The 122,510-nt window shown below is 42.6% G+C and overlaps 1 long non-coding RNA gene across 5 annotated transcripts; it reads right to left on the bottom strand.

Moving 5' to 3' along the window:
- Positions 1 to 27,066: 27,066 nt before the first annotated feature.
- LOC123724451 (uncharacterized) lies at positions 27,067 to 86,000 on the bottom strand. 5 transcript variants are annotated; one of them, XR_006757005.1, is made up of 8 exons: positions 85,697 to 86,000; positions 85,420 to 85,475; positions 84,899 to 85,095; positions 75,364 to 75,461; positions 55,053 to 55,073; positions 45,239 to 45,342; positions 32,784 to 32,881; positions 27,067 to 28,432 (listed from the first exon to the last, which is right to left on the bottom strand). It is a non-coding gene; the product is annotated as an uncharacterized lncRNA (long non-coding RNA). The 5 variants fall into 5 exon arrangements; XR_006757004.1 differs by having other exon boundaries at positions 32,798 to 32,881; positions 85,697 to 85,998; XR_006757006.1 differs by lacking the exon at positions 75,364 to 75,461 and having other exon boundaries at positions 32,798 to 32,881; positions 85,697 to 85,996.
- Between the last annotated feature and the right edge of the window lie 36,510 nt (positions 86,001 to 122,510).

The raw sequence follows: 122,510 nt of genomic DNA, 5'->3' as shown, positions 1-122,510 counted from the left end.
GTGTTCTCAATGACTTACCTGTTAAATAGTGGCAAAATAAACACACACATTCCACTTCAAGTGCCCCCTACTAGTTCCCTGAATCCCATGTCATGCCCCCCTCTGCCTCCACAGCTCACCACTGGCCCAAGAGAGTACACTCTTAAAATATGCTGGGTTATTTTTGACTCAGCCAGTTGGGTCACTTGAAAGCCTTGTTCACATTGGCAGTTTGAAGTGACTCAAATCCTATTTATTTGCATATCCGATTCGAATCTGTTCTTTCTCCTGCAGTCTGAACAGCCAAAAAAACACCTGTATTATGACCATTAGTGTAGCCATGTCACCTTTGTAGGTGGTTTGAAGTCAGATACAAATCTGATTTCTGGCCATGTGACTTGTGTCTGAATGGTCAAATCTGATTTATTTACCCTCAAGTGGCTTTTAGACTGTTATTTGACATATCTTGTTGCTTGCTAGCTACTCTGTTTAAAGTTTTGACAATAATATGTGGTAGCTAACTAGCTTGTTAATTGTTTACAAACAAATCAGTGAATGTGCTAGAAAGCTAAACAGCTACCTAGCTAGCTAGTTGACTGCTGTGGCTAGCTAGCTAGTTGACTGCTGTGGCTAGCTAGCTAGTTGACTGCTAGGGCTAGCTAGCTAGTTGACTGCTAGCTAGTTGACTGCTGTGGCTAGCTAGCTAGTTGACTGCTGTGGCTACCTAGCCTGTTGACTGCTGTGGCTAGCTAGCTAGTTGACTGCTGTGGCTACCTAGTCTGTTGACTGCTGTGGCTAGCTAGCTAGTTGACTTTTGTGACTAGCTAGCTAGTTGACTGCTGTGGCTACCTAGCTAGTTGACTGCTGTGGCTAACCAAAAAGGACTTGTTTTGAAAGTTGGATCATTTATTCTTTGAGGTTTTAAAAGTGTTCTTACACTATACTTTTGAACATTCAAAGCAACTGGGAAACATAAGTGGCCGGCATTGTTGCCACCTTAGCTTGCTACATAACTTCTGAGCGATAGGAAGCATGAGTACCACCACCAATCAGCCTACACCACAGCGCACAGACACCTGCTGTTACTATGACCACTAACGTAGCCATGGCAGCAAATTACTGCTGTCTGAACAGACACAAATTCGATTTGGTCACTTGTAACTTGCTGTTTGGACATTCAGTAGTCCAAAATGGATTTGAAAAACAAAACTGATCTGAGCATTAAGGCCTGCAGTGTGAACAAGGCTTTAGTTGGGTTATTGAGCTATGACCCACAACATCAGATCAGATGACTGGAGGCGTGGCTTAATAGGGCGTGGCTGTCAAATGGTTATTTTTGGCCACCTGTGAGAGTACATGTAGTTCTGTTTAATCTATTCTGTTGTATTGTCAACACATGTTAAGGGTGTGCACTGACACTGGTAGCTTAATGAGGCTTACACAAGTTGAGTTCCTCAAATGCCTACGCGTATCCCAACGTTGGAATAGTTACAACTTTATGATATTTAAACAGTGTTATTAATTGTATATTAAAAAGGTACTGAACAGTCATTCTGATTCCCATGTAAAATATATTTTTGAGTGACTTAAATATTACCCTTAATATTTGTTTTAGATAGAAATGCTGCATTGTGTATAAAAAGTACGTTATCACTCATTTCTGACTACTAGGAAGTTTGAACAGACAGGCTGAGTGGGCATGGGGGCCTATAATCATGAGCTCCCCCTAACTGACAGCTCTTTGAAACACCTATGACAAACAACTTGAATGCAGTGAGCAGCATTATTCTCTTATACTACTTTGGTGATACACAAAGCAACTCAAACATTGAAATTGCATCAATTATACATCTCCCATTTGGCACATCGCTTGTAATGTAGTACGCAGCAGACATGCATGTGTTGACTTGGCAACTGTATCGGAGCCTTGAAAGACCCCTCCCCTCCCCCCTTTTGTTCCATGCTGGCTGAAGACCTAGCTAGCCAGGAACTAACAAACACCAGACACAGATTAATAGTGAAACATATAAGTATCTTTGGCACTGATGAAAATTGTAAACTTTTTTATTATATTTGCTGACAGTTTACAGTCAAATGTTGGCACCAGTAGAGTAGCTATCTTGCTATATAAATCACACCCTTCTGCAAACACGCCTTCTCCGATGTTGGTTACAAGGCATCATTTATTTAAATTGGGTAGAAGAATATCACGTTACCATTGGTGTATTAAAATAAGTGTCACAACGCCCACAGAAGGTGGCGCCTCTCCTCGGTCGGGCGGTGCTCAGCGGTCGTCGTCGCCGGCCTACTAGCTGCCACCGATCTGTGTTTCAGTGTCTGTTAGTTATGTCTGTTTTTTGATTGCACCTGTTTCGTGTTTGTCATTAGTGGGGGGGTATTTAGTGTGTTTAGTTAGGATTCGTGCGGGATTGTTCTTTGTTACGTGTGGTAGAGGTGGTGTTGGTTTTATGTAGTTGGTTTACTACTTATTGTCTAGGCATTAGGGTTGCCGGGCTGCGCCCCGTCTGCCTTTTCGAGCGGAGCTTCCTCTAGTCTTTTGACTGTTGTGCTCCCAGCCTTATATGGATTTTGCCCTGGGATTTATTAAATCACGTTTGTTCCAACGGACCTCAGTCTCCTGCGCTTGACTCACCCTTAAACTGTTCTATCCGCCCGTGACAGAATCCCGCACCACAATATGGAGTCAGCAGGGATGGAGGAACAAGTCTCCCAACATGCCAGCCTCCTCCACCGACTGGGCACGGCCATGGACCAGGTGCTGGCCCGTTTGAAGAGCTGGGAGCGAGTCGCTCCTTCACCCCCACCAGGACCAAGTTATCACCCTGCGCCCCTACCGACACCCACCAAACCCAGTACAGGCGGGATCCGGATCATGGCTCCCAGGGAGTTCGATGGGACGGCCGCTGGGTGCAAGGGGTTTTTGCTCCAGTTGGACCTGTACCTGGCGACCGTCCGGCCCTCTCCCTCCGATGAAGAGAGGGTGAGCGTCCTCTTCTCGTGCCTCACGGGTAGAGCTCTGGAATGGGTCAACGCCGTCTGGGAGGGCCCAGACTCAGCTAAGGACAACTACCCAGAGTTCGCTCGCCGCTTCCGGGCGGTATTCGATCATCCCCCGGAGGGCAAGGTGGCGGGCGAGCGATTATTTCATCTGAGGCAGGAGACGAGGAGCGCTCAGGACTTTGCCCTGGAGTTCCGGACTCTAGCCGCCGGATCGGGGTGGAATGAGCGGGCCCTGATTGACCACTACAGGTGTAGTCTACGTGAGGACGTCCACCGGGAGCTGGCTTGCCGGGACCATACCACCACCCTGGACCAGTTGATTGATTTGTCCATCAGGCTGGACAACCTGCTGGCTGCCCGGGGATGTTCCGATCGGAGCCTATTCATTCCACCTCCCATCCCTCCAACGCCCATGGAGCTAGGAGGGACTGCTGCTAGGAGGACCGGAGGGGGGGGCCTCTCCTGCACCCACTGTGGCCGTAGAGGACACACTGCGGACCGGTGCTGGAGAGGTTCTCCCGGGAATTCAGATGGCAGGCAGAGCACCACATCGACCCCCCAGGTGAGTCAGCACCAGCCACACCCAGAGCCCCCTGTCGACCACATGTACGTCTCTGTTTTTTTCCCTGAGTTTTCCCCTCACTCCCAGTATAAGGCGCTAGTCGATTCAGGCGCAGCTGGGAGTTTTATGGACCGTAGGGTTGCTGATAAGTTAGCGATTCCCCTGGTTAAACTGGACCAACCCTTCTCCGTGCACGCTTTAGATAGTCGACCACTAGGGTCTGGCCAAGTGAGGGAGGTAACAGTGCCACTGGTCATGGTGACGCAGGGGGGTCATAAGGAACGTATCAGCCTGTTCCTTATTGATTCCCCGGCATTTCCGGTGGTGCTGGGACTTCCCTGGCTAGCCTCTCACAACCCTCAGATTTCATGGGGGCAGAGAGCTCTTAAGGGGTGGTCGAGGGAGTGCTCAGGTAGGTGTATAGGAGTTTCCATCGGTGCAACCACGGTGGAGAGTCCAGACCAAGTCTCTACTGTACACATTCCCTCTGAATATGCCGATTTGGCTATCGCCTTCAGTAAAACGAAGGCGACTCAATTACCACCCCATCGACAGGGGGATTGTGTGATAAACCTCCAGGCTGGCGGTTTAAAGTCACGTGTATCCTCTGTCGCAGGAGGAGACAGTGGCTATGGAGACATACGTCCTTGAGACAGGGATACATTCGGCCATCTAAATCACCCGTCTCCTCGAGTTTCTTTTTTGTGAAGAAGAAGGAGGGAGGCCTGCGCCCGTGCATTGACTATAGAGGTCTAAATTCTATCACAGTGGGGTTCAGTTACCCACTACCTCTCATTGCTACGGCAGTGGAGTCATTTCACGGGGCGCGCTTCTTCACCAAACTATCTCAGGAGCGCGTATAACCTGGTGCGTATCCGAGATAGAGACGAGTGGAAAACCGCATTTAGTACCACATCTGGCCATTATGAGTACCTCGTCATGCCGTATGGGTTAAAAAATGCTCCCGCCGTCTTCCAATCCTTTGTGGACGAGGTTCTCAGAGACATGCTCAGACAGGGTGTGGTGGTGTACATCGATGACATCTTGATCTACTCCGCCACACGTGCCGCGCATGTGGCTCTGGTGCGTAAAGTGCTTGGGCGGCTGCTGGAGCATAACCTATACGTCATGGCTGAGAAATGTGAGTTCTCCAAACAAGCCGTCTCTTTTCTGGGATATCGCATTTCCACCACAGGGGTGGTGATGGAAGATGACCGCGTTACGGCTGTGCGTAATTGGCCGACCCCTACCACGGTGAAGGAGGTGCAGCGGTTCTTGGGGTTCGCCAATTATTACCGGAGGTTTATCCGGGGTTTTGGTCAGGTGGCAGCTCCCATTACCTCACTGATGAAGGGGGGTCCGGTGCGATTGCGGTGGTCGGCTGAGGCGGACAGGGCCTTCCGTCGTCTGAAGGTTCTGTTTACCGACGCTCCGGTGCTGGCGCATCCGGATCCCTCTTTGCCATTCATAGTGGAGGTGGACGCGTCCGAGGCTGGGGTAGGAGCTGTTCTTTCGCAGCGTTTGGGCGCTCCTCCGAAGCTCCGCCCCTGCGCATTCTTTTCTAAGAAGCTGAGCCCGGCGGAGCGCAACTATGATGTGGTGGACAGGGAGTTGTTAGCCGTGGTCAAGGCTTTGACAGTGTGGAGACATTGGCTTGAGGGGGCACGTCACCCTTTTCTCATCTGGACCGACCACCGTAACCTGGAGTACATCCGGGCAGCGAGGTGTGCCATGTTCTTTATGAGGTTTCAGTTTACCCTTTCGTACATTCCGGGTTCTCGGAACCGGAAGGCCGACGCACTGTCGCGTCTCTACGACACCGAGGAGCGGACCATCGATCCCACTCCCATACTCCCTGCTTCCTGTCTAGTGGCACCGGTGGTATGGGAGGTGGATGCGGACATCGAGCGGGCGGGTCGGTCAAAACCCACTCCACCTCAATGTCCCGCGGGTCTGAAGTTCGTTCCGCTGGGTGTTCGCGATCGCTTGATCCGATGGGCCCACACTCTACCCTCCTCGGGTCACCCTGGGGTGGAACGGACAGCGCGAGGCCTGAAGGGGAAGTACTGGTGGCCCACCTTGGTTGAGGATGTAAGACACTATGTCTCTTCCTGTTCGGTGTGCGCCCAGTGCAAGGCTTCTAGGCACCTGCCACGAGGGAAATTACAGCCCCTCCCCGTTCCACAGCGACCTTGGTCTCACCTCTCGGTGGATTTCCTTACGGATCTCCCGCCATCTCAGGGGAATACTACGATTCCGGTTGTTGTGGATCGGTTCTCGAAGTCCTGACGTCTGCTTCCGTTGCCCGGTCTTCCTACGGCCCTACAGACGCGGAGGCCCTATTCATCCACGTCTTCCGGCACTACGGGGTGCCCGAGGACATCGTATCTGATCGGGGTCCCCAGTTTACGTCCAGGGTGTGGAGGTCGTTTATGGAGAGGCTGGGGTCTCGGTCAGCCTGACCTCGGGTTTCCACCCCGAGAGTAATGGGCAGGTAGAGCGCATTAACCAGGATGTAGGCAGGTTTCTGCGGTCGTATTGCCAGGACCGGCCAGGGGAGTGGGCGCGGTTCATGCCCTGGGCCGAGATGGCCCAGAACTCTCAGCGCCACTCCTCTACTAACCTGTCACCCTTCCAGGTCGTGTTAGGTTATCAGCCGGTCCTGGTGCCATGGCAACAGAGCCAGACAGAGGCTCCTGCGGTGGAGGAATGGGTCCAGCACTCTAGGGAGACCTGGAATGCTGTCCAGGAGTGTATAAAGAGGGCTGGGGAACGACACAAGGAGAGCGCTGACCGCCACCGCAGTGAGGCCCCTGTGTTTAACCCAGGGGATAGAGTCTGGCTCTCGACCCGGAACCTGCCCCTCCGCCTGCCCTGCCGGAAGCTGGGTCCGCGATTTGTGGGGCCATTCAAAGTCCTGAGGAGAATAAACGAGGTGTGTTATAGGTTACAACTTCCTACATATTACCGTGTTAACCCCTCGTTTCATGTGTCTCTCCTCAGGCCGGTGGTAGCTGGTCCGCTGCAGGACGCTGAGGTGCGGGAGGTCCCCCGGCCCCCCCTGGACATCGGGGGGGCCCCGGCGTACACAGTCCGGGCCATCTTGGACTCCCGACGTCGGGTGGGGGGCCTGCAGTACCTCGTGGACTGGGAGGGGTACGGTCCGGAGGAGAGGTGCTGGGTCCCGGCGAGGGACATTCTGGATCCAGCCATGTTGCGGAATTTCCACAGCCTCCGCCCGGATCGCCCAGCGCCTCGCCCTCCGGGTCGTCCACGAGGCCGGCGTCGGCGCGCTGCGGGACCCGCGCGTCAGGGGAGGGGTACTGTCACAACGTCCACAGAAGGTGGCGCCTCTCCTCGGTCGGGCGGTGTTCGGCGGTCGTCGTCGCCGGCCTACTAGCTGCCACCGATCTGTGTTTCAGTGTCTGTTAGTTATGTCTGTTTTTTGATTGCACCTGTTTCGTGTTTGTCATTAGTGGGGGGGTATTTAGTCTGTCTGTGTTTAGTTAGGATTCGTGCGGGATTGTTCTTTGTTACGTGTGGTAGAGGTGGTGTTGGTTTTATGTGCCCGTCTGCCCGTCTGCCTTTTCGAGCGGAGCTTCCTCTAGACTTTTGACTGAAATCCCAGCCTTATATGGATTTTGCCCTGGGATTTATTAAATCACGTTGGTTCCAACGGACCTCAGTCTCCTGCGCTTGACTCACCCTTAAACTGTTCTATCCGCCCGTGACAATAAGAAAGTTAGGGTGATGTCACCATGTGCCCTTAACAATCCCGCTTCCTGAATCCAAATTGTTTGACACAGGGCAGGGGACCAGTAACTTTATGATCAAACTTTACTTTTCATTCTTTGATCTGGTTTAATCCAAGTACCATCAAAACTCAAGAAACATATTATTTTGACTGTTAATGACCTTCAAAATATTAAATGCGCAAATTATTGAAGAAAAATGTACATTTTCAGTGTACAAATATCACATAATGAACAGGAATGACATGTTCGCTCACGGGTGGCCAAAAATACCTATTTGAAAGAAACACCCCCAATAGGCCACACCTCCTGAAAATAATCTATGGATTACATTAAAAAAGACATCCAGAATGAAAGTGAATAAAAACTGAGGCTAAATTAACCCATGTTTGATTAATACAAAGGTGTGGCCTATTGGGGGCTTTGGCAACCCATGAGGATAAATGTCATTCATGTCCATCATTTTAAGTTTGTGCACGTAAGTTTGTATTTTTATTCAATTTTTTGCACATCACACCTTATCATCTAAAATGCAAAAATAACATGATATGATGGATGGTCTCCTCTCAGCTGATGGAGCTATCTCCATCCCTCTGGAAGGTGACCCCAAGCAGCCTGGTGGTCTCTGTTTTCTGTTCTACCTGATAATTCATTGCACAGACCTGGTGTCCCAGATCTAAATCAGTCCCTAATTAGAGGGGGGGAATGAAAATATTTAGCGGAACTTAGTTCAAGGTCCAAAGTTGAGTTTGTGGGTCTTGGTATATGATGTACAGCAGACACGTGGGAGTACTATCACTGACCTCCGGGTCTTGTGTTTCCAGGTGTGTCTGTTCGCTGCTCAGGTTGTCCTTCCTCTCCTCTGCAGACCCAACACCTGTCCCGGGCCCAGTTTTCCTCTAGACGTGACGCTTGGCATTCAGGTCAAAGAGTTCAATCTCAGTTTCATCAAACCAGAGAATATTGTTTCTCATGGTCTGAGAGTCTTGAGGTACCTTTTGGCAAACTCCAAGTGGGCTGTCAAGTGCCTTTTACTGAGGAGTGGCTTCAGTCTGGACAATCTACCCTAAAGGCCTGATTGGTGGAGTGTTGCAGAGATGGTTGTCCTTCTGGAAGGTTCACGCATCTCCACAGAGGAACTCTGTCAGAGTGACCATCGGGTTCTTGGTATCCTCCCTGACCAAGGCCTTTCTCCCCCGATTGCTCAGTTTGGCCGGGTGGCCAGTTCTAGGAAGAGTCTTGGTGGTTACAAACTTCTTCCATTTAAGAATGATGGAGGCCACTGTGTTCTTGGGGACCTTCAATGCTGCAGAAATGTTTTGGTACCCTTCCCCAGATTTGTGCCTCAACACAATCCTGTCTTGGCGCTCTACGGACAATTCCTTCGACCTCATGGCTTGGATTTTGCTCTGACATGTACTTTCTAGTGAGTGACCTTATATAGACAGGCGTGTGCCTTTCCAAATAAAAATAATTTACCACAGGTTGACTCCAATTAAGTTATAGAAACAACTCAAGGATGATCAATGGAGAAAGGATGCACTTGAGCTCAATTTCAAGTCTCATAGCAAAGGGTCTGAATAGTTATGTAAATAAGGTATTCCTGTTTTTTATCTTTAATAAATGTGTAAAAATGTATAAAAACCTGTTTTCGCTTTGTCATTATGGGGTATTGTGTGTAGATTGCTTAGAGATTTAAAAAATATATATTTTAGAACAAGCCTGTAACTTAACAAAATGTGGAAAAAGTCAAGGGGTCTGAATACTTTTCCGAAGGTATTGTACATAGGCACTTAGGATACATTTATTCCAAAATGAATTACAGTTTAAAGTTCAAATGAAATCCATAATTAATTTAAAATTCCAAATAATAAATAATTCAAACAATATGTAATCAATTTAAATTAGATAAATAAACAAAGGGTCATCCAATCAAACAAGAACAAAACAAAAGCAATACATATACATTTTTTAAAGTCAGTCAATCAGTCACTCCGTCCACAATGTGTCTGTGTCTTTATGTGTTGTGGTAGGGGAAGGGGTGTCGTCTGGGCTGGCAGTTGCTGAAAGGAATTGTCAGATGTGGTTGGTCGGTGCTGTTTCCAGGGTTGGTGCTGGTTTTGTGGCTTGGACTGGGAAAAACCTGGGTTGGTACTTCTCTTGGGACTGGGACTGGAGGCCAAGGGTTGGTGCTGGGGACCGGGAAGAAAAAAAAACAGGACCCAGTAACTGGGGCTGCTACAGGTGCTGGGTCAGGCTCTGGGTCTGTAGAGGAAAGGAAGGACAACCTGAGCAGTGAGCAGACACACCTGGAAGCACAAGACCCATAGGTCAGTGATGGTACTCCCTTATGGCCTGCTCGCTTTGGTCCTTCCTCCACACCTCTTCTAGTGTGGTGATGAATGGTTCCTAGTCCTGGTCTGATTCTGTGAGAGGGATAAGTGTAGAGGGAGAAAGGGATGGAGAGGGAGCAGGGGATGGGGATGGTGGAGGGTATGTCCATTGGCCTGGTGTTGGGGCATGAGTGATGCAGCGGCAAGGCTGGAAGAAAGAGGGAGCAAACAGGGGCCGGGCCCAGACCCACCTGGCCACAGAGCACTCACAAACAGTTGGTAGGTATGTACAATGCTAGTGCCTTCGTGGGTCAGCTTTATGTATGTACCTTGTTTATAGATGGATTCCCTTGTGGGGAGGCAACCATGAACAGCCGCCTGGGGAAAGTTATTCTGTTTGGAGTCTGTTGTCAGGGTCTGGACTGAGGCTGGCTGGTTTGCTGCTGTGTGGGATCAGGGGCACGGAGGGCTTAAGGATGTGGCTCTGGGTCATTAAGGAGCGGGGTGGAGGAGTCAGGGGCAATAGGGGGCATGGTAGGGGTTCTGGGGCCCTTGGCGGTATGATGAGGGGTCTGGGAGGGGGAGACAGTTCATCAAAGGGAATAAGGGTTTTGGCGGGAGTGTTCGCTGGCGTTGGGGCTTTGGGTTCTGGTGGTCGTGTTTGCTGGCGTCAGGGTTTGGGTTCTGGTGTGGTCTTCTGGTCTGGTCTCTTGTTGGTCTGTTGTTTGTCTGGTCTTTTCCATTTGGTCATTTTTGTCCAGTTTGGGTCGTTGTCATCTACAAACTGGAATTGTGTGGTGAGGGGGTCTTCCCGGTTGTATGACCTCTCTCGAAACCGGCTCTCCTTTGACCAGGGGTTTGGAGGGGGTGTAGGTGGCAAGGAAGGGATTTATTGGGGGTGCAAAGGTGGAGGGGCCGGCAGGGGTGGGTACTGTTGGGTGATGACAGGGATGGGGGCTGTTGGAGATATCTTAGTCAGTTGGTTGTGTGGTGCCTGTGGAAAGGTCTGGGTCTTTGTTTTTGTCTGGTGGTGGGATTTGGATTGGTGGCGTTGGCCCTTGCCCTGCCTGTGTAGGAACTGGGGCAGGTTCTGAAGAAGTGGCCCCCTTTCCAACACAGGTTGCAGGGGCGTGTGAAGGTACAGTCTGAGGTGGAATGGCTGTCTTTACAGATCTTGCAGATGATGGCTGTGCAGTCTTCAGCCAGATAGCCCAGTCGGCTACAGGTCCTGCACAGTTTGGGCATGCCGTAGTAGTTGACAGAGCCTCTGTTGTTTCTCAGCATGATTGTGCTGGGGAGGTGTTGGACTCCGCCCACTCTGGTTAGGTCTGGTTACTAGCCTTTTCCGTGCCCAAGTCCAGACATCGTTTTCGTCCAGGACCCTCCTAGCCGCTGACTTGAGGGTGGCGAAACTGCTTAACCAAACTTGTATGTCCTAGTCCTGGATGCATTCATTGTGGAACTGTACTGTAACTACCTTGGATTCTGTGTCGGAAAGGGGTATGCTCGGAGTTAAATGGGGCTGGATCTTAGCACTTTCTGAATTTTGACCAAAAGTATTCTAGTAACTGGGGGGTCCTGAAACTGCCTTAAAATGATTCCTGTGGCGCTGGGGGTTTCACGAGGCAGTTCACGTCAGACGGTACAAAGCCCATTCCTCTCTGGAGAACTGCCCTGCTGAATTCCAGGCGGGTCATGGTTTCTGGTCTGGTGGTTGTTGTTGCTGGTCCTGCTGTTCCCTGGTGATTGACGGCTCCATCCTTGGCAGGTTCCTCATTGGAGATTAGTGTCAGCCTCACTGTGTTGTAGTGGCTCATCGAAGTATGTATTTCAATACTTCTGAGTATTTTGTAATTTGTATTACACTGGGCTGAACTACAGTCCAATGTATTTTGTAACAAGATACTTCCGAGAGCTGTAATTTGTATTTTCAAAATACAAAATACTTTCTATTTATAATTTTTTTTATAGCCGTTCACTATGGTCCCCTTTCACCTTGCGTTGGTGTCAGAAGTCTGATGGCACTATGGTGTGATAAGAGCATCTGCTAAATTAACTAAACATAAATGTGTATGTAAAAATGGACAATTGCAAAGCATGCTGAGTATTATTCTAATAAGCTCCGCCCAAAACAAGGTTTAGTCTAGAAGGGATACATATTTTGTCAATATTTGACATTTCATAGCAGGTTCAGGAGAATTAACGTAGCAGGTTAGGACAATTAGCTTAAGTTGTATCCCATCTAGCCATGACCCCGAAACAAGGCCAATAACATGCTGAATAAAAACGTAAATGCAACACGCAACAATTTCAAACATTTTACTGAGATACATTTCATATAAGGAAATCATTCAACTCATCAGTCCCTTATCTATGGATTCCACATGGCTAGGAATACAGATATGCATCTGTTGGTCACAGATACCTTAAAAAAAGGTAGGGGTATGGATCAGAAAACCAGTCAGTATCTGATGTGACCACCGTTTGTCTCATACAGCGCAACACACTCCTTTATATAAAGTTTACCAGGCTGTTGATTGTGGCCTGTGGAATGTTGTCCAACTCCTCTTCAATGTTTGTGCGAAGTTGCTGGATATTGGCGGAAACTGGAGCATGCTGTTGTAGACGTTGATCCAGAGCATTCCAAACTTGCTCAATGGGTGACATATCTGGTGATTACGCAGGACATGGAAGAACTGGGACATTTTCAGCTTCCAGGAATTGTGTACAGAACCTTGCGACATGGGGCCGTGCATTATCAGGCTGAAGCATGCGGTGATGAATGTCACGACAACGGGCCTCAGGATCTCGTCACGGTATCTCTGTACAGTCAAATTGCCATTGATAAAATGCAATTGTGTTCCTTGTTTATGCCTGCCCATACCATAACCCCACCGCCACAGTGGGGCACTATGTTCACAACGTTGACATCAGCAAACCACTTGCCCACAAGACACACGTGGTCTGCGTTTGTGAGGTCGGTTGGACGTACTGACACATTTTCTAAAATTACTTTGGAGACGGTTTACGATAAATTAACATTCAATTCTCTGGCAACAGCTCTGTTGGACATTCCTGCAGTCAGCATGCCAATTGCACGTTCCCTCAAAACTTGAGACATCTGTGGCATTGTGTTGTGTGACAAAACTGCACATTTTAAAGTGGCCTTTTATTGTCCCCAGCACAAGGTGCACCTGTGTAATGATCATGCGGTTTAATCAGCTTCTTGATGTGCCACACCTGTCAGGTGGATGGAGTATCTTGGCAAATGAAAAATGCTCACTAACAGGAATGTAAACAAATTTGTGCACAACTTTTTAGAGAAATAAACTTTTTGTGCATATGGAACATTTCTGCGATATTATATTTCAGCTCATGAAACATGGGACCAACACCACAAGTTGCATTTATATTTTTGTCCAGTGTAATACCCTGTGTGCTTTGCAGTTCATTTTGGTATGTCCATTTTCACATAAACATTTACATATTGGTCATTTAGCAAACACGCTCATCCAGAGTGACTTACAGTCAGTGCATTCAACTAAAGTAGATAAACAACACATATCACAGCCATAGCAAATAAAACGGTTCTGTAACCATTACTGAGAATGTTTTTGCTGTTCGTGTCGTCTACTTGAAAATGTACTTCTGTATTTTAAAAATACTAAATACGTATTTAAATTAAATCAATTTCAAAGTACAATTATTTTCTAGTGTATTTTGATACGTTGATCTTTATTGTGTTTTGTAATTGTAATTTGGTAGTTTTTGCCCATAGCCTGATGAAAAGATCATATAATACTGTCCAAACAAAACAGGTATACCAGGGCAGGAGGACCTTGTCAAAGAGAAGCTTGTATAAAATGTAAAAAACACTTCATTCTAAATAATTGTTTTCATGTAGCTTAAATTCTTTGGCCACGCTAATGTGAAAAATACGAAAACCAGTTCACATCATTGTGAGGAACGCATCATAGAGTGGAGTATTACGTTAGTTTATATGATTTAGCAGAACATGCATTAAAATCTTGAGGAGAATGTGATAACATATGGATATTGCAATAATTGTTGCATTAAGTTCAACATTAATGGACCATTTTGGTTTGTACAGGCCTGGCCAGGTGCTGAGTGTGCAACAACCCATCCACTGATTACATTTCTCCTGCAGCCTGTTTCTTCATGTTCTGTCCCCGGTCTGGACTCCATCACACTGTGCCATTGGCAGAGTGCTGTGTGTTGCTCCATCAGACCCTGGCTGCTGGCCCAGATACCTTCCTCCTCTTCCCGTACCCTGGGGCCAGTTTGTACCCTCCAGACCCTTGTGCTCCAAATACTGTGCTCCACACACGCGCATGCACATACACACACATACACGGCCCTGTGGCAAGCGGTAATCGGCAGCTCTCCGCATTCCCTGGAGCGGCTCCAAGGCCCCAGCCATGGCACTGGAGGTTTTTCCCTGTGAAGAAAGGATCATTAAGAAGATAGGACTCATTTCAACACTTTTTGAACATGTCTCAGAGGGGTTGTCAAAAAAAGAGTGTCCAGCCTTCAGATTTACAGTCTCTCCGTCTGCACCTCTTTGTTTGGTTTCACAATCTGAATCTGGGAATAGACACAGAATGTTTCACCACAGCTCCTTCATTGAGGATCAACCCATTGACTCCCATTTGAGACAAAATGGCATAACCATACAGATATACAATATAAACTCAGTAAAAAAAGAAACGTCCCCTTTTCAGGACCCTATCTTTCAAAGATAATTAGTAAAAATCCATATAACTTCACAGATCTTCATTGTAAAGGGTTTAAACTATCATTGTCTGAAAAATATCATTGTCTGAACTACTGACCTACACTGAACAAAAATATAAACGCAACATGTAGTGTTGGTCCCATGTTTCATTAGCTGAAATATATATATTTTTAAATGTTCCATACGCACAAAAAATGTATTTCACTAAAATGTTGTGCACAAATTAGTTTACATCCCTGTTAGTGAACATTTCTCATTTGCCAAGATAATTCATCCACTTGAAAGGTGTGGCATATCATGTTTGGAAACATCTTTCATCACACAACCATTGATCCAAAATATTATGAAATGCCACGAGCAGCAAATGACACCTTTACAGTGCATTCGGAAAGTATTCAGACCCCTAGAAATCCTTATCAATCTACACACAATACCCCATAACGACCCAAAAAAAGATTTTAGACATTTTTGAAAGTTTATTAGAAATAAAATACTCAAATATCACATTTACATAAACATTCAGACCCTTTACTCAGTACTTTGTCGAAGCACATTTGGCAGCGATTACAGCCTCAAGTCTTCTTGGGTATGACACTACAAGCTTGGCACACCTGTATTTGGGGAGTTTCTCCCATTCTTCTCTGCAGATCCTCTCAAGCTCTCTCAGGTTGGATGGGGAGTGTCGCTGCACAGCTATTTTCAGGTCTCTCCAGATATGTTTGATCGGGTTCAAGTCCGGGCTCTGGCTGGGCCACTCAAGGACATTCAGAGACTTGTCCTGAAGCCACTCCGGCGTTGTCTTGGCTCTGTGCTTAGGGTCGATGTCCTGTTGGAAGGCTAACCTTTGCCGCAATCTAAGGTCCTGAGCGCTCTGGAGCAGGTTTTCATGAAGGACCTCTCTGTACTTTGCTCCGTTCATCTTTCCCTTGATCCTGAATTGTTTCCCAGGCCCTGCCGCTGAAAAACATCCCCATAGCATGATGCTGCCACCACCCTGCTTCACAGTAGAGATGGTGTCAGGTTTCCTCCAGACGTGAAGCTTAGCATTCAGACCAAAGAGTTCAATCTTGGTTTCATCAAACCAGAGAATCTTGTTTCTCATGGTCTGAGAGTCCTTTAGGTTCATTTTGGCAAACTCCAAGCGGGCTGTCATGTGCCTTTTACTGAGGAGTGGCTTCTGTCTGGCCACTCTACCATAAACGCCTGAAGTGCTGCAGAGATAGGTTGTGGAAGGTGGAAGGTTCTCCCATTTCCAAAGAGGAACTCTGCAGGTCTGTCAGAGTGACCATCGGGTTCTTGGTAACCTCCATGACCAAGGACCTTCTCACCCGATTCCTCAGTTTGGCCTGGCAACCAGCTCGAAAATCAAATCAAGTCAAACTTTATTTGTCACATGCGCCTTACCGTGAACTTTATTTGTAGACCTTACCGTGAAATGCCTACTTACAAGTCCTTAACCAACAGTGCAGTTCAAGAAGAGTTAATAAAATATTCACCAAATTAACTAAAGTAAAAAAATAAAAAAATAAAAAGTAACACAATAACATAACAGTAACGAGTCTATATACAGGGGGCATCGGTACCGAGTCAGTGTGCGGGGGTACAGGTTAGTTGAGGTAATTTGTACATGTAGGTACTGGTGAAGTGACAATGCATAGATAATAAACAGTGAGTAGCAGCAGTGTACAAAGAAATGGGGGGGGCAATGTAGTAGTCCGGTGGCCATTTGATGAATTGTTCAGCAGTCTTATGGCTTGGGGGTAGAAGCTGTTAAGGAGCCTTTTGGTCCTAGACTTGGTGCTCCTGTACCGCTTGCCGTGCGGTAGCAGAGAAAACAGTCTATGACTTGGGTGACTGGAGTCTCTGACAATTTTATGGGCTTTCCTCTGACACCACCTATTACATAGGTCCTGGATGGCAGGAAGCTTGGACCCAGTGATGTACTGGGCCCTACGCACTACTCTCTGTAGCGCCTTACGGTCAGCGGTCAGATGCCCAGCAGTTGCCATACCAGGCGGTGATGCAACTGGTAAGGATGCTCTCGATGGTGCAGCTGTAGAACTTTTTGAGGATCTGGGGACCATGCTAAATTGTTTCAGTTTCCTGAGGGGGAAAAGTTTTGTTATGGCCTCTTCACGACTGTCTTGGTGTGTTTGGACCATGATAGTTCGTTGGTGATGTGGACACCAAGGAACTTGAAACTCTCGACCCGCTCCACTATAGCCCCGTTGATGTTAATGGGGGGCCTGTTCAGTCCACCTTTTCCTGTAGTCCACAATCAGCTCCTTTGTCTCCCTCCTCACATTGAGGGAGAGGTTGTTGTCCTGGCACCACACTGCCAGTTCTCTGACCTCCTCCCTATAGGGTGTCTCATCGTTGTCAGTGATCAGGCCTACCACTGTTGTGTCGTCAGCAAACTTAATGATGGTGTTGGAGTCATGTTTGGACACGCAGTCGTGGGTGAACAGGGAGTACAGGAGGGGACTAAGTACACACCCCTGAGGGGCCCCAGTACTGTGGATCAGCGTGGCAGACGTGTTGTTTCCTACCCTTACCACCTGGGGGTGGCCTGTCAGGAAGTCCAGGACTCTAGTAAGAGTCTTGGTGGTATCAAACTTCTTCCATTTAAGAAAGACGGAGGCCACTATATTCTTGGGGACCTTCAATGCTGCAGACATTTTATGGTACCCTTCCCCAAATCTGTGCCTCGACACAATCCTGTCTCGGATCACTATGGACAATTCCTTCAACCTCATGTCTAGGTTTTTGCTCTGACATGCACTGTCAACTGTGGGACCTTAAATAGACAGGTGTGCCTTTTTAAATCATGTCTGATCAATTTAATTTATCACAGGTGGACTCCAATCAAGTTGTGAAAGGTCTCAAGGATGATCAATGGAAACAGGATGCGCCTGAGCTAATTTTCACGTCTCATAGCAAAGGGTCTGAATAGTTATGTAAATAAGGTATTTCTGTTTTTGTAAATTTGCAAACATTTCTAAAAAACAGTTTTTGCTTTGTCATTATGGGGTATTGTATCTAGATTGATGAGGAACATTTTTTATTTAATCCATTTTAGAAGAAGGCTGTAACGCAAGAAAATGTGGAAAAAGTCAAGGGGTCTGAATACTTTCCGAATGCGCTGTAGACATGGTCGCACAGGTTCAAAGCTTCAAAGAAACTTTGCAATGTACAAGCATTTCGCTACACCCGTAATAACATCTGCTAAATATGTTTATACGACCAATACAATTTGATATGACGATTTGAATTGATTTAATCATCAAAACACAACATAATGATATCTTCTCAATTTTAACAACCAAATAGCAAAAATTGCAAGATACAATACATTTCAAAATTGCCTTTTGAATGTAATATGCTACAGTACTGCGAATTACAGTACATTACACTGTTTTGACATTAGGCAATATATACTTGCATTATCCATCAAAATGTACCCATAAAAAAAACGTTATTTCTATCCCATGTGTGATCAAAGGTGTGATTGAAAACATCTTTCGCAATCATTGATGAAAAAATATATTGTTCAAATATAATTACAACGTACAGTACAAGTCATAAGTTTGGACACACCTACTCATTCAAGGATTTTTCTTTATTTGTACTATTTTCTACATTGCAGAATAATAGTGAAGACATCAACACTATGAAATAACACACATGGAATCATGTAGTAACCAGAAAAGTGTTTTACAAATCAAAATATATTTTAGATTTGAGATTCTTCAAAGTAGCCACCTTTTGTCTTAATGACAGCTTTGCACACTCTTGGTATTCTCTCAACCAGCTTCATGAGGTAGTCACTTGGCATGCATTTCAATTAACAGGTGTGCCTTGTTAAAAGTTAATTTGTGGAATTTCTTTCCTTCTTAATGCATTTGAGCCAATCAGTTGTGTTGTGACAAGATAGGGATGGTATACAGAAGATAGCCATATTTGGTAAAAGGCCAAGTCCATAATATGACAAGAACAGCTCAAATAAGCAAAGAGAAATGACAGTACATCATTACATGAAGGTCAGTCAATCCGGAAAATGTCAAGAACTTTCTTTTGAAGTTTCTTCAAGTGCAGTTGCAAAAACCATCAAGCGCTATGATGAAACTGGCTCTCATGAGTACTGCCACAGGAAACGAAGTCCTAGAGTTACCTCTGCTGCAGAGGATAAGTTCATTTGAGTTTGCAGCCCACATAAATGCTTCACAGAGTTCAAGTAACAGACACATCTCAACATCAACTGTTCAGAGGAGACTGGTTGAATCAGGCCTTCATGGTCGAATTGCTGCAAAGAAACCACTAATAAAGGACACCAATAATGAGAAGAGACTTGCTTGTAGTCTCTTCTTATTGGTGTCCTTTAGTAGTGGTTTCCATGGAAATTAGACCGGTGGAAATCTGTCCTTTGGTCTGATGAGTCCAAATTTGAGATTTTTGGTTCCAACCGTCGTGTCTTTGTGAGATGCAGAGTAGGTGAACGGATGAGCTCTGCATGTATTGTTCCCACCATGAAGCATTGAGGAGGTGTGGGGGGGCTTTGCTGGTGACACTGTTAGTGATTCATTTACAATTGAAGGCACACTTAACCAGCATGGCTACCACAGCATTCTGCAGCTATATCCCATCTGGTTTGCACTTAGTGAGACTATCATTTGATTTTCAACAGGACAATGACCCAACACACCTCCAGGTTGTGTAAGGGCTATTTAATCAAGAAGGAGCTTGATGGAGTGCTGCATCAGATGACCTGGCCTCCACAATCACCTGACCTCAACCCAGTTAAGATGGTTTGGGATGACTTGGACTGCAGAGTGAAGGGAAAGCAGCCAACAAGTGCTCAGCATATGTGGGAACTCCTTGAAGAGTGTTGGAAAAGCATTCCAGGTGTATTGTAATCAAATGAAAGAAATTAATGAAAGAAATAACGTTTAGGAGGCACTAGTTTGCATCAAGCCTGTCTTGAGCATTTGGCCATAGGTTCTCATCGACACAGTAAATGTCTTCATTGTTCATGCACCTGGGAAAAAACCTTTTGGCATGGCAAATCAATGCCTGAAGGAGGTTGGCATGCTCAAGGGGATGACAATCATACACCTTCCATCTGTATTGTAATCATGTATTGTATTTTACAGTATTGTATTGTATTTATGTACTTTAGTTGTCCTGTGTGGCTCAGTTACTAAACACATGGCACTAATAACACTAGAGTGGTGGGCTCGATTGCCAAAGGGGTAACTTTGGATAAAAATGCCTGCTACATAAATGGCATATATTACAATACTGTATTGACCAATGCAATTGTAGGAAAGCAGTGTGAAACCCCCCATCAAAAATACCCCAGCAATTTCATGTTGGATACATGCTTACGGTATAGAGGATGTATTACAATCCCCTGCTGAAAAAAACAGCATAGATCAGCCTTCGTTGTGTTTTCGCTAGTGATGTTACATTTGATGCCGGAGCTCCAAAGCATGCGTTGAAATCACTAAGCAGTTTACTTCGAAGCAGTGTGCCAATGCCTTTATCTTTTTATTAGAAGCACATGATCAATGGGTTCTTTCTCTCGCCACCATGTTTTCCTTTTATACCATGAAATGCTACGCTATTAAAAATGGTATCCACGAGTTAATCTGACCCGGAGGAAGTAGCGAAGGGGGTTCATTGACAAAATTCTGTAGTAGCCCTTTAAAAGATTGCTGTTATTTTACAGTACACTACAGGGTATTAGTTGCAGTGAAAGTAAGGTAAATACAGGTGGGCTAAGGTGTCATTGCTGTAGAAGGACAGTATACTGCTGATTACTTGAGACTATACCTCCACTGGGATTTGAACTCACAACCTCTTGGTTGCTAATGACCTGAATTTCCTGCACTGCTGCCAGGTCTGGGTGCATGGCAGAGGTTGACCACAGATTTAATGGCAAGAATACAGTTCTGCACTTTGCTAAATGTTGCCCAGAATCAAGCCAATAATTGTGTGATTGTCTGACAACACCAATGTAATAATAGCAGTGCTCAGAGACACTTGATGTAAAGTATGCATAAATGCTTTGAGGATTTGAATCTTTTGGGCAGAAGTGCATTAATGTTTCAGACGTTCCACCAGGTACATCTTTATTACTAAGAGCATATATCCACATACTTTCAATATTAGGGTACCGTTAAACTCTCTAGGGTAGGGGGCAGTATTTTCACGTCCGGATAAAAAACGTACCCGATTTAACCTGGTTATTACAACTGCCCAGAAACTAGAATACCCTAAAGTTTCTAAAACTGTTTGAATGGTGTCTGTGAGTATAACAGAACTCATATGGCAGGCCAAAACCTGACAAGATTCTGTACAGGAAGTGCCCTCTCTGACCATTTCTTGGCCTTCTTTATTCTCTTTATTGAAAACAGAGGATCTCTGCTGTAACGTGACACTTTCTAAGGCTCCCATAGGCTCTCATAAGGCGCCAGAACGTTGAATGATGACTTTGCAGCCCCTGCCTGAAAAACAGTAGCGCATTTGGATAGTGGTCGATCTGAGAACAATGAGACGGGTGCGCGTGTGCACGTGAAGAGTCCATTTTCTTCTTTGAGTCTTTGAACGAAAACAACGACTCCCGGTCGGAATATTATCGCTAAAATTGCATAAAAATTGATTTTAAACAGCGTTTGACATGCTTCGAAGTATGGTAATGGAATATTTTGAAATTTTTTGTCACGATATGCGTCCGCACGTCACCGTTCGGATAGTGTCTTGAACGCAAGAACAAAACAGAGGATATTTGAACATAACTATGGATTATTTTGAACCAAAACAACATTTGTGGATGAAGTAGAAGTCCTGGGAGTGCATTCTGACGAAGAACAGCAAAGGTAATCCAATTTTTCTTATAGTAATTCTGAGTTTTGTGAACGCCAAACTTGGTGGGTGTCAAATTAGCTAGCCCGTGATGGCGAGCTATCTACTCAGAATATTGCAAAATGTGCTTTTGCCGAAAAGCTATTTTAAAATCAGACACCGCGATTGCATAAAGGAGTTCTGTATCTATAATTCTTTAAATAATTGTTATGTTTTTTGTGAATGTTTATCGTGAGTAATTTAGTAAATTCACCGGAAGTTTTCGGTATGTTTGCTAGTTCTGAACATCACATGCTAATGTAAAAAGCTGGGTTTTGATAGAAATATGAACTTGATTGAACAAAACATGCATGTATTGTATAACATAATGTCCTAGGAGTGTCATCTGATGAAGATCATCAAAGGTTAGTGCTGCATTTAGCTGTGGTTTTGGTTTTTGTAACATTATATGCTAGCTTGAAAAATAGGTGTGTGATTATTTCAGGCTGGGTACTCTCCTGACATAATCTAATGTTTTGCTTTCGTTGTAAAGCCTTTTTGAAATCGGACAATGTGGTTAGATTAACGAGAGTCTTGTCTTTAAAATGGTGTAAAATAGTCATATGTTTGAGAAATTGAAGTTTTTGCATTTCTAAGGTATTTGAATATCGCGCCACTCGATTCCACTGGCTGTTGACTAGGTGGGACGTCCCACATACCCTAGAGAGGTTTTAAGGTACAGTGTTGTATTTTGGGGGTATTAAAAGGTCAAAGGTACACATAAGGCACCTTCAGAGGTACACATAGGACCCACATGGTACTGGTCAGTTCTTTTTTGGGCACATGTGCAGATAATCTAGTATAATGGTAAATTTGTTGAGGTACAATCATCACTGGGCTTTGAAATGTAGGTGGGGCAATATACTGGTGGAGCTCATTAGCATATTTGGGTGCATGGTCTAATATATGTGTATTTGTGCCAACCATCAGTGGAAGTGTTGTCCCAGTTTAAGTGGTTGATGGTTATGTTGTCAAATGATAAATACCTATTTTAACACTGTCAGTTCTGCAGTCTTTTTATGAGTATGTGACATTTAGAACCTGCGCTGTCAGTCAAAATCTTGTTTCTCAATGACCAAAGTGTGAAACATGGCTGTTGCGTCTGCTTTGGTGAAGCTTTATCATAAAGTTACTGGTCCCCTCCCCATGTCAAACACTAACATGATATTCTCTTGCCTAATTTGAATAAGCACTGCCTTGTAACCAACATCGGAGAAGGCATGTCTGCAGAGAGGCATGACTTACATGGCTAGCTATCTACCATACTGGTGCCAAAATTTGACTGTTGCGTGTCAGCAAATATAATATAAAGTTTACACTATTCATCTATGGCAAAGATACTTATATGTATCTATCATCCCTTAAAAAATGCATTTTGTGTTTACTTGGGTTATCTTTGTGTAATATTTACATTTGTTTGATGATCAGAAACATATAAGTGTGACAAATGTGCAAAAAAATAAGAAATCAGGAAGGGAGCAAATACTTTATTATGGGTGATATTTTGGTAATTCAAAAGGCTATTTAACATGGGAATCAGGATTTCTGTTCAGAACCTTTGTTATGTGTGACATGTTTTTCTTGCTCCCCATTTTCCCATGTTAGTGTGTTTGTGTCCTGGTTGTGGTCTGGTTATTTTCGCTCATTACACCCCACCTTTCTTCCCCTTTCATCTGGTTTACCTTGTGTGTTTAGGCCCAGGCATTTACGTCTCCTCAGACGAGCTACACCCAAGGGGAGAACGTAAGAACCTTCAAGCGTTCTTTGTGGTGAGCACCCTTGGGACCCAGCCTCACCTGGACTCAACCTTGAGATTCGCAGTAAACTGACCTTGCCACACCATCAAGTCAGTGGGTGTGACAGATCAGCTACAGTAAGTCACTGTGAATTTCACAATAACTACTTGCAGCAAGCTGATAGTAAATTATTGAAAAGTAAACTTCCCAGTGACCAACTGCCATTAAGTTGTTGAGAAATTTACATGATGAGCCCCTCCCCAATACCTTGCCCCACCTACATTTTAAAGCGCAGTGAAGGTGAGGTAAACAATATCAAGTCATTTTACAACAATAATGCCTTTATTCAACCGTAAACATACTGTATTTTTACTGCAACTCAGTAGCAGGTAACTTACTGTCAAATCACAGGTTGTTTTTTTACAGTGTGTGCCATAAGCACATCTGAAGCATCCTATAACTGTAGAACCTGTCATTGGTTCTACCTAGAACCAGAGGGTTCTTCATGAGAAGGTTCTAAATGGAACGTAAAAGGGTTCCCATACCTACAGGGACAAATCAAAGGGATCCCCCATAGGGACAAACAACAGCATGCTTATTTGTTCTAATCTTTTAACAACCTATATCACACCCACAGATCCATTGGCATAGCAAGAAATGCAGGTTGTTGGCACCCGAGAGGTTTTGTGTTCAAATCCCAAATGAGGTTGACTCCCAAGTAATCAGAATTTTGCTGGTCTGCGAAACTCTGCAGTTAAATTCTTTTGAATTGTTTATTTCAATATCTGTGTTTTTGCATGTACACTGATTTATTCATGTATCTTTTTTTAAAACCTTTATTTATTTAACCAGGAAGGGCTCATTGAGATTTCAAATCTCTTTTTCAAGAGCGTCCTGGCCAAGATAGGCAGCACCAAATCATTACAAAAATTAGACAAACAACATGAAAAACTACAAATAATTCACAAGAGTATAATTCACAAGAGTATAACAAAATCAAAAACAGCTAATTAAAAACATTGACAGGACAGGGAATCAGTCTCAAGATCAGTGATTTAAAAATACCAATCGGGACAAGTTCTTCCACCTTATGCTACACAAACACAAATAACTTACAATTTTTCTAAACTAATCCAATCTGTTGACTTATTGCACCCATTACTGAAATGGTCTTTCTTGTTAGATGGTTTAGTTACTCTCATTCAGTTACTTTTCTAACCCTGGCAGTCATTCTGAATGCAGATTGTGGGAATCCACTCTGGCTGAATTCCAATAGGAATAAAACGTCACTTTGCAAACTAGCGTAATGTTACTTTATATTGGTTTTGCTTTAGATTATACTTTTCACCAATGTTCAAAACACAACGAAGGCTGGTATGCCAGCATAACCAGCTAGACCAGGGATGGGCAACTACAGTCTTTGGGGGCCTGATTGGTGTCACACTTTTGCCACAGCAAACACACCTGAATCCAATAATCAACTAATCATGATCTTCAGTTTAGAGTGCAATTTGTTTAATCAGCTAGTGTGTGACGCCACTCCGTCCCCTGAGGACTGGAGTTGCCCGTCCCTGAGCTAGACCACGCTGGTCAGAACAGTTTTACCACCATCTGACCAGCATCTGACCAGCACTGACCTGAATAGGCCAGCTTGAAATGTATGCTGGTCTATGCTGTTTTTGTTTTAGCAGGGACCGTATGTCTCTGACGTCAATATCAGATATTGTTTTTACCTACTGTGAAGTACATTTACATTTTTACATTTTAGTCATTTAGCAGACGCTCTTATCCAGAGCGACTTACAGTAGTGAATGCATACATTTCATGCATTTTTTTTATTTTTTTTTGGTACTGGCCCCCCGTGGGAAACGAACCCACAACCCTGGCGTTGCAAACACCATGCTCTACCAACTGAGCCACAGGGAAGGCCCAAGTAGAATCGTAATAGTCCTAATAGTACAGTATATACCATACTTTATATGTTTATACTTTACAAACATACATTTTTATTATGTAGTTCTCAATCTGTACTAGAAAAACCAGTCAAAAATCTATAGGTTTATCAAACGGTAAAGTGATTATAAATTAAGAGCAGTAGGATTAAGTAAAATGCATTTTAACAAATGAAAATAAAATGATATAAAAAGTAATGCGAACATTGCATTGTGAAAGGAAATTACTTGATATGAACATGTATTGCAATGTGAAACATGTATTTCTAAATGAAACATTGATTACGCTTGGAGAAAAAGTGACTGTGATTTTGTGTCCTACTTGTTCAATTGAAAAGGTGCTTAGAGTTTTAAAACTGCGTTTTTTATGATCTGTTTAGAGTTTTGTACTGACAGTTCTACAACAAAATGTACCACATACCTGTGAAAATTGCACCAAAGTGATTTGTTTTTAAAGGCGCTGCACTGAGTGAAATGGCCCTCTACCCCCACCTGCTGCTGCAATGCACACAGTGCATCAAAATTCAATCGACTGAAATGTGTCAAACGTGTCGTATTTAACTGCATAATAGATAGTTCTGAGAACATCGCTTAGCAGCTACTTGGGACAGCAGCAGTGTAGATATGTTATTGTTTCATTGTTAAGTGGCTCTGGTCTTGTGCACAAGCCGGCACTAGATGGCAATCTAATCCCCTTTATGAATTCGAAGCAGTCATCTCACTAAAGTGAAGTAGATCTTCTTCATACCAGTAAATTGTCTTTCAAGTATTAAGGTGGAATACAACTCATCCAAATCCTGCACATTATGTGACTACCTAAGAGTGTGTTCATAATAGGGGATGGTAACATTTCAGATGGAGGTGTCTAGAGGACACTCATTTAAGTGAATGCCTTGAAAAAGGACGCAAATGAAGACACAGTCACTGTAGGATTGATATGACCTCACACCACAGGCAGACACCACTTGAAATGAAAAATGTAGTCTAGATGCTAGGTGAAACAGGCTGGTGAGTGTCTCCCTGAGACAGAGTGAACAGAGCCATTGTGTCATGTGTCTTAGTATTCAGCTCACTCTCCTTTGTCACCAGGGCCAAGACTCACATCAATTCAATATGGTGGCCGGTCAGAGGACTGGTAAGAGGCGCAGGATCCATACTAATATAAGCTGCGCTGAGGGAGTGAGAAAGTACACACGCATACCAGTTGAAGACGGTGTACTGTATACACTGGTATTTATATCAATGTAAATGGAAAATGTGGCTGATGTACCTAGGGCCAGATATTCTTGGCGTGACAAGATTTTAAAAAAATCTGTATCGAGTGCCGTTCCATTGTCCGGTTTGTTGAGGTAAATTATATACTTAACTCTTATGCTTTTTTTCAGATACTGCATCAAGGAGCTGTGATGAGCTTTGCTGAAGCGGGCACCCAGTTCTAAACTTTTTACTGCACTGGGCTAAATCAGGGTCACCGTGACTCTTAGTAGTCTTAAACAAATCTACTTTGAAACACCAGACACACATGGTGATGAGCTTAATAAAAGAAGACACCTGAACCATGTCCGATATAGAGTTGAAATATATTCAATTTTGAGTACGCATCCCTACATATATCACACAAGACTGAAACGGAACAAAACTGTTTGACGTAGAAACACCAGATTTGAGTTGTTTAAAAAATGTATAATCTTTATTAATTATTAAATAGATGAGTAACATTCCACCAATGAGACCAAGGAAAGAGCTACAGCAATCTGCCTGTGAGCTGCTCATGGTCCGGCCAGGCACTAAGGTGAAGGTGCCAGTGTGAACCAGGTCTGGACCAGCCAGGGTAATACAGCAATCTGTCCTTGCTATGAGATACAGCAGACAGACTACAGTCCTAAGACAGTAAGGCACGTCTGAAACCCATATTGGCCCGATACTGACTGGCAAACACACTCCATCTCCTCTCTATCTCTCTGCGTTGTTGCCTAGGACTAGGGAGCTAGAGTCCTGTCTATCATCTGCTGAAGAGTTTCATATGATTCTTAAATCCAAACACAGCAAAAAGAAAGACCAAGTACAGACAGTTGACATTTTATAAAATAATCATTTTTATTACCTTTTTGAATAAATACAATTTCAAAGTGATCAAATAACATGGTAGCTACATTGTAATACTAGACTGTCAGTAGACTTTACCTGAAACGCTGCAGTCACCTCTGTAGCTGATCAAAAGCTAGATGACCTCGTTCCAATGCTAGATTATCATGTGGTGCCCACAGCGCCCTCTGTAGTTGTCTGGTGTAGTATTGCTGCCCTTCAGGGAAGGCAGTAAGTTGTATAGTTATCTCCTGATGGGGCAAAATCACTACCCTGAAACCACACAACCTACTACCTCACCCCGTGCGAACATCAGAGAGGCAGATCACGTTCATGGCAAAATAGTAAATACATCATACAAACAAAAAGTATTGAAATGAACAAAGAGCCATACCAAAACAGAACCAAATGATGCACAGATACCATATAAATGACATTACAAACATTTTATCAACTTGAGTTGGTTCATAGTACATATTCCCATCGAGGTCCAGGTGACAAGTGGGCTGCAGAGATGATGGATGATATTACAGCCACTTCAGGAAAGACAGTAAGTTGTATAGTTATCTGACAGGAAGGGTATGACCCTAAAACTATACAACCTACTACCTCACCCCAAAGGACCATCATCGACCCGACGGTCTACACTGGTACTCCAGTACCTTGGTCCCAGTCAACCAGGTCAGGAAGACAACTTGTTTTTAATTTTTTTTTTAAAGGAGATCAGAGTTTGGATCCACTTATGTAATTTCAATTATTTTTTTTATTTTTTTGTTGACAGGACAGATGTTAGTACAAATGGACGGACAGACAGACAGAGATGGTTACTGAAAGTACTTCAGGGCAAAGACAGTCGGTCACCAAGGGGGCATGTGTGGTCCTGTACCAGAAGAAGACACAGAACAACGGTTAGGATTGAAGCATGAACACACAATCACAGAATCATTCACCTCCAAGCAGTCTGACACAGAGATCCTGGGATTGTCTGAAGTGTAACTCTGCTACTCAATTGGACAGCTTTCCAGACAGAATAAGCCTAATCCAGGACTAAAAAACATCCTTCTAGAGAACCTCCATTGAAAGAGCTATTGAGTACAGGTGGACTGTCTGTCCACACCGGTGGACAGACAGATAGGCAGTGTGGTGAATATCCTGAACCACATGTGTGCAGAGCAGCTGCTGCTGTTAATGTTGCTCACCTGCTCCTTAACACGCCCTGAGAGAGAGAGAGAGAGAGAGAGAGAGAGAGAGAGAGAGAGAAAAAAAACACTGGCCTATCGCCTCCTCCCTCCCTCCTCCTCCCTCCTCCTCCTCTCTCCATCAGGCTCTAAGCAGCTTGTCAGGTAGCAGCATCTGAAAGGACCCAAGAGGAAAAATCTATTACTTGTAGAAAGGGGAAAACTTAAACTTGATATTTGGCTTCTTGCAACCAAATGTAAGAACAAGGTAATTGTTGTAAATGAGTTTATCCCTCAATCAACTGCCTGGTGAAATTAAAAGAAAATGCAATTGGTGTGTTGATGCAGAAGTATGCATCCAAGTACGCACATACAGTCTCTCATTCACTTCACAGTGCCTGCTGTCAAGTCATTCAATCACATTCGATAGTGCTCCTCTGCTGCTATATCCCCTAGGAGCAGGAGAGGACAGTACAGAGAGTCTTTAGAGGCCCATTGTGTCTGCTCAGTAGTAAGGAGGATTCTGTTGCCTGCATTATTAAACATAGCTTTGCTTACTGTTCTGGTAAGTGGATCACTGGAGGCTTGGCTTCTAGGTACAAACACAACATGGACGCAGACACACGGACACACACACTTTAATACATGTTTACTGGAAAGGAGCGGTCTGGGTTCACAAGGTGAAAACACTTGACCTTAGCTTGCTGATTGGACATTATCTTCTAATATGGCAGATGGCTGTAGAGTTATGATCCATAGTTGACACTATGCTGGTAAAGGAATTCCTTTGAACATGGACCAGCTGACAACATCCAGTGAGACGCAAGCACACACATACACACGCACGCCCACACTAGGGTTCAGATGTTCATACCATCATACCGTTTCTGTACCATACTGCGGTATAAGGTACTACCTAATGTGCAAACAAGGGGCGCTATTTCGTTCAAAAAAAACCCTGCACAAAACAATTTAGGCAACAGGGATCTTGATCCAGGAGGGGGTTGAATGTCTCTGCTGTAACCAAGAAGCTTGATCTTGACATCTAACCACTTAGTAAGTTAGCAAACCAAATGCATAGCTGGAGGCCTGAGCTGGTTATCATTTATTTGACACATCTTAGATTTCTTATAGTTATACTTAACCTAAGCAGTGGCTGTCTACAGACAGAGGCTCACAGACCTTCCTGCCCTCCATACTGTACACAGTACCTCCCTACACTCCTGCACACATGGACACACACACACACACACGCACACACCCTCTCCTCAAACGTACACCCCTCTCTGCATTCCCCCTGTCAGAGCTTCTGTAGACTGGTGTGTGTGTGTGTGTGTCTATCAGTGTGTGTGTGTGTGTGTGTGTGTGTGTGTGTGTGTGTGTGTGTGTGTGTGTGTGTGTGTGTGTGTGTGTGTGTGTGTGTGTGTGTGTGTGTGTGTAGCCCAGAGAGGTAGCCAGGTGCAGACAGGAGGTATCCAGACAGACACGTCAGAGCGTTTAAAAAGGGAAGCATGGCTACTTAGGCCCCTGGGTTAACGGAGTTAGCTGGCATGGACATCTATTCATACCAGGTTTAGAGAGGGAGACGCATAGCGCAGGGAGCAGGTTGGCAGACCAGGTCCAGTTACACATGGGCTGGGGGGGGGGTTCTGGTCAAAGTCAGACAAGCTAACCTCCCTATAACCTCTGGTGCTGATATGGGCCTTGAGAGGTATCCTGGTGTGTATGCTGTGCATGTGTGTCTGTCTATGGAGTGATATTCAGCTGTGCATGTTGACTGTATGATTAGAAAATATCTAGTGATAATCTAGCACATAGCAAATCCTCGTTAACATGGCCTGTATGGAAGCAGCATTAACCAAAGTTAGCTGACCTAGCACCAACCTCCTCTTTAGAGAAGAGAAATGGCCTCAGTCATCACAGTGACAAGGCATGCAGCAGGGATCACCCGGAGCAGGGAGCTTTACCCACCAGCTCTTTCTCATCACACAGACAGACAGACAGACAGACAGACAGACAGACAGACAGACAGACAGACAGACAGACAGACAGACAGACAGACAGACAGACAGACAGACAGACAGACACACAGGGCCCCCCGTCCATTAAGACTAAACCCTAAACCTAATCACTAACCCTAAACCTAAACCAGCTTTTTTACAAGTGAGGACAGGCAAAATGTCCCCACTTCTCTGAATTTTATAGTAAAACATGTACACACACACACACACACACACACACACACACACACACACACACACACACACACACACACACACACACACACACACACACACACACACACACACACACACACACACACACACACACACACACACAAACAAACGTGATAGAAATGTGATTTTCCCAATTCTACAGCACAGAGAAACATGGCATTTTGTCCTCTCTCAAAAATAAGCCAGTAACTTTGATGAACAGGTTAGCAGCTAGGATGGTTAGCTACTGTACATTTAGCTATGATACAGCTAGCTACTACTGTACAGTCATCTATTGTACTGTTAGCTACAAATAGCTAATATTAACTATAACCGACATACAGTTAGCTTACATACAGTTAGCTGCTGTAGTTTACCGTTTGAGCCCTTGGCAGGATCAGGTCTGCCATGTAAACCACTGTTGTCAATGCTAGCTAGCTACTCAGGTTAAGTATCCTCATGAGTCATATGGGACAATCATAAAACCCATTGATAACGGGAGAATAGAAAGAGAGATCAGAGATCAAATAAATAGCTCACGAGTCCACCTCGATTGTTCCTCAGGCGTGTGAGTGTGCGAGAGTGTGAGTGTGTGCGTGGGTGAGTGTGTGTGCTTGTGGCAGTGGCAGTGTCAGTGAGTGTTAGTGTGAGATATGCGACCATGTTGCGCGGCCATCTGCTTTGTGTGTAACCATAAACAAACGCAGGCCCACCAGAGGCCAGGCAACTTCACAGTATCATTTCCACAAGGTCCGGTCTAGACTGCAAGCATGGGGAAATGTATCCATGCTGCATGTCTCTGGGTAGATGATTCACAGATAAGGTTATAACGGGAACGGTTATGCAATATCATTTATAATTCATTACCACAAATACAATATGTAGGCTGTTCTGTGCCATACTGGAGCACATGGGCAGATTAGAGGAAGGATATTAAAGAGAGAGAGAGAGAGAGAGAGAGAGAGAGAGAGAGACAGACTAAAGAACTGAGCTATGGGGGTGTTGACTGTCTGAACAGTGTTCCACAGCCTAACATAGGCTTCTGTTGAGTCTATGTGGGTCTACTGGTAGCCTATAGGCTATAGATTCCAACATTGCTAAAAAGGGGGCAATATCTGAGTTTGCTAACATTGCTAATAAAGGAATGATGCACAGTTAGCTTAGCATAGCTAAAGACCATGGGTCTTTGAAGCCTTGTCCCTTATCCATATAGCCGTGGTAGTATGGCTAGGCAGCATGGGATCTATACACTATTATGTCTGTCTAATCGAATGCCTGGCATGTGCAGAATTCCAGAGCCGCGGGCAGTACTGGGTAAGGATTGGAGGCTTGGGGCTTAGCGTGGGTCTGAGGTTGGGGTCAGGGTTGGAGCTGGGGCTGGGAACTTGGCTGAGGATGGGGCATGGGGCTGGAACTGGGGCTGAGGTTGGAGCTAGGGCTGGGGCGGAAACGATAGGGGCATTGGATAGAGCTTGGGCGGCCCCGGCTCTTCTGCACCGTAAGCAGGCCAGGCAGGTTGTGTTACGGGTCAGGCCAGGCACAGACTTGCTGGGGGAGTCGAGCCAGGGTGGGGCACGGAGGGGGCTGGGGTGGGGGGCGGGGTTTTGTGCAGCTGCAGGCCTTGCCAGCATCACATTGTGGGCCAATGGAAAATAACAGTTTATGGCGTCCGCCCAAGGTCAGCTCTTTGAGAAGAAGAGCTGGGAAGGGTCCAGCGGCGCTGTCTTCAAGGCTGTTTTTGTATGCAGTCAGTCAGTCAGTCAGTCAGTCAGTCAGTCAGTCAGTCAGTCAGTCAGTTGGAAACAATTAAACCTCCAAATAAGAAGAGCAGATTCTGTATTCCTTCCTGTCACTGTACATTAACATGCCTCTCTCCCCCCAATATCCTCTGGACTAGTGCCCTCTTCTCTATGCCCCATCTAGCCTACCCCATCCCTTTACTTTTACTCTCTCTCTCTCTCTCTCTCTCTCTTTCTCTCCTCTCATCCTGCTACCTGACTACTTTGGCAGAGACACACAAAATGGATGGGAGAGCTGCAGGGGGCTGGAGGGAGCTGAAGGCAGAGAGCGGACACCATTTTGTAACGGTTTCAGGCACAGCAGAGAGATAGCGGTGGTTGGCTAGACACAGAACTTTTTATGCCCCAATGGATTCTGAAGATTAGGTACGGTGTGGTGTGTGTTTGTGTGTTTTAGCCACCTGCACTTGCTAATTGCTATTTCAAAGTAAGACGAGGCAGTCATAAATACTAAACAAATCCAAATCTATACAATATGATATTTTACAAATTGTATTATAAAATAGCTTACAATAAGTTACTTACTGCTAGGGCTGTCCGTCTGTCTGACCATGGGGTTCTCTGATTGGCCAAAAGTCCCGTGCCATCGGCCAGAGTCAGTCATGCAGCCTATAGAGAGAGAGAGAGAGAGAGAGAGAGAGAGAGAGAGAGAGAGAGAGAGAGAGAGAGAGAGAGAGAGAGGAAGAAGAGATATATATATATATATATAGAGAGAGAGAGAGAGAGAGAGAGAGAGAGAGAGAGAGGAAGAAGAGAGAGATAGCTCGAGATCAGTCTGGTTCCAGGGCCTCCAGTCTCTGTAGTCTGCTGACTAATGAGCTCGCCCCACATTCTCCCCATGGTCTGACTTGGGCAAGGAAACTCATTAGTGGAGGATGTACCACACCACAATCTCTCTGCTCCCTCCGCTGAACACTGAACACCCACACCAAAACATTAATCGGCATGAGCACCAACAAAAATCCTAGCAACCACAACACCAACAACACAACATTTTGCTCATCAAATGACCTATATCAAATGCCTTATAAGGACTTGTGAAATAGCTCAGAGTGTAAGGTGGCTGCAAGGGTTGGAATCACAGATTCTATATTTTTTTCTTTTGAATTTATTGTGGTAGTGTGTTAAGAAGGGAAGGGTAGTCGCCATCGTTTAAATAAAGATTCAAGATTCTTTCTTTACCTAGACACACTGCTAATAAACTTCTATATTACATAGACGTGTACATTTAAATGTACAATGTTTAATGTACTTTATTATTATCATCTACTTCATCACATATTCGTTATTTGACTCAAAGACTAGCAGTAGGAAGATTTTTTATTTTGTTTGTCGCAAGTGGGACTCGGACCCACACGGTATACAAAAGTTTACAAGCTTACCGCCGTAATGGAGACAGTTCTAACCATGAAGGTAAATTACCTGACAAAACCATGTGCCTCTTTAATTTTGCATAGCGAAAGAAGAATTTAAACGTATGTACATTTTGTATTATCGTGCTGCATCTTTTCTCGTAAAAGTACACGGATGTGCGTGATAGGCAAAAATACTGAATTTTGTCAAGAATGCAAAAACATGCCATGTGAATTTTGTCAAGTCAAGGATGCATGAAAATATATCGTCCAGCCCTTGGTCTAAGACCTTGTGGAACGGCTGAACTTTGAATAAGGAGGATTTGCTATCTCTCTCTGTAGCGCAAGTTGACCTATATTAAAGGGAGTATATGGAATGTTATGGAAAAACTGTTAACGTGTCTTAATGGACGGGGGCCCTGTGTGTGTGTGTGTGTGTGTGTGTGTGTGTGTGTGTGTGTGTGTGTGTGTGTGTGTGTGTGTGTGTGTGTGTGTGTGTGTGTGTGTGTGTGTGTGTGTGCCTACAGATCTCCCATGTGATGGCGAGTGTGTGGAGGTGAAAAGGACGGAGGACGGGGGTAGTTAGTTAGTCATCATTATTCAACTCTCAACAAAGTACAGAGAGAAGGAGAGGAAGATCCCAGCGGTAGCATGGAGAGAAGTAAAGGGTTGTTCCTATTGGACCAGGGGAGAGGACCACCAATTACCAGCCTCCACTTAGCCGTGCTGCTGAAGGGTGATAATTCTGTACAAGGACATTAATTGCAGTTGGAGTTTGTAGCCTTGCAGAGGCAACCAGGGGTCTTTTATATATTGTTTCTAATGTTTGTAATTACAGTAGGGCAAGATGGCCCTATGCCAGTGCATGTTTATGGCCCTGCTGTGAGTAACCCAACTCCTGTGACGACGGAGCAGAGGCAGTGGAACTGTACTGTGTTGACAAGTCAAAAGGCTTGAAGAAGAAGGTGCAGACTGCAGAGGGCAGGGGACATACAGCATCTGTGATGTGTGGGTGAACCAAGACACACTGTAGGATGTTACAGTAAAACACAACCATTTGAGCTGTAAAGGCTTTACAAAGACGCCCAACTGTTAACAGCAAGCAACACACTACTTGAATTGTATTCTCCAAACTCCAAGTAAGAGCATACTGTAGGTCCATATTCATTTACTTTGCCTTGACAGTGTGAGAGGGTATTCACTTGTTCTATGACTACATGCATTTCCACAATAACCTTCACTTGGAATTTTTTGTTGTTGTTGCAATTAATGACATAAATGTAACAATATCACTATCCAACAAATTACAAGACCTAGAAATGGTTACAGCCATGTAATCAAGATATAACATTTTCAGATACATTCACTGACTAAAAGTACTAAATCTAACAGACCACATTTTCAGATACATTCACTGACTAAAAGTACTAAATCTAACAGACCACATTTTCAGTTACATTCACTGACTAAAAGCACTAAATCTAACACACAACTAAAAGCTTTACAATCTCCTCCTACTGGCGGTCTTTAGTTTGAGAAAATGCTGGTGAGGAGAGGAGGGATTGGAGTGGATAAAATAGCAAGTGGGAGATTTCTGGAAAAAACCTTCTGACACTCTGCTCCAGTAGCCTACCTCTAACTTTACACTTCTGCAGTCTGCAATTTTTCGAGGACAAAATTGCCATGGCGACGACTGAGGCCAAAAAAGGGAAGGAATATATGAGTACTGGAAGGCTCTCAGCCCGAATGCTATCTGGAATATCACTCAGCCTGGCAGGTACATAAAACTAGTATCCATCCAAACGATGCATACTGTACTAAGGGGCCCTTTGGACGTGGTACATTACCCATTACAAACTATCTAAAACATGACTAACTAGTACCTGGAACTAGCCCAAATGCAAGTTTATTTTGCTGGTGATTTGAGTCGCTCATTTGGTCTGCTGAGGTAAACTGATTGAGTGCAGGTCAAAGTTGAGACAAAAGGGCCTACATGGGGGACTTATAGCGTTAGAGGAGGAAAATCGACATCATCCCCCAAACTCTCCTCCAGTCCAATATTATGTCATTATTACTACGCTCAGCGTCTCGGCGGAGCTCGTGTGGTTTCATGGATAAATCTCATGTGACGTGCCTGATGACATCCCGATAAACGCAGAGAGAATAAAATGGCCCCCAATCCTCAGTGGTCAGCGGCGTAATGGGCTAATGGCTTCCATGTGTGAGGACAGGAGAGGAGAGGAGAGGAGAGGAGAGGAGAGGAGAGGAGAGGAGAGGAGAGGAGAGGAGAGGAGAGGAGAGGAGAGGAGAGGAGAGGAGAGGAGAGGAGAGGAGAGGAGAGGAGAGGAGAGGAGAGGAGAGGAAGGCATGGCTAGGGGGTCTGAGGGGAAACCTACACAGTATTTCTGCTTCTGCCTTCTCTGGCCCCAGTGTATTGCATATAATCCTGCTTTACACAGAGACTAGAGGACCTGTAGTGGCCACTGTTACCCGCTCTAGTCTTCAGCCTCAGTGCTGTAAACCTGGAAAGCTAGACAACTCAATCTATAACTGAGGCCAGCCTTAAACATGCCAAATTCAAGTTTATTTAATTCATTTACATGGGAGAGTATAAATGAACTCTAGAATTGTATGACAAATAAAATATAAAGGGTTCTGTAAACAAACAAACAAACAAAGAACATTAGTTGGTTTTACATCTACACATACATTTATGAGCTCTAGGGCTGTCCCTGAAAAAAAAAATATTGGTTGACCGAAAGTCGTCTGTTTTTTAACGTGTATTTTTCCAGTTTGTCTGATGCTTTAAGCTTACGGTTTGATGCCTGAAGAGGGCGCCAGAGATCTAGATAACCAGAAGAAGGAAAAAAAACTTCACCTGACCCAACTTTTCTCCTCCCATTCCTGCTGGCTTTCCCATATTCTGCCATTACTCTCCTGAAGTTGCCAGTAATAGGCTACAGTAGGAGTCAGCAACCTTTCTCATGTGGAATTCCAATTTATCTTACTATTTCTACCGATCTGTGTGCCAGTATGGTTTTCATATGCACATTTTCATTTTAAAAACTTTTCAATAATAAAGTCTTCATATCTCAAAATCCTTGTCATGTGGTTAATCAAAATTCTAAACATAAAAAGTAACTTTTATTACCATTGCCACCTATGTAAAAATAGCCTAAATAAAGCCAACAAATAAAAACATTGCAGCCTGCAGGTAGAAAATATCCTGATCAAAATAAATATCCTATGAATCACATTGGCTACACATGGCCAGTCTGCAAGGAACTTGAAACATTGTGTCAACTATTAACTAAATGGGTCGGTCCGGCCTGAAGCTTGCGCCAGCGAACTTGCAACATTGTATAAAATATTCTGGGCCCTCAGAGTTTCCCGCGTCGGGACATTCACAGTTGTAGGCTACTTGCGCTTGGGATAACAAGCAGTGCTTGACTTGGGCAGGAGCTCACCGGAGCTGAGTACCGGCACCTTACATTATCTACTGCTTGAGCTCCTGTTCCCCTTATAGAATATTAGCTCAGAAGTATTGTGGAGCTCCTGCACCTAAATATAAACAGTACCAGAGCTCAAAATGAGAACCGGAACCTATTTCAGTTCAAGTCAAGCACTGATAAGAAGCTTATTTTATGACGTTTCAGAGCATGACATTTTCCCCTTTCACTGAGTGGTTATCGAAACGGAGAGAGCTGGAAAGATTTGTCAAATACATCGAGGAACTGTTGTAATTCTCAATGGATGTGAAAACAGACTGTTTGCTTGCTGTTTGAGGTGAAGAAAACATTACTTTGAGAAGCTCCACAGGTCATTAGCGGTGGTGCGTTAAGCCAATCAGAAATACTATCAGATCCCCAAATGGGCACATTTATATCCCTACATTTGCTCGTAGCCCAGGTAGCCTATAGGAATACTTCTATGAGTGCGCGTCCTTACTCGACATTGACAGGAGCGCTCCAAACAAAAGACTCAATTGTCAAAACTCGAAAATGAAATGAAATAATCCAAAACGTGTTTCTCACAAGTGTAGCATAGCTTGTGCACTCTGCAAACTATGTGTCCACACCGACAATGAGAACAGGACGACTGGAATAACAATATTGAATGCATTAAAAGAAATGACCGCAACCAAAATAACAAACATTGTAGATAATAAATTATAGAAATTAACAGTAAATGTAATACTGGTGATTATATGTAATGGGGAACTGATATACAATAACAATCAAACGCAAACAATTCACACAATTAAGTTATGAAACAATGAATGTGCACAAATTGGGAAAGAGCGCATTCTGGAGAGAGAAGTGCATTGTGCATGCGGGCGCGTGGTCAATCAGACTTCTGCAGCATTTACGGCCTCAGCAGAAGTCAGGGCATTCATACTTCTTGCGCTTTGCTGAGCAGTGCAGAGCGGTTGTCAAGGAAGTGAGTTTGTGTTTATACAGGATGTACTGCCCCCACCTACCGTTTTTTTTACCCATCTACACACAATACCCAATAATGAAAACACACCTGAGTCAATACTTTGTGGAAGCAACTTTGGCAGCGATTACAGATATGAGTCTTTCTAGGCAAGTCTCTATGAGTTTTCCACACCTGGATTGTGCAATATTTACCAATTATTATTTTCAAAATTCTTCAAGCTCTGTCAAATTGGATGTTGGTCATTGCTAAACAACCATTTTCAGGTCTTGCCATAGATTTTCTAGTAGATTTAAGTCAAAACTGTAACTCAGCCACTCAGGAACATTCACTGTCTTCTTGGTAAGTAACTTCAGTGAAGATTTGGCCTTGTGTTTAAGGTTATTTTCCTGCTGAAAGGTGAATTCCCAGTGTCTGGTGGAAAGCAGACTGAACCAGGTTTTCCTCTGGGATTTTGCCTGTGCTTCGCTCCATTCAGTTTCTTTTTATCCTTAATGGTTACAAGCATACACATAACATGATGCAGCCACCACTATGCTTGAAAATATGGAGAGTAGTTCTCAGTGATGTGTTGTATTGGATTTGCCCCAAACGTAACACTTTGTATTCAGGACATAAAGTTAATTTCTTTGCCACATCTTTAGCAGTATTACTTTAGTGCCTTGTTGCAAACAGGATACATGTTTTGGAATCTTTTCATTCTGTACAGGCTTCCTTCTTTTCACTCTGTCAATTAGGTTAGTATTGTGGAGTAATTACAACTGTGGCCTCATGGTGAAATCCCTGAGCGGTTTCCTTCCTCTCCGGCAACTGAGTTAGGAAGTACGCCTGTATCTTTGTAGTGACTGGGTGTATTGATACACCATCCAAAGTGTAATTAATAACTTCACCATGCTCAAAGGGATATTCAATGTCTGTTTTTTTGTGTGTTTTTTTTACCCATCTACCAATAGGTGCCCTTCTTTGTGAGGCACTGGAAAACAATTCCTGGTCTTTGTGGTTGAATCTGTGTTTGAAATTCACTGCATCGACTACCTTACAGATAATTGTATGTGTGGAGTACAGCGATGAGGTAGTCTTTCAAAAATTATTTGAAACCCTATTATTGCACACAGTCCATGCAACTAATTATGTGACTTGTTAAGATCATGTTTACTCCTGAACTTATTTAGGCTTGACATAACAAAGGGGTTGAATACTTATTGACTCAGGAAATTTCCGCTTTTCATTTGTAATTAATTAGTAAAAAAAAATGTCTGAACATATTTCGACTTTGACATTATGGGGTATTGTGTTTAGGCCAGTGACCAAAAAAAAAATCTCAATTGAATATATTTTAAATTCAGGCTGTAACACAACACAATGTGGAAAGAAAGTCAGTGGGTGTGAATACCTTCTGAAGGCACTGTACATATAGCTAAATACTGTCCTTCCCTTGTGACTTACGGGTCAGTACATGCAGGTCTAAGTACCAAGGTTGTTGCTTCTACCAACTCACTGTCATAACACTAAGAGTTGAAAACTGGAATCCATTTAGCTAGTTAGGGCTTGTTGGAGCAGTGTTGACTTCTGAAATCTGTCAGCAATATAGAATCTGGCTAGCTGAAACTACAAGCTCATCATATTCCTATGCGGATGGGCATATAGGCTTGTATGTACAGTATAGGACTTTATCTTTATCCCTTCTTGAGATAAATACAGTCTTAATACCTAGGCCTAAGTATTGTCACAAAACCTGCAAAGTAAAACACTGTAAACCTGCATCTCATATTCAGTTGAGCAACTAGTCACATGGATGCAAAGGACTTTGCCAACGTTTTAAAATGCTTACGACAGCTAGCCAAAACCTAAATAGGGCTCTATCCAGCTCAGCATCTTACTTTTTTTAAATTTGACTAACTCTGACTTTGCTGATAGGAAGAATGTACTTTGAGGGAGAATGTACTTTCTATGACTGTGACATGTGGTTGTCGCCCCCCCCCAGCTATCTTAAGATAAATAAGATAAGAGCGTCTGCTAAACGACTAAAAGAAAAAAAATGTAATGGTCAATATAATACATTGTTTTATATACATAACTCAGAATGTGATGTCACTTTTGGGGCTAATCTAATAGATACAGCGGATTACATAAGATAAGATATGATAGAAATAATTCAAGCCAAGATTGAAAATGACACAAGCCTGCACTGTATTTAGGCTTACCGGTCCGCTGATCAACCAGATGCAGGAAGACATGATAAAAAAACACACCGTGCACTAAATGTCATAGGAATAACGGCTGGTTGAACCAGTTAAATCATTTCTTGCTTCCTAGATGCAGATATTGAATTTCTGGTGGGCATTTTGGTTGTGATAGCCACCATCCTCAGATCTGTGCTTAATATCAGAGCAGAAAGATACTGGATAATAATACTACATCTCTAATGAATAGAAATCAAATTATTCTACATGACAATTTCTCCATTTAACAAATGAAACAAAGCACTGGTTGTTCATGGTTATGTTGTGCTGGTGGGCGATTCATTTTCAGTATGAGTAGTGGTAAGAGTACATAGAACATTGTGCCACATGAGTCAAACCACACAGAGCCTCAAAAGACGATTTGGGTAAAAATACACATCATATGCTGAAACCTAGTTACTGTGGAGAAAATGTAGGCCTACTGTAAGAACATGATAAAATCTATTTTCACTTTTCTTTTCGTCAACCATGGATCATCAATCCAATTTGTTCAGGACAAACCTACTTTTCCGATAATACATATTTCTCAATAATCAAAAAGTGATGTGCTGAAATGAATTAGGTTTCCCTTCGTGGTATGACATATGGATCACAATTGTACAGTATGCCTACTCATTACATGAAGTACCAATGTACACATTGCACTACGCTTGCAATGCCAAACAAGATACTAATCTCATTCCTCCACTAAAATCTATTGAATGAATTGAGAATGAATGGTTTTATGCTGACAACTAAATTGAGTATGAATTACAGACTATAGGCAACAAGGACCAATTATTAGCTGAAATGTGAGAGCCAATACGCAGTAGGCAACCTTCCAAACCCTGAGTTACTGCTAGAAATCTTTTTTAAACAGAGAAATATACAAATTTGATGATAGACAAGATGACTTGAGATAACTATTAAGTATGAACATGATATTTGTCTAGAATTTACCATACGATGTGAATTGGGCTGTTCACACTCGTTCTAACTACTCAGAAGAGAAACTCTGTCCAGATTAGTTTCAGTCCAGTCCAAACTCATGAGTTGATCTAATATAGTACAACTACGCCTCTAAACTGTTAACATACTGTAATTATCAAAGGTATGTTTGACTGTAATAACCATGAATAAAGTAATATCACACGCACACGCACGCACGCACGCACACACACACACACACACACACACGCACACACGCACACACGCACACACAGACACACAGACACACAGACACACAGACACTCAGACACACACACACACACACACACACACACACACACACACACACACACACACACACACACACACACACACACACACACACACACACACACACACACAGACACACAGACACACACACACACGCATGCAAGCACACACACACACACACCTAATTTATATCTCACAATTCTGTGAAACAGAATTGACCTATTTAATTCCCCCAAATGTATAAAAATAATACACACAATATATTAACAAAAGGGGATAAGAATATACTGTACGTTTTACGGGATCAAATAGTCTTTGACGGTCATTGCACTCAGTACAGTCATTCATAAAAAAATATGTGTGTGCATTGTGTCATTATTAAGGTCCGTAACTAAAAAAATTTTTAACGAGTTAATGCAGGATTTGGTGCACTTAATCGCAAATTCAGAATTTCTTCAGAAATCATTTACAAGAATATTGACATTTTGATTTTGTGAAAAGTTACGGAAAATACAATATCAGTTCAATTGATAAAGCACACCTTCTTTAACCTCAAAGTCAACTTGTTTTGACATCGCATTGTTGTTTTTAGCTGTATAGATCATTTATTTTGTGTTCAGTGTATTTCGAACGCTTACAGACAATGCAATTAATCGTGATAAAGACAATAGTGCACTAAAATTACAAAAAGTGAACTTGAGTTAACTGATTAACTCTGACAGCCTTTGTAATTATACAATTACATACACGCATTGACAAATGTCGTATTTCCAATGAGGATCACGTCTACCGCCATTGTCTGTATAGTTCATTAGTTATTACATTTAGCACCGCCGTACAGAGAGCACCACTTTGCATTCGAGCGGCATACGTTTATGCTGCATTGGACGTGTCTATTTACCTTTGTATTGCCAATGTATTTGAATGACGGTAGACAACATGTTGCAGCATCAAATTGAACTTTACAGGACAGTATATAAGACGCAACTCTTCTTTCAAAAAAAGAAGGAAATGGCTACCCGTCAAAGCACCTTGCAATCAATAATCGACCAGTAATCCCATTTATATACAATTTTGACAAAATAACTATTTGCAAAGAAAATCTAACACAGTAGACCTATTTTGTGTGTGATAATAATCAAAACCAACTATCGAAGTTGGGGCCTTGAAAATAATTTGTCATATAGAATCCTATTACCTGATTTTCCAGACTGTTACGACCCACAAAAAACACAAACTACATCTACGCTTGGTTTCACTGCCAATACAGATATTATGTTGAAATGCTATGTCATCTAGAGGACCAACGTCAATGGACAGGAAATGTCAGTCGCAACGGAAACCCAGAGTAAATGCAAGGTCAAGTTCAAGTCCAAATTTACGTTCAAGTTCAAACGCTCAAGTTCAAATTCACAGAGGTGTCTATTTTAAACCTGCAGTTTCCTATTTGCAACACAATAAGTGGTCTGCTTACACACAGTTCACAGCTCACACACACAGTAATGAAATAAGGAAAGATATAGTGGTTTAACACCATTTATTCAATGATTCATTATTAGAAATGGACAGAAAATAATCATTTTTACATTTTCACTCATAGGATTGCATCTTTACACGTTTTAACGATCTGTGTGTGTATATGTGTGTGCATGAGCGTTTGTGTGTGTGTGTGTGTGTGTGTGTGTGTGTGTGTGTGTGTGTGTGTGTGTGTGTGTGTGTGTGTGTGTGTGGTGTACAAGCGCACCTTCGTATGCTGAGTCCACCCAAATAATTGTCTGTATCTGTGTGTACCTACTGTACAGTATAATGGACTTCAATTCACAGTATGTGAAGGGCTGTCCAGGAGCTATGCTTGGGCAGGTATAATGTTACAGAGAGAGAGAGAGAGAGAGAGAGAGAGAGAGAGAGAGAGAGAGAGAGAGAGAGAGAGAGAGAGAGAGAGAGAGAGAGAGAGAAAATACTGCAATTGCTTATGACCGTGCCATCTGCCCCTCCACATGCAACGGAGCTAACTACCCCTGGAAGACAGCCACCCCCGCCAAAAAGGCCTTAGGGGTGAGGTGGCGCACTCAACTGCCAGTCGAATTCATGTACTTTTGAAGGTAAGCAAGTGGGCACATACAGTATATCCATGGCTAAATTAGGCCTACCTTTGTGACCATGCATTTCCATGTATGTAATGGACTGAATACAAACTACTAACACGAAGCTTCTCAGTAAGGGTCTCCCCGCTCATCATTTGAAAAAGCGTAAAGTAGGTAATAATTAGGCCTATGCTTTTTAGAATGCAGAGTCTTAAGCAGGCATGTGTTGTTACTGGCAATGCACTGCGAGGTGTGTTTATCAATCGACGAGCACACTAAATGATAGAGCAAGTTCAACATCCAATGTAACCAAATTCCCCATGTTCATGAAAACCGTGACTATTTTGCTCAAAACCTCACAGATAGGCATTTCACAATTAAGTGAAATATTCAATAGCATTATAGTGATACAATTTAAGGGTATTGGAGAAAACATGGTGATTGAGTGTGATCTGCTGAAATAAAATTTTGTGCCAGCAACACATAATATCAAGTCTGAATTATTATTATAGCTAGATAATTAGATTCTAATTTATTTTGTAGCAGCCAAATGCATAACCAAATCATAGCAGCCATATTATAATGAGAAGACCCTAACACACTGAATATATTTGTATAAGTGTGTGTGTAAATTACAAGTCTGATTTACTTATTTGCTTCAATATGAGTTTTTTGTTAAGAAAAATGAGCAGAGTGTAATTTATCAGACGGAAATATCTGTGCATTGCAGGGACTTGACTTTTTACTAATTGTATTACAATTGCAATCATATATTGAAAATGTACCAAAAATGCTGTACTATGCTGCTGTATATATAAGGGGTATAATAGAGCAACAGGAGCTACACACACACACACACACACACACACACACACACACACACTGCGCCTTCTCCTGTTGTTCAAAATAACCCATGCAAAATAAAAAATCGTATCAATATAAATCAAGACTTTGACGAACAACAAATACACCTGTAAATAAATCATAATTCCAACCCAGCCTTAATTGACAGATGAGTCATTGGGAAAGATAACATTATTGAACAAACTGGGTACCACAATGTATCACTCCACACACATTGTCACCTAACCCAAAACCGCATCACTCACATGAAATATCTCTACAAACGTGACCCCGCGATTACCAACGAAATCACATTCATTTGGCAGTAATCAATGGACCATTAACGGATACCTCTGGTTTTAAGAAAAACACATTTGCAATATTATTAAATAACTGTGTTGTGTAGAGGTCACAGTATTATACTTTTTGAGTTTGAGTACTGGTGATTTGCCATGAAAAAAACGCTTTCATAACCAACATAAAGTACTACCTTCGTGCAATGCACGACTATATGCAATGGATTCCGATTGCGGTTTTTGGTTCAGCACTTGCATCAAAATAAAAGATGTACTATAGTGTATGAAGTCCATTATTTTGTACAATGAGTGTTATAAACAAAGATGATACTATACACAATTCAACACATGTACGCAATGAATACACTCACACACACACACACACACACACACACACACACACACACACACACACACACACACACACACACACACACACACACACACACACACACACACACACACACACACACACACACACACACACACACATAAAGAAACAGGTATTACTTACAAATATTCTGCAGTAGAGGCGATTCCGAAACGTTCCCGAATCCGGGGGTGAAATTCTGAGCAGCTTCTCTCTTCCTCTCTTTTTTCCCCGCTGGATCCACATCTCTGTTGAGGAGAACAGAAATCCATCAGCCTCTGTGTCCCATGCAGCTCTGGCAGAGCACCAAGCTAGCCAGGCAGGCACAGAGGCACGCAGGCCCAGTGACTCCCCAGGCAGTCCACCTCGTAGCCCAGCCCAGCCTCAGTCCAGAGCCCCAGCCTGGGCTGCTGCTACCTTGCCTGGCTGCCGTAGGCTGGGCCCAGGCCTGGCGGGCCCTGCAACAAAAGGAGGCCATGAGGCTGTCTGGAAGGCTCCAGCTAAAACCCTCTGCTAGTTAACAAGTCTTTGAAGGAGGAATGTTAGCAAACAGACAAACAGCATGTCTGATGCATGCAAATAGCACAACCAGTCCAGTCACAGCCTTGGCTGCCTACATGAATAATTCAGCAGTCTGGAAAAAAGGAACCCCCCCTCCTCTCCTCTCTTCCCTCTCTCCGTCTTCCCAACTCGAATGCCTTCGCTACCCGAGAAAGTGTATTCAGACCTCCGCTCCCCAAGCTGTCTCAGCCCCTGAAATCACTTTTAACACTTAACACAAGCATGCATCGGCGGCACGAAACGACATGCACAATCACTTCTTATGTTTTCGCTGCAACATTTTTCCAAATTCAATCGCTGCATTTTTCTGTCATTGCCTTTTCCTGTCTTTTGTTTGGAATTGGCTCCTGTCCCAGAAAGAGCTCCAGCCCAGCACTCACTCCCCTGTTAGGAAAAAGAGCCAGTGAGAGAGAGACAGAGAGAGAGAGAGAGAGAGAGAGAGAGAGAGAGAGAGAGAGAACGAGAGAACGAGGGAGGGAAAGAGAGGGAGCAAGAGGGAGAGAAACAGCGAGAGTGAGGAAGAAGAGGGAGGTGCAGTATTTCCAGGCGAGAGAACTGATGGCGCTCACGAAGGGCACGTCTTTAACACGCAGACGTACCACACGCTCAGAGACTGGACACGTTCTCCTGCTTGTCATCCACAGACAGTCACTAGAAGGAAGAGCGTGAAAAAGAGAGAGGGCTTACCCAGTAGGAATGACGCCCGTACGAACACAGCTCCAGGAGGAAGAAGGCTCGTCACGTGGCGAGATACAAACACGACCAAACGACGACAGAAAATAATAAGACCTTGAAAATGCACACCGCCAAACTCTTTCAAAGGAAAATATAAAACTCTGGGTATCAGTGCAGATGAAAAAATAACACCCAAAGAGAAGAAATAACACCAAGATCCAAACTGATGCAAAAATTGCCGCACAAAACTACGGAAAGGCCCCAAAAAAGCTACTTGTTGCCAGGTTTTTGCAGAGCCGTTGTGTAGATATTTGGAGGCAGAGGGTTAAAATCCAGCTAGTAGTAAAAAAAAAAAAAAAAAATCTCCTCTATGGAAGGGCGGGCTGTGGGGAGGCCCTGACTGTAGAAATAGCAGCAAACCTTTGTTCTTTTTTTCTCCCCACAGAGCTCGAGTCTCCCCCCTGCGTGCGGCTGGAGCTGAGAACAGGGGAGCGAGCGATAGAAGAGACGAGGCAGCAAGCGCAGAGTGAAGGAGAGAAAAGCTCGACTGATGATGAAATAGGAGGTGCGGCGGAGCACGAGAGCCAGCCACTTTTTCATCACACGTCCAACACGGCAAGGAACTGTATATGCACTTGAGAGAGGGAGGAGGAAGGGGAAAGGGTGGGAGACGGAGACCAAGAGGGAAAGAGAGAGAGAGAGAGAGAGAGAGAGAGAGAGAGAGAGAGAGAGAGAGACGGGGGAGAGTGGGAGGGCGGAAAGCAGTCGAGGGTGGGAGGGGGTAGAGGAGGAAGAATGACACAGAAATGCACTCCTCCGGCAGTGCGCAGACGCAGTGCACACACTCACGCCATACTAGCACTCTCTGCACCCCGGCAATCAGCTACAGAAAAGAGCATAAAAAATAAGGAAACGAAAAAAAGAGAACGTACAAACACTCAGAGTGGGCTGCCCTGCCTAAGGACATTTGAAATATGCAACAGTTCTGAGAGCAGGTTAAATGATTAACCTTATCTGGTACAGTGTAGTACAGTTCTGTAGCTCTCTCTCTCGTCAAGCTGCAACAGTCTGTCTGGATCACATTCTACAGCCAGCCATGGCTTACAGACAGAAAGTATTAACTCTTTAGCATGCCACAGCAGCTAGCGTGAAAGCAGCATTGAGAAGACAAAAAGTAGATATGGAAAAATGGGAGCTACTTGAGTATAATACTGTAGTGTAGCACGTGGCAGTGTAGAGAGCGGGGTTAGTAGAGTTACAGTACAGTACATTAAGACTGTCCTCTTCCTGCCCTGGCTCTGCTTCTCCGAGGGGCTAAACATCGCACGACCCTTACAGCTATTTTGGCAAGGGGTCAAAGCCTGATAAGCATTTTGGGTGAGACCTCACTGCTTTTCTGGAAGAAAAACAGCTGCTGTGATTACAACGTGATTGAGAATTCACAGAAAACACGAGGGGTTCTGATTTGTCCTGGGTAAAAAGGCACAGGATAGCTTGTCCAAATAGGAAAAGATGGTTGAGTATATTTGCGTCTAAACTATCCCTTACCCTGGAATCATCTAGAATCCTGCATTGTGGCGCGCTCCACCCTCCCTAAACCCTGCCGTTTGCGCGCGCATATACACACACACACACACACACACACACACACACACACACACACACACACACACACACACACACACACACACACACACACACACACACACACACACACACACACACACACACACACTCACACACACACACACTACAAAACAGCATGGCAGACCAGTCCTCCACCATCTTAGTACATACCGATTATTATTTGGATTTTCGTTTTTTCTATCTCTGTCTTTTTCATAGTTCCTCTTTCCCTCCCTCTCTCTGTCCCACCACCTTCTCCACCATGCGACCAGCGTTTGGCTTTTCCCATTTGTGGCAGATTACTATAACACTATTGTAAAACAACTTCCTGCCTCTTTTGGCTCTGGTTACAAATAACGGCAAAGGCTGTGCTCACACGCTTGAACTTTTTTCCCCCTCTCTGCCCCGAAGTATCAGGAGCTCTAAAAAGAAAGAAAGAAAGAAAGAAAAAGGAAAAACGGTCAAATCTCTGCATGTCTCCTGTTCTGGACGTATTTTGATGCCTTATGTCTTTAATGCCAGATGAAAAGTATAGCAGGGGATTGCATGCCTAGCAGAGAAAAAGGTGGGGGAAACTACTCTTTTGCTTCTTTTACTGTGTGTAACTTTCTGTTGGTTTGTGGATGTCATTGTGCTGTTAGGTTAGCTCAGACGGGACTAGCCAACATGGCTGCTCCTGTTTTGGGCTCTCATCTCATCTGCAGAGTGGGTCTTTGAGGAGCACTTTCCTAACGCAACCACCCGTTCGTTCCTTGCTGGCTCCCTCGCTAGAACAGCACGGCAACGGACGACCGGTTCCTCTGCTCGCTTACTCCGAGGACTCTCCCCTCTCCTCTCCTCCTCTCTTCACAACAAGGTTCAATAAGACACAGGTGGCTACATTCAATGGACCTGCCGCTAGCAGGGACAAAAAAAAAAAAAAAACACTCTTTGTGTTTACTTACTGAAGAAATGGTCCAGCTGAGTTAGGGCGTTATTAGCAGTCTTTACAGTCTTCTTTTTAAAAAGGAGATATACTGGGTTGGATGTGTCTGCCTGAGCTACAGTAGATCCCTAGAACCCCCTAGAACCCCATCCAAAGCAGTGTAGCCTCACGTCACATCTCGCCATGTGTTTTAGCCAATTGAAAAATCCACGTCTTTGGTTTTAAGCATGTACATTGACACATACAGTTTGTGGCTACTGTAGATGTATATTAAGATTGTGTATTTTTCGTATGCACAGCCCTGTTCAGTTTCTGTAGAGGATGTAGGAGAAATGGACATGCAGCTGTGAATTTGTTTGAGATGGTTGGTTTGGAACTGTCTGTAGTTATCATTTAGCTTAGCGTGCATGTAGCACTTAGCGTTTGCAACAAGTTCACTTGAGGATAGGGTTTTGGTTTTGGGTGGCCTGCCAATTTTTACCACTGTGTGCCTCTACCTCGCTCCCTTCTTCTCTACTTGGGTTGCATTTGTCTGTAATTAATTACACGCAGTTTTATTTCATCTATACGTTGTGTTTTATATTTGTAAATGACCCCAACCACGCGTTCTTTAAACACTTTTCAAATAATAAATGAAGAAATGTTAACATGGCAGGTTTTCATGTAGTTATTTTTCAACTAAGATATTTTTTAAGGAACGCAATCTGTACACAGGTGTGCATAAGAACTTTGGCAAACAATACAGCTATAAAAAAAAATGATGTCCTCGTACAACAGAAAAAAGCTTGGAGGAAGAACAGGGAGGTAAATGTAACTATTCCGTCTGTAGTATTTGAAGGGATTGTTTAACTGTATTGTTAATAAATATGATATGCATGTATGCTATGCATCTTACTCAGTATTAACTTTAGATAATATCAACTTAGATTAAAATGGTTAATCAAGTAAATATCAAACCTGTTAGTCGAAGTTACGTTCCTGGTTATGCTTTGCAGTGCTACAACTCCACACAGTGAGAGGAGGGTGAAGGAGAACATGATCAGAGTAGAACACTAACTAACATGTCTGTTATTGTGACTTGGCAATCAACGCGAGAATACAGATTCAGTCACTCGGTCCCATCCAAGGAAATGTTCAACAAAATGGCGGAGCCGCCATGTCATTTTCAGGCTTCATACAGAATTGTAAAGCATTGTGATACATTAAAAACATAACTTTGCTTGATAAAATGTATTCAAATACTACACATTTGCAAAAAGCTAACCATAACGAGTCCAGGAAAAATGATTGAACATTTTGTCTCTGTCTAGTCTTTTAACTCTTAGTTGACAAGCTGGTTATATACATTTGTAATGACGTATTTGTAATACAAACTCATAATTCAACATAAAATGTTAAAGCTCCAATGCAGTAATTTTTATCTTAATATCAAATTATTTCTGTTTTCAATTAAAATAGTAAAAAAATTAAAAATAAAATAGCAAAAGGTACATTTCTCAAGCAAGAATTTTGCTAGGACTGTCTGGGAGTGGTCTGAGTAGGCAAGTTTTTTAGAAATGTCTTTCTTATTGGTCTATTAACTAATTTACCACATGGTGATGTCAACAAGGAGGGCCAAAACACCATCCTACCAAAACAGGATGAAATTTCAGGTGTTCTTTTCAAACAGCTTTTACACTAAAATGCATTATCATAATTTTCACAATTTCACAGTATTATTCCAACCTCATTGTGTCGAAATATATATAAAACACAGAAAAATCTAGTTTTTGACTGCACTGGGCCTTTAAGCACAATCAATATGAGAACTGATTTGTGGTCTTGGGTAATTTCTATCTATCACAAACAATTAAAATAATATCCAATATTTGCATATGAAGTTCCTGTACAGATAAATGCATTCGACAGATTTTAACCCAGTAGTATTTCACTAGTATATATGGTAAAAAGATCTTGCAATATTTTTTTCTAACTGGCCCTACAGAAAAGGATAACTTTTGATAGTGTTGGATCTTAACATGATCAACAAAATAATGTGTAAGAAATCACATGTTATTTTGGCATAATATGAAATCCTGATCATGCCAAATCTAGACTGTTGGATTCCATAATCGAGATCTCACTTCTAACCTTTCTCTTGAGTAGGGGTAACTGTCAAATGCACACTGCTGAACACACAAGAAAGAACATTTAAAATGAAAGTGACGGCCAAGGGAAGTTCAAACTATATGCGACAAAGAATCTATGCAAAAGGTATAATCATGACATTCTCTGATTTATCTCATTGAAATGTATTTTTTTTTCTCACTCGTAAACTTTTTATTCTCCATAATTTTATATGCAAGAGGAGTCACAGAGTAACAGTCACTGTACACCCGTTTTTTTCAAAACTGTCACATCTAACACTTGATATTCCATGTAGGTCACATGAGGGGAGTCAAGAAATAACTAGGAGCCCGATTGTTTTTCTTTAGTGTCTAGAAACACAGGAAACAGAAAGGAAAGGGAGGCTGATGAATATGACATTGCAGTGGGCAGTAGCTCCTCATAGACAGACATGATCTACACTCCTTTACCCATTAGTCACCAACAGGAGTAAAACCCAGGTTTCTGACTGTGCAGGATCAGGAACCGCAAAGCCTCAGGATACCAGACACACACAGTGACACAGAACACAGAAACAATTAGTATTTTAAATGAAGCTATTTAGGAGGATAACACCAAATCACAATGCCGGCTGGCCCTACGTACACAGGGATGAAAGACTCGGTCTCCCTCTCTAGGAACAGGGGCCCGAGTGAGTCTATGAGGTGGTCTTGCTCCAGCCTCGCACGTGTCTAAACAACTTCTCTATTACACCAGAGACCTCTGAGGGCACTCCCCATAGAGCAGGGAACAAAGGCCATGACCCTGGGGTCAAAAGCGTTACACGGGAGGCCAGGCAGACCCATTGAGGGCCTAGTGCTGTTTGCTTTAAGAAGGTAAAGATTACTAACACATTAACTAATGCCGATTAGGGGGTTATGCCCTGAGGGACGTCACTCACAGGGTCTACACATCACGTGTTATTAACACCCCATGACCTCTGACCTCTGGCCTGTCACTTCAGGCAGCAGAGTGTGACCGCCACTCTCCCTTTCTGTCTATGTGTTTGGATAACACACAAACGCACACACTAGAAGAGAGTGGAAGGGATGGGTGCAACGTTGCCTGAAAGAAATGAGCAATACGTGTTCTTATCTATACAAACTTGAAAAAAACAATCACTGCAATTACTAAGTGTCAATTCTGAATTACAAATAGTTGTAATCATATATTTTTTTTTGTAGTAGTATTGGCATGAGAATTAAAATATGGGAAACCTTTGAACTTGAAATCGGCATGTCCTTTCAAAAGTATTTATGATTAGCTAATGTGCGTCTGTGATGTGTCATTTCACAATGTTCATGAATCATTATACCCTATACAACAATAGATTCAATAGGAGTAGTCCCTCAAAATGACCGGCCGTATTACTGCGCTGCAAGTGTTCCACAGCACATAAAATGGGGGCATTTGGATAAAGTTCTGATCACAAAATGGTGGACAGAAGACTTCCAGTGTTGATATCCTGGATAGAACTAACACGGTATGATACACTCCTTCAACAGCCCATGCTTTTTTTTCTCTTCACACATTCTGTCTTCAGTTAACACGCATGTATTGAGTGGGTGACAAATGATTTGTGTCTATCTGCACAAGTGAAAGCTGACTTAACCCTATATCTCCTGACAGAGTAAACCTACACATTCATTACAGATGTACAAGATACTATACCGGGTCTCAGGGATGGCTAACTAAAGATCCCTTCCATCTTCACTGAATTAACTAAATCTGATTTTAGTTATTTATTTTATTTTTGCACTTTGCTTGTAAAAATATCATCTTCAAGGCATTTCCATCTCCAAAGTTGGATGAATTGGTGCCTCTCAAAAGGCTGATTTGAGGACCTTTTTTTTTACTGAATAATATGTTTGTTTTCTATGATTTTGTTTTGCTTTCATGTATTGATATGAATATTGATGTGTATTCGTGTGTATTGATGTGTGTGCAGGGCTCATCTGTAAAATAGACTTTGGTCTCAGCAAGACTCTCTGTCAAAACGAAGGCTTAAATTAAAATTCTTGAAACTAAATGGACATTGTTTCATTTCATCGGGTGTTCATACTATGCAATCACTCATAATGTCATGATAACATTTTCTGCTGAAAAACAAATACGAAACGTGAATATTATGGGTCTGAGAAAAAGATGGTGATGGTGATGTTTAAACATGACATGCGTATGTGATTTACATGTTTACACTTGAATATTATACAAAGTTAAAGAAAAGTGTAATTGTGAAATATTTTCCTTCACCGACACCCCTGAAGTGTAACTTTAAAAAGAATCTATTTTTCACAACTAATTCAATGACTTCTGGAATTTTGACAAACGAGGCATGAAGATCACTGTTACTAAATCATTTGATTTTGTATCACTAACAAGAATGTGGTATTTATCATTTTGGGTTAACTTTTAGTCACATATATTTTTGTGTTTTTTAAATGGGTTCACAGTCCAATATAACATTATAAAAGTATAGTATCCATATATTTGAATTGACAATGAATGATAATGTCTTTCTAATGACAATACAATTTCGAATACATTTATAATGAAGGGCCAGAGGTAATTGTAAAAAACATCAATACAGTATATAGCAAAATAATAAAATACGATGTACTGACTCAATAACAAAATGCGTCACTTTTTACCACAAATAGCTTAGATTTACTATATGATTAATATGGAATGAATACATCATTGTAAATATATTGATTAGATAGTAATTGATATCACAAATTAGGAGTGAATATCAATCGGGTAAGAAGAAATTACTACAAACTTAAATTGGGCTACACAAAATAATCTGTTTCAATTTGCCAAGCACATGAACAATTCAAATCCGCTTCATCATTCTGTAACAGTAACACATTGTGATTTATATATATATATTTTTAAAGCTAAATCGTAAGTCATTATTTATTTGCCTGCCAACAAAAAGGCTGAGCATATTCCCATGATTGGAATTGCAAAAAAGGATGAGAACAAATGATTTACACTTATTATATTGAACAAGGATTTTGAAAAACACATTTTCAAAAATAGCATATTTTCCAATAAAACATTTCTTCAAAGGAAAGAAGCTCCTGCACACCCTTCAGACAATGTAGCAGTCGTTTATTTTCATGCCGACCTGTTTCACATTCCCAATGCGCCTGCAAAGCAACGAGTAACACTCCTTTTTCTTTTTATTGAAATACAATATTTACAAGTCGAAATAATCATTGGATTTATGAAAATGAACCGCAGAGTATCATTTGATATGGTAAGCAAGGCTGCAAATTATACTTATTCACTTACGACTACAAAATGTATTAACATTTTATCAAAAACATTTAACACCTTAACATCTACATCTTTATATCTGAATTTATTGATCTGTGAAATTCCAGCAAACCAATATGCTGGCAGTCATTAAGCAATGAGCTACGTGATTATCAAACCATGTATTGATGCTTACTTTACACAGAGATGCTTTTCATAAATTTGAAGTTTCCAAGGAAAGGTCAAGGTCAAGGTATTTTGGAGTAACTTACAAGATTCAAGATTCACAAAGATTCACGATTCAATATGAGCTTATAAAATGATTCATGATTCAATATGAGCTTATAAATTGCTTTCATGCATAGAGTACTTCAGAGTATAGTCATTCAAATACTTTGAACTATTTTACCATTTGTTTGCAGGGGAATATTCAAGATAAGTCATTTTTTGTTATTTCTATATCATATGTAAGTACTTACGCTATTACAATAATAATATATGTTAGATTATTGTCCTTTTATCATCCAACTTCTGTTGAATTTGGCTGGTTCTCGCTGGGTTTAGTCACCTTCGTACGCAAAAACTTTAATCAAAAGCTAATAGGGAGGGACTCTAATACATAACTTCACAACTTACATATATATTATGTGAAATTAAACATAATAAACACACAAATAAACAGTGACCGAATGTACAGCATATGGCCTTCAACATGTAAGAGCAAGACAAATAGATATGCTATTCCATCAGAGTTAAACTCACCTTGCTGTGCCTCACCGGATTCTGAGAAGAGAATGGAAGAGAAAGGGAGAAAGAGGGAGAGAGGGAGGGAGAAAGATTCGGCATGAGAGCTTGCAAAACAAAATGGATCCCATTCGATATCAGATCTCAAAATGGACAACCTTCAGAAGCGGGACACACCCAGATTGTAGTGACTACTCCTTATGTGTTTTGTCCAGAAGAGATAAAGCTTTTGTCAAAATTGATTTTTCGTAGCAGGTTAGGAGAACTTACGCAGCAGGTCGGGAGAATTAACGTAGCAGGTTAGGAGAATTAGGTTAAGGTTAGGAAAAGGGTTTGCTAAAATGACCAAAGCTGTATACCATCTAGACATGACCCTCCTCATGGCCCTTCGGGAAGCCGATATTGTGTGGACAGTACAGTCTAAGTATAGCAACAACACCACTATAGCAAAGGTCAGAGCTCCTCAACATAAAAAGGGCTATAACATATCAGGGGTAGGTTCAAAGTGAATTTATCTTGACCTTGAGCAGAACGGTTGACAGGAAATTCAAATTGAAAAATGACCTATGTAGCCTTTTTTAATTAAGTTGCATGTTAAATTCTACAGTATTACATTGAAATGGATAGACATGAGTTAGGTTTTCACAATGAAGATAACATTGTTATTTTATCTGATTAAACGCTAATGATTTAAGCTCATATGATTTGAATATGCCTTTTGAATAATATCAAGGGACCATTATATTAGGCCTTGTTGCCCATTCTCAGCTAAATCTAAACATTTATCAGTGATAATCGTTGCTATGATGCAACAACACATATAAAAATGCATTATTCAAAGACAATGCACACTCTTACAAAGAAAAATCAACTAACCTTAACTTACAGTAAAATACATAAATCCGAAGAACAAACCCAACAGAAAAGCAAAAAGACAAATTCTCCTGATCTGTTGAAGCGTAACAATAAAAAGTAAATTCTCCTATCTCCCCATGCTTGACCACCACTACAACCAGCCGGTATGTGTCTGGAACCATGGTCTCCTTCATCCCTGAGCTCCCCCTCTGAGGAGAGGTGTGCAAGCTGCTAGTACACCCTTCACACAGGCTACATCCTGGGCCACTCGCTTTCATTAGTCCCCTGTGCCAAGCTAAGAGCGGGCGAGCCTGGCACTAGCCTGGTGCTGTGGGGGACATTCTGCACACCACGTCACAGCACCTTTGCCGGGCATGGACAGGGCCGAGGGGACTCCGAGAGGATCTCCCGGCAACCAGCCCAACCCTCCGTACCCAATGGCCGCTGACTACCACTCTCTCTCCCGCTTCTTTTCCACACTCTCCATGTGCTTTTTCTCTATTTCAGTCACACTGTTTGCTGTCTCTGCTTCACAACACACACCTCTTAACACACATGCACTGTGCATGCTCTTTCTCCACATCTTAACACACAGACTGTGCTTCGTGTCTCCTTAGAACACTAACCAAACCTAAATCGCTCACTGTCTGGCAGATACATTGCCACTGTCTTAATCTGACGTGGCTTTATTACAGGGGGTGGAACTAACACAGTGAAACTAACACAGCATATGAAACTGTGTCGCAGCAGCAGGTCCAGTTAAGAGGTGCTGTTGCTGTTTCATGAAGGTTTCTGTCAGCTGCTGGTCTAACAGTACTGGCGATGCTACTGTGGCAGTGGAATCAATTACAGCAGTAACACTCCTCCAGTATTGACAACACCTCCAGAATGAGGTCATTTCATTGAGGAGAAATCACAGTTGAAATGGATCAGAATGAATTTGACTTTCATTTCCGTACCAGGCAAACACAGTAGATCCAAAATGACGCTGTTGCAGGGCGGTGCACATACTTTTTTTTGTTGGGGGGGGGGGGTAATGTGCTCAAACAAAAGAGCACACCCCAAAATGTTCCCGCAACCGCTGTCACAGACTTGTTGAGCAATTATTACTTTTAATATTTCTTTACATAAAATCAATAGGCTAAATACACTGAGTGTACAAAACATTAGGAACACCTTCCTAATATTGAGCCTCAATTCGTCGGGGCATGGACTCTACAAGGTGTGGAAAGCATTCCACATGTTGTCTCCAATGCTTCCCACAGTTGTGTCAAGTTGGCTGGATGTCCTTTGGGTGGTGGACCATTCTTGATACACACGGAAACAGCCTTCCCTGTAGCTCAGTTGGTAGAGCATGGTGTTTGCAACGCCAGGGTTGTGGGTTCGATTCCCACGGGGGGCCAGCACAGGAAATGAAATGTATGCATTCACTACTGTAAGTCGCTCTGGATAAGAGCATCTGCTAAATGACTAAAATGTAAAATGTAAAAATGTTGAGGGTGAAAAACCCAGCAGTGTTGCAGTTCTTGGCCTGGCACCTATTACCATACCCCGTTCAAATTCACTTCAATATTTTGTCTTGCCCATTCAGCCAGTGAATGTAGCCTACCATTCCTATTTCCAAATTAACTCCATTTGTTGCCACTATCATGTATCCTACCTGGCTGAACCTTTGATGAAGTTACTTCAGGTATACAGCTGCTGCTCTACACTATCCCTAACTATAAACTGGGTGGTTTGAGCCCTGAATTCTGATTGGCTGAAAGCCATGGTATATCAGACCGTATACCACAGGTATGACAAAACATGTATTTTTACTGCTCTAATTACGTTGGTAACCAGTTTATAATAGTAATAAGGCACCTCAGGGGTTTGTGGTATATGGCCAATATACCACGGTTAAGGCCGGTGTCCAGGCACTCCGCTTTGCGTCGTGCCTAAGAACAGCCCTTAGCCGTGGTATATTGGCCATATACCACACCTCATCGGGCCTTATTGCTTAAATAAGCCACTAATGAGAGGAAATGAATAGAAAATTGTGAGAAATGCTCTAGCCTACAATTACTATAATCAACGCTTGGGAAACTGGTGACATCACCTGAGCGCGACGTCTGTTTGTCGTTGAATGCTGTTGAACGCCGAAAGCCGACACAGAGACCTCGGTTTATCGTTTTTGTAAAGCTGACAGTGTTTTTATATACATTTATTTTATGTTGGATCCTGCGGCTCTATTGGGCATAGTTGCTGTGAGCGCTGCTTTCTGTCTGGATCCCTCCAGATTCCGCAGAGGAGGAGAAACACGGAAGCCCAGCTAGCCTAGCTGGCTCGGCGGAGGTCGCTATTGAAAGTTTTCAATCTTTACTAACGACATGCCACTCACTGGCTTTGAGTAAGGCCAGTGAGTCTATGTATGCGGATGACTCAACACTATACACGTCAGCTACCACAGGGACTGAAATGACTGCAACACTTAACAAAGAGCTGCAGTTAGTTTCGGAATGGGTAGCAAGGAATAAGTTAGTCCTAAATATTTCCAAAACTAAAGGCGTTGTATTTGGGACAAATCATTCACTAAACCCTAAACCTCAACTACATCTCGTAATGAATCATCTGGAAATTGAGCAAGTTGAGGTGACTAAACTGCTTGGAGTAACCCTGGATTGTAAACTGTCATGGTCAAAACATATTGATACAACAGTAGCTAAGATGGGGAGAAGTCTGTCCATAATAAAGCGCTGCTCTGCCTTCTTAACAACACTTTCAACAAGGCAGGTCCTACAGGCCCTGGTTTTGTAGCACCTGGACTACTGTTCAGTCGTGTGGTCAGGTGCCACAAAGAGGGACTTGGGAAAATTGCAGTTGGCTCCGAACAGGGCAGCACGGCTGGCCCTTAAAAGTACACTGTGAGCTAACATTAATCACATGCATGTCAATCTCTCATGGTTCAAAGTGGAAGAGAGATTGACTTCCTCATTACTTGTTTTTGTAATAGGTGTTGATAAGCTGAAGGTACCGAGCTGTCTGTTTAAAATACTGGCACACAGCTCGGACACCCATGCATACCCCACAAGACATGCCACCAGAGGTCTCTTCACAGTCCCCAAGTCCAGAACAGACTATGGGAGGCGCACAGCACTACATAGAGACAGTACTACATTAAACTCTATTCCACATCAGGTAACTGATGCAAGCAGTAGGATCAGATTTTAAAAACAGATGAAAAAAAACACTTTATGGAACAGCGGGGACTGTGAAGAGACACAAACATAGGCACAGACACGTGCTTACACACACATGATAACACACGCACTATACACACACGTACACATGGATTTTGTGTTGTAGATACGTGGTAGTGGAGTAGGGGCCTGAGGGCACACACTTAGTGTGTTGTGAATTCTGTAATGAATGTATTGTAATGTTTTTAAAATTGCCAGTCCAGGTGCGACTGGCTTATACCACCACCCAAAAGGGCACTTTGGAGACTGGAAGGGAAAAGGGGCATGTGCTCTGCAAAGGTAGAGCCCTATCTGTGTACATGCCTGTACGGTTGGATGGGTGAGGAAACTTGACAACGTGGCAACGTTTTGGTGAACAATTCAACGAACGGAGTGTTTGTTATTAACTACTGACATCAAAGCACTTTTTATTTTATTCTTGTGAAATAATATAATGGTCAATTAAAAAAGAGCATAACATTCAGCATTACGGTTCAACCTGCATATGTGTAAGTCACCTACATTTAAAAAAAAAAAAAAAAACATAATAATTAAACTAAACAGCAAATAACATTTTAAGTCTACCATAAGTACCATATTTTACAGTATCGCCCCAATAACCCTTAAGATAAACACGTCTGTAATTTACAATCCCTGTAATTTGTCTCACACTATAAATTAACCCACTAGACATACACCCAGTGTGAACTAAACCACTCATGTCCCGGCAGACCTGTCTGTCTGTATGTCTGCCATCTGTCTGTCTGTCTGACTGTCTGTCTGTGACGGAAAGGAGATGACTCCTTGGCCCTCCCATCAGGGTGTGGGTCGAGGTGTGGACAGGCCACCCCAGTCGGCTATATGGCAGCCCCTGACCTCTCACGCCACACAGGGGTCAGGGAGGGGACATGGCACTGTTTGTACGGAAAACAGTTCCACTCCTGCATGGCACAGCTCCGGCACCAGCTGTGCAGTGACAGCAAGATGGGCTGGAGGAGCGTTCCAAAATCCACACTTATTTGGACAGAAAGCGAAGGCATCAGTGCAGTGTTTCGGAGGAACTGCTGAGGAGAGCATTTTTATGGCCCGCGCACTTAACAGTGTATGTGTGTCCCCACGGTCTCCTTACTTACACTCTCTACCCCTCCCCAACTGACTCTGACTGTTCCCCAACGGAATATCTATCTGTCATCATTCACTGCCAAAATGGCAGATATCCATTGGATTCAATTCTTGAGAAATCCAGCCCATCGGACTCAGGAAACTGCAGGAAAGCACCTTTGCTAAATGGCCATGTTTGCATCAAGTATAGGACAAAATGAAATATGCAGTATTACATACATTCAATGTTTTTAAAGCAGGTGCTGGAGATCAAAACATATTTGCTCAGTAAAATGGAAAAGAGAATCCAATGCTCCAATGTACTTTGATGTTTTGAATCCCTTAGGTCTTTATCAGGTCAGACCTGCGTCGAGACCTGTTCAATAAAGCACATGGGAGCATAAAGTGCAGGCAGCAGAGTCTCATAATGGCACTAACTCGCTTCCTTTCTGACAGATTCATACCAATTTGCTGTTTCTTCAGCTCTCACAACTACAGGAGAGGAGGGTGAAAAGATAGACGGCTCCACAATGACAGTGTGAAAACCAGCAGCTCTCAGACAGTCTGCAATCCCAAGTGTGCCTTTGCCACAGTAATGGGGGTGATAACCTGGCATGGTACCAAACACTAATGCCCATTCAGTTCACTTAAATGTCAGAGACGGGAGAGGAGGAGAGACAAAAACTAGAGCGCATTCATATTTCAGGACAGCAGATGCTGTAGTCCACTGTGACTTACTGTGAGTGCTGCACACAACAAGGGCCAAGGGGAGAGAGAGAGGGAAGGAGAGGGAGAGAGAGAGAGTGCGAGAAATAGAGAGATAAACTGAGAGATAGGGAGAGTGAGAGAGCAAGAGAGAAAGAGGGTGGAGCGAGAGAGCAAAACTTGAAATGTATACAGCGAGAAATTGAAAACTTGAAAATCACTTAACAGTAATAAGGGAGGTATAGCTCACTTATGCATCTCTTTATTTTTAAAAAGTGAGTGTTTAATCATTTCTGCTGCAGACGAAACTCTGGCAGGGAGGGAGTGGGGTTGGGGGGCTGGGGACGATTGGGGGTGGAGTTGGTTGACGGAGAGAGAGAGATCGGTATTTTTTTCCAGGGGGTGAAAGGCGGACGATCATGTGTGCAGAGCCCATGACAAAAGGCTCTTTTATGTGCAGCGTATGCAGATAGAGGAGGCTCCTTTGTGTACAGATGGAGATCCCATGCCTGGGTCTGCCTGCGGCGAAGGGAGGGAGGAGGAGAAAGGGAGTGAGAGAGGGAGGGGTGGGTCTGGCATCGAGTGCCATCATGTGCCGGCCAGGGGTAGGAAGGGAACGAGGTGGTGTGGTAAAGATGACCCAGGTTACCCTGTCCTCATGCCCCTGCCAAGTTCAGATAATGAGGAATAACTGGGGTTAATAGCTAAAGGCAGTGTTGTATTCGAGACCACCTAAAGCGAGACCGATTCAAGACCAAGACCAGAGTGAATCGCGTCCGAGTCAAGCCCAAGACCGGAGGGAGGGCGAGGGCGAGGCCGAGTCATGACCAAGACCGGAGGGAGGGCGAGGCCGAGTCAAGACTAAGACCGGAGGGGGGGCGAGGCCGAGTCAAGACAAAGACCAAGGCTGAGGGGGGGAGGCGAGGCCGAGTCAAGTCCAAGACCGGAGGGGGGGGCGAGGCCGAGTCAAGACCAAGACCGGAGGGGGTGCGAGGCCGAGTCAAGACCGGGAGGGGGACAAGAGATCGGAAATATGCGAGTCCAATTTAAGACCATGATTGTAATTTGTCAAATCACCACCATAAGAGTTGAAAATGTCCAGTATTACTGTGTTCATATTTCAGAACAACATATGAATTCTTTACACATTCAGAATAGAGCCACTCTTCAAATTATTACTAACCTTAACACAGGGGGGAACAATGGGCATTCTACAATGGGTATTTCAGAGAAAGGCTAAGGATTTATAATTATTTTCAATGATGTTCTCATGAAATGTCATCAGTTTTTGTTGGAAAGGAAAGGGATAACACTGATGAGAAAGATCCAATCAAGTTTTTTCTCTGCTGGTCTCTGGGGAGATAAATCTAGCTAGCTAAGTCAGCCATTGGCTAGGCCATCAGATGCTAGATAAAGGCATCTGCCATTCAACTATATTAGGGCAACATTTTGGAATGACAGTGGAATCAACCAATCACATTTTGACTTAATGGGTGGGACCGTTTTTACAAAAATGTATGGAAACTTCTTGAAGGCCAACAGGTCACTGCGCAATAGCGAGCAGTAGTTTTCCCACAGTCTAGCTAGCTAGCCTTTGTTGTCAGCTAGTTGGCTAGTTTGCAACGGCTGCAGCAGGTGTTATCAAAGAGGATGTTGTTGCTAATTTGTTAGCTTCTCCCTTTTCAAGAATAACTTTCAACAAGAAGGTGATCATCATCTGGTGAGTGGAACTGTGTTTTTTATTGCAGCGCACCATCTTTTGTTAGCCATCTCTTTTAAATAACTTATGCGTGTGAAACATTGTTGCATTTAAAGTGGAACTGATAGCATTTTAGCAACATGACATCTTATTAAAATCTGTTCATTTACACCTCCAGGAAGTATATTACACTTTAAAAAAATATTCTGAAAAACAACCACTTAGATATGGTAATTTTCGTGTTTTTCTAAATTCTTAGAATGTTTGGGAACTACATATTCTAAGGCATGTATGAAAATTCTCAAGCAGCCGTGCGTTTGGACAATTAATAGACACTGCAGTAAATAAAACCGAATAAAAACATCTGTCTTGTCCAGGACCAGAGTTTACACAGACCGGTGAGCTATAACCAATTAGAGCTACAGTAGGCCTTTTGCAAACAGGCCATTTGCCATACGGCCCTGACATCATTCACTTTGAACATGACTTTGTGTTTACAGGCAGTTGCAACAGCGTGAGCTTAGATCATTAGCACGCATTTGCCAAAAGTCACAAAATACACCTGAATAGATTTCTGCAAATATGTAAACACCACGGGAGTCCTTTTACATTTAGGAACTTTACAGGCCTATCGATCAAACAACCATGAAAAGGTAGGCGCTCTCTCCCTCAGTTATGCACATCAACAAGATCAACAACAAATGCTAAGCAGAGCAAGATGAGCTAAAATCTAACGAAGGAACATTAGATAAACCCTCTTAAACTTTTTCAGCTTGTTGGCCATCAAAATTGCACTCATAAATGGGGAATTGTAGCCTCCTCGTGCTACTGCAGCTTGCCTGCCAATGCATGCTTGTTCCAACCAAGCACCCAAGCTAACTTGCTAAAGTTGGCTAGCATGCTAGCTAGCTACTTCCTGACACAAATGAGAGAACACCTCACTCAGACCATTTTTCCCGCCGTAGCAGAGCTGGTAAGTCTGTTTGCATGCTATCTAGACTAACTATTACTTTTTTTTGCCTACGTTTACTAACACCAGTTGTATTCATCAGGTGTTGCGCGCTCGTAAATTCATCAGTTGTTCTGTGCTCTGGCACACTTAGATGAGTGCTCTGAAATCATATATACAGTAGCCAGAGTGAATTTGCGAACGCAAGAGATATGCTAACTGGATAACAGTCATTCAAGTTCTTGCTAGCTAACCAAATGACACCTGCATCTCTAGCTGTGTATAGCCACAGAAAAATGATATGAGGGGAAATTGTCAGTCATTCACCCACTCCTCCAATGGCATGACACGACATCCATCTATCTAGCTAGGCTCTGTGTTTTTAGATTGATAAATAAATAGATATTCTAGCCTATTCACCACATTATGACAGACTTCTAATCATTGCCCTGGCTAGTTTGATTGTATTGACATTCCCAGCCTTAGTTACATTCATCCATATTTATTATTTTTTTCTCCCCAATTTCATGATATCCAATTGGTAGTTACAGTCTTGTCCCATCGCTGCAACTTCCGTACGGACTTGGGAGAGGTGAAGGTTGTCTTCCGAAACACGACCCGCACCAATGTGTCGGAGGAAACACCGTACAGCTGGCGACCGAAGTCAGTGTGCATGCGCCGGGCCCACCACAAGGAGTTGCTAAAGCCCGATGGGACATGGACATCCCGGACCGCCAAACCCTCCCCTTACCCGAACGGCGCTGGGCCAATTGTGCGCCGCCTCATGGGTCTTCCGGTCGTGGCCAGCTACGACACAGCCTGGGATTAAACCCGGGTCTGTAGTGACGCCTCTAGCACTGTGATGCAGTGCCTTAGATGGCTACGCCACTCGGGAGGCCACACTCATCCACTTTTGTCCAGAATATTGAGTCATTGAAACTGAAACAGTGCATCCTGAATGGAGGCAGCAAACAATGTACCAGACCAGCTGTGATTTACAACCTGATTTATATTAATCATGCATTGAACTGCATCCATCTATCATGCCAATAATGCCTTAGTGTATGGATGTGTACAAACAGACCAGCTATGACCTCTATAAGGCAATCAAAGAGGCGAAACGACAGTACAGGGACAAAGCGGAGTCGCAATTCAATGGCTCAGACACGAGGCGCATGTGGCAGGGATGCCAGATCATCATGGATTATAAAGGGAAAACCAGCCACGTCGCGAACAACGATCCCTCACTCCCGGAAAGTGGCGATTCTAGCTTGTATGGCTCACTGGGTGAACCCCCCTCAAAAAAGCACCATTCTGCACTAACAGTAACTTTTATTCAGACATTTGGAACAACACAAATACATAATCATAACATTTAAAACTATATAAATATAAATATATATACACAAATGAGACTCATAAATATCAAAAAGAAGTAACAAAGACAAATAGAAACAAATTGTAGTATATAAATACAAATTAAAAAGAGTGTCAAATTATTACACTATTACCTTATTGCTAACAAAAAACGCACAAATACACAAATAGAATAACACACTTATAAAGAAGACAACCTGATTATTACACTATTGTACTTCAAACAAGAAGCACACAAACTAAATTGCACAACTAATTGCATTACTAATTGCATTAGTACTGTACAAAGTTAGAGGTGCACTATTTGATAGATTCCCCCGCTCCCCCTACCTCGGGCTTCCAGTGGGGAGACCTGAGGTCAACCTACCTCCGCCCCCTCCCCATCTTGTACTTCTGAGTGGGAGACCTTAACCTTCCCTTCCCAACTGCTTAGCTCACAAACTAGAATCAGGGCACCCACTCCGACAAGGTTAATTGACCCACAGTCCCACACGGTGACATGATATCATTGATGTGACGTGCAAATGAGCGATAGAAAACCGATCGCGCAAATGTCACCAATCGGAATATATATACATTTTTTATTTAAAAAAGTTAATTATTATTTAATTAAATTATTTTTTTTGTTTTTTTTGTGCGAGTGCCCCATGCCGCCCCAGGCAAGATGCCGCCCTGGGCAGCTGCCCCATGTAGCCTATGCCTAAGTCCGCCACTGCTCCTGGACAAGCTAAACACATTTTTCGCCCACTTTAAGGAAAACAACACAGAGCCGCCGTCGTGGGCCCCAGCAGCTCATGAGGACCGGGTGCTCCTGATCAAAACATTTACAACAAAGACATATTGACATAGTACAATAAATAAAAGTGTATTCACTGAGTTATACCAATATATTCACTAAGTTGATGGTTTATATTTAGGATAATGTTTACAGCTTTGTTATTCAAATTTTTTAAAACATCTATTTAGCATTTTTTAAATGTATTTTACATGTGATAAGGCCACACACAGGGCCAGAGATAATTACAGACACCTGTGATAATCTGAAGTACCCCAAAAGGCCACTAGACGTCTTATGATAAAATTCCATATATTACTTAAAAGTTACCAAAATTATCTTTATATTTTTGATGATATTGTATTGCGCTAGTTGTCTGTAGGATAGAACAGCGGACTCAGGTAAGACAAGGGGTAAGGTCTATGTATATTTGTAAACAACAGCTGGTGCACGAAATCTAAGGAAGTCTCGAGGTTTTGCTCGACTGAGGTAGAATATTTCATGATAAGCACACTATTTACCAAGAGAGTTTTCATCTGTATTTTTCGTAGCTGTCTACATACCACCACAAACCGATACTGGCACTAAGACCACACTCAATGAGCTTTATACGGCCATAAGTAAACAGGAAAGCACTCACCCAGAAGTGCCGCTCCTAGTGGCCGGGGACTTTAATGCAGGAAAACTCAAATCCGTTTTAACTAATTTCTACCAGAATGTTAAATGTGTAACCAGAGGGAAAAAAAACTCTAGACTACCTTTACTCCACACACATAGAGACGCGTACAAAGCTCTCCCTCGCCCTCCATTTGGCAAATCTGACCATAATTCTGTCCTCCTGATTCCTGCATACAAACAAAAACTAAAGCAGGAAGCACCAGTGACTCGGTCAATAGGAAAGTGGTCAGATTCAGCAGATGCTAAGCTACAGGACTGTTTTGCTAGCACAGCCTGGAATATGTTTCGGGATTCTTCCGATGGCATTGAGGAGTACACCACATCAGTCACAGGCTTCATCAATAAGTGTATTGATGACGTCGTCCCCACAGTGACGTACGTACATACCCCAACCAGAAGCCATGGATTACAGGTAACATCCGCACTGAGCTAAAGAGTAGAGCTGCCGCTTTCAAGGAGCGGGACTCTAACCCAGAAGCTTATAAGAAATCCCTCTATGCCCTCTGACGAACCATCAAACAGGCAAAGCGTCAATACAGGTCTAAGATTGAATCGTACTACACCGGCTCCGGCTCTGACGCTCGTTGGATGTGGCAGTGCTTGCCAACTATTACAGACTTTAAAGGGAAGCACAGCTGCAAGCTGCCCAGTAACACGAGCCTACCAGACGAGCTAAATTACTTCTATGTTGACTTCGAGGCAAGCAACACTGAAGCATGCATGTGAGCATCAGCTGTTCCGGACGACTGTGTGATCACGCTCTCCGTAGCCGATGTGAGTAAGACCTTTAAACAGGTCAACATTCACAAGGCCGCAGGGCCAGATGGATTACCAGGACGTGTTTTCCGAGCATGCGCTGACCAACTGGCAAGTGTCTTCATTGACATTTTCAACTTCTCTCTGTCTGAGTCTGTAATACCAAAATGTTTCAAGCAGACCCCCATAGTCCCTGTGCCCAAGAACACCAAGGTAACCTGCCTAAATAACTACCGACCTGTAGCACTCACTTCTGTAGCTATGAAGTGCTTTGAAAGGCTGGTCATGGCTCACATCAACACCATTATCCAAGAAACCCTAGACCCACTCCAATTTGCATACCGCCCCCAACAGATCCACAGATGATGCAATCTCAATTGCACTCCACACTGCCCTTTCATACCTGGACAAAAGGAACATGTGAGAATGCTATTCATTGTCTACAGCTCAATGTTCAAATCCATAGTGCCCTCAAAGCTCATCACTAAGCTAAGGACCCTGGGACAAAACACCTCCCTCTGCAACTCGATCCTGGACTTCCTGACGGGCCGCCCCCAGGTGGTAAGGGTCGGTAACAACACAACCGCCACGCTGATCCTCAACACGGGGGCCCCTCAGGGGTGCGTGCTCAGTCCCCTCCTGTACTCCCTGTTCACTCATGACTGCATGGCCAGGCACAACTCCAACACCATCATTAAGTTTGCCGATGATACAACAGTGGTAGGCCTGATCACTGACAACGATGAGACAGTCTATATGGAGGAGGTCAGAGACCTGGCCTTGTGGTGCCAGGACAACAACCTCTCCCTCAGCGTGATCACAATAAAGGGGATGATCGTGGACTACAAGAAACAGAGGACCGAGCATGTCCCCATTCTCATCGATGGGGCTGCAGTGGAGCAGGTTGAGAGCTTCAAGTTTCTTGGTGTCCACATCACCAACAAACTAACATGGTCCAAGCACACCAAGACAGTCGTGAAGATGACACGACAAAACCTATTCCCCCTCAGGAGACTGAAAAGATTTGCCATGGGTCCTCAGATCCTCAAAAGGTTCTACAGCTGCGCCATCAAGAGCATCCTGACTGGTTGCATCACTGCCTGGTATGGCAACTGCTAGGCTTCTGACTGCAAGGCGCTACAGAGGGTAGTGTGTACGGCCCAGTACATCACTGAGGCCAAGCTTCCTGCCATCCAGGACCTCTATACCAGGCGATCTCTGAGGAAGGCCCTAAAAATTGTGAAAGACTCCAGCCACCCTAGTCATAGACTGTTCCAAGAGGCTTCTAAACAGATTCTACCCCTAAGCCATAAGACTCCTGAACATCTAATGAAATGGCTATCCAGACATCTTGCATTGCCCCCCCCCTTTGTGCTGCTGCTACTCTCTGTTTATTATATATGCATAGTCACTTTAATAGCTCTACCTACATGTACATATTACCTCAATTACCTCGACTGTCCGGTGCCCCTGCACATTGACTCTGTATCGGTACCCCCTGTATATAGCCACGCTATTGTTATTTTACTGCTGCTCTTTAATCATTTGTTACTTTTATTTCTTTTTTGTTTTTAGGTGTTTTTTTCTTAAAACCTCATTGTTGGTTAAGGGCTTGTAAGTAAGCATTTCACTGATTTGTACGTGGACCAAAACTCCAGTATTTTTCCTTCATAGCTTGTTCACCATCTTCTTTTTAAATAGGGAGCCAATTTGTTGTCAGCACTTTTTTTCCATGACTGATGAAAACTTGTTTTCTCATGGCTCTCTCTTGTCCGTCTGCAGCAGACATATGGTGAGTAATATGTTTGGAACATCAAATTGCAATAAAATCACAGTATCGTATCGCAACACATATAATCGTGAGCATCGAGAGGACCCTGGCAATTCCCAGTCTTAGCTCCCACTGTCACACTGTCTGCTGAGAAGACGGCACATCGTCCTTGTCAGCATCATCCACCAACTGACAAACACACACACACACGCACACACTGATGACGAACACGCTGCACAGTGCAGCACAGTGCTGGAGACAGACACACCCCTATCCTGTCAACACACCATGTGAAACAGAGCACACTGCTTCTTCACTATATGGGTTCTATTGGCCTGTACTGCAGCAGACAGAAGAAGTACAACACACCAACAAATATATCAACCCTTGTGTATGAGGTCCCGGCCACACTCAAAAATGTTCTCTGAGACTGGCGTCCCCATGCGCACATTCGACGCGCACGTGCACGCACACACACACACACGCATGCACACGCACACACACACACACACACTAGCAACACACAATAGAGAGCCCAAAGAGCTAGGCTAATTAAAGGGATTAGTTGTGTTTGTCTGAGTGCTGTCTTGGTTTGCTGGCCTGGCACCAGCCTCCCTCACCCACCATGTCCAGCCTGTCTGTGGTCTGTTTGTCTGTCTGTCAGCCAACAGGGCAGGAATGGAAGGCTGGCACACCGCACACCTCTCTCTCCACTAACTGATCCCCAGCTGGCACCCTGGATGCCAACAAAAGTATTTCAGACCCTTAGCACTATATAATCAACAGAGCGAGAGAGAGACAGAGAGAGAGCGAGAGAGAGAGAGAGAGGGAAGGAGGGAGAGAGAGTGAGGGAGGGAGAGAAAGATGGAGGGAGAGAGAGAAATTGAGAGAGGGAGAGAGAAAAGATGGAGGGGGATATAGAGAGATAGAGAGGGTGAGATGGAGGGAGAGAGAGAGAGAGAGGGAGAGAAAGATGGAGTGAGAGAGAGGGAGAGAAAGATGGAGGGAGAGAGAGAGAGAGAGAGGGAGGGGTGAAGTTTACATAATGAGGTGCCTAGCAACCATAGAAGATGAGGAAGAGGAAAAAAGAAAGGGAGAGAGAGAAGGAGAAAAACACCCTCCTTGGCATGTGCGATTTTTCTAGCCTGCCTCAATTGACCTGTAAACCTTTGTGACAAATGCAAATAGCCCGGACTTGCTCACACAAAATACTGAAGGCTATTCAAATGAGCTCGCGCACACAATAGCAGTCTGCCTAGTCTCAGAACAGGGTGAATATACGGTCTGGGGCTGAATGGCACAATGTGTGAGAGCCAAACGAGGGGCTGAAGGGGCTGAAGAGACTCAGAGAGAGAGAGAGCCTTACCAGGCTGCCACAGAGGTGCCAGTCTCTATATTCAGCCTCCTCTCTCTTCTGCTCCCATCATTACACACACAGCTCAACATCTCCACACACAGCCTTCTAATGGACCAGCCACACCTCTCTGATAGAGAGATGAAGGCCCTTAAGAACGGCGAGACAGAACTATATAGCTACTGGGTAGCAAAACCTGTTGTGGGACTCTTTCAAAGATTTTAAAATACAAAACTGATTTTAAAATATAATACTGTGTAGTGTATTTTATGTGGAATCTGAAGATCTGTAGCTCGTGTTTAAAATAACTTTGTGTTTCATCACAACCTGTGTTGTTCCAACTTCCAACTTCCAGTGTTGATAGGATACATTATTCAACTGAATTAGGACTATTATTACATTATTCATCTTTATTGTGCACATTTGAATAACATGTGTGTAACAATTGAATAAAATTGTGTTACATAGTTTGCTGTTCGTGTATTTTTATACGGACATTAGATTTAAAAACAAATTCAAAATGAATTGTGATTAAACCTTCCTTCTAGCTACATGCTTATCACTGCACAATGTAAATTACTCGTGCAAAGCTTTCAGCTTGTGCATCTTCAGGTATAAAAGTTGTCAGTACTATGTAACAATGTGCTACATTGCACCTTCCTATGTCATTTTGATGGGGGAAGAAATGTGTAAAATGTATTTAATTAAATTCGGGCTGTGGTAAAGGCAAATGCAGAATAGTAAAAATGTCCCCATCAATCATATTCTCCATCAAAAGAAGTAAACCAAAGTTGTAAATGTTGTTTCTACTGGTAAGTACTATACAGTCCCATGTCTCTCTCCATGCTTCAGGAATGCTTAGGAGCACACTCAGCCTTTAACCATCTTTCTCTCTCTTTCTCTTTTGTTGCTCCTCTCATTTCCAATCTCAGTTTCAGCCTTAGCAAGAGTTTCAGCTGAAACTTTGCAGGCAATTTGTCTGGCAGCCAAACTTCCCAGCATGCATTGCGCAGTCCTGGCTTTGTCCCTGTGTTAACTGTTAAATTGCTCGACTCGACTCAGCACGTGACGGAACCTTTCTTTTTACTCTCTAATACAGTTCTACAGTACATACTAGACAGACACGCAATAATCACACAAAATACATGTATTTGCTGGCACACATACTGTATCATCACTCTCTGATGAAAACCTCAATTTCTGCCAATTATCTAATATTTTACATTTATTGAAAGCAGTAACTCATCTCAATGTACTTTCATGACTCTATGACCTATTTCTTTTATTCAAAATAGCTTCTGAAATATCATAATTGTATGTTAATTAATGGGAAAATACAGTATTTTTCTCAATTTCTGTATATAATAAATAATACAAATAGTCTACTGAGCCACAGCATATTGTATACTAACAAAATTAGGAAATTATATGATTTTATAATAATACATATGCTCAGAGAAAGAGATTTTGTTTAACAAGTAATAAAATAAAATCTCAAGATAAGGGTCACACTTATTGGCTCGCTTGTTTTCAGTACTCTAGCACCCTCCCCTTGCCAGGATAACAACACTGAGCCTTTTTCTGAAATGTTTTATGAGATTGGAGAACACATTGGGAGGGATCTTAGACCGTTCCTCCATACAGAATCTTTCCATATCTTTTGTCTGCTCTTATGGACTGCCCTCTTCAATTCAAACCACGGTATTTCAATGGGGTTCAAGTCCGGAGACCGAGATGGCTATTGCAAAATGTTGATTTTAATGTAAATTAACAATTTATTTGTGGGCATAGCACCGGTTCCAATCCAAGTGCCAACTCTGTTTGTCAAAATCTTGGCGGTGCTGTGGTCAGAATAAATGAAAATAGAGCTCTGTGAAAACCCAGGTGTGGAATGTAATTCACAATATTTTACTTTGAAAAGCATAATTTACATTAATTCAATTTAAACAGTCATGGTCCCCTGGATGTTTTTGTCTAGTTGCGGTGACAATACTGTAAATCTACAAGTAGTTACTGTATTTTTTACAGCTAGATTCAGGTGTTAAGGGACAGATGATAATTAGTTGGGACTGAACCTCCCTTGGGATTTGAACTCATAATCTCTGCACTAGACATAATGGAGATGGGCAAGAACACATTTCTGGACTTTGCCGTAAAGATTAAATAAATATAATGAACAAAACCATAAACACAACATGTAAAGTGTTGGTCCCATGTTTCATGAGCTGAAATAAAAAATCTCAGATATCTTCCATAAGCACAGAAAGCATATTTATCTCAAATTTTGTGCACAAATTCGTTTACATCCCTGTTAGTGAGCTTATCTCTTGCCAAGATAATTCGTCCACCTGACCGGTGTGGCATATCAAGAAGCTGATTAAACGGCATGATCATTATACAGGTGTGCTGGGGACAATAAAAGGCCACTCTAGAATTTGCCGTTTTGTCACACATGTCACGTCCTGACCAGTAAAGGGGTTATTTGTTATTGTAGTTTGGTCAGGACGTGGCAGGGGGGTGTTTGTTTTATGTGGTTCGGGGTTTGTTGATATATGTGTTTATGTAGAGGGGTGTTTGTTTAGAGTATTCCGGGGTTTTGGTTATGTTCTATGTTGTGCATTTCTATGATCTATCTATGTTGTGTATTTCTTTGTGTTGGCCTGGTATGGCTCTCAATCAGGAACAGCTGTACATCGTTGTTGCTGATTGAGTCATACTTAGGTAGCCCCGTTTTCACATGTCCCTTGTGGGAAGTTGTTGTTGCACTGCTGTGTTAGCCTGCAATACTGTTCGTTCGTACGTTTTCTTGTTTTGTTTATTAAGTGTTCTAAATAAAAGATAAAATGAGCACTCAACCCGCTGCGCCTTGGTCCAGTATATACGACGACCGTTACAACACAATGCCAAAGATGTCTCAAGTTTTGAGGGAGCGTGCAAATACCATGCTGGAGGGTGCTGAGGAGTATGTATGACTGTAATAAAGCCCTTTTGTGGGGAAAATCTGATTCTGATTGGATGGGCCAAGCCAATGGTTCTCGAACCCATAACCTCTTGGTCACTAGCAAACTCAAGCTACACCACCAGATATGTGAGTGTGAAAAAGATATGGCCACAGGCGTATAGGCAATAATGCATTTCTGTGTTTTGCTAAAAGCTGCCCAGAATCAAGTAAATAATTGTCATGAAGCTGGTTGAGAGAATGCCAAGAGTGTGCAAAGCTGTCATCAAGGCAAAGGGTGGTTACTTTGAAGAAAATATATTTTGATTTGTTTAACACTTTTTGGGTTACTACATGATTCATATGTGTTATTTCATAGTTTTGATGTCTTCACTATTATTCTACAATGTAAAAAATAGTAAAACTTAAGAAAAACCCTTGAATGAGTGCGTGTGTCCAAACTTTTGACTGGTACTGCACATGTCGGTTCTTTTGCTCAAGAACCCGATGGTCACTCTGACAGAGCTCCAGAGTTCCTCTGTGGAGATGGGTGAACCTTCCAGAAGCACAACCATCTCTGCAACACTCCACCATTCAGGCCTTTATGGTAGAGTGGCCAGAAGGAAGTCACTCCTCAGTAAAAAGCACATGACAGCCCGCTTGGAGTTTGCTAAAAGGCACCAAAAGGACTCAGAGACCATGAGAAACAAGATTCTCTGGTCTGATAAAACCAAGATTGAACTCTTTGGCCTGAATGCCAAGTGTCACATCTAGAGGAAACCTGGCACCATCCCTACGGGGAAGCATGGTGGTGGCAGCATCATGCTGTGGGGATGTTTTCAGCGGCAGGGACTGGGAGACAAGTCAGGATCGAGGGGAAAATGAACGGAACAAAGTACAAAGAGATCCTTGATGAAAACCTTTCCAACCTTTCCAACCTGACAACAACCCTAAGCACACAGCCAAGACAACGCAGGAGTGGCATCAGGACAAGTCTCTGAATGTCCTTGAGTGGCCCAGCCAGAGCCTGGACTGGAACCCGATCGAACATCTCTGGAGAGATCTGAAAATAGCTGTGCTCCCCATGCTCCCCATCCAACCTGACAGAGCTTGAGGGGATCAGCAGAGAAGAACGGGAGAAACTCCCCAAATACAGGTGTGCCAAGCTTGTGGCGTCACAGCCAAGAAGACTCGAGGCTGTAATTGCTGCCAAAGGTGCTTCAACAAAGTACTGAGGAAAGGGTCTGGATACTTATTTAAATGTGATATTTCCGGGGTTTTTTATTATACATTTGCTAACATTTCAAAAAATCAGTTTTTGCTTTGTCAGTATGGGGTATTGTGTGTACCGTAATTTCCGGACTATAAGCCGCAACTTTTTTCCCACGCTTTGAACCTCGCGGCTTAAACAATGGCGAGGCTAATATATGGATTTTTCCCGCTTTCAATTTTTTTTTCTCCAAAAAAACACATTCTGTGACGTGCTCAGTTTTTTGGCGGCATGAAGCTTTCATTAGACCAATGAAATTGCCGAACGGGTTAAGGTCAAACAACTTTTTTGTTTACTGTTTAGATTAAATCGAGCGCTCTCAAACTTCCCATCATTCTGATTATGGTAGTCATTTTGTCACCCTCATCATGGCAAAGACACGGAGAAATGCATATGATGCAGCTTTCAAGTTGAAGGCGATTGATCTGGCTGTTGGAAAAGGAAATAGAGCTGCTGCACGGGAGCTTGGTCTTAATGAGTCGATGATAAGACGTTGGAAACAGCAGCGTGAGGAATTGTCTCAGTGCAAAAAGACAACTAAAGCTTTCAGAGAATGGCCTGAACTAGAAAATGAGCTCGAAGACTGGGTCAACACACAGAGAGCAGACGGCCGAGGTGTTGCGGCTTATAGACAGGTGCGGCTTATATTCAGGTGCGCTCAATAGTCCGGAAATTACGGTAGATTGATGAGGGGAAAAAACAATTTTAGAACAATGCTGTAATGTAACAAAATGTGGAAAAGGTCAAGGGGTTTGAATACTTTCCGAATGCACTCTATCTCTCAGATATAGGACAGACACTTCAGAACAAACTTCCTTTAGATAATTTTTTTGGGACTATCTGTTGTTCGACAGGAAAACTTTGCAGAGCGATGTCAACTTACCAGCACTACGACCAGGAATACGACTTTCCCGAAGCGGATCCCTTGTCTGAACCACGCAGGGCATTTGAACTGATTCCAGAGGTTGACCCAAAACAACTCTGCAAGAGAAGAGGCAGACGGAATGGTCTTCTGGTCAGAGGCACGCACACCACCCACCATAGAGGCGCGCACACCACTCACCACTTCCGAGTATATTACTCGCTAACGTCCAGTCTCTAGATAACAAGGTAGATGAAATTAGGGCAAGGGTTGCTTTCCAGAGAGACATCAGGGATTGTAACATACTCTGTTTACGGAAACATGGTTCTCACGGGATATGCTGTCGGAGTCGGTACAGCCACCTGGATTCTTTGTGCGTCGCGCCGACAGGAATAAACATCTCTCCGGGAAGAAGAAGGGCGGGGGTGTATGTTTCATGGTTAACATCTCATGGTGTAATTGTAACAACATACATGTTCTCAAGTCCTTTTGTTCACCTGACCTAGAATTCCTAACAATCAAATGCCGACCAAATTATCTCCCAAGGGAATGCTCCTCGGTTATTGTCACAGCAGTGTATATCCCCCCTCAAGCCGATACCACGATGGCCCTCAAGGAACTTCACTGGACTTTATGCAAACTGAAAACCATATATCCTGAGGCTGCATTTGTTGTAGCTGGGGATTTTAACAAAGCAAATTTGAGAACAAGGCTACCTAAATTCTATCAGCATATTGACTGCAGCACTCACGCTGGTTAAACACTGGATCACTGATACTCTAACTTCCGCGATGCATACAAGGCCCTCCCCTGCCCTCCTTTCGGCAAATCTGACCACGGCTCCAATTTGCTCCTCCCTTCCTATAGGCAGAAACTCAAAGAGGATGTACCCGTGCTAAGGGCTATTCAACGCTGGTCTGACCAATCAGAATCCACGCTACAAGATTGTTTTGATCACGCGGACTGGGAAATGTTCTGCGTAGCCTCAGAGAATAATATCGAAGCATACGCTGATTCGGTGACTGAGTTTATAAGGAAGTGTATTGGAGATGTTGTACCTACTGTGACTATTAAAACCTACCCTAACCAGAAATGATGGATGGCAGCATTTGCACAAAATTGAAAGCGCGAACCACCGCATTTAACCATGAAAATGTGACTGAGAATGTGGCCGAACACAAACAGTGCAGTTATTCCCTCCGCAAGGCAATCAAACAAGCAAAATGTGGAGTGGAGTCGCAATTCAACGGTTCAGACACGAGACATATGTGGCAGGGTTTACAGACAATCACGGACTACAAAAGGAAAACCAGCCACATCACGGACACCGACGTCTTGCTTCCAGACAAACTAAACACCTTCTTTGCCCGCTTTGAGGATAATACAGTGCCACCGACGCGGCCCGCTACCAAGAACTGTGGGCTCTCCTTCTCCGTGGCTGATGTGAGTAAGACATTTAAACGTGTTAACCCTCGCAAGGCTGCCGGCCCAGATGGCATCCCTAGCCACGTCCTCAGAGCATGTGCAGACCAGCTGCCTAGTGTGTTTACGGACATATTCAATCTCTCCCTATCCCAGTCTGCTGTCCCCACATGCTTCAAGATCAAATTAAATCAAATCAAATCAAAGTTTATTTGTCACGTGCGCAGAATACTACAGGTGTAGACCTTACAGTGAAATGCTTACTTACAGGCTCTAACCAAGAGTGGATTTAAAAAAAAGGTATTAGGTGAACAATAGGTAAGTAAAGAAATAAAAACAACAGTAAAAAGACAGTGAAAAATAACAGTAGCGAGGCTATAACAGTAGTGAGGCTATATACAGACACTCGTTAGTCGGGCTGATTGAGGCAGTATGTACATGAATGTATAGTTAAAGTGACTATGCATATATGATAAACAGAGACTAGCAGTAGCGTAAAAGAGGGGTTGGCGGGTGGTGGGTGGCGGGACACAATGCAGATAGCCAGGGTAGCCAATGTGCGGGGGCACCGGTTGGTCGGTCTAATTGAGGTAGTATGTACATGAATGTATAGCTAAAGTGACTATGCATATATGATAAACAGAGATGACCACCATTGTTCCTGTACCCAAGAAGGCAAAGGTAACTGAACTAAATGACTATCGCCCCGTAGCACTCACTTCTGTCATCATGAAGTGCTTTGAGAGACTAGTCAAGGATCATATCACCTCCACCTTACCTGTCACCCTAGAGCAGGGGTGGGCAATTCCAGTCCTCGAGGGCCTGATTGGTGTCACAGATTTGCCCCAGCCCCAGCTAACACACCTGACTCCAATAATCACCTACTCAGTTCAGAATGCAATTTGATTAATCAGCTGTGTTAACTAGGGAGGGAGAAAAAGTGTAACACCAATCAGGCCCTCAAGGACTGGAGTTGTCCACCACTGCCCTAGACCCACTTCAATTTGCTTACTGCCCCAATAGGTCCACAGACGATGCAACCATCATCACACTGCACACTGCACACTGCCTTATCCCATCTGGACAAGAGGAATACCTATGTAAGAATGCTGTTCATTGACTATAGCTCAGCATTCAACACCATAGTACCCTCCAAGCTCATCATTAATGAGGATTTCTACCGCAAGCTCTGGACATTTACACCTGAATCTTGCAGCTAGCTAGCTGCTATCCGAGTGACTATTGGCTAACGTCGGTCCCGGAGCTAACATCAATTATTCCGGAGCTAGCCAGCTGAAGAGTTCCATCAGCCACTCCTGTGCTACAATCACCTATCCGGACCCGTTTTACTGCCGATGCGGAGCCCCATTGGGCCTTCACGACTGGACTACCGACGTTATCTGCCCGAGGGAGTTATCCAACTGGCCCCTCCGTCGCGACGTAACCTGAACGCCCATCTGCGGCCAGCTAATCATTAGCTGTCTTATCGGCTGCTATCTGAATAGGTCTATCGGCCAATTTTCTTGGGCCACTATAACTATAACTATAACTATTTTGCCAATTGGATTGGTCCCCTCTACCACACGGAACCCCACTAATCTACCGACGGACACGCACGAGGTGGCTAAAAACAGACCATCTTCTGCCAACTTGCTACCCATGGCCCGGCTAGCTGTCTGAATCGCCGTGACCGCAACCGACCTCACTACTCACTGGACCCTTTTGATCACTTGGCTAACCATGCCTCTCCTTAATGTCAATATGCCTTGTCCATTGCTGTTCTGGTTAGTGTTTTTTGGCTTATTTCACTGTAGAGTCTCTAGCCCTGCTCATTATACCTTATCCAACCTCTCAGTTCACCACCCACACATGCGATGACATCACCTAGTTTCAATGATGTTTCTAGAGACAATATCTCTCTCATCATCACTCAATGCCTAGGTTTACCTCCACTGTATTCACATCCTACCATACCTTTGTCTGTACATTATACCTTGAAGCTATTTTATCGCCCCCAGAAACCTGCTCCTTTTACTCTCTGTTCCGGACGTCCTAGACGACCAATTCTCATAGCTTTTAGCTGTACCCTTATCCAACTTCTCCTCTGTTCCTCTAGCGATGTAGAGGTGAATCCAGGCCCTGCAGTGCCTAGCTCCACTCCTATTCCCCAGGCGCTCTCTTTTGATGACTTCTGTAACCGTAATAGCCTTGGTTTCATGCATGTTAACATTAGAAGCCTCCTCCCTAAGTTTGTTTTATTCACTGCTTTAGCACACTCTGCCAACCCGGATGTCCTAGCCGTGTCTGAATCCTGGCTTAGGAAGACCACCAAAAACTCTGAAATCTCCATCCCTAACTACAACATTTTCAGACAAGATAGAACGGCCAAAGGGGGCGGTGTTGCAATCTACTGCAGAGATAGCCTGCAGAGTTCTGTCCTACTATTCAGGTCTGTACCCAAATAATTTGAACTTCTACTTTTAAAAATCCACCTCTCTAAAAACAAGTCTCTCACCATTGCTGCCTGCTATATACCACCCTCTGCCCCCAGCTGTGCTCTGGACACCATATGTGAACTGGTTGCCCCCCATCTATCTTTAGAGCTCGTGCTGCTAGGTGACCTAAACTGGGACATGCTTAACACCCCAGCCATTCTACAATCTAAGCTTGATGCCCTCAATCTCGCACAAATTATCAATGAACCTACCAGGTACCACCCCAAAACCGTAAACACGGGCACCCTCATAGATATCATCCTAACCAACTTGCCCTCTAAATACACCTCTGCTATTTTCAACCAAGATCTCAGCGATCACTGCCTCATTGCCTACATCCGTAATGGGTCAGCGGTCAAACAACCTCCACTCATCACTGTCAAACGCTCCCTGAAACACTTCAGCGAGCAGGCCTTTCTAATCGACCTGGCCCTGGTATCCTGGAAGGAGATTGACCTCATCCCTTCAGTAGAGGATGCCTGGTTATTTTTTTTAAATGCCTTCCTCACCATCTTATCTAGATGTGCCACTAGCGGAACGCCTCGCCAATATCCAATGATAGAGCGTGGCGCGAATTACAAACACCTCAGAAATCCAAAAACTTCAATTTTTCAAACATATGACTATTTTACCCCATTTTAAAGACAAGACTCTCCTTTATCTAACCACATTGTCCGATTTCAAAAAGGCTTTACAACGAAAGCAAAACATTAGATTATGTCAGGAGAGTACACAGCCAGAAATAATCACACACCCATTTTTCAAGCTAGCATATAATGTCACAAAAACCAAAACCACAGCTAAATGCAGCACTAGTCTTTGATGATCTTCATCAGATGACACTCCTAGGACATTATGTTATACAATACATGTATGTTTTGTTCAATCAAGTTCATATTTCTATCAAAAAACAGCTTTTTACATTAGCATGTGACGTTCAGAACTAGCATACCCACCGGAGACTTCCGGTAAATTTACTAAATTACTCACGATAAACGTTCACAAAAAACATAACAATTATTTTAAGAATTATAGATACAGAACTCCTTTATGCAATTGCGGTGTCCGATTTTAAAATAGCTTTTCGGTGAAAGCACATTTTGCAATATTCTGAGTAGATAGCCCGGCCATCATGGATAGCTATTTTGACACCCACCAAGTTTGGAATTCACCAAACTCAGATTTACTATAAGACAAATTGGATTACCTTTGCTGTTCTTCGTCAGAATGCACTCCCAGGACTTCTACTTCAACACCCAATGTTTTTTTGGTTCCAAATAATCCATAGTTATATCCAAATAGCTGCGTTTTGTTCGTGCGTTCAAGACACTATCCGAAGGGTGACGCGCCGGTGCGTATCGTGACCAAAAAATTCAAAATATTCCATTACCGTACTTCGAAGCATGTCAAACGCTGTTTAAAATCAATTTTTATGCGATTTTTCTCATAAAATAGCGATAATATTCCGACCGGGAGACCTTGTTTTCGTTCAAACACTGAAAATAGAAAATAGAGTCTTCACATGCACGCGTGCGACCGTGTCATTGTTCTCAGAACGCCCACTTTCCAAAAGCCCTACTGTTTTACGCCCAGGGACTGCAGAGTCATCATTCCCCGTTCTGGCGCCTTCTGAGAGCCTATGGGAGCCTTAGAAAATGTCACGTTACAGCAGAGATCCTCTATTTTCCATAAAGAGGCTATATAAGGCCAAGAAATGGTCAGAGAGGGCACTTCCTGTATGGAATCTTCTCAGGTTTTGGCCTGCCATATGAGTTCTGTTATACTCACAGACACCATTCAAACAGTTTTAGAAACTTTAGGGTGTTTTCTATCCAAATACAATAATTATATGCATATTCTAGTTTCTGGGCAGGAGTAATAACCAGATTAAATCGGGTACGTTTTTTATCCGGTCGTGAAAATACTGCCCCCTATCCTAAACAGGTTAAATAAGCATGCCCCATTCAAGAAATGTAGAACCAGGAACAGATATAGCCCTTGGTTCTCTCCAGACCTGACTGCCCTTATCCAACACAAAAACATCCTGTGGCGTTCTGCATTAGCATCGAACAGCCCCCATGATATGCAATTTTTTAGGGAAGTTAGAAACCAATATACACAGGCAGTTAGAAAAGCCAAGGCTAGCTTTTTCAAGCAGAAATTTGCTTCCTGCAACACAAACTCAAAACAGTTCTGGGACACTGTAAAGTCCTTGGAGAATAAGAGCACCTCCTCCCAGCTACCCACTGCACTGAGGATAGGAAACACTGTCACCACCGATAAATCCACTATAATTGAGAATTTCAATAAGCATTTTTTTACGGCTGGTCATGCTTTCCACCTGGCTACCCCTACTCCGGTCAACAGCACTGCACCCCCCACAGCAACTCGCCCAAGCCTTCCCTATTTCTCCTTCTCCAAAATCCATTTCTAAAGTCTTCGAAAGCCAAGTCAACAAACAGATTACCGACCATTTCGAATCCCACCGCACCTTCTCCGCTATGCAATCTGGTTTCAGAGCTGGTCATGGGTGCCCCTCAGCCATGCTCAAGGTCCTAAAAGATATCTTAACCGCCATCGATAAGAAACAATACTGTGCTGTCGTATTCATTGACCTGGCCAAGGCTTTCGACTCTGTCAATCACCACATCCTCATCGGCAGACTCAATAGCCTTGGTTTCTCAAATGATTGCCTCGCCTGGTTCAGCAACTATTTCTCCGATAGAGTTCAGTGTGTCAAATCGGAGGGCCTGTTGTCCGGGCCTCTGGCCGTCTCTATGGGGGTGCCACAGGGTTCAATTCTTGGGCCGACTCTTTTCTCTGAATACATCAATGATGTCGCTCTTGCTGCTGGTGAGTCTCTGATCCACCTCTACGCAGATGACACCATTCTGTATACTTCTGGCCCTTCTTTGGACACTGTGTTAACTACCCTTCAGACGAGCTTCAATGCCATACAACGCTCCTTCCGTGGCCTCAAACTGCTCTTAAATACAAGTAAAACTAAATTCATGCTCTTCAAACGATCGCTGCCTGCACCTGCCCGCCCGTCCAGCATCACTACTCTGGACGGTTCTGACTTAGAATATGTGGACAACTACAAATACCTAGGTGTCTGGTTAGACTGTAAACTCTCCTTCCAGACTCACATGAAACATCTCCAATCCAAAGTTAAATCTAGAATTGGCTTCCTATTTCGCAACAAACCATCTTTCACTCATGCTGCCAAACATACCCTCGTAAAACTGACCATCCTACCAATCCTCGACTTCGGCGATGTAATTTACAAAATAGCCTCCAATACCCTACTCAATAAATTGGATGCAGTCTATCACAGTGCCATCCGTTTTGTCACCAAATTGTTTATAGACAGATTATTTAACTTATAATTCACTGTATCACAATTCCAGTGGGTCAGAAGTTTACATACACTAAGTTGACTGTGCTTTAAAACAGCTTGGAAAATTCCAGAAAATTATGTCATGGCTTTATAAGCTTCTGATAAGCTAATTGACATAATTTGAGTCAATTGGATGTTTTCCTGTGGATGTATTTCAAGGCCTACTTTAAAATGCAGTGCCTCTTTGCTTGACATCATGAGAAAATCAAAAGAAATCAGCCAAGATATCAGAAACAAATGGTAGACCTCCACAAGTCTAGTTCATCCTTGGGAGAAGGTACCACGTTCATCTGTACAAACAATAGTACGCAAGTATAAACACCATGGGACCACGCAGCCGTCATACCGCTCAGGAAGGAGACGTTTTCTGTCTCCTAGAGATGAATGTACTTTGGTGCGAAAAGTGCAAATCAATCCCAGAACAACAGCAAAGGACCTTGTGAAGATGCTGGAGGAAACAGGTACAAAAGTATTTATATCCACAGTAAAACGAGTCCTATATCGTCATAACCTGAAAGGCCGCTCAGCAAGGAAGAAGCCACTGCTCCAAAACCTCCATAAAAAAAACAGACTACGGTTTGCAACTGCACATGGGGACAAAGACTGTACTTTTTGGAGAAATGTCCTCTGGTCTGATGAAACAAAAATAGAACTGTTTGGACATAATGAACATTCTTATGTTTGGAGGAAAAAGGGGGAGGCTTGCAAGCCAAAGAACACCATCCCAACTGTGAAGCACAGAGGTGGCAGCATCATGTTGTGGGGGTGCATTGCTGCAAGAGGTCCTGGTGTACTTCACAAAATAGATGGCATCATTAGGTAGGAAAAGTACGTGGATATATTGAAGCAACATCTCAAGACATCAGTCAGGAAGTTAAAGTTTGGTAGCAAATGGGTCTTCCAAATGGACAATGACCCCAAGCATACTTCCAAAGTTGTGGCAAAATGGCTTAAAGACAACAAAGTCAAGGTATTGGAGTGGCCATCACAAAGCCCTGACCTCAATCCTGTAGAAAATTTGTGGGCAGAACTGCAAAGGCGTGTGCGAGCAAGGAGGCCTACAAAACTGACTCAGTTACACCAGCTCTGTCAGGAGGAATGGGCCAAAATTCACCCAACTTATTGTGGGAAGCTTGTGGAAGGCTACCCGAAATGTTTGACCCAAGTTAAACAATTTAAAGGCAATGCTACCAAATACTAATTGAGTGTATGTAAACTTCTGACCCACTGGGAATGTGATGAAAGAAATAAAAGCTGAAATAAATCATTATCTCTACTATTATTCTGACATTTCACATTCTTAAAATAAAGTGGTGATCCTAACTGACCTAAGACAGGGAATATTTACTAGGATTAAATGTCAGTAATTGTGAAAAACTGAGTTTAAATGTATTTGGCTAAGGTGTATGTAAACTTCCGACTTGAACTGTACAGTCGTGGTCAAAAGTTTTGAGAATGACACAAATATTAATTTTCACAAAGTCTGCTGCCTCAGTTTGTATGATGGCAATTTGCATATACTCCAGAATGTTATGAAGAGTGATCAGATAAATTGCAATTAATTGCAAAGTCCCTCTTTGCCATGCAAATGAACTGAATCCCCCAAAAACATTTCCACTGCATTTCAGCCCTGCCACAAAAGGACCAGCTGATATTATGTCAGTGATTCTCTCGTTAACACAGGTGTTGAGTGTTGACGAGGACAAGGCTGGAGATCACTCTGTCATGCTGATTGAGTTCGAATAACAGACTGGAAGCTTCAAAAGGAGGGTGGTCCTTGGAATTGTTCTTCCTCTATGGCCAAAACTTTTGAGAATATCACAAATATTAATTTCCACAAAGTTTGCTGCTTCAGTGTCCTTAACAATTGTGCTTGCGCTAGTTAACAAGGTCCTTTAAACTGAACGCAGAGACATTAAAATGGTATCCACGAGTTCATCTGACTCATTGCCAAAATCCCAAAGTAACCCTTTCAGGTTCATAGGTCAAATCAGTGGTCATGGTTGTAATGCAAAAAAATAAAGGTGAAATCAGTTACTGACACAGACATTGTGGCATAGCAGCAAGATCAGAATGCTGTGAAACAAAAGGTTGTCAGTTCAAATCTTAGGAAACGTAATGTTGAATAAAAATTACTGTATAAATAAACATATACAACGTACATAAGTTGAAAACTATGTATATTAAAAGCACTGTGTGTGTGTATCATAATAATACATTTATGTTTGCAGGGCATTACCTGTGAAAATCCACATGTGAAAAGTCATCACATCAAGTGTTCCAAAAACACATGGTTTCACATGATTTCTCATGTGCAAAACATGTGGAAATGTCACGTGAAATCATATGATTTTCCACATGTGAAATCATGTGGTTTTTCCGCAAAGGCTCTGTCTGCTTGCAGCATCTGGTGGACACCTGCAACAGTGCAAGTCACTGGAGAGAGAGAGAGAGAGAGAGAGAGAGAGAGAGAGAGAGAGAGAAAGAGAAAGAGAAAGAGAAAGAGAAAGAAAGAAAGAAAGAAAGAAAGAAAGAAAGAAAGAAAGAAAGAAAGGCTAATGTGTGTGGATAAGGCTGGTTTTGATATGTGCATAGGAGGCAAGTTCAATACTTCATTCAGAGGGAGCTGGTTTGGCCAGCTCAGTACTTCATTCAGAGAGAAAGAAAACTGGTTCTAGAGCCATCTGATGTTAAATATGAGGGCACATTATGAGACAGCACTGAGAATCTTTGTGAACACTCTTCTTATTAATCTTTTACCTGTATTGCTTCATTCAAGTCCATTTCATCTGGACTTCTTGCCACCCTCTGTAACACTGAAAAACAAAAACACACATCGTGAAATACAGTATCTAACCACAGCACAAAGGTCTTTGAACACAACAGTCAATGCTAACAATCCATTGGACATAATACAACGGCACAAAGTGACAAGATATTTTCCCTTCATAACAAAGCACCATGCTCCATACTGCGGGCCAGTTCATTATGCAATAGCAAACCAGAGAAGCGCTTTCAAATGGTATCAGATACTCACGCGCTCTTTCATTTAACAGGGCTAACAGCTCCAAGTGAACCCGATCACAAAGGGAGAGACGCTCACTGACACCACAGCAATTAGGCCGTACAGCTAATCTTACAAGGCACTTAGGACATCTTTAACAGGCGTCAGGGCACCAGGGTTGATGTGTCCTGGTCTCTCCTGGCCCGTGAGGCAGCAGGGTGGTTGTTTTATGGCCGTGAGGGTGCAGGGTTGATTGTTAACGCAGGGGAAGTGATCCCTGGAGTCAGGCCACTAAATCTGCTCCGTCCCTGTAACCATGGCAGCAGACAGGTAGTGTCTGGGTCACAGGGCAAACATTGCCAGCCTCGAGCGGTCTGCCGTCGGTTAATAAAACTCTAGCTCAGTGTGAACGAGGGCGCAGAAGCACACACACAAACAGACACAGCATGTGCACACACGCACACCCGTCTCGGGTGACTGGTGCCAGCTGACCTGAGGACAAATATTAATATACAGGGGAACAGGCTTCCATTAATCAACGACAGCTGATTCATAAGGTTAGATGCCCATTTGAGGTCATAGACTCTTTGTATTACTACATGTTTATTCCATGTTTTACAACATGTACATATGCAGCATGTGTTTGTCCCTGGTTCATTTGGGAAGATCATGACAAGAAATAAGTGGAACAGTGTAATGGAACATTGGTTGACAACATGAAAGCTGTGATGCCAGACAATGACACAGCTACAGTTACAAAATGACAGTGTTATCTGGAAGTAATTGATCACATTATACAAAGCAAATAGGTTTTCATCCTCTTTGCATGCTAAGTATTCTTCAGTGTGCTGGACTGAGCCGTGGTCTGTCTGTCTGTCCCACGAGAGACAGACATACGCCCGTGATTGTCTCTGCCCTTCTCTCCCTTCGCCTCGCCACCACTCTGTCTTCAGTTGCTACGAGACAGGCCGGCGCAAGCCAAGGCCTCCACAATTCATTATTAAAGGAACAAAGGCCAAAGCAGTGGACAAAGCCGTCCAGACCAACCCAAACCAGCTCCCACTTAACACACACATCACACTTCACTGTGCTCTCTGATTGACTGAAAGACTAACATACAAATGGACAATTCAAGGCCTTACCTTTCTCCTTTTGAAAATAAATATGCCCAGTAATATACAGAGACACATCTCATAAATGACCACTATGAGAAGTCAATAGAGGAAGAACTCTGCACTTATTTCAATAACCTCTAAGAGGCCTCCTATGGATATTACTTTGTCTCTTGCTGCTTTAGAAGCCAGCACCTTTTCAGCTCAGCTGGTTTTAAGATCAATTACTTCCTTATAGCACAGTATAAATGACATGGCTGATTTAGGAAAAAGTACACCAAAAATATCACCCAATTTCATTCATAATCCAGAGTCTGTTCCCTACGTGATATTACTTAAATAAAACTAACACATGTAATATCTTAGCTCTAACCCAGCACAGTAAGACTGAACAGCAAATCTACAATTTTTTTTACAAAATCACCTGTATTTCTGGCTTCTAGCCTCCTCACACCAGTTCTGTCTGGCGCCAAATGTTATAAAAAAAACACATTCTCTTTGCCCTGAACCAATCACATCTGAATCTGCATCCGTTTCTGTCCAAAGGAAGTGAGGCAAGCTAATGAAAAGCCTTCCTCCTCCTCCTCCTCCTCCAGGTCTCCAGTCCTGCTCACTCACATGACAATCACTGTCTATGAAATGCCAGCAGAGAGGCAATCAGTCATTGTAATTAGTCTGCTTGCCATCCCTGTTGTGTCATAATTCAGACTGGGCTGGGAGGCTGAGAGGCTGGGAGGCTGGGAGGCTGGGGCTGGAGGCTGGCTGGGAGACACAGTGAGACACTAAAGACCCAGCTGTTGCTGACTGGGTCCACCACTGCCTCATCTAAACCCCAACACAGGCCACTCCCTCTCTCCCCTTTCTCTCTCTCTCCTTTCTTCAGTCTTCCCCCTTGTCTCTTCTCCTCTCTCAGGGGGGGAGACAGCAAAATGATTTGTGTGGTGGGAGAGGGGACTGACTCCCTCCCTCCCTCCTCCCTCCCTCCCTCCCTCCCTCCTCCTCCCTCCCTCCCTCCCTCCCTCCCTCCCTCCCTCCCTCCCATACCCTTCTTACACTTTCTTTTTCTTCTTCACTGCACTGCAGACATTTGTTTTCCAAACTGCTTGACTGATAAGTGCATGAGCAGCCGATAAACTCAAGGTTCTTTCTGAAATCAAAGGCAACATCTTTAGTGTGGAAATTCACTTACCAAAAAGAAAGATCTGAACCAAAACCCACACCACGTATTAAACATGTAATGTCCATTTTACCAACGTTTAAATCCTTTTAAAAAAGGGGTGTTCTTCAAACTGCCTCTTAAACGCCAACTGACTAATTCTCCCTGGGCGCTGGATGGATGCAGACTCGGAGAACCAGCTCATTTCCCCTTGGAATTCAGAGATAAACAGGAAGCTATGGCAGCATTCTACTGAGATTTATTTTATTTGCTTAAAGGACGTGGTTTGCCTGCTGTATCTTTAAAGGACCTGAAGTTTTCTTGGCAGTAAAACGAAGAACTGTGAGTTCAGCCAAAATAGACAATAAAGCAGAATGGAGAAACATGCCAAATTGCTGGGGCAATTCAGTCCAGAGGCTCATTTTTCCAAAATGATTCACACTGGAAAGAAAAGCATTTCCCTGTCCTCAGATGAACTTAGTGTGCTCTCACTCCCCCCTCTCTCCCTTTCTCTCCCTGCCGGCTCATACAAGGAAACGTTGAGGGAGGGCGGGAGAGAGGGAGGGAGGGAGAGTGTATGCAGGCACACACGCACACGCGCACACACACACACACACACACACACACACACACACACACACACACACACACACACACACACACACACACACACACACACACACACACACACACACAGAGGAAAGCCTTCACTGCAGATTATTTGCTCGCTGCAGAATTAGGTCATGCACATAAAGGCCTGAAACACAGACACACAGATAAACATGCACTACTTTGAAAGGCCATTTTCAAAGTCATCGGAAAATCACATGGAAACCCAGCAAGAAAAGCACACACAGTAAAAACCATGCCAACGTAACGCGGACGGCCATTTCTAAGCACCCAGTACTGTCAGTAAAGTAACTAGTCATACTGTATGTGCTGAGCTTTGACTTTTCACATGTATTTGACTTGGACATTACACAACACAGAGACAGATGACTTTAGGAAAAGAGAGTGGGCTACACAGAGGATGTGCCCCACCAGTCAGCTATGGTCAATAGTCTGAGTCTGGTCTACGGGTTTTTTGTTGTTGTTTTTTTTCACCTTTATTTAACCAGGTAGGCAAGTTGAGAACAAGTTCTCATTTACAACTGCGACCTGGCCAAGATAAAGCAAAGCAGTGTGACACAGACAACAACACAGAGCTACACATGGAGTAAACAATAAACAAGCCAATAACACAATAAACAAGTCAATGACACATTAGAAGAAAAAAGAAAGTCTATATACAGTGTGTGCAAAAGGCATGAGGAGTTGGGCAATAAATAGGCCATAGGAGCGAATAATTACAATTTAGCAGATTAACACTGGAGTGATAAATGAGCATATGATGATGTGCAAGTAGAGATACTGGTGTGCAAAAGAGCATAAAACTTAATAAAATAAAAACAGAATGAGGTAGGCAGATTGGGTGGGCAATTTACAGATGGACTATGTACAGCTGCAGCGATCGGTTAGCTGCTCAGATAGCTGATGTTTAAAGTTGGTGAGGGAAATAAAAGTCTCCAACTTCAGCGATTTTTGCAATTCGTTCCAGTCACTGGCAGCAGAGAACTGGAAGGAAAGGAGGCCAAATGAGGTGTTGGCTTTGGGGATGATCAGTGAGATATACCTGCTGGAACGTGTGCTACGGGTGAGTGTTGTTATCGTGACCAGTGAGCTGAGATAAGGCGGAGCTTTACCTAGCATAGATTTATAGATGACCTGGAGCCAGTGGGTCTGGCGACGAATATGTAGCGAGGGTCAGCCGACTAGAGCATACAGGTCGCAGTGGTGGGTGGTATAAGGTGATTTGGTAACAAAACGGATGGCACTGTGATAGACTGCATCCAGTTTGCTGAGTAGAGTATTGGAAGCTATTTTGTAGAAGACATCGCCATAGTCGAGGATCGGTAGGATAGTCAGTTTTACTAGGGTAAGTTTGGCGGCGTGAGTGAAGGAGGCTTTGTTGCGAAATAGAAAGCTGATTCTAGATTTGATTTTGGATTGGAGATGTTTAATATGAGTCTGGAAGGAGAGTTTACAGTCTAACCAGACACCTAGGTATTTATAGTTGTCCACATATTCTAGGTCGGAACCGTCCAGGGCAGCGAATGGTTGAAAAGCATGCATTTGGTTTTACTAGCGTTTAAGAGCAGTTGGAGGCCACGGAAGGAGTGTTGCATGGCATTGAAGCTCGTTTGGAGGTTAGTTAGCACAGTGTCCAAGAAGGGCCAGAAGTATACAGAATGGTAAGCGTCTGCGTAGCACCTCTATCTCAGGGAATCGCCTGCAGCAAGAGCGACATCATTGATATATACAGAGAAAAGAGTCGGCCCGAGAATTGAACCCTGTGGTACCCCCATAGAGACTGCCAGAGGTCCGGACAATATGCCCTCCGATTTGACACACTGAACTCTGTCTGCAAAGTAGTTGGTGAACCAGGCGAGGCAGTCATTTGAAAAACCAAGGTATTTGGTTAGTCTGGCAACACACATCATTCACCAGCTCTGTCTGTCTGTCTGTCTGTCTGTCTGTCTGTCTGTCTGTCTGTCTGTCTGTCTGTCTGTCTGTCTGTCTGTCTGTCTGTCTGTCTGTCTGTCTGTCTGTCTGTCTGTCTGTCTGTCTGTCTGTCTGTCTGTCTGTCTGTCTTTCCCTGTTCTCCACTGAATGATGACAGTCAATAGTCAATTGTAGCAGAGTCAACGACCTCGAAAGCCGCATCACACTTGTCATTTCCTAGGTGAGCCAGGGCAGCAACAGCAATGAAAATAGGTTGAATGTGACTTACTGGCAATGATGTGATATGGCTATGAAAGTTAAATACCAAAGCAGAAATAGATATCTCAATATCTCACACACCAAGTTATTAACATTAGTCAGCCATCAACTCAATGAAATTCAGTGACTGATAAGTATTTAGTAACACTTGTCTTGACTGGGAGTGTACAGCCTCAGTTGATGAGTGAGTTCAACGTTAATGAGAGCGTACCGCAATGCCAGCTAATACTTGCAATTATATGACGAGTCCAACTTTTTATGCAAAAGGCAAATGAACACTACAGCCATCAACTTTCTGACCTACAGTCAGAGGAAGCAACCAAGCAATCTCAGCTCTGCACTGTTACAATTGGCAGTACATATTAGGCAGCTTTTGTGCTGACACACATTATCTAGGTGTGGCAGGCTCTCAAGCCTTCCTCTCAGGCCACTGACATACTGCTACTAAAAGTAATGTCAAATCTCAGGAACTATCAATTGGAAAAAAGAATCTGCCAGAGCTTTTCCCAAGCTAAATGAGGATCACGAGAAGAGTGCACAATGTATGTGTAAAAATTGACAGTTTAGATTAGATTGTTTTCCTTTGCGATGTGTGTGTGTGTTTGTTAATACTGCTATTGCTATTATTATGTCTTGGCGGCCAGCAATATTCTCAGGACAGCAATCCCAATGCGGCTTCCCTCCCCTTCCCAACCTCGCCACGGCCTTGCTGGAAGGAGGTAACAGGGGAGAACAAGTTATTCGTACACAGCCCAGAAGTTTACTGTTACACTCCCCTATGTATTTATTTGGACAGCGAAGCTACAACTCTGTACTCCAGCATTTTGGATTTGAGATCAAATGTTTTATATGAGGCGACAGTACAGAATGTCACCTTTTCTTTAAGGGTGTTGTGTTTTCGTACATATCTGTTTTACCAGTTAGAAATAAATGCACTTTGTGTTTCTAGGCCCTCCATTTGAAGGTGTCATAAGTATTTGGACAAATTCACTAATAGTGTACACTTCTACATTAATGTGGACACTAACATGATTATGGATAATCATGAATGAATCATGAATAATTATGAGTGAGAAAGTTACAGAGGCATAAATGTCCCCAAAACATGCTAACCTCTCACCATTCCCAATAACAAGGGAGGCTAGCATTTTTGGGGATGTGATATTTATGCCTCCCTTCATTATTCTTGATTCATTCATGATTATCCACACTAATAGTAGCATCCATATTAATGTATAAGTGTTCAGAGACGTATTCTATTCTTGTTTAGAATAAAAGTGACTCCAAAATGACAATACATTATTTACCATTCATTTTTATTGGGCACAGAATAATCTGAAACACAACCGAAACAAATTGCAAATTCATCCAAAAGGTTTGCAGTCACAAGCTTGATGTGGTGATTGCGTGCTAAGAATATGGGACCAAATAGGTCTATCGCGAGTGACGCAACGATCTAAGGCACTGCATCTCAGTGCTAGAGGCGTCACTACAGACCCTGGTTCGATTCTAGCCTGTATCACAACCAGACGTAATTGGGAGTCCCATAGGGCGGCGCACAATTGGCCCTGCGTCATCCGGGTTTGTCCGGGGAAGGCCATCATTGTAAATAAGAATTTGTTCTTAACTGACTTGCCTAGTTTAATAAAGGTTAAATAAAAAAATACAACATTTTGGACTAAATGTAATACACTATAAGTGAATTTGTCCCAATACTTATGACACCTTCAAATGGGGGGACTAGATACATAAAGTGCTTTCATTTCTAAATGGTAAAACAGATATGTGTGAAAATACCCTCAAATAAAAGGTGATATTCTGTATTGTCGCCTCATATAAAACATCCAAAATGCTGGAGTATAGATCCAAATTAAAGGTTTTAGCTTCACTGTCCAAATAAATACGTAGGGGAGTGTATGTGTTAAGGCTTTTTTAGAAAGAGGTCTGGCTGTGTGATTGTAGGAAACATGCCATATATTTTACGATTATTCCACATCTACCAATGCACACCTGGCCATATGTGACACTGTTATATGACACGTTTCTATCCCATCTTGAAGGGCCTCTCTAGTTTGACAAAGGTACACCATGTATACCTGTACTGTATATCAAACCTGTATACTGTACTTCAGGCAGAGGAAAGGTCAAGGCCAAGTTGCAGGCTCTTCTAGCGTTCTATTTTGTCATATGAGCTTCATTCAATGAAGTACTAAGTACATGTAATAAACGCATAATTACAGTAGCCTTGAACATTCTAAATGCACAGCCTCAAACTTTTGAGCACACAGCATACAGCTACCTCAGGATATTGTGTTTGGTTACACAACATATACTGTGTGACTGGTTTACACCGTGAACTACCAGAGAAAGAAGGAACAGCATGAACATGTCCAATGTTGCCGTATTCTTTTCCTATAGGCCTAATATACTAAGGAAATGAGTCAGGGAAACACAAACATGTAAATGTAAACAATTATAAGATACATTAACTGCATATTTTTCAATACAAATGGCTGAAATTGTAAACAGTCAGAATCATGGACAGTCAGAATCATGGACACTAATAATTAAGCAAGATATCAACAACTAAAGAATCACAGTCCAATGCATATTTTTAAAGTATAGGCTATTTTCGACAAGAGGCTATTCTCATAATGCAATACATTATAATAGGCTAGCCTACATTACAATGTAATTGACTTGCCTAGTTAAATAAAGGTGAAATAAAAAAAGAACATTATTTTAAATAAGGAGAGAAGGCTATTCCACCTCAATCATATTTAAACCTTTGGTTTCAGCACCAAAGATCTAGGTCTACATATTGCAACACTGTATTTCCTACATATTGCAACACTGTATTTAAAAAACCATATACATAAAACAATGTATAAACCTTAGGCTATGTCAATAGCAAACATGCAAAAGTATATCAGTGTCCAATGGCAAGGGAAACACAAAATTTACCATTTGTCCGTTGTTGTTTTCAGGTCTCCCATCTGACTTCCATGTGTAAAAGGACCTGAATTAAAACCCAATAAAACATTTCAAGCACACCATTTTACTTGTAGCTTTGCTTTTGTGTGATTTTTCGCGCGGGTAGAGCACTGTACAGAAAGGAAACCGACGCCGACTAACGACGACCGACGATATAGAACCTTTCAAGAGGACGGGGTTTTAATCCCGGGGAAAGCTTCTCATCTGTGTTTTTCCCATCCCGATTCGTGTTCACTAGCGTGATAGCCACGGGCTGCGCATCACGCACCGGCTGGCAAAACGGAACCATCGGCTGAAACTGCGGTAGTCACTGCACACAGTCACACATAATAATAACAATAATACAAATACATTGTTTGAACATCATCAGGCGACCAGTGAGAGGTGGGATAGACTACCTGAGCATGATCATGTCCTGCTCTCGGAATGAAAAGGACAGTTATGTATTACATATTTTGATGCATACAAATAGAGTAGGCTGACAGAAACCCCCAGTAGACAAACGTTGACGTCAGGTGCATTTTATGTGCTGACTGAAAGGTGGAAATAGTTTTCTGTATGTCGAAAATACATGTTTATACGTCTTTTTACGGAAGGCGAAAATACGTATTTTCAGGATATTGAAATAAAGTGCATTTAAGGTGCTGAATGAAAGGTGAAAATACGTAATTTACAGACGTTGAAAATACGTATTTTTCAGTCATTGATTGTATGGCCAAATTTCAACTGCTATACATTCTTAATGACGTAGGCATTGTATCACACTCGTTTTTCAAGCCTCTTAATATTGGAAAGAAGAGCTGTAGGTTACAGTGTAATATATAATTTATAACATGCACATCCAGCTTTATCAAAAGCTTTAAAACTAGCAGCAATTATGTTTAAAGGAGACCAACCAACCGCTTTAACCAACATTAATCACAATAAAATTCTCAGAAATGGTTACAGCTTTTTTTGCTTGCTATGACTGTGATAAATTGTTGTTTGTCTACCTTATTTGAATGTACTGACTCTGCATAGAGTGTCTGCTGAATGACCAAAATGTAAATGTTAAAACAAACACTTATAAAGCATGCTGGGTATTAGTTTAATGAGCTCCACCCCCAAACAAGTACACATTTGGTGGTGAGGACTAGATCCAAAGCTCACAAGTTTGAACATCACAGTACAGTACGGCACGGTTTAATGCATTAGTGCACAGTAAAGCACTGTATGGTAAAAGACAGTAGCATTTTATTCATAACAGTTCAGTAGAGTAAAGTACAGTAAAGTACAGTATAGTTTAATTCAGTAGAGTACAGTACAGTTTAGTTCAGTATAGTACATTTGAGTAAGGTAGGGTACAATGCAGTACACTATACTTTATTTTCTTTTTCTTTACTATACTCTACTGTGCTCTACTGTACTCTACTCTATTGAATAAAACGCTACTGTCCTGTATCGTACCATACTGTACAGTATTCTACTGTACTCTACTAAGTGGTGTAAAGTACTTAAGTAAAAATACTTTAAGGTACTACTTAAGGAGTTTTTGGGGGGTATTTGTACTTTACTTTACTATTTATATTTTTGACTACTTTTACTTTTACTTCACTACATTCCTAAAGAAAATAATGTACTCTTTACTCCATATATTTTCCCTAGCACCCAAAAGTACTTGTTACATTTTGAATGCTTAGCATGACAGGAAAATTATCCAATTCACGCACTTATCAAGAGAACATCCCCGGTCATCCCTACTGCCTCTGATCTGGGGGACTCACTAAACACATGCTTCATTTGTAAATGATGTCTGAGTGTTGGAGCATACCCGTAGATATCCGTAAATAAATCAAAACAAGAAAATGGTGCTGTCTGGTTTGCTTAATATAAGGAATTTTAAATGATTTATACATGTATGAAAAATGTTGTGATATTATATATTCTAAAATGGGAAAAAATGGGAATTAAGAATTACCCCCCAAGTCCAGGAAAGTTTACAAGCCGAACAAGCCTTATTGGAATGATGGATTAAGGGATCTATGGTCAGTAATGCACAAGGCTGAGTACTTATTTTTACAGTGTAAAGATAGGAATGCAAGAGTGTAGGAAGGAATTTAAGAAAAAACAGCATGTTTGATAAAAAACTGTGCCTATTGAAACGGAGATATCAGGGAGGGCAGTTATTACACTTTGAGGAGATACAGACAAGAAATCCTCAACAGTTTTGGAGCCAAATAAACAAGTTAGGACCAAAACGACATTCCAATGGATGTCAGGGAAGAGCAGGGGGGGCTGAACTCTGATATTACACAGGTACTTAAGGAGTGGGAGAAGGGGTTTGCTAGTTTGTTCTCAGGTAATGAAAATGTGACATATTTTGAGGAAGAATTTTATAAAGACATATGTTCCCTGAGAACTAAAATGGAAAATACAGCGTTAGAACCCTCTTATTTTTGTAACCCGTACTTAAATGATGAGCTGTCTGTGGCAGAAGTTAAGAAGGTGATTGACGCTGCAAAAAATGGGAAAGCGTTTGGCATTGATCAACTGCCTAATGAGGTTTTAAAATCCCCTAAATTAATTGACGTCCTATATGATTTGCTCCAAATGTGTTTTGAGTATATCATACAGCCATCCACTTGGTATAAGTCTATAGTGAATCTCATTCCCAAATCTTCAAGAAATGACCCGAGAGTGCCACTGAACTATAGAGGCATAAGTTTATTAAGTACGGTTTATAAATTATATTCATCCATCCTCAACAATAGGCTAATTACATTTTTGGAGGACCAAAACATTCTGGTGGAAGAACAAAATGGTTTTCATAAATCCAGAGCCTGTATAGATCATATCTTCTCGGTGTGTACAATAATCAGAAATAGATTACATGAGGAGAAGCCTACTTTTGCATGTTTCATTGATTTCCAGAAAGTTTTTGATTTTGTAAATAGGGATCTTTTAGACTATATTTTGTTAAGGACAGGATTTGATGGGAAATGTAATCAAGCAATCCACTCTTTACAAAGTACCAATTGCTTGTGTGCGTGTTAATGAATATGGTACAGATTGGTTTCCTACACCCTCGGGTGTAAAACAAGGAGGCGCCTTATAACTGACTTTGTTTGCTTTGTTTATAAATTATTTGGCAAAAGAAATGAAACAGTTAAATATTGGAGTAAGATATGATGATGAAATGCTAAGTATCCTGTTATATGCTGATGATATTATTTTGATGGCAGAAACTGAACCAGACCTGCAGAACATGTTATTATGTGCAGTCAATTGGTGTCAAAGATGGAGACTCACGATCAACCAGACAAAAACACAGATAATGCATTTTAGAAAACCAGGTACTAAGAGAAGTGTTTATTCAGTTTTGTTTTGGTGAAGACATTCTTGAGTTTACTAGCATTTATAAATATTTGGGACTTTTTATTGATTAACATATTACCTTTCTATGCGCAACATCTGCCCTGGCCGACTCAGCAAGTAGAGCTCTTGGGGTAGTTATAGGAAAAACAAAAACACTCAAAGATATTAGTTACGCTACGTATTCCTAACTGTATCAGACATGCGTGTGTCCTGTTCTGGACTATTCAGCAGGGGTGTGGGGTGCTAAGAGGTATTTAAAAAAAAAAAACATGTTCATAACATATCAATATGTTACTTTTTAGGTGTCCACAAGTTTGCACCTATACTTGCAATAACTGGGGACATGGGCTGGGATCCCTGTGAGGTGAGATGGAAGGCGTGTATGGTGAGACTTTGGAATAAACTGTTGGATTTGCCTACTGCCAGAATAGCTAGTAAAGTTTTTCAAAGGGATATATACATAGGGTGAGTCTGGGCAACTGAAATGTCTGACCTTTTACAACAGTCTGACTGTGAACATCTGTATGAAAACCAAATTAAGGGATACATAGATATGATTTAAAAAACAACTGTTGATGCAACATGAAGAATACAAATGGGTGGAGGAGATGAATCATAAACCAAAATTGAGAACCTTTTGTTTGATTAAGTGTTTTAATTTGTGTGTGAGATATATATTATGTATAACCTACCTAAAAATAAGAGATCGCTATGTGCACATGTCAGATCAGGGATATTGCCTCTGCATATTGAAACATGTCAGATCAGGGATATTGCCTCTGCATATTGAAACAGGTCAGATCAGGGATATTGCCTCTGCATATTGAAACATGTCAGATCAGGGATATTGCCTCTGCATATTGAAACAGGTCAGATCAGGGATATTGCCTCTGCATATTGAAACAGGTCAGATCAGGGATATTGCCTCTGCATATTGAAACAGGTCAGAGCAGGGATATTGCCTCTGCATATTGAAACAGGTCAGATCAGGGATATTGCCTCTGCATATTGAAACAGGTCAGATCAGGGATATTGCCTCTGCATATTGAAACAGGTCAGATCAGGGATATTGCCTCTGCATATTGAAACAGGTCAGATCAGGGATATTGCCTCTGCATATTGAAACAGGTCAGATCAGGGATATTGCCTCTGCATATTGAAACAGGTCAGATCAGGGATATTGCCTCTGCATATTGAAACAGGTCAGATCAGGGATATTGTCTCTGTGTATTGAAACAGGTCAGATCAGGGATATTGTCTCTGTGTATTGAAACAGGTCAGATCAGGGATATTGCCTCTGCGTATTGAAACAGGTCAGATCAGGGATATTGCCTCTGCGTATTGAAACAGGTCAGATCAGGGATATTGCCTCTGCGTTTTGAAACAGGTCAGATCAGGGATATTGCCTCTGCGTATTGAAACAGGTCAGATCAGGGATATTGCCTCTGCGTTTTGAAACAGGTCAGATCAGGGATATTGTTACCGCGTTTTGAAACAGGTCGGTATTGTGATGAAATAGAAGAGGAAAGACTATGTAACTATTGTGACCTCTAAGAAATGGAGAATGAAACTCATTTTATCCTCTATTGCCCTTTCTACCACGATATACGCTTGCTCCTATTCCAGAAAGCACACCAGATATACCCTGGCATTATGTGGCTGAGTGATGAGGAGAAATGTAAAGTTTTTTTTGTCCATTGTGTATTTCCGTTTGCGGAATATTTACATAAAGCATGGAATAAAAGAACAAGGGCTACCTATAATTAAATTGTAAAAATATTTAGCTTCTATGTGGTTAATGGTGTGTGTATATGTATTGTGTGTAGGCTTGTCTACCATATGAATCTTCTATGTGGTTAATGGTGTGTGTATATGTATTGTGTGTAGGCTTGTCTACCATATGAATCTTCTATGTGGTTAATGGTGTGTGTATATGTATTGTGTGTAGGCTTGTCTACCATATGAATCTTCTATGTGGTTAATGGTGTGTGTATATGTATTGTGTGTAGGCTTGTCTACCATATGAATCTTCTATGTGGTTAATGGTGTGTGTATATGTATTGTGTGTAGGCTTGTCTACCATATGAATCTTCTATGTGGTTAATGGTGTGTGTATATGTATTGTGTGTAGGCTTGTCTACCATATGAATCTTCTCTTTGTGTCAGACTGGGTTCAAGTGATTTCTGTTTCTTTTTTTTCTTTATTTGTCTGTTTATTGTATGTATGTATGTATGTATGTATGTATGTATGTATGTATGTATGTATGTATGTATGTATGTATGTATATATGTATATGTATTATTTTACTGCTCTAGGTATTTCATTATTGTTTGGATAACCTTATTTACTGTTATGTATTGATGTATTATATATATACATCTTTTTCTTTCTTTTTTTCACTCTTTATGTGATGCGCAATGCAGAGAATGCCGGAAGAACAATTATCATTTAATTACCATAGTGAATTATTGTAAGTTTGTTTATGTGTCGATTAATCCCATAAGGGATGGGTTGCCAAATGGCGATTTGACACAAAAATAAAATGTAATTCGTTGTAGTTTTACTTTTGATACTTAAAACCAAATACTTTCAGACTTTTACTCAAGTGCTATTTTATTGGGTGACTTTCACTTTTACTTGAATCATTTTCTATTAAGGTATCTTTACTTTTTCTCAAGTATGACAATTGGATACTTTTTCCACCACTGACTCTACTGTGCTTTATTAATGTGCTAAACTGTGCATACTGTACTGTGATGTTCAAACTTGTGAAACAGCCTAGACGTCAACAGTTCGTTTAGATTCGGATCCTGTCCCCACCGACCAAATGTGTACTTGTTTGTGTGCTTGTATACCAAATGTATACCAAATGTGTACTCTACTGTGCTCTACTGTGCTGTGCTGTATTGTGCTGTCCAAACTTGTGAAACATAGATGTCTATGACTGGTTCAGATTTGGTCCAGATCAGTGGGAATGGACTGACACGTTTTTGTCCATGCTTTGGCCATTGATTGAAATCTGCAGATGTGGGTCTTTACAAAGCTGCACAGAAAATATTAGATCAAAGATTCAACACACACAGACACACACCAGCCACACACACAGTGCAACAGAAAAATAGATGCAGTACATTACAGTATTCTACAGATTAAACTGAAAGGTGGGAATATTGCACCTGTTTGCAGAAGATCCTTGAGACAACCAACAGCACGTGTTCACCATTTCTGTTATAGGCTGATCAGTAAATAGTAAAACTGTTGGTTATCTCAAGGTCTAGACTATTAGCTTTGTCCTTGCTCGCTTCTTTTTAAAATAGGCTATTGCATATGAAACTATACACATATGAAATATTGTATGTGCATATACCTTTTGCCATTTTATTTGTATTGTTTAGGCTATTCCCGTAGGCCTAAATCCTGTCTCTCAAAATGTGGTTAATTACAATGACTAAACGATTATTTATTAAATATAAATGAATAATTAGACAAATTGAAACATTTATAAACTAACCCATTACAATTAAGGCCTATGCATGATTATTTTTATATCACTGACCCCTTTCCCTTATATCACTGACCCCTTTCCCTTTCAACTGACCCCTTTCCCTTATTCTACTGACCCCTTTCCCTTTCAACTGACCCCTTTCCCTTATTTCACTGTCCCCTTTCCTTTTCAACTGACCCCTTTCCCTTATTTCACTGACCCCTTTCCCTTTCAACTGACCCCTTTCCCTTATATCACTGACCCCTTTCCCTTTCAACTGACCCCTTTCCCTTATTTCACTGTCCCCTTTCCTTTTCAACTGACCCCTTTCCCTTATTTCACTGACCCCTTTCCCTTTCAACTGACCCCTTTCCCTTATTTCACTGACCCCTTTCCCTTTCAACTGACCCCTTTCCCTTTCAACACACCTGTTTTATGGACAATGCTGTCATACCATTCGTATGTTAAATTAAAGCACCATTTTAATTTACATGTGCCCAGAAACTCTTTATTGAATAATGTGATGTGGTTTGTTATTTTATTTTATTTTCACTTTGAAATGCATCTCCTGTATGAAATATGCTCTATAAATAAAGTTTGATTTATTGATTGTTGAGTGGGAAGGCTTTAAAACATATTTGTGAAGGTATGAATATAAAACTGTTGCAGTTGCTGATACATTTTCCTGGAAGAACTATGTTGACCAGGACTACTGACAAGAGACCTGAGATTTGATGAGATTTTCTAGATAACTGATTGGGTTTTCTGAATGAGCAACTTCTTGTTTGGGCGGCAGGTAGCTTAGCGGTTAGAGCGTTGGGCCAGTAACCGAAACGTCATTGATTCAAATACCAGAGCCCAACAAGGTGAAAAATCAGTCGATGTGCCCCCGAGCAAGGCAATTAACCATCATTTTCTCCAGGGGTGCCATACTACAATGGCTGACCCTTTGAAACAAAACACTTCACTGCACCTATCCAGTGTATGCGACAATAAAACGTTGTTATTATTATTGTGCAAATTTGTGTCTTTAGTTGTAGTTTTATGGATACTATCTATACTTATACAGTACCATTCAAAAGTTTGGACACACCTACATTCCAGGGTTTTTCTCTATTTTTACTCTTTTCTGCATTGTAGAATAATAGTGAAGACATAAAAACGATGAAATAACACATATGGAATCATGTAGTAACCAAAAAAGTGTTAAACAAATCAAAATATATTTGAGATTAGAGATTTTTCAAAGTAGCCAACCTTTGCCTTGATGACAGCTTTGCACACTCTTGGCATTCTCTCAACCAGCTTCATGAGGTAGTCACCTGGAATGCATTTCAATTAACAGGTGTGCCTGGCTTGTGGGAATTTCTTTCCTTCTTAATGCGTTTGAACCATTCAGTTGTGTTGTGACAAGGTAGGAGTGGTATACAGAAGATAGTCCTATTTGGTAAAAGACCAAGTCCATATTATGGCAAGAACTGTTCAAATGAGCAAAGAGAAATGACAGTCCATCATTACTTTAGCCTCTTGGGGCTAGGTGGGACGCTAGCGTGCCACCTGTGGTGCACTCCATCAACAGCAGGTGCATTTCAAGAGCGGCAAATTTGAATCCAAATAAATGTCAAAATTCAAATTTTTCAAAAATACAACTATGTTACACCATTTGAAAGATAAACATCTCCTTAATCTAACCACGTTTTACGATTTCAAAAAGGTTTTACGGCGAAAGCATAAATTTAGAGTATGTTAGGACAGTACATTTACAAGAGTTGTGTGTAATGTTTTGTCAAGTCAAAGACAGGGTCACCAAAACCATAAAACCAGCTAAAATGATACACTAACCTTTTACAATCTCCATCAGATGACACTCCTAGGACATTATGTTAGACAATGCATGCATTTTTAGTTCTATCAAGTTCATATTTATATACAAAAACAGCGTTTTACTATGGCATTGATGTTGAGGAAATCGTTTCCCTCCAATAACCGGCAGTCAAGTCAGCGTCAGAAATTAAATAATTAAAATTAGAAAACATTGGTAAAATATTATATTGTCATTTAAAGAATTATAGATTTACATCTTTTGAACGCAATCAACTTGCCAGATTTAAAAATAACCTTACTGGGAAATCACACTTTGCAATAATCTGAGCACTGTGCCCAGAAAAATACGCGTTGCGATACAGACTAGACGTCATGTTGGGGAGATCTAAAATCGAAAATACTATGTAAATAATCCATTACCTTTGATTCTCTTCATCAGATGTCACTTCCAGGTATCACAGGTCCATAACGAATGTAGTTTTGTTCAAAAAAGCTCATCATTTATGTCCAAAAATCTCCGTCTCGTTAGCACATGATGTAAGCCAGCCGGACTTCTCGTCATGAACGAGGGGAAAAAATATATTTCCGTTCGTTCAAACATGTCAAACGTTGTATAGCATAAATCATTAGGGCCTTTTTAACCAGAACATGAATAATATTCAAGGTGGACGAATGCATAGCCTTTTATAACGTATTGGAACGAGGGTACCCAACATGAAGTAGCGCGCCAGGTGTCTAATGGGACATCACCGTTCCATGGCTCTTGTTCGGTCAGATCTCCCTCCAGAAGACTCAAAACACTTTGTAAAGGCTGGTGACATCTAGTGGAAGCAATAGGAAGTGCCAAAATATTCCTAAACCCCTGTGTTTTTCAATGGGAGAGGTTTAAAGTCAATACAACACATCAGGTATCCACTTCCTGTCAGAAAATGTCTCAGGGTTTTGCCTGCCAAATGAGTTCTGTTATACTCACAGACACCATTCAAACAGTTTTGGAAACTTTAGAGTGTTTTCTATCCATATATAATAAGTATATGCATATTCTAGTTACTGGGTAGGATTAGTAACCAGATTAAATCGGGTACATTTTTTTTATCCAGACGTGCAAATGCTGCCCCCTAGACCCAACAGGTTAAGACATGAAGGTCAGTCAATGTGGAACATTTCAATAACTTTTAAAGTTTCTTCAAGTGCAGTCGCAAAAACCATCAAGCGCAATGATGAAATCATGAGGACCACCACAAGAAAGGAAGACCCAGAGGTACCTCTGCTGCAGAGGATAAGTTCACTAGAATTAACTGCACCTCAGATTGCGGCCCAAATAAATGCTTCACAGAGTTCAAGTAACTGAAACATCTCAACATCAACTGTTCAGAGGACACAGCGTGGATCAGGCCTTCATGGTCGAATTACTGCAAAGAAACTACTATTAAAGGACACCAATAAGGAGAAGAGACTTGCTTCGGCCAAGAAACATGAGCAATGGACATTAGACCCATCGAAATCTGTTCTTTGGTCTGATGAGTCCAAATTTGAGACTTTTGGTTCCAACCACCATGTCTTTGTGAGACGCCGAGTAGATGAACGGATGATCTCCGCATGTGTAGTTCCCACCGTGAAGCATGGAGGAGGAGGTGTGTTGGTGTGGGGGTGCTTTGCTGGTGACACTGTCAGTGATTTATTTGGAATTCAAGTCACACTTAACCAGCATGGCTACTACAGCCTTCTGCAGCGATACGCCATCCCATCTGGTTTGCACTTAGTGGGACTATCATTTTTTTCAAAAGGACAATGACCCAACTCACCTCCAGGCTGTGTAAGGGCTATTTGACCAAGAAGGATAGTGATGGTGTGCTGCATCAGATGACCTGGCCTCTACAATCACCCGACCTCAACACAATTGAGGTGGTTTGGGATGAGTTGGACCACAGAGTGAAGGAAAAGAAGCCAACAAGTGCTCAGCATATGTGGGAACTGCTTCAAGACTGTTGGAAAAGTATTCCAGGTGAAGCTGGTTGAGAGAATGCCAAGAGTGTGCAAAGCTGTCATCAAGACAACGGGTGGCTACTTTGAAGAATCTCAAATAGAACATTTTGATTTGTTTAACACTTTTTTGGTTACTACATGATTCCATATGTGTTATTTCATAGTTTTGATGTCTTCACTATTGTTCCACAATGTAGAAAATAGTAAAAATAAAGAAAACCCTGGAATGAGTAGGTTTGTCCAAACTTTTGACTGGTACTGTACATTGTCTGTAATGTCTATTTTAATGTTTTTAAATGTATGTACATTGTAAAGTATTTTTGTCAGTAATGTCTTTTTCGTTATGTATCGGACCCCAGGAAGACTAGCTGTCACCATTGTCGTTGGCTAATGGGGATCCTAATAAAATAAAATCAAGCAATTTGATTTATTAAATGTCAAACTTAACCAATTATTACTTTAACTGACAGGCCAAGCTGATGCAAATGTGTTACAGAGATGGTTATAGAGGCACAAATAGAGTACATTCATTACAAGCACGCCTAAAGTCTACAGACAACCAGCGGAAATGTTGCAAATCTTTCATGAAATGTGGCAAATCTTTCATGAAATGTGGAATTAAACGTTTTCTACAGACATTTTACAATATCTTATGACCAAAATCTCAGTTTTTAAGCAGACTGGGCATGAGCCATGACTACACAGTAAGCTACAGTAGTATTTCAGTGACTATAGTTATGATTGTTGGTGTGTATACTGTAACTAGTACAGTGATTTTAAGCTACATTATTGTCAAATGTATTTAATTTGTCATGGTACAAGTTTGTCAATATCCACTCTGACTTTTTAGGACATGCACCATAAATGAATATATAGACATTAACTATTATACTTCTCATTTAAAAAGGTTTTTACTATTGACAAGATACCTATTTATTGTTCGTTTCAATATTCTGTTTTCAGTAGCCATATTGATTTACTTAATTTTTTGGGGGCAAGGTGCAATTCTAACATTGTACAATCAATGACAAATGAGGGGGTCTCTTCAGTGGACACGGGGAGCTCAGAGGAAGAAATGATGAGTCACACAGATATTTCTCAGCTTGCCTACAGTAACCTACACCTGTAGTACTGCATGAGCAGCCTCGTTAAACCAACCAGGGGCCTGAAAAACAGGAAATGCAGGCCCTAGCAGACTTTTCCTGCAGGAGGATAAGTTCAAGGCTGCTTCTGAAATGGTACTACTTTAGTGAACAATATAGGACATAGGAGGTCATTTCGTGCAACTTCCCCCCTTGTTTACCACCAAAAATGTTCCCCCCCTTGTACAACACCAGACATGTTTTCCTCCCATGCAGAGTGAATGTAAGTCCACTTCATCATTCTTCATCATTCTGGCAGTAGTACTAACATGCCCAGCCGCTTTAAACTGACCGACTCATGTTTTGCACTTAAATACATGATCATTTTGATCCTATCGTAGGGCAAGACACACAACAACCCCGTTGACCCTAGCAGTGACATCGAGAGACAAGATTTAATGAGATTACCAAGGCAGAGTGTGACAGTCTGTTGGTGACGTCTTTTATCAGATTCCGCATTCAGGCAGCCATTCAGCCCCCTGGTCATGTGACGAGATCACTGAGGTTAGGAGAGGGGGATTACTTGGCGGGCCGGGGTGATCGGGTTCGCCAAGCCTGGGACTCAGGGCAGAGTTACGTGCTCTGTATAAAGAAAGATTGTAAGGACTTACAGAGCTAGAGGTTCTGAAAGGAACACACTGTCTCTCTGTGTTTGTAATGAAATACTAATACATGGGAATCAACAGTTCACATCGCTTTTGGATCATTCCAATATTGCAATTCCTGATGCTCTTGTAAAATCCTTTGTTGAAAGCTATGCTTTTTCTTAGAACTGCATGAATGTGTCTTAATGTGTCTTAAGTTAGTCAGGTTGTTGTTGATGTGCTCAGGGTGGGAGGGAGCACATTGCAGGATGGGTGCAACAGCCCATGTGGTGGTGTGACCGGGAAGAAACACTGGGGCGTCTCTTCATCACTGGTCAGGATTAAGAGGGTCTCCCAGACCTAAAGCCCTGTAGTCGTAGTCTTAGCCTATGCTGCATGTTATCCAGGAACAGATGTGGTGGGAGAAAGCATGGATTTACGGAGTGCTGACACAGGCTCCACAGGGAAAGTCTACTTTGGAAGCTCCACAAGGCTTTACTTTGCCCCACCATGCGCCCGCCCACCCCACAGCCGCTCCGGCTCCCTGCTTCCAATACAGCCATGGAGCCATCCGGAAGAATAAAGACAACTGTGGAGCGTCTTGTCAAACCAAGGCACTGCTGTTAACAGGACATGCTGCTGCACATTCAGGAGATTCCAGCTGTACATCAATACGTCTGCCTTAATGTCAGTTTATTTCACTGTTAAGCCTTGTAGTCAATGTTGCAGGAGCGAATGAACGCCAAGTACGGAACAAAATGAAAGGGGGTGGAGATCTAGAATTTCCACCTTGTTGATTACCTTGATGTTGAAATAGAATTAAATGTGAATTTAGACCTAATCCATATTTGTTATGGTTGAATAGAAAGCCTGTTTTTATAATGCATGGACACATGCTTCCCCTAGCCCCATGTGCTGTGCAGCTCTAACTATAGACAATGAGCTTCTTATACGGCCTAATCAACAGGTCAGACAACACTCTTGCATATCAAAATGCAAAACCACTAGATATTTAGTTTAAGGATTACAACTTGCTGGCTCAGAGTTCTTACCTGGTATTCATGTCACTCATGTGAACACCAACTCTGAGAAGCGGTGAGGTCTATTTTTAACTGTGGTGAGATGTTTGCCTTAATTACCGCTTGACCCCAGACTGTCTGGAGGCTCTATACACAAGTCACACTAAGCCATACTTATTTGTAAAGTTCTCCATGGCTTCCCCTTGTAGAGGAGATTATTGACAGGGCCACAAGTACAAAGTTACCACTCTCTATTGAGTTTGGGCTCTCTGCCTGCTGCTTACTACTAACCAGTATAAGTGATGAAGGCTGAAAATGTGTTTCTTTAGTAACTCTGACATTCGCATGAATTGCACGTTGATGGGATTGGTTTCTGTAAACAACAAGCATCCCCATTTGGGGTTTCACCTGAAGAATCCGTCCGCAATAACAGTCCCACCCACAGACCACAGGGGTGCTTTCTAACAACAGATTGCATAAAGATGAACAGGATTGTAAACCAAAAAACTGGCATCAGATCCAAGTTCTGAATTCAAATCAAAATCCAATCAACATTTATTTGTCACATGCTTTGTAAACAACAGGTGTAGACTAACAGTGAAATGCTTACAGTGAAGTTATTGGCATTTAACTTTCTCACATAAACCAATAAACACATCATATGCTAGTCTGTTAACTCTGGGAGATAGCATCTTATGGAAAACACGCTCATTACACTCCCAGCAGGGTCCCCTACATGGGGCTTCACCCCATGTCAATGACAGATGCATGAATGACTCAATATGTGTCTGGATTTGTCAACCTGCAAAGGCTTAAGCAAGAACCAGGGAGACAGTAGGCAACTTGAGGGGAAAGCTGCGCAGCCATGCAGTCTAAACAAAATCTTATTGTTCCTGTTTTCCATAGCTGTGGGGGAGTGGGGGCAGACATTCCCTCCCCGAACCCTCCCTAATACACTCCCTCTCTGTCCCAGTGTCCCCCACTGCCTCCCCAGTCTCCGCAATATGCTCCCCCAGCTCAAAGACTCCCTCTCCGCCCTCTCCCTCCCTAGTCCTCTGTGTCCACGCTCTGCTCCCCCAGCCTTCTCTTCCCTCTCCCTCCCTCCCCAGTTTCTCTCCACGCTACAGTCTGCCAGCTCTGAGGCAGTTACCAGACTGGTAATTAAACAGTGCCTCCTCTCAGTGTCTGTGTCTGTGTCTCCGTGGGGGGAGTCCCTCTCGGTAATGCACCCTTCGTTCTGGATCCAGACAGGCGTTGATGGGGGATTATCTGCTGGTGGAGGCACGGCGTACTACCCTGCCATAATCTTCAATTAGTTAAATTCACGGCAGGCACGTTGGGTGGACCTGCCACTACCTTTCCCACGGCTTCTCATTTTAAATGCTTTATTGAATCCACCAATCACATTTCATCACAAAGGACTCAACAATTTCAAGGGTCATTGAGACAAGGACACTCAAGGGAACAAAAAAGCACCATTCTCCAGACAGCTAGGCTGCCCATAACCGCCGAAACAGAGCAGTACCCACATTAAAAAATACTATAGTATACTACTATGGTATAACTACTATTGTATTCTCTGTAGTGTTTTTGCAGAATTTACTGTAGTATTCACTGTAGTGTTTTTGCAGACTTTACTGAAATATTCACTACAGTGTTCATGTTTTATTATAATTTTATAGAAAAGTGGTGTCAGAGTTTTGAATGACGCTTCTCCCCCTTTTGCTTCATGCTGGCTGAAGACCTAGCTAGCCTGTAACTAGCTAACATCAGACACAGATGAAATGGTAAACATATAAGTATCTTTGTCAAGGGTAAACTTTTAGGGTAAACTTTTAATTATTTTTGCTGACACTCTACAGTGGAATTTTGGCACCAGTAGAGTAGCTATCTAGCTATATAAACCACGCCCTTGTACAAACACGCTTTCTCCGATGTTGGATACAAGGCGGTACTGATTTAAATTAGGTAAGAGTATATCATGTCACCATTGGTGTATTAACATGAGAGTTAAGGTGATGTCCCCTTGTCCCCCTAATAATGAATCCAAGTGTTTGTCAAACCATTTGACGTGATAAAAGTGTTTTGTTGTTGTGCCCTCCTCAAACAAAATCATGGTATTCTTTCACTGTAATAGCTACTGTTAATTGGACACTACAGTTAGTTTAACAAGAATTTAAGCTTTCTGCCCATATAAGACATGTCTATGTCCCTGAAAGTTGGCTGCTGTATAAAACGTCATTCTAGTCACATTAGCGCACGTTAGCAACAACTGTCCCGATTTAGGCACACCCATCACGTAGAGGTTAAAAAAGTGTAGTGTTTTTGCAGACGTTGGTGTAGTATTTACGACAGTATTTCTTTGCCGGATAATACTGTAGTATTAACTATAGTATTCTACAGTATACTACAACATTCTATAGGAAGTAGTACACATGATCGAGGGATGCTACAGTGTGTAGTATAGTATTCTACAGTATACTACAGTTTACAATCAAATTATATAGTAAGTACTGTAGTATTCTATAGTAAACTGTAGTATTTTTTCATGTGGGTACCTAGCCAGCTGCTTTGCTCTGGTCTTAGGCAGGCCTGCAATCTGGAGGCCTTGTACAGTAAGCTTACGTACGTGGCCGAGACTGCCAAATATCAGTGCCACCTACCTTCATCTGTATCCCAGGCTGTCTAGGCGTGATATGAGGGGCTGGTTTTGAGGAGCTTGTCTGCAAAAGCAAACAGTCGGGTGAGCAGCCCACTTCCAGAATCACCAACTCCCTCTGGCCTCCTGCCAAAACAACAATATCTTGCTTATTCGGCATATAAGAAAATCATCTACACATTATCATCTACATTAAACCAGGCTCCTCTGACAGGAGACTGTAAGTGTATGTGCGCTGTTGGTGAGACAACTTGACTCGCCTCAGTAGCTACCAGGTCGGCAAAGTGGTCATATCTTGCAATGCACAGGTCTTTGTATGAACGGCAACCATTAACAACATGTGCAACAGACTCCATTACATTTAACTCAGTGTGTAAAACACCAAACGGATCATGGTTTGCAGGGTACTACAGTGCTCGGTTGTATCTTGTTAGTAGAACCAGCAGCCTCGCCATAATATTCAATACACACAAACACACACCGGCTCTCTTCACCAGGGGAGTACTTTTACTAGTACCAGATACTCCCCTGGATTTGACCAACAGGCCTCTAGGCTTAACTATTCTATATCACTTACTGAATTGATCAGTCTCAGAGTTTCACGTTTCAAGTTTTAATGTCACATGCACAAGGTACAGTGAAATGCCTTTAGGCTGTACTCTATTAGGCTATATAATACAGCATGAAGCTCAATATGGATGAAATTCATAGTATTTTGCTGATGAAGATGTTTTTTAACATGTCATACTTCAGGCTGTATGCCCCTTCATACATCAGTTGATTATTATATGGTTTTCATCTTATTACTGTAAATTGTATGGTAACATTGGCTTGCAGGCATGCATTCCACTATAATTTTGCAGGCCTCGGAATGGCCAGAAATCCTTTAACTTGGTCATATTAATAATCAGTCTTTCAGCAGGGCTCTCGTGTTCTAGGAGTTTGAATGTTAAAAGGAAGTTGGTTCTGGATTGAATAAGTGGCAGTGTTTGGAAAGGAACACAATCTTTTGCTGCACCGCTTCACACAGCTATAAACCTGGCCTGGGTTAATATAGGAGAGCTCTGGGTCTGATGTGTCACTCAGAACGATCTAATGCCAACAGATTGTTTCACAGTGAGGGAATATAGTGTTTCTGTCACTGCTGGAGAAACACATGATCTGGATCTCCAAATCCTTCAAGTCAAAGGCTATGTCCCAAATGGCACCCTATTCCCTATATAGTGCACTACTTTTGACAAGGGCACCCGTTTTTTATCCTTCTGAAATTGTAGGACTTTGTCAAATCTGCGTTTATCACAGAAACACAACACTGAATGAATAACGGACAAATAAATGTTCATAACGAGTGTCTATGGATAAACATATACTGCTCAAAAAAATAAAGGGAACACTTAACAAACACATCCTAGATCTGAATGAAAGAAATAATCTTATTAAATACTTTTTTCTTTACATAGTTGAATGTGCTGACAACAAAATCACACAAAAATAATCAATGGAAATCCAATTTATCAACCCATGGAGGTCTGGATTTGGAGTCACACTCAAAATGAAAGTGGAAAACCACACTACAGGCTGATCCAACTTTGATGTAATGTCCTTAAAACAAGTCAAAATGAGGCTCAGTAGTGTGTGTGGCCTCCACGTGCCTGTATGACCTCCCTACAATGCCTGGGCATGCTCCTGATGAGGTGGCGGATGGTCTACTGAGGGATCTCCTCCCAGACCTGGACTAAAGCATCCGCCAACTCCTGGACAGTCTGTGGTGCAACGTGGCGTTGGTGGATGGAGCGAGACATGATGTCCCAGATGTGCTCAATTGGATTCAGGTCTGGGGAACGGGCGGGCCAGTCCATAGCATCAATGCCTTCCTCTTGCAGGAACTGCTAACACACTCCAGCCACATGAGGTCTAGCATTGTCTTGGATTAGGAGGAACCCAGGGCCAACCGCACCAGCATATGGTCTCACAAGGGGTCTGAGGATCTCATCTCGGTACTTAATGGCAGTCAGGCTACCTCTGGCGAGCACATGGAGGGCTGTGCGGCCCCCCAAAGAAATGCCACCCCACACCATGACTGACCCACCGCCAAACCGGTCATGCTGGAGGATGTTGCAGGCCGCAGAACGTTCTCCACGGCGTCTCCAGACTCTGTCACGTCTGTCACGTGCTCAGTGTGAACCTGCTTTCATCTGTGAAGAGCACAGGGCGCCAGTGGCGAATTTGCCAATCTTGGTGTTCTCTGGCAAATGCCAAACGTCCTGCACGGTGTTGGGCTGTAAGCACAACTCCCACCTGTGGACGTCGGGCCCTCATACCACCCTCATGGAGTCTGTTTCTGACCGTTTGAGCAGACACATGCACATTTGTGGCCTGCTGGAGGTCATTTTGCAGGGCTCTGGCAGTGCTTCTCCTGCTCCTCCTTGCACAAAGGCGGAGGTAGCGGTCCTGCTGCTGGGTTGTTGCCCTCCTACGGCCTCCTCCACGTCTCCTGATGTACTGGCCTGTCTCCTGGTAGCGCCTCCATGCTCTGGACACTACGCTGACAGACACAGCAAACCTTTTGCCACAGCTCGCATTGATGTGCCATCCTGGATGAGCTGCACTACCTGAGCCACTTGTGTGGGTTGTAGACTCCGTCTCATGCTACCACTAGAGTGAAAGCACCGCCAGCATTCAAAAGTGACCAAAACATCAGCCAGGAAGCATAGGAACTGAGAAGTGGTCTGTGGTCCCCAACTGCAGAACCACTCCTTTATTGGGGGTGTCTTGCTAATTGCCTATAATTTCCACCTGTTGTCTATTCCATTTGCACAACAGCATGTGAAATTTATTGTCAATCAGTGTTGCTTCCTAAGTGGACAGTTTGATTTCACAGAAGTGTGATTGACTTGGAGTTACATTGTGTTGTTTAAGTGTTCCCTTTATTTTTTTGAGCAGTGTATAAATATGTGTTCAAAACATGAAAAACATGCAAAAACGTATATTACAGTGCATTCGGAAAGTATTCAGAACACTTTACTTTTTCCACATTTTGTTACGTTACAGCCTTATTCTAAAATTTATTAAATCGTTTTTTCCCAACAACCTACAAAAAATACCCCATAATGACAAAGCAAAAACAGTTTAGACATTTTTGCAAATTCATTAAGAATAAAAAACTGAAATACTATATTCACATAAGTATTCAGACCCTTTACACAGTACTTTGTTGAAGCACCTTTGGCAGCGATTACAGCCTCGAGTCTTCTTGGGTATGACGCTACAAGCTTGGTACACCTGTATTTGGGGAGTTTCTCCCATTCTTCTCTGCAGATCCTCTCAAGCTGTCAGGTTGGATGGGGAGTGTCACTGCACAGCTATTTTCAGGAGGAAAAAAATGTATTTAATCTATTTCAGAATAAGGCTATAACATAACAAAATGTGGAAAAAGTCAAGGGGTCTGAATACTTTCCAAATGCACTGTACGGTATACATGTTTTTTAGGGAATTTAAACCATTGACTTGAGTTACAAAAGGTCAATAAAATAAAAAGTGTTACTAATTTACTTTTTGCAATCATTACCAATTTGGGGTCAGAAATGACTTGTATGGTTAAAATTAATTTCAAGAGTTTTTTTTCCCCACATGAGACGAAAGTGGGACAACAGCTTGGACTGTGTCCTCATATAAGTTCACTGGTTCATATACTCTAATTAAATCACTTGATGTGATTTTGGATCCTCGAAAAGGAGCTATCTTAGAAGATCTATGTCCTCATTAAAGGTCACTGTTACAGATGCATGAGACTGAAGGACAGCCAGGCAGACAGCAGCTTAGGTAGATTATCATATTGCAGGTTAAAGTACAGATGCATAGAAGACTGAGACAAAACAACAGCTTGGACTGTGACCTCACATAGATTTACATTCAATTATAGTAATGTGCCAGCTGGTGACTTGGCCACTTATGTCACAAGCCTGGTGACTGTGCCCTCATAAAAGTAATGTTTAGTTTATGTATAAGACAGACCAAAGGAAATAGACAGCAGCCTAGGCACTGTGTCATAACTTTGTTGGCACAACCAGCGCACCGGGTCCTCACACAGGTTCATCAAGTTCAATAATTACATCTCAACCTGCCTATATAGCTGCTATAGGGTAAGCTGCTATTGTGCCACAAAGTTATGACACAGTGTAAGCAGCACCATTCAGCTAGTGGTTGAGCCCTAAGGTGTACAGTGGCTCAGATTACATTATCATCATTATCATGGATAGAATACATCACATAAGCTACAGGCAGAGCTTCGCATAGATGAGTCATCTATTCTTCTCTGGTGGGGTTATCTCAGGTGAAGAAGAGATAATGCAGGCACACAGGGAAGGACCTTATCCAATGATGTGGCAGTGGCAGAACTTGGCCCCAAATGCCGTGGGTGGCTACATTAGCGCTCAGGCTGACAACATGGGTTGATACACAGCCAAAAGCCAGGACATTCAGACAAGTCAGAGGACTGTCCACTACATCAGTGGTTCCCAACTAGGGGTACTGACCCCTGGGGGTGCTTGGACTATCCACGGGGGTACTTGAGAAGACTCATGAGACCATAGGCCTACTGGTAAAATGCACATGACGGGGTACCTCAGGGGTACTCTGGGAAGAGCAAGATTCAGTTAGTGGTCCAGTAACTGTTTGGCCGACCAAACAAAATTCACATAGAAATGTGCGCTATAGATCTATCATTCTCGTTGAAAGGAAGTCTAAGAAGTGGTAGATATGTTCTATGTGTACTATTTCTATGCTTCCCGTTCTTAAGTTCAGTTTTGTGTCTTTTACTTTAGTTTTTGTACACCAGCTTCAAACAGTTGAAAATACAATATTTTTGGTTCTGGAAAACATATTCCACAGCGGTTAAGATGGTACAATGATTCTCTACACTACGCTTGCTTGTTTTCTCAGATTAACTGAAATTAGGCAAACTATTCGAATTTTAGCAACCAGGAAATGTCAGAGCGGTTTCTGCACGGTGCATCTTTAAGAAAGGCTGCTCTATATCCTTATTCTCTGCTTCCTGTGACCTACTTTAAGGATAACTCTATAGGCTTGCACACATCAGACCGAATGTAGATCTAGCCTTTGTTTGCTGAGGGATCATCCGCTGTAGATGTCTGACTGCAGACATTTTTCACATGGTTCTACATGTAAAAATCGGTGGGCACTCGGTTTGCAAATTACTTTCTGCGGCGCTAAGTACTCTCGGCCAGCAAACACTACTGGTGTGTCTGAGCCCTAACAGTGAGCTCCCATAGGCTGCTGCCAACTGTCTCTCCTAGTTGTCTCTGCTGTCTCTTGTTTGTTTCCCCTAACTACACAACACAACGACAGGCTTAGGCTGGTTGGCAGATGTGTCTTAACAAGATATCAGGCCCCAGTAATACATTCAAATGAGCTCACAGCCACTCTGGGTCATCACGGGACTCCATGGACTCGCTCACCCCTGGAAGTAGCAGCTCAGGGAAATCAAACGATTTGCAAGTTCTCTGCAGGTAAACAAATCATCCAAATAAGTTTTACTAGGCCTTCACCATAGCTATAACTCTGTTGGTTCAACACTTGAAAACTCACAGTGGTAGAAAAGAGTATTGAAGACAATCATAAACAAGACCCCCATAAAAGTTAGACAGAAAGCAAATATTTATCACTTCATTCTAGGCTTGGCTTGCGCGTGCTTGAGGGAACGCTGTCTGTAATGTGTGCATATACGTGTATAAATGTGCGCGTGCGTCTGCGTGCATGTGCACGTGTGTGTTGTATGGTGTTGTTCATCTTAAACAACCTTGATCCGTTGTTTCCAGTGGCATTTCCGCCTCGTCCCCGTGTGAGACTCAGTCCTAGGCTAGCTCAGGTCTGCTCCACTCCAGGGTTCCTCCAAGCATCAGACCCGAGATCTGCAGAGATTTAGGCTCGCTGACTGGCCAGCTCCCAGCCTGGCTGCAGTCATTGCACAACACTCTGTGTATCATTTGTCATACACTGTCACGAGCTGTCAAAGACGCCTTACAAATGTCTAGCATTCTGTTTACCAAACCGATTTGTTAGCTTTGTGGTTTGTCTGAGTTATCATATTTAATTTGAGTTGAATGGATTGTTCACGTTAACTCCCTTTTGAGAATACACCATGTTATAACTCAAAGGCAGGAGGACGTTTCAATGTCTAATTTGAAGTGATATAACAGATCGATGTCGTTGTATCCTTGCCTGTACTTACAGTAAAAACCCTGCTTATAAAACACACAGTCAAGACAATGGTGAAATGAATGGTTATGCTAAGCCTGCTGTGGATTTGTAACTGGGCTGAACAACAATCTCCCTCCCTACAGTAAATGACCTCTCTGAACTTACAGTATTGAGCCAGGCACACCCTTGGGTACACAATAACATTACTGTATGTCCCATACACTCCCTCTTTGCACCCAGTGATGACAAACATGCATTGTACAAGTGCAGAACCAGAACACTCACTTCCTTTGTGCTGCAGACACTCACAGGTCCAGCAAGGTCAGAGAACTTTTGAGAGCTTCAAAACATTCAATCATGTCCTCAGAATCATAGCCATCTACTGTATGTTTATGAAGGAAATTAATTTTCCCCAAAAAGATGGCTGTGACTATTACTGGTTTATGATTCTGTAAGTATGCTATTATAAACAACGTAAAACTCTTATTTCCATATTACTTCTAATATTTGTTGTACGAATTTGGCTAATAATACTATTTCTATTAACTAATCTAGATACAGCTATGAATCTTTCTCTAACATTCTCAATACCCAAAGCAATACCCAGAGCACCCATCTCACTCTTTAATTGTTGCATTTCCACAGAAGTAGACTGCTGTAGACTGCTGAGTAAACTGCTCATTGGCCAGCTCACCCTCCTCATGAGGATGACATAATCCTTTATGAGGAAATAGCAGGCATTTTTGTGTTTGAGATACAAGTCTGAGGTGGTGTTTTTTTTTCTCTCAAAATGTATGCTTTGGCCACAAATATGAGCATAGGATGAGTCAACAACACTATTTGGGTATGAGTTAATATAATATTAACTTTTAAAAGTTTGATTTTCACTGGACAGTTACTTTAAGAGAGAATAGCCTGCTAGAAAACCCCTCCCTCGCTCCGTCCCTCCCTCCTCCTCTGTAGATCACACATCTGCCCTGCTGAGCTGGGCCCTTGCATCAGCGACAGAACTCAGTCTCCCCCAATGACAGAGACAGGAAGGACAAAGGGGTGGAGTAAGATGGTGTATTATATCAGCAGAGCAGGCTCTGAGAGAAGGGGCACTGACCGAAAAAAAGTTTTCACAGAGCAAAACCTTGAGGGGGAAGTAGACAATAATACAAAAAATGTATACCAGGCACAGACGGCACATTGAGATGCAGAAACGGTATACCTGCTGTGTCTTTGTAATGCTGTTTTCCCTATGGGTCTCTGAACAATTCAAAAGGTTATATCCAGATCACCCAAGTTTTCATCTCAGAAGTACTCCATTCAAGACAACTAAATGGGTTATGACTGAATACATGTTCAAAGGGTTTGATCTCACACTGCATGTTGGAATGCTAGATCTGAACAAAGGACGGAACTCATCATTCAAACCTGCCAAATGTACAGTTGTTTTGAGCTGAGCTTCCAGCTGGCCCATATGATTAAAAGTAAGATCAAGTGGCTGGGCTAACACATTTGCTGAAAGTCATGTGGTTGACTATGTTGTGGCTCTGCTGAAAGGTGCCAAAACTAGATTGCGAGCGAGAGGAATTTGATTATGCCGGGGTAGTGGAGTGCACACATGTAGTATAATTTTGGGGGTCATCAAAATTCTGCTTGCATGTTGAGAGAAAGCGCAGTCAGACCGCATTTATTGTAATAATTCAAAACCTTATGTCAAGACACCCTCTGTACACTCAGAAAAAAGGGTTCCAAAACGGTTCTCCGGCTGTCCCCATAGGATAACTATTTTGGTTCCAGGTAGAACCCCTTTGGGTTCCATGTAGAACTATCTGTGGAAAGGCTTCTAGATGGAACCTAAAAGGGTTCTACAAAGGGTTCTCCTATGGGGACAGCCTAAAAAAAACTCTTAGGTTCTAGATAGAAAAAAAGGTGCTAAGAGTGTACTACCAGTATTGTTTCATGTCTGGCTGACAATTCTTTTCAGCTATTTAAGTATAGGAGAAGTATTTCTTCTTAACAGTGGGGCCTCATTTCCTTACAACTGAATGTGCTAGAAATTCCCTCATACAGCAGAGAAGGAAAGGATAATGAATTATACAATGTATGTGTATTGTATGATTTCAATCAAAGTTAAAAGAGGGGACAGCCTTTTCATTCCGGTGCAGAATAAACTAAGATAGTTGATTTCCTCCAGAGTGAAACAGACCCTTTGGTCCGGTCTATCAATAATAACATGTGATAGCCAACACGTTAGCATACTTCACCTTATAATAGATTCTGTCTTCATGCAGTGTGTGCAGCGTCAATCTTTGATCATTTTAAAGTCTTTGAACCCTTATCGAGGTTAGGAACCCAATCTGCACAGTGGGAATGGTGAATGGTGTGGGTGTCCCAAGCACGCATTGTTCTCATCACAGTGGAAGGATGCAATTGGAGGAGATGTGTTTTCTGAACCCCAAGGGGTGGATGCAATCAAGAGAGCCCCTGTCTTGCTCACACACATGCGCAGACACACACATGCATGTAGGTATGGATCACACACACATGCATGCACAGTGCGTTCAAACACACACACACACACACACACACACACACACACACACACACACACACACACACACACACACACTCCTTAGCTAGCAATCCAACCATGGCCTTGGCTGTAGTCAGGAAGCACTAATGAAGTTATTAATGATATGCATGTGTGCTGCGGTGCCGTGCAAGCCCTGGCTCCATGCCGTGCAAGCCCCAGGCAGATGGTAGCTCCTACTCAGCTTTGGTTAGTGGTGATTAAAGAGCGACTGAATTAAAAAAAAGTATCTGGCTGTAGTCATAGTAGTGAGCAATGTTCCCTCTAAACTGCACGCGCGCGCCCCAAGACTGCCGCGTAGAAAAATAAGCCCACAGAGAGAAGCACGAGATTGAACTTCACTCAACTTTCTAGAGCAGTGGTCACTAACCGGTCGATCGCCAAACATTACTGTAAAGAACCGAAAGATAAAGCCTTGGGTTCGTATTTTTTTTAAATTCATCTCGGGCTGTTGTCAGTACGTGCACCCGATTCAGCGGCACTGCACGCCGGGTAGGCGAACTGTTGCTATTTTGAAACATTTCATATGTCTGAAGGTACAAACTCAGCCTTCCCGGCGGGCCCAAAGAACAAATGAAGTGCACTAAAGGTCTACCGCTGGCCAACCGGATGGCTCAGATGAACGTGTCTGCAGTAACGTAGCACGCATAAAATAAAGCTACAGCAGTTTATACGGTGAGATTTAAAAACATGGCTAGATAGAAACTGTCATGAATGTACATGTACTTACCTGGAGTGCCTGAGGGTGGCGCTATTACTAATTACTACGTGTGATTATCTGTACTTGCACTTGATGTCTGATAAACGTTGTTCTTCCACCCGCATCCCTGCCTCAGTGTGCTAATATATTACATGGTGTCAGAAGTTTAAAAGTTATACAAGGAAATTGCAACATTCAGAAACATGGAACAAATGAGACCACCAACTACTCTGAACATAGAGGGAAATCTAGTCGAAAATTGGAGAGTGTGGATCCAGAAATTCAACCTTTATATCATCGCCAGTGGCATCTCTGAGAAATCCAAAAAAGTGAAATGTGCCACATTCCTGCACGTAGCCGGAGATGATACAATGAAGGTATTCAATACTTTTGACAATGACGTTGATGACTTGGATGTATTAAAAGAGCTTTTCCGGACGTACTTTGAGCCAAGAAAGACTCTGACGTACCTGAGGCATATCTGTTTTAATCGAGTGCAAGGACAAACAGAGTCAACTGACACTTATGTGAGTGATCTAAAAAATAAAGACTGAGTTTCAACAACTTACCGAGTCACTGATACGGGACAGAATTGTGTGTGGAATGACAAATGACCAAGTGCGAGGCAGATTACTCAGAGAACCAGATCTCCTGCTAGCTAGAGCAATAGACATTTGCCCGTGCAAGTGAAGTGCTTCATGATGAAGTCGAGATACCCGTTCACAAGTTGCATAAGCAAAAGAAAACACAGCAATGGCAAAGAGACATATACACTGCACAGCTAGTAAAATAGAGGTCGCAGGGAGAATGCTCACGTTGTGGTTACAAACATGAACCAAAAAAAGTGCCCAGCATACGGTCAGATAAGCAAAGCATGTCACAGAAAAAATGATGACGCCAAAATGTGCTCCACATGCACACAGAGAGAAAGTCTTAGGATTCGGGCATTGACAGGGAGATGACAGCAGGAAATGAGGACATTGGGACAATTGAATTGAAACATAACAAAGTACAATGTGTAGATCAGTGGATGTCAATGAGAAAAATACTGAGAAAGAGCAGTGGACAGAAACACTGAAAATAATCAACCACAAATGTACTGTTAAACTGGATACAGGAGTCTGTGAGAGACTTGAAAATGCTGAAAGTGAACGTGATGGGCGACTCCATGCAAAAATCCAACTGCAAGTTAGTGTCATATTCTGGCCACCAGATGGAGCCAAAAGGCAAGACAACACTTGAATGTCAATTTAAAGAGAAAGTGTTTGAACTGGAATGTCAAGTGATAGAACAAGATGCACCTGCAATACTTGGAAGATCAGCTTGTCTGCAATTGGGCTTAATAGAGAGAATATTCAAGCTTGAACAAAAGGACAGAGACTGACATTTTGAGTGAATATGAAGATTTATTCACAGGGCTTGGATGTGTTCCAGGAGTCCATCACATACAAACAGACCCAGAAGTCACACCAGTGGTTCACTCACCCAGAAAAGTGCCTGTAGCACTAAAAGAAAAACTGGAAAAGGAACTGAACCGCATGGAAAAGATGGATGTTGTCATCAGGCAAACTGAGCCTACTGAATGGGTAAACAGCTTGGTGACAATCGTGAAGCCAAACAAAATATGGGTATGCATGGACCCACAGGATCTAAACAGAGCCATCAAGAGAGAACATGATCCTTTATGTACCATTGAAGAGGTAGTTGCTGAAATGCCTAACGCAAAGGTATTTTCAGTAGGTGATGCAAACCAAGGATTCTGGCAAATCCAACTGGATGAATAGAGACTGCCGTTTGGAATCTCGTCCTCTCCAGAGGTGTTCCAGTGTAGCCTCGCCCAGCATTTGGAAGGTCTGGAAGGTGTCGTTAACATCATGGATGACATTCTTGTCTGGGGTGATGACACAGAGCAGCATGACCGGGGACTGAGACAGCTACTAGAGAGACTGAGAACCATCAACTTGAAACTGAATAAGGACAAGTGAAAAATCAGAATGACAGAAATTCGCTACATTGGACATATGTTACGCGAAGAAGGCCTGAAACCAGATTCCAAAAAGGCCAGAGCAATACAAGAAATGCCAGAGCTAGAGGACAAAGCAGCGCTTCAGAGGTTCATGGGAGTGTTGCAGTATCTCGCGAAGTTCATCCCAAATCTCTCAGATGTCAGCGCACCACTGAGACAACTGCTGGAAGGAGAAATTCAGTGGCACTGGGAGTCTGCACAGGAACAGAGCTTCAAAAGCTTGAAAACACTTGTCAGCAATGCACCAGTGTGAAAGTACTACAATGTAAAAAAAATAAACAAAAATTAAAACAGGGACTGTGGATGCAAGCTCAGAAGTCTTGGGAGCTGTGATCGTGCAAGATGGTCAGCCAATCGCATATGTGTTAAGATCCCTCACAGACTGTCAAAAGAGATCGAAAAAGATCTACTGGCGATAGTGTAATGACTGCGAGAAGTTTCATCAATACCTGTATGGAAAACAGATCCTGGTAGAGTCAGACCACAAGCCCTTGGAAACAATTTTCAAGAAGTCGCTCCAGAAAGCACCAGCCAGAGTGTAGAGCATGCTGATGAGACTACAGAGATACAGTTTACATGTGACATACAAACCAGGAAAGGTGAAACACATCGCTGATGCACTGAGCCGAGCGTGCCTGAAGGAACAGAGAGAGAAATTGCTGGATGGTGAGATGGATGTAAACTACATCGCTCATCATCTTCCTGTTTCAGTAGAGAAACTGCAGCAATTCAAAACAGCAACAGCAGAAGATGAAGAGTTAAGACTGGTCACAAAAACAGATAGGAAAGGATGGCCATACACGAGAGGGAAAGTTGCAAAGAAAATAGAGCACTACTGGACCTTCAGAGAGGACTTGACATACTCAGATGGACTGCTGTTCAAAAGTTAAAAACGTGTCATTCCTCAGAAAATGAGAGATGAAATTATGAAGAAAAAAAATCAATAAAGCACACATGGGAATTGTAAAATGTAAGGAACGAACAAGGGATGTTCTGTTCTGGCCTGGCATGCCTAAACAGATTGAATATGTTATAACAAAATGTGCAGTCTGCAACACACACAAAAACAACAACCAAAGAGAGCCGCTCATGTCTCATCCTGTCTCAGAGAGAGCTTGGACCAAAATTGGAATGGACCTCTTCAATTACAATGACACCGAATATCTTCTATGTGTGGATTACTTCT

The sequence above is a fragment of the Salmo salar genome, chromosome ssa10 (genome assembly GCF_905237065.1).
Source record: "Salmo salar chromosome ssa10, Ssal_v3.1, whole genome shotgun sequence".
In the NCBI taxonomy this organism is placed as follows: domain Eukaryota; kingdom Metazoa; phylum Chordata; class Actinopteri; order Salmoniformes; family Salmonidae; genus Salmo; species Salmo salar.
Note: the sequence above shows the minus strand (reverse complement) of the source record. Positions and strands in the feature narration are given on the sequence as shown.